This window comes from Aphelocoma coerulescens, chromosome 1A, assembly GCF_041296385.1.
Source record: "Aphelocoma coerulescens isolate FSJ_1873_10779 chromosome 1A, UR_Acoe_1.0, whole genome shotgun sequence".
NCBI classification, from domain to species: Eukaryota; Metazoa; Chordata; class Aves; order Passeriformes; family Corvidae; genus Aphelocoma; species Aphelocoma coerulescens.
In genome coordinates this window covers 54,343,764-54,483,564 of record NC_091014.1, presented here as the reverse complement: position 1 = coordinate 54,483,564, position 139,801 = coordinate 54,343,764, and the positions used below count along the sequence as shown (strand labels likewise).

At 51.8% G+C, this 139,801-nt stretch overlaps 4 protein-coding genes across 16 annotated transcripts; 1 reads left to right on the top strand and 3 right to left on the bottom strand.

Moving 5' to 3' along the window:
* Positions 1-67,305: 67,305 nt before the first annotated feature.
* On the bottom strand, positions 67,306-81,234 carry MFNG (MFNG O-fucosylpeptide 3-beta-N-acetylglucosaminyltransferase). 3 transcript variants are annotated; one of them, XM_069002861.1, is made up of 8 exons: positions 79,906-81,234; positions 75,292-75,340; positions 74,676-74,778; positions 74,435-74,588; positions 73,303-73,388; positions 71,844-72,009; positions 71,249-71,334; positions 67,306-70,408 (listed from the first exon to the last, which is right to left on the bottom strand). In XM_069002861.1, the coding sequence occupies exons 1-8, from the start codon at positions 80,242-80,244 to the stop codon at positions 70,339-70,341; spliced, it is 1,053 nt and encodes a 350-aa protein (XP_068858962.1). In that variant the 5' UTR covers positions 80,245-81,234; the 3' UTR covers positions 67,306-70,338. The 3 variants fall into 3 exon arrangements, with proteins under 3 accessions (XP_068858962.1, XP_068858963.1, XP_068858964.1); XM_069002862.1 differs by having other exon boundaries at positions 67,306-70,405; XM_069002863.1 differs by having other exon boundaries at positions 67,306-70,405; positions 71,319-71,334.
* Positions 81,235-82,610: 1,376 nt separating this feature from the next.
* CARD10 (caspase recruitment domain family member 10) lies at positions 82,611-100,920 on the bottom strand. Of its 5 annotated transcripts, none has more exons than XM_069002846.1 (21): positions 100,849-100,920; positions 98,704-98,922; positions 98,343-98,480; positions 97,687-98,012; positions 95,647-95,829; positions 95,153-95,308; positions 94,918-95,043; positions 94,575-94,769; positions 94,338-94,475; positions 93,507-93,622; positions 93,227-93,267; positions 92,459-92,579; positions 91,807-91,987; positions 90,866-90,989; positions 90,273-90,513; positions 89,909-89,978; positions 89,453-89,552; positions 88,976-89,134; positions 86,898-87,019; positions 86,170-86,285; positions 82,611-85,939 (listed from the first exon to the last, which is right to left on the bottom strand). In XM_069002846.1, the coding sequence occupies exons 1-21, from the start codon at positions 100,853-100,855 to the stop codon at positions 85,732-85,734; spliced, it is 3,087 nt and encodes a 1,028-aa protein (XP_068858947.1). In that variant the 5' UTR covers positions 100,856-100,920; the 3' UTR covers positions 82,611-85,731. The 5 variants fall into 5 exon arrangements, with proteins under 5 accessions (XP_068858947.1, XP_068858949.1, XP_068858948.1 ...); XM_069002848.1 differs by having other exon boundaries at positions 93,507-93,535; XM_069002847.1 differs by having other exon boundaries at positions 94,575-94,760.
* Positions 100,921-115,553: 14,633 nt separating this feature from the next.
* CDC42EP1 (CDC42 effector protein 1) lies at positions 115,554-123,725 on the top strand. Of its 3 annotated transcripts, none has more exons than XM_069002851.1 (3): positions 115,554-115,856; positions 119,373-120,256; positions 121,262-123,725. In XM_069002851.1, exons 2-3 carry the CDS (start codon positions 119,812-119,814, stop codon positions 122,053-122,055), a joined length of 1,239 nt encoding a protein of 412 aa, XP_068858952.1. In that variant the 5' UTR covers positions 115,554-115,856; positions 119,373-119,811; the 3' UTR covers positions 122,056-123,725. The 3 variants fall into 3 exon arrangements, with proteins under 3 accessions (XP_068858952.1, XP_068858953.1, XP_068858954.1); XM_069002852.1 differs by lacking the exon at positions 115,554-115,856 and adding an exon at positions 117,176-117,269; XM_069002853.1 differs by lacking the exon at positions 115,554-115,856 and adding an exon at positions 118,213-118,404.
* An 895-nt stretch (positions 123,726-124,620) lies between these two features.
* Positions 124,621-130,802, bottom strand: LGALS2 (galectin 2). 5 transcript variants are annotated; one of them, XM_069002857.1, is made up of 6 exons: positions 130,681-130,802; positions 130,479-130,582; positions 129,927-129,984; positions 126,331-126,413; positions 125,954-126,113; positions 124,621-124,811 (listed from the first exon to the last, which is right to left on the bottom strand). In XM_069002857.1, the coding sequence occupies exons 4-6, from the start codon at positions 126,405-126,407 to the stop codon at positions 124,665-124,667; spliced, it is 384 nt and encodes a 127-aa protein (XP_068858958.1). In that variant the 5' UTR covers positions 126,408-126,413; positions 129,927-129,984; positions 130,479-130,582; positions 130,681-130,802; the 3' UTR covers positions 124,621-124,664. The 5 variants fall into 5 exon arrangements, with proteins under 5 accessions (XP_068858958.1, XP_068858957.1, XP_068858959.1 ...); XM_069002856.1 differs by lacking the exon at positions 129,927-129,984; XM_069002858.1 differs by lacking the exons at positions 129,927-129,984; positions 130,479-130,582; positions 130,681-130,802 and adding an exon at positions 126,951-127,005.
* Between the last annotated feature and the right edge of the window lie 8,999 nt (positions 130,803-139,801).

Sequence of the window (139,801 nt, the reverse complement as noted above, 5' to 3'; positions counted from 1 at the left end):
CCTTCCTTGATGCAAGAGGGATAAATAATTCAAGCCACGTGTAACCACTTCTGCTCTAAAAATTGTTCCTGACTCTTGGTGCATGGACAAGGCTGTTGAGGTGAACCAGTCTGGCTTGAGCCCAGTGGGGGGGTGGGGAGCAGGCACTGTGTCAAAACCAGCCTCCAGTCTCTCACCCAATAACGCCAGCACTCCTGATCTGAAGCACACCACCCATCTACCCCCCACCAAAGAGAGGTGCACAGTTTCCACCTCGTACTCCAAGACCTCTCCTTGGGGGCTATGAACACTGCCCCTTTGTAAGAAAACACACCTTGCAGGCAAAGTGACATTTTCTTGTTAAACCACAACAAATGTATTTCTGGGCTCTGGATGAGCTCCTGGTTCTGACTGCAAAGCGCAGCCTGGAGCACCTTTCTCTCCAGCTACAGCTTCAACCCTTCTCCCACTGTGCTGAGACAGGAGCCTGGCAGGGGTGTCCTCAGGCAGCGCAGAGGAAATAATTCCACACAGCAGATAAAACATGTGGGCACTGTGCTACCTCTTTTTTTTTTTTTTTTTTTTAATTTTGAGGAGAAAGGAAACACTAAAAAAAAAAAGGATTCTTGGTTAATGAAAAATAAAGATCCCCTCTTGCCCCTTTTATTTTGGGGGGAGACTGCTCACTAAAGAAATCGCTGAAGCTTTTGCTGCAAAAGCTGAACCAATTTCTAGCACAGAGACACAAAGGGCAGAAACAAAATGAAGGAAGATAAATGAAGGAGGAGTGAACCCTTGAGGAACAAGGCTTACGTCTGTGGAGAAATCTGAGCTGATTTGGGTCTGTGGAATTACCAGGCCAGCTGGATTAAGGGATCAGAGACAGTGTCACAGAGAAACACTTAAATATTCAATAATCCAAAAAGTAAAGCCAAGATGGATAAGGGAAGGGGGAAAAGAGCTAGACCAATGGAAAAGAGAGTGAGAAGGCCTCCATTCCCCACAGCTCATCATCTGAGGCCACCAAACTCATGTCACTTATGGTTGTCATATGATGGCCTTCAGCTGCTGCCTCAGCTTTGCCTCAGCCAGCAATAGAACAGAAGGCAGAGGTTTTTTAGGTCTGTTGCTTTGTTTCTCAGCCTTGTAATCCAATGAGAAATAATTTCCTGACACTGTTCCCCAGATGCATCAGATAGAAGGCACATCTGGCTCTCCACAGGTTGGGACCCACAGGCCTCTGATATTCCTCAGTGCCAGTTCCCTGCCTTGTTCCACCATTTCCAGAGGTGACTCTGTGCAGAGACACAGCCGTTTTCCCCACACCATCTCTGTCACTTTACCCTCCTCTCTAATGCTTCTTCACTTAGCTTGATTTCTTTCACTGAACAAAGGAATGGCAGATACTATCATGCGTTTTGCACATTGGTGCCCAAAGTATGTCCACCCCAGGCAGAGGCCAGGGGGAGCCCCATAGCAAGCAGTGGAAAGTTTTAGGGATTAGAGATTTTAGCCAGCATCCTTCTCTGAGCATCTTTTCTGATCTGCCTGTCTCACCTCACCAAATACTCTGCACAATACCCAACTCCATATAGGAACATCCCAGCCCCCTTGCTTTGACCCCTTCTGGTAGGTAAGGCTGCTCCAAAAGGTGTGCTGAAGTCATCATTGCCTGCTGTAGCTTGTCCATGGTGCACAGAGAGACTGAGGCTAGAACCATGTTCCTCTGCAGCAGCCCCAGCAATCACTGAGAGCCACCCCATCCCACTCAAGGAGCTGCACTCAGGCAGGACAGAGAGAGTTTGGAAGGGCAGATGTTCTAATAGGCTGGAAAGGAAAGAGATCGGTGGGTTAGGGGTGGATGGAAATGAAGGTGGTGTTTATCGTCGCTATTTGTCAAAACCAAGATGACCATGCAGAAATTCCTGCTCCCTGTCTACCTCCCACGGGGCTGTGTAGCCTTGCCTCAGCCACAGGCCACAGGAAGGGTCAAGCCACTCCTCAAGCCAAACTCATTGGTCCCCTTAGGTCCCCAAGGTAAATATGTATGACAAATACACAGACCTTGACATTCTTCCCCCAATGGTTCCTGTCTCCCCACTATCATGCTGGTTTTAAGGGTCCTGAGTCCAGCCCAGTTCATGGCCTACTCCACCCCTGCCCATGGCCCAGAAGCCCCTTTCAGCTCAGCCAAATGCCATCAGTCCCTGCTGCGGCAATGCTGCGGGAGTGCTGGGCTCCAGCTGTACCACAGCCATGCCCTGTCCTTCAGGGAACAGCTGCTCCCTGACCCTGGCAATTCATAGTCAAAGGGAGGCCAGGAATGAGGGGCAGCACTATGCCCTCCTTTAACTGTCCACAGCCAAAAGAGCATAAATCACACAGCACTGGAGTCCAATAGCACAAGGAAGCTACACTCTGTCCTTTTTGCTGGCCTGAAAGGTGCTGACAATGGAGTTGGCTGTTTCCCTCTCTTGCTTCTCAGGCAACCAAGCAAGAAGGCAAGGGGATGGAGTGTGGGCAGGGAAAGCAAGAATAAGCAAGTCCAGCACAGCAGAGAGCCAAGGAAGGGGGATGCAAGAGTTGTGGAGAGCTTATGGGCAAGAGGAAAAGTTAGGACACGGGACGTGTTTTACAGGGAAGGTACAAGGTAACCACCTCCTTGTGCTGGGCTTACCCAGCTGTAGGGTTCCAACACTCTTCAGTGTCACCCAAGATTTACAACAAGCCCTTGGCTCTTGGCCATCCTCATGTACGTGTGAACATCAAGGAACAGTAGTGACATTGCACCCATGAAAGGCTGTGCTCTCCCTGGCTGGCACAAAGTCAGCCTATCAGCTCCCAGTGATTTCCCTCTTCTTTATTCTGTATTAATGGATGCCTCAATGTTGTTGGCATTTATTTGCACCACTTTGTCTGGAGAAGAGCAGAAGGCCGCAGGGATGGTTCCATTGTTCAGAGGAAAGAAAAGAGAAGGGAAGGTGAAACAGAGGGCGGAGAGTCCCATATTGAGTCAGGAGGTAGGTGTCGATGGCCACAGACACACCTTTGACTTGGAGCTCAAGGTAGCACAGGGCATGGCACAGGACTGAGATCACTAGTGAGATGGCAGCATAAAATACAGCCAGAGAAAGTATGGACAGGTAGGATAGGACGCACAGAGGCACACTGGGGCCTGAGGGAGTGGAAGGACCAAAACTGAGGGAGAATACAAAGCAACCAGAAAAGTCACATACAGCCGCAATTTGGGCCTAAAATTCTGACCTTGTCAACCTTGTCCTCCTGGGGCCCCATGCACTGGAAAAACCAGCACTTAATTCTGCCATTGCTTAAACGGTGCTAAGAGCCTCCCATTAGAAATGCATGCATTAAAAACCTGCCAAACACTCTTGACTCCTCTGGGGACACCCCGAAATCAGGCCAAAGCTCCTGCTGCTTTCTTAAGCTTCGTGCTGCAGCTGAGCATCATCCCTCCTCCCAGCTCAGTGTGGTGCCTGCTCCTGGCAGGCCTCAGGGCACAAACATCATCTCCAAGGGACTCTTCTTGGCTTTAAGGTCCTTCCAGGATTTCTCTAACTACTTTCTGAAAGAGGAGCCTTTCCCAGGGGTGCTTGGCACTAGAAATTGGTGCCTTACTTGAAGGGACTCTCCATAGCTGCTGGGTAGTTTCAGTAATTCACAGTGCTCTGAGCATCACTGCAGCCACCTCAAATCACCACCCAGAGATTGTCCTTGCTTTTTCACCTGGCTATAGTGGAAGCACAGTGCCATGGGAGAAGCTTGCAACACAGCTGAGGCACTTACACTACAGCAGTCCCTTCCCTCTCAGCCCTGCTTCCACGGAATTATTGCAGGACTTATCTTCAAGTCATGCAGCAAAGAACATGGGACTGTGCCCAGAGGTGCTCCAGAAGCTCTGAGAAGCCTGGGACCAAGACAAGAGGGATCAGGAAGCCTGATGACCTGTGTTTTTTTTCATGGAAGACATTTGTGTGTGCATGAGAGAGAGAGAAACAGAGAGAATGCCTTCTACTGCAGATTCTCTGATATTCACCTAGGGTTGAGCTCACACAACACTCTTTCCTTTAATGGGTCTCAGTGAAGGTTTCTTTTTCAGGTTCTCTCTTCTCTAATTTGTCCCCTATTTTCATGGAACACATAAGATATCATCATCTCTCTGTTCTACCCCAATATTACATTTACTTGAAATCAGCCCTGTAGCTTCAAAAATCCAGAGGTCAAAGGAGCTGTACAGCCACACTAGAAAGTCATGCAACAAAAGGTGTTCCCATGTCACTAACCAGACAAAGCCTTCATCCCCTACAGGAGTTGAACTGATTTCAACAACTCCTGCTGAAGGGTGTCCACTCAACCTTAGAGGCTCTGTGAATTTGGCAGAGTGCTGATGCAAGAGAAATCTCATGCTTCAGCTCTATACAAATTCACAGTGCCTGTGGGTAGAAAAATCATTCCTCTGAAAGCTGGGATGGCCCTGTCATAAGTGGGGAGGAAGATTGCAGCTCCCAAACTCCAGCTGTCCCTGACATGGGGAAGCCCAAACCACTAGGATCCCAGCAGGACACTGCAGTGAGGAAGCCCATAAAAACAAACAAGATCCCAGCTGCTTCTCACAGGACACCACTGCAAGGATACTCACAAAGCTCAAATTCCAGCCAGCAAGGATGGGACTCTGCAGAGAGGAAGGGAAAAGGGCTGAAATACAGGCTGTAGTACTGCCCCAAGGACATGCTGCTCTGCAGTCTTGCCCTTTGGCCAGTACGGGGCACAAGAGGGAAGAATTCAGAAGGAAAAATTCAGAAAGAAGAACGCACGCACCCAGGCTCAAGCAAATACACTGCCATCGACTCCAAACCTTTGCTGGGACAAACAGCTTAAAGACTGACCATGAAAAAAACCCAACACGCTGTTGTATGTAAAACCCCTGCTCTCCCATCGTGCCTCCCCAACAGCGATTAGATGCCTAATTTGTTAGGCAGCAAGAGAGAGAGAATGGGAAGGCTCAAGGGAGAAAAATGAAGCCGCTCAGAAGCATGAAAGAGAGAGCTTTAGAAGCGTGAATCTTATTTTAGAGGGATAAATACTGGCAGAAAGGTCTTTCATACGTCTGTGGTTCCCTGGCAGGCCAGAAAGCCACTTTTGTTTTCCAAAGTGAAATGGCTACCTTTTATATTAATATGATTATTGAAGATTAAGGCAGATTTGCATTAAGCCATCTCCACCCAGACAGCCTTTAGCAGCAATCCACAGAAGCATGTACAGGGGGGTAGGCTTGGGAAACAGCCTTCTCCAGGTAGAAGAGCATGTCAAGAGATTAGAGGTGCCACAAAAAATATTATCAGCAATAAGGCCGCCTACAGTGCTCTCCCTCCAGAGCAGGGAAGTGGGACTGGGAAACATATTCCCCTTGTCATCCCATGAGCGCAGACATGAGGCAGCAGAGAAGCTTAGAAATAATTCCTGCTGGCATGGGGAGGGAGCATGGCTCTGTGTGACTCTCTGTAGGGACCTGCCATAGGCAGTGTGACAGCAAGCCCGGCTGTGCCTGGTGCACTGGTATGGGTGTGAGTCACTGTAGAGAAAGAGGTGGCACTGCCGGCTCCAGGAGTGCGAGGTGGAGGGGGTGAGTGTGCGGAGGAGTCGCTGTAGGTGATGAGGTGGATGTGTGGGCTGGGGGTGGATGTGGTTTAGTCACTCCGTAAAGCAGGGAAGGAGTGCTGGCTCCTGGGGAGGGAGGAATTGCCATGGAGAACCAGGCAAAGTGCTGTTAGTGAGTGTTCGTGTGTGTGCATGTGTGTTTGCACGAAGCAAGCACCGCGGAGAAAGGGGTGGGAGTGTTTGGCTGTGTGAGAGGCGCTGCAGGGGACGGGGTGGGAGTGCAGGCTGCATGTGGGCGCGCAGGGATCAAGGGAGACTACCGCTGTGTGTTTGGGAGAAGGTCTGTAGGGAAAGGGGTGGGAACGCTCCTCCTGTGTGTGTCCCCTGATGTGAATCACTGTAGGGAGCAGGGTGTGAGGGCGGGCTCTGTGCATGTGCTCGTGCACGTGGGAAGGAGCTGCACCAGGGGACAAGGAATGGTCTCTGCTGTCTGGGAGCTATTGAGGGGTAAAGGGACAGGAACGGCAGCTCTGCGGGAGCGTGTGTGTGAGCTGCTGCAGGTAACAGGCCAGGAGTGGGGACTCTGGGAGCATGGAGGGAGCAGGGTGGGAGCACTGGTGCTGTTGTGTGCTCCCATGCAGCATGTCCGGCATGAGGCCAGGAGAGATCCTTGGGCTGTATGTGATATCATTGTGGTGCCTCTGCTGTCCTGTGCTGGCCTTGCTGTCCTATTGCCTTCAACAAGTCCTGGCTTTCACCAGTCTGACTGTGAATAGCAGGATCACAAGCTGTTTGAGAGATGCTCTCACTCAAACCAAGCACACTTCCAGTATTTCTGGATGTTAAATACATCCCCAGCAACCCAACAGTGCCAGTTCAGAGTGCCCCCAAACATGCTACCCTGCAGATAGGGCAGGAAAAGGGCATGGTCCTTGAATTACAGCTCGCTACTGTCACTTACGGGGAGGGACTCAGAGCCTAAGGAATCACACATGTCCTGGAGTAGCAGTCACTTCCTCAGGTGCACTGGCAGCCATTTGCCCTGTCTAGGACACCTCCAGGCCTGCAAACTCCTGCAAGGCACAGGCACTGGAATTCCAGCACCCTTCAACGTTCTCTCACCTTCCAGCCAACCTTGCCCTGGGCGGCCGCCTGAGAGGGGTTCCCTCACTGACAGTGAGACCCTTAGCCCCTCAAAGCTCTTCCTCTGGTCAGTGCATGCCTGGATTCAGCCCCACACTGGACAGGGCATTATGTTTCCAGGTGGATGCTTCCACCTTCCTTCCATCCTCCACCCGCAGGCAATGGCACAGCTCAGCCCCGCTGGGGAGGGACCCTCCTCCCGGCCGGCTCGCCCACCTATATTTCAAGCTAGCATCTGACATGCATTTTGACACAACCGTGCCTCCCCTCTCTTTTCCCCACTACCTTGCCTTGTTTAGAGCCTGTTTTTTTCTTCCATTGCCAAAACACAATGACTGTTATAATTAACAGATTATCTCAGTGCGACAGCTGCAGTCCTTTGAAAATTAGGTTGAATAACAGGATCCTGCCGTATGGTAATTTCTTTTCATCTCTCAAATATTTTCTCTCTCTCACTCTCGTTTCTACCTCATTTCTATTTTTCTTTCTTTCTTTTCTCTCTCCTCCCTCCTACATTCCACCAGCTCCCTGACTGCATGAGCAGTATCTTTGGGGTGAGACAGGCTGAAGGGCTCTCTCTGCCTTCATCAGCTGTTTTCATCCCCCTTGTTTACTACCACACCTCACAGAGAAGCAGTGCTTGCAGGTAGGTTCATAAACATGTCAGAAAAATACGTGCCCACCAGAGGCAATGGTCAGGGCCTCTCTCTGAAGCCCCACTGGTTCAGAAAAGCAGCCTAGGGAATTTCATGGGGAGGGGAGCAACTGGGATGCACTAGCCCGAACCACTGCATGCAGCTTTCCCACAGGGAGCTGAGTGCAACGGTGCAGCTGAGTGGTTTGCACTGAGCTAGCCGGGGTGTGCTACCCACCCACTACCCGTCCGCCTTCTTGCTGACTCAGTACCTGCCCCTGACTCACCACTTGCTCACTGAATGGGGACTGGCAGTACTTACACGGCATCCTTCCCTCTCGCTCAGGCAATAGCTCTGCCACTTACCACCCCCTTTCCCATTATCCACCTACATCTGTCTCTCTACCGACTCAATCAAGCCAAGACAGCCAGAAAAGCAGCTTGCTGGGAATTCAGGGTTTCAAAACCAAAATAAGAACTGCTCTCAGCTGGACCCAAATTAGAGGCTCTGGAAATCTCCTCCTCCAGGACTAGAGATCCCCTGGCCCTAGCTGTAAACGGGACTGATCCATTCACAGAAGTGGCTGGGTTCCTTGGTCTCTGCTTGGGCAGAAGTGCTAGCACACAGCGTTTCAGGCTGTGAGGATGACCAGCCAGACATGTGGGATGGGTCTGTTGGAATGGTGTCCTGGATTTGGCAACTGAAAGGTTTCAAGTTCATTATGTTCTGGACTCAAGAAGTCTGCAACTTTGTTGTTGACTGCACTAGGAGCATTAGTTAATTATTCTCAATGCCTGGCTTGAACTCCTGAAAAATGCCCTGGTCCTGCACTGCTTATTTCAGCCATGTCTGTAATCTATACAATCTCATCTGTTACACTTAAACACTGCTTTTTGCTTTCGAAAAACAGGGAGGGATTCCTCCATATGATGTGTCCATCACAGCCTAACACACCTCTGCAGAAGCCAGTTCCAGCTGGGTCCTGGGCCTCTTCCTGCCTCCTCAGTACAGCCATTTCCTCTCCTCCCATGGAGTTCCACCTCATTTATTTCCTTAATCCCAACTCGGTAGAACAGAAACTCTTTGTCACCATTATTCTGCCAAAAGCCAAGTAGTTTTATAACAAACACTCATCCGTTCCATTGTATTTCAGCAGTCTCCAGTAGTGCTTCTCCTCGTCGTCCATGATCTCTCTTTTTTCATCCTTTGCCATCCTCAACCCCACATTTTCTCTCTGCTTTCACTGCAGGCCCTGTGATAGCTCATGGCACTTACAGCACATCTCCTCATTCATTCACTGTCACTTACCCAAATGTTACCTTCATTTATTAATTCTTCTTTTTTCTAGTAGCATCCCTCCTCTGAGTGCTTTGTGCAGTCCTACTTACGTATCCAATAATAGTATTTTCCCAATGAGTGAGTCATATACCCCTTTGCTGACATTTAGAATTCTCCTTGTTCTTTGAAACACGTTTATTCATTCCCCATCTCTACAATTATATATGTCTACTCATGGCGTTGCATTTCCTACAGCAGCTGTGCAGTGAACAGATGATCTGTGCAAATAACCCAGCAAAATAATTTTTCCTCCTGGTACCTTGACATCCTTCTTTTTAATTATGTAGGCCAAAGCTAATTCAAGCTGTGATGCAATCAAAAATAGGGGACAGCTCAATTTAAGAAACACCCCACCCTTTCTTTTTTTCTTGCTCAGTCCCGTTTTCCATCTTTTTTCCCCACCTATTCTCTGCTCTGCCTCTTCCGATGCTGTCAGTAGCAGAGTACGTGAAGGCTGCAATTGTTATTGGGCCTCTGATTTTGTAGGTGCTGAAGATATTTTCAGTGAGAAACAGACTTTGCTTCGGACTGTTTCTGGGCTGAAAGGACCAAAATAAGGGAGCATTACTCAGCTAATAGGGGCACGTAAATGTCTTACCCACTAACCCAGGTAATACATGCCTCATGGCCAGGGAATGTTGCTATATCCCCCTAAATCTCTCTCCAGGTAGCCCTAGAAAGCCATTAATGTGGCAGTCCCTCCTACTTCCTCACTGTGGCCCTATTCCTTCCCCCAACAGTTCTTTGCTTCTCTTCGAGTCCTTAGTCACCCTTGCATATTCCATATTTTATTTATTCCTTACTACTCCTCTTAATCTGCATAGGCCAAACCCTAAGCTCCGGAGTCACCCTGACTCATTTCCTACCCAGGAAAAGCAATGATTTATATCAGTGGGAAAGCCTGTGATGTCAATCTGGACGGAGACTGATTCTGCACGGGGACTCCCGCATGATTATTTCTTGTTCTCACTCATTCAGGTCTCCATTTAGCAACACACTTAAGCATGCACCCAACTGTAAACCCATGCAAGTCCCATTCAGCTTCTCAATTGCTTTCTTCTGCAACATCTGTGTTGATGGTTCCCACATCTTCCAAACACAACAGATTCTCCCTCCGTGCTTCCTCTTCCTAACCTCTCTGTTACCCACTCACCAACATCCTTCCTCTTGCTTTGAGAAATTCAGTTTCTTCCCTTTTTTTTCCCTTTGCTTGTTTGGATTTTCTTATTTTCACTGCTGCCCGGGGACTCCAGCTTGTAATTTCACCTCCCTGTTCCTGAGATTGCTATGTTGAATAAAACACTGACTTCCCCCTCTTCTCTCCAGCATTCTGAAATACCAAATTGGGCCACTGAGGAGAAAAGCTATTGGCCAGGACTGCTGTCTCTGATACTGAAACAGAGCTGGCAGTAATATTTACAGGCGACTTTGAAAGCTCCAAGGATGGCTTGTGGCCAAAAATGATGATATCCACCCCCTCTTTTTTTTAATGATGTCTTCCTATGACTCAGTCTGGTCCATAAGTCAAAATACGATTATTATTTTTTTTTTTTACCCATCCTCCCTTTAAGCAACGAGAACAAGAGCCTAAGAACAGAATGCTGTAGCATCACGGACAGGACAAGCTACGTCACGAGTAATGCAGCTTGGGGTGTCCTTGGTGGCTTTAAAAGAAGCAGAACAAAAGGCATATGTCCTCTTTCCGGAGAAATGAGTTTTGGCAGAGCTAAACTGGCAATTGCCTGAGTTTTCTAAACTTAGTTTTATCTGTAAGCAAGCAAGAAACACGCGGGAAGCAGAGACACGGTGACCTCAGGGGCTCGTGACTCCCCAGGCTCAGCAAGGAGCTGCCGCGCCCTTTATTGCCCACCATTGTACGGAGGCAGAGCCTCGAATAAAGGGGACGGTGTCGGGGGAGCTGTGACAGCTGTTTCAAAGTGGGGCTGGGGCGTCCCAGCGCAGCCTGCCCACACACTCGTACCTCCGCCTCCAGCCACACAGCCACAAACAGCCATTCAAGCGCTTGGTAAACGAGCAGTTCAGCCCCAGACCACTTAATTTGCTCCTTGCCTTCTTTGTCTGCCAGTGGCAGGGGAAAAAAAATGCATGTTTGGAAATTGGAAGTGTTGCATATAGCATTACCAGGCTGGAGTTGTACTGGCTGCTAGACTGCTACAGGAAAAAAACAAAACATAACCAAACAAAAAATAACATACTTCCCTCTCCCCACCCCCCCCCAAAAAAAACCAAAACAAAACCAAACTAAACCCCAACAACCAAAAAAAGAAAAAAAAAAAAAAAAAAACCGACCGACCAAAAAAAAAAAACCAAAAAAACAGGAAAAATCAAAACAAACCAAACAAAAAAAAAAAAGCAGAAGAGGGGAGCAGGCTGAGAGCTGTGGAGAAGGGTGGGGTGTGAACGGGGGAGAGGCAGGCGAGGAAATAGGGAGAGAAATGAGACAGTACTGTATCCAAGAGTAGATACTATGATGATGGGGACATTAAGAATATGATAGATAGGCAGGGAAGGAAGGCAAACAGACAGAGGTAGGTACAGAGAAAGAGACGGAGACGAGGGAGGGAGGGAGAAGGAAGAGAGAGAGCCAGAATTAATTTAGGAGGAATATACTGAAAACATAATCTTCTCAACAGAGTTAAAAAAGAGAGCGAGAGAGAGAATTAAACAAACAGCGACAGGAAACTGAGAAAGAATAACTTTTTTTTTTATGAGCTTGTTAACATTTGTGAAGTTAAGTAACCCTAAATTTATGCCATTAATTTGCATGTATTACATTTTTTTTTCTGTGCTGCCAGTTTATAGTCTCTGTGAAACCTTTAAAAAGTGGGTTTTTTTCTCCTTTTCCCTTCGCCTGTGTTAATTAAGGCTTGTGATATATGTATATTTTTACACTGCTGCTGTGCTCTAGCATTTAATCATGAAATGGCCCTTTTTGCCTTCTCTTTGGGCTGCTCCTGCCTCATCCTTTCCCCTCCACAGAAACCTGAGGAGACCTGTGGGTTCACCCACCTGCACTGATCTGTAAGCATGCCTAGAGCCACACTGGGATCCCATGATCCCAGGCCGGGATTCTCCCTGTCCAACAAGGCAGCTCTCACAACAGGGAGAGAGAGCATCCCTTCAGCTGCTGGAGGGTTAACAGTTCCAATGCACCAAGGCATTCACATTGCCATACTGAAGCACACTGTATTTACACATTAGCAATCACTGGGGAGCCATAAATCGGATTCTCAGGGGAAATCCAGCCAAAGAACAGAGTGCGATTCCTAATGAAGGTAGTCACGGCCAAAGCTGGGGGAGGCACAAGTGACGGATATGCTCTAATCAGCTGCTGGAATGAAAGGGGATCCAGGTCATCCTCCACGGCTTTAGTAGCACCTAGAATTATCCAAACTAGGATGCACATGGAAAGAGCTGCTGTAGGAAATGCGAGTCCAGTTTCTCGCCTGCTTCTAGGGGACTGTCCCTCCTCTCCTCCCAAGGACTCCTGTTTCTGGGCAGACAGGTCTGTCTCCTAAGCACATTGCTGACTTTGGAAGTGCCCAAGGCCAACACAAAGCATAGCTGGTGGAGCCCTTTTGGCAGCTGTCCCAGCGAGCATATTTCTGAGCTCAGCTGGACAGGAGTCCTGGACCTAAATGTGCTTTGATTGCTTCGCTCCTCTCTAAAGGCTCTGTTTCTCCCAGCTGTAAGCAGAGTTTGCTGAAGCAAGAAGCAGGTTGCTAAGCCTGGTTTGGATGCTGTTTGGTCCTTAGTGGAGCTGATGGGACTCATCTTGTTAAAAGCCAGCTGAGCTGAGACCATGAACAGTGAACATTGATTCAGACCTGATCACCCTCCACAGGAGACACACCAAGTGGAGGAGGGAATAAGGGGGATTGCTGGTCACAGCATAGGTGATGTTCCCTCATCCCCTCTGGAGGAGGCCTGTGATCTCCTTATGGTCTGACAGGCATATGAGAGGTCTCTGGAGGGTCTCTGCTGAATTGGAGTTGGGAAGGACAGGTAGGGGAGACAGACCAGGCTTTCCACACTGTCATTTATTTTGCCATGTGGGGGTGTTGAGCACCAGAGAGGATATTCTGATTTACTCCCTGGCTTACCGTTGCTGTGGCAACGGGAGAAATACAGGCCAAACCAGGCTGCATCTGCAATGTGGTGGTAATAGGGAGTTTGGATTCCCATGTGTGAGTGTTTGTTTGTTTGTTTGTTTGGCTGTTTGCAGGAGCCACATGGTAAAAAAGCACCGTCGCGATGAAAAGGGAATGAGGTCTGAATTGTACCCACACAAATACACCCTCCTCTCATGCCATAGCCAAACAGTCATGCATGCAGCCCTACTGACAGCACACAGCCCGAGGAACACCAGCACACACATGTGGCCTCTCTTCCCACCACAAATACACCCCTGGAGCCGGGGGCCCCCAGCTGCTCTCCCACTCTCAAAAGAAGCCGGACTTCTTCTTTCATAGCTACAAAGCCCCTGTGCACCAGACACTTTGTAGATGGGCTCTGAAATGCAGCTAAGAGTCCAGGGCCCAGCTGGTGTCAGCAAGAGAATCTCCTCTGCTGTGGGACCCACACATCACAGTTAGCTGTGATTCTAAGGGACCACAATCCCCCCGTTGGTTACTGAGCAAATACTCCTCCAGCACATTGTAGTGACAATTTCTTACCTCCCCCCCCACACACACTCCCCAAGCTGATCAACAAAACAAACTCAGCCCTTTCTCGACAGTCATATCCCCAGTTGGGAGAGATGGCCTTCATTCCCCACATCAGAGTGAGCCCTCAGGTCGCATAAATTGGCCTGCTGCAGAGACCAGTCTCCAGCTGTGGGAACTCATGAGTCTGCCAGCACACTTCCCACCCCGGAAAGCAAGCTGTAGAGCGCAGTTAAGTACAGCCTCTTTCCTTCCCTCTTCTCCAGCCTGCTGGACCCTGAGTATCCTCAGCCTCTGGAGAAAAGCTCCATGTCCAGTGCATCCAAAATACTGGCCCCAGAGACCTCCTTTAGGTTAAGTGGAAGGAAGGAAATTATTTTTCAGCTGTCCCTCACAGCCCCAAAGCTGCAGAGCTGGAAGCACAGAATAGCCTTGCAGCAAGACAAAGTTGCTATTCAGCCATACCATGATCTGTTCTTCCTTATCCCACAGTCCCTAACAGGCTGAAGCTAGCATGGGTGCAGGGAAGAATGGCCTGATATCAGGACAAAGACATGGTTTACTCAGGCATAGAGACTTTGGAGTTCCTGGAAATCAGACTCCTAATCAGCCTTGGGGGTCCTGTGTTGCAAGTTTTGCCAAGGAGAGACAGAGTCCATGGCAGAGATAGGCTGAATTTCCTCAGAGCCTGTGGGGCAGAATGTCTCTGTGAGGACAGCACTCTTGGGGTGAGCCACCAGTAAAGACAAGGGGTGCCACTGAAAGGCTGGTGATGCCAGTAACCTGTTGGCTGCAGCCAATAGTGACACTGAGATAAAACAAAGTGGTGCTGGGGGAAAGCAGAGGCACTAAGGTTGAGCTGGAAAAGATGTGATGGAGATGAGAGGCTCTGCAGGCATGAAAAGCTTCTACAGAACATTGTGCAGAGAGGAGATGTCCAGCTCGATCCCGACGAGGACAGCCACAGGGAATGTGTGGTGGCTGCTGGTGTGCTGCAGGAATGCTGGGAGTTTGCAGAACGCCTGTCCACCCAGGGTGTGCAGGAGAGGTGAGACAGGATACAGATTCACCCCCCTTGACTCCTGGCTGCCTTTTCTCCCATTTTTCCTGACTCCATCTGGCCTCACTATTTTTACACACATACACATACCAAAAAAAAAAAAAAAAAGGAGAAATAAACACTTAATTTCTAACCTAATCAGCCCTTCTCTCACTAATTAGCACCCTCTGAGCACATCCACAGGCTGTGAGAGATACTCTGGGGCTGATAATGACCCCCAACCTGCAGTTGCATATGCTGAAGGGTCAGCAGAGCCAAGAGCAAGCCGTGGGGAGGCAGGGAACAGAGCGACCTCTGTCATTTGGTTTTTTTCTCTGAAATCTGGGATGATGGAAAGGGGACGTCTCCTTTTTGGCAGGGTCCCTTGTGTTTGCATGTGTGTGTGTGTGTTTTTCTGTGAGAGAGAGTCAATGTGTGTGTGCACGCATGTGTGTCGAGGAGGGGGGAAGCTGGAGAGGTTTGGAGGGAGGGGACTGGAACAAAATTCTGGCACTGAGCCCAAACCTGAAACACATGCCAATTTGTGCCTCTTGCTGGTGGTAATGAAGGGCTCCGTTCAGGACACACGGGACACTAATTAAGGGGCTTCAAAGGCGGCTTTCTGCAGAGTGCTCTCTAAAGGGGGGCTGAGGGGAGGAAGGAGCACAAGAGGGGGGTGTTCTCCACTCAATGGAAGGCTTCTGGCTCCTAGTGCTGCTGGGGAAGGCACTTTTTCTTTCTCGCTGTCTCCCATAGCAACTCCTACCCGTGAGAGCTAAGAAGGTGCAAGCATCTGGCAGCTCCGGGCAAGCCCTCAGCAGCCAGCAGGCAAGGCAGGCTCCGGTATGCAAAGGTGGAAAAGCGGCATGGCAGAAAGGAAGAAAAGAAGAAAAAGGTGGAATTGGGGAGGCAAATCGGTGTGATTTGTTTACAAAGGTAGCAGCTAGAGTAACAGGAGTTGCCATTAGTCTCCAGGGATTTGCAGGGACAAAGCTCTGGATCACTGCAGATCAAAACTCCATAGCTGAGCCTTGTCAACTTCATCCCATGGGGTTATTTCTTATGAAAGTGTGGGTAGGGCCGATTTTCTGAGAAGGGCAATGAGTAGGGCTGGGAACATGCCTTCATCGTGTCAGTCTGGGCACAAGGGCATAGCTGGGCACCAGAGACAAACACAAACTGCAAAGGGCCCCAAAGAGCTCTAGCCCACTTCCAGGAGCTTCACAGACCTTGGCCCTACAGCCTCTTAGCATTGCAGATTCACTCGTATCTGAGTGTTCCTGTGTCAAAGCAAAGGAGCCAAGCCACAGAACGGCTGACGTGACTCAGCCATGGTCACCAAAGGAGGTCTCAGCTCAGCTCTCCCGCTTCCTACCTGTTACCTTCCCCTCACACCTGCCCACCCTCCCTCCACAGGAGTAAACATGAAACAGCAGCTCTGGTGAAAAACAGGACTGTGCTGAGATTGATTAAACGGGGACAGAGTGTGGGAGGAAAGAGAAGAATAAATTGGCAGGGAGAGCAACAGAGTGTTAGTGAGAGACAGGAAGAAAGGATGAGTGAGAAAGGTGGTGAGGAAGAGAAAAGAGAGAACAGAGGGTTATCTATGGATTATAGTCACTGGGCCATGCACCACACAGAGAGAGAAAGTGAGGGAAAGAAAAGAGAGGTGATATGAGCACATGAAAAGGAGAAGTGAGAAGAGACTCACAAAGAGCAAGAGAAGCAGACAGCTTGAGAGATGAGCAGTGCTTCGCTGATCCTGCACGACAGCATGTTGCCTGCCATCACTCACCACCCCACAAGCTGCCAGAATGCCCCACAGCTTCCCTTGGTTTCAGGCAGAGCTGTCTTCTCTATGCCAGGCAGTCTCAGCACCACACATGGGTCACCTGGACACAGCTCTTTGGGAGTCAGGACCAGTCCTGCCAAGGTGAACCACAAGAACACATTATTTAACCATGGTGAAGCAGAAGGCTTTCAGTACTACTCTAATGCTTCTCCACAGTTGTCCAAACCTTTCGTTTTTCTAACCTTTCTGCCTTCTCCTGTTCACTGTCCTCCTATGCACCAGCCCACATTTAACTGCTTATTCCGGATGACCTGCTCCATGTCTCCCATGTTCAGTGTCACCCGGCCAAAAGCACGGCCACCTGCAGCCCAGAGCAGTTCAGCAGGGCTGTGCCTGCCACTGGAGACAAGGAGGGAGGAGGCTCACTCTGGAAGAAGCACCTGGGGTCAAACTGGCTGAGGTGTGACTGAGGCCAGTGACTGCCCAGAGCAAGAAGAACAGTGCAAGGCAGTTCTTAGCAGCAGCTCTTGGGCAACAGCCTTCACATGCATATCCAGCAATTCCCTGCTTTTCCTTACTACTGCCCAATGGGGAATGTTGCTGTCCAGCCCCAGCGGCTTCTGAGAAGAGGTGATCAGGTTCCTAGGCAGGCAGAATCAAAAGGGGGGTTGGATGCAGAAACACATTATGGTGCTAGAATCAGCCCTACAGCAGGTCTTGCAACTGCCTGGGCAGAGGAACATCTGGGGTCTGCTAGGATCTGCAGAGAAAAGAGATCCACCTCAAGAAGGTACAGACACAGTCTCAGATGCAATTGCAAGACACAGCCTTGGAAGGGCTTAGTTCCATCACTGACTCTTGCCTCATCCAAGAAAAACAACCATGGCACAGGGCAGACAAGTCCAGGGCACTCGTGTGCTGCCTCCTCCCATCCCACAGACCACCAAACACTTCCCATCAGCTGCTAACAGCTGCTGAACCTTTACAAAGAAAGCCACAAAAGATTTAAATCAAACAGGAACACAGAGCTGTGATCACCAGCCTCTTCTGACCATAGGGGAAAAAACAGCCGAGACATTCAGGTTCTCAGAAAGACACCAGCCTTAGTTTCCATCGAGAGAGGAAACAGCAACACTCTCCAGCTTTCCCTCTTCATCTCCCAGTTCTTCCTTCTCCCCCCACACCTCACCTTTCTGCCCTGTGCAATCCAAATTGGACACCATGCAAAGACAGATAAACAGGCAACTAGTGAATCACTCTCATTAAGTTTGAACTTATTATTGAAAAAAAAAAAAAAGGAAAAAAGTGAAAAACATGAAAAGAGGGAGAGAAAATCAAAGCTGGGATTACAGGCTTAGCAAGCATGAGTGCATATTCAGCCTACACTGTTCTCTTTGTGACTCTGTCACACCAGTAGACTGCTAAGAGAGTTATACCATTACTAACATGACAGCATTGTCCTATAGAGCCTGGATTAGAAATCCCAGTGGCTGTGTGGAGGGGAAAAGTCCCTTGGCAGTGGCAGGCACTTGGCCTCACGATGCCTTCCACTCGCAGCATGCTGGCCAGGCAGGGAGAAGGATTCAATTATCAGACAGGCTCTGCCTTTTCCTAGGCCAGCTTTCTTTCATTGTCTGACTGCTTTCTCCCTGGCCAGTGATGCCTGAGAAGTCTGTCACGCAAGAGAAACTCAAGATGGTCCAGGCAATTCCTGAATCAGGCAGACTTTTCACAGGGGAACCCCTCCTCCTCCTCACAAATACACAGTCTTCTCCAAGTATGGATAGGGTGTTCAGTCTTGAAGGTGGTGAATGTCTCATTCACCAACACAGGACCTCCAACAACTGCCTAGAAAACTGGATCTCCTTGTTCTCTGCTGGGCAGGAACATCAGTCAGTTGTGATTCCTTCACATTTCTCTGGCCTAAAAATCATCCTACTGAGCCGAGACTGATTGCCCTCATTACTTCCACTTCTTAAGCAGGACCACACCAGTTTTTAAACACATCAAAGACATGTATGTTGCTCTGATGCATTTTTCAAACACTTCCTTTTCCAAGTAATCCCTATACAAACATCACCCAAAACACCACAGCAATCAGATAATCACCCATACCCTCATCCACTGTTTGTAGCCTTTGTGATGTCCTTGGGGACTGTGTTTCCTCACTGGGACTGTGGTGTTAGAGCGTGTCTGTGAACTGGCATGGATTGCCGAGAAAAAGGCAGCTGGCAAAAATAAATCACCCCAGCCAGGATGCAGAATGAGGAAAGGTCATTGTGTAATGTGGTCTGTCATTGCTCTGGCAGCAGCAGAATTCCTGCTTATGTGGCCACCAGTGCAGAGGCCCAGCTTTGGTACCACTGAGGGAAGATGAATGGGATGCTGCATGAATTGGCTCTGTCAGTCCCTAGGTCTTCAGAGAGGGAAAGAGGAGCTGAACTTGGAGTGAGAAAGGCAGTGAGCTGAGAGAAGGAAAGAATTGGGTATGCAGTGCCTGGAGGGTGAGGGTCAGGACCAAGAGTAGCAGAAGGAGCTGCCTAGGACAGCTGCTCACCCAGATGGTCCCCAGTCTGTAGCCTTCAGATCTTGCCTTAGCTCCAGCCCTGTGGCTGGTGCTTGTGGCCTCATCTCCCCACATATCTGTTCTGCAGCCAGTAAAGCTGCTGGTGGGGCAGGCCACTGCAGGAATTGGGGCAGGGACCATTCCTCATTCACAGAACCCCAGTGCTATTTTCTCTGTCCCAACCCAAAGAGACTTGGGAAAAACCACAGTTTTTCTTTCCAGAGCTGCCCCAGGGCTAGGATACAATATTTTATGGCCCAGTTCTTAGCCTATTTGCATTTTGTATTTTTACTTCAACTGCTGTTTGTTTCCAGGCATTTGGGATGCCTAATGATTTTCAAAGCACTGTTTATTTTAATCCCTCTAATTTATTAATAAATTAGTTGGCCTCGAAGTGCTTGGGAATGAAGGGTAAGGAAGTTGTAACCAGTGCTTTGAATAAAGCATCAAACTGTCATATGATCACATCAAAGCAACAGCAAGCAGCTCACTTTGTTGGCTGTATCATGATACAGCCTCATGGGTCCTCCAGCTTGGTGTCAGGTTTCTTCATACATGTCACCCTGCAACACTACCAGGCTCACCAACTCTGAGGATGAAGTAAAAAAAAGCAATGCCCAGAGGCAGCTCCCTCTGAAAAGTCTGCCCCTTCTCACCCTCCGCATGCTGTGAGAATGTAACATGCCCCCGTGGTGCAGATAATATAAACCATGCTGACATCCACGTGGATTTGCAGGCAAGGTTGTAATCTTCCCATAAATCACAGGTGCACTCAGCCTCCACTACACTCTCTTCAGCCCAGTGATCTGTGGCGAGGCTACAGTTTCACACATGGGACAGTCCCTGAAAAAATAGTGAGCACAAACACTGCTAATCATGCAAATTAAGGACTTGGGAATCTCAGTCCCAACAGGAACATGCCAGGTGCTCTCATCACCAGAAAGCAAATGACAGATCCTGAAAATCCTAGGGGCTGCCCTCAAATAACTTTTCCCATCTCCAGGAAAGCTGTGAGTGTGCCCCATCATGTGTTTACAAGCCTGCCTCTATCTAGGGCCTTAAGACCACAGACAGTCTTTTGCAGCTGACAGCTTCATCACATCGTTACTGCTGCAAAGCCCTTTTGCTCTCAGCGATCCCACTGAGATGAAGATCCCCTTTCTCCCATCTCACGCTGACCTGTCAGCAATGAACACGTTAGTCCTGGACTAGTATTTGCCAGGGACACACGACTCGCAGGAAACAGAAGCCTCTCTCTTCTGTAGAGGCAAGGCTTGCTGCAAGTGTACATCTTGTGCTAAAGGGCTGAGGTGATTCCACAAACAGCTCTGTGAAAGCAGCCTGAAGTTGCTGCTGGTTGTCATGATGAGTTAGTTGTGCTAGATGTCCTCCAGAAGCACCGTTCTGCCTGGGAATAGACAATGACTACTGTTTAGAGGGGGTGAACACATCCTGCCTGGATGAGCTTATTACAGCAGCCACCACGGCTGTCTGGCACGGGGGGGGAGACCTGCACCCATGTTCTCTTTGTACTTGTGGATAAATTGACAGAAACAGAGATGCCTCAGGAAAGGTGGTGGTGGGACACAAGCTCTTTCGCCCAGTATGCAGAAAGGATGAAAACATTTTTGCAGTGCCAGTTGCAAAGTGGATTCTGGAGTGGCTCTCCTTGCTGACATCCACAGATCCTGTCAGTGCCGATGCAGCCTGAGCAGGAGTGAGCCCAGCCTGGCTCTGCACCCATCCAAAGGCAGGTGCCTGCATGCCCAGCAGCTCAGATGCAACACATTTGCAGGACAAGTGGAACATCAGGAGTGCCAGGTCAGGCACCCTCCTGGGATCAGCAATCACAGCAACAGATTTCTCTTCTTCCCACCACAGGTTAGGCCCACAGCTCCAGGGGCAGCTCCAGCTCCTGCATAAACATTACTGCTGAGCGCTCACCGTACATTGCCATAGCCACAGTCACCATATTATTAGCTTTGCTTCCATTCTTTACTTAAAACCCCCCTTCTCTCCAAGCTGCATCTCCCAGCTGATGAATGGGAGCCCAGGGACAAGGGCTGACTACCACAATGCTTGCTGGCTCCCCACCACTTTGAGAGGGGCCAGCCTGCCAGCAGAGCATCACCCCTCCCTGCCTTCCTTCCCTGACTCCCACCACCTCTTGCCAGCACAAGAAGGGCCACCTGGGGAGGCACTGAGAGTGCTCACCCTCTTTCATAGCTGTTTCCTCTCTCCCATCTCCTCCTCCCTGTGTGTGGACACCCTGGGGCCACCTACTCACTCACTGGGAGGGGCACCAAAGACATCATGTCTTCCCTGCCCCTGGTACTCAACATCTGACACCTTGTTTTGAGGACACTGATAACCACTCCTGCAGCCTTTCCCTCCCACCCAGTGCCCCAAAGTCAACAGGCAGTGATCCATGCTGTGCTGGAAGAAAAGGGATGCCATGAATCCCAGCACCCTGCTCTGTGTGTGGACAGGGCATTATCTTCATCCTACAAAGGAAGTGTAACTCTGCCCTTGGCTTGATTGTGGGCACTCAGTTGATAAAGTCAGGTCTGGCAAGGCACCAGCTCTCCTGCCTGCCCATCTTCCCTGGGGCAGGGAGCTCTCTGCTCTAACAAAGCCTGATCACCCAGCAAGTTCTCCTGTGTGGCAGAGGAAATAGAGATCTTCAAAACAGGATGTGAATTGAGTCCTCAGCTTGATGATGTACCACTTAAAAAGAAGGCCAGGGTGGATGAACCCTGATCTTTGCTCTCAAAAAGTGCACCAACAAGTGATGAGGACTTTGGAGAGAAATAACAAGGGGAACAGCCTCTCTTGGAGCCTTCCCGAGAGGAGCATAACCAGCTCATGTACTTAAGGCCGTAACCTTTCTCATTCTCCCCATAGGTCTCTTGGTGTCTTTTCTTCTGTTGCCTCTCTGATCCTTGAGCAAAGAGCATGGCCTCAGCAACCCAGCCTCCACAGGGAAGTCCGAGAAAGGCCAAACCCTCCAGGATCATGCCTTACTTATCTAAGGGCACAGGCAAGGACCATCTGCCTCCAGGATTTCTCCAGCAGTGGCAAACACTGAGGCCTAGGAAAAACGAGCAGAAGTTGGCCAATATAGAGATGCCTCCCCAGGCCTCCCAGACAAGTTGAAAGTGGTGGATTTTGTGAGTTGGCCAAAATTTACTACAAAATTATTAAACCTCACAAAATTATTCCACAAGGATCCTGCCCAGTGTTCACTTTAACTGTGCTTCGTCGTTACACTTCACAGCTACACACCAGGTGCTTTGCTGCTGGAAAGAAAGGGGGCTGTAAAAGGCCTATCTATGAAGGGAGAGACTGCTTTGCACGGTGTGGTGTGTCTGTAGGCAGGGAGGAGGGCAGGTATTTCTTCTCCATGCTCCTCAGCAGGAGTGAACAGTAATGAGCATGCTGGGGAAAGCCAGCAGCACTTGAGTAAAGGCACATGGGTCTTTGTGTAAGCGATGCCAGCCAAAGTGAAGAGACTGTTCCTGCGTTAAATCATGTTTATGTGTCTGTGAAACCGGTGAGTGCAAACATCTACTGTGAATGTTCACACATGATGTGCCCACAGTGGGCCCTGGGACATGTCCCCAGGCCGTGAGCGTGCGAGCCGGCCCCACAGGGTGTCCGTGTGCATTGTCTGGCTGCCAGGGCGCCTGCCCACGGGGGAGCTTTCCATCTAAACCAGCTGACAGCTGCTCTCCTGAGTTTCCTGGACACCAATAATGTTTTCCCTTTTCTAATCTCCCCGATGTAAATCCATTCACAACGAGTGCCTAGAGACTTTTAATTCCATCGGCATTAAACTCACTAAAACCTCTATTACCAAAAGCTTTTAGGATTTTCCCCAGAATCTACAAGTCAGGTTCATAACATGACAGAACTCCACCTCTCTAGGGTGTCTGAGAAATTAATTCATGCTTTCCAAATGCCAGGATCACTGACCAGACATTCAAAGTATCCCTCTTGCCATTAGCAAGCTCGAGTTGCTGGTACAACACGGCCCTTGCCAGGGGCTGAGCTGTCTTCTGAAACACCTTTAACAGTCTGAGAAGGGCCCCCTCCCTGTACCAGGCAAGAACAGATCACCTGCCGCAGCACAGCAGGACCAGAGGTTTACAGATGCTGTGTTAAAGGGAAATGGTTTAGTGCAGTGCTTCCTTGCTGCATTCACAGAGCAAAGGTCTGGCAAATGCATCCCACCACCGGTGCTCCCCAGTGCTATAATAAGTGAGAAGACTGTGCTCTCACCTCAGTGCTGCACACAGGCAGGCGCTGTAAAAGCACAGGGATTATCCAGCTACCTCGGCAGAGAAGGTGGCTGGGTGCCGAGACAAATTGAAAGTGGTTGTGGTGGAGGGGTCAGACAGCTGTGAGTCAGTGAGTGAGGTTTCTAAATGCTATAATACTCCAGAGATGGTGCATTTATCCTTTGGCCCTGGAGGTTCATTGGCTGCTGTAATAGAGCAGAGAGATGTAATCATCTTTTGATCCCAGAGGTCTTTTTAGGTGCCATAATAGAGTAGTGATGATCAAGCCATCTCCCAAGCCTTGGGGTTGCTGGCACGCAGCGTGGGTGACGTCAGTGTCTCTCAGCCCCCACAGTCCCCAGCTCCTGGATTCCAGGAGAGGTGTTGAAGATGTTGCTTCCACCCCAGAGGTTTGCAGGGGCTGTGCTGATGTCAGCTTTGACACACTGCCAAAGTTCCCTCTGGCCTCACAGGAACTTTTAACCACGTGGAAAGGTGTGATACTGACCCCAGGTCTCTTGGCACTGGGACACAAGCCTGGCTGCTCCCACTCTATCCACATCAGCTGTGGTGGGTGTAGCTCCAAGCTACCCACCAAAACAAATCACAGCTCTAAGAATACAAGAGAGCTCGGAGATCCAGCAAAGAGCAGCATGCAAACATGATCCTCAGTGTTTCTTTATCTAGCTTAAAAACATTTCCCCATGCAAGCACTCACTCTGCTCCCACCTCATGGGCTGTCCAGGAAGGAGACATACTGACAAGGAGTCTGGGATTTGTGTGTACATTTGTGGCTACACTCAAATAGCAAGAAATTAAACAGGCTCAGTTAGCTAAGCTGTTGAAGATTTCAGCACCCTATGCCATGGACTCAGAAAAAAAAAAAACCCTGAGAACTGGGACCATGCTCCTTGGGTGGGGAATGCTATTGGACAGTAAGGATATGTTTGTAGACTCAGATCCTTACACTGAAGAGAGAAGAAAGTAATCAAATAAGGTTTCAGAGTTTCCATAGGTTCAGGGATTTCTCTTTTCTCTTCATCCCCAGGAGATTTTTAATTCTGGGCTCAAGCTTGGCCTAGAAATTGGAAGGTTTGCTAGATACCCTGTTATCCTGGCACTGATTCCCATATCAGTAGCTCAGGTGGAAGATGGAAGCATGGGCAATCTCCCAGGCAGGTCTGGGAACTCTGCAGGTTAGGTTTCTGATCTGAGGCAATAGTTTAGGTGGGCTTGCACCTTTTCTGTGGCAGGGCTGGGATTTCATTTTCCCCAGGACCAGCTCAGGGGCTGAAATTCCTCCTTCATACTGTGGACTTCAGTGTGATCAGACATGAACAGAATTTCACTGCTCATGTCCAAGCAGGGAAGATGTACACTAGGAAACAACCACTCCAGGTCAGAGGGATGTCCACACTGGCTCTCAGGAAAAACATCATTGGAATTTTGGGGAGAAAAGGTGGAAAAACATCAAAGCAGACAAATGAGGGACAATGCACTCCTATCTCAATTTTCTTATTTGCTGCTATGGGTTGCAGGTTATATAGGCTCTGAAGACTGAACCTGCAAGTTCAGGCTCCAAAACTGGGCTCATCCTTAGTTAAAGCTCATTGAGGTACTCTTGTTCTCCACAAAACACGAGCCCACTATGAACATTTCTAAACTCTTGGACCTGACAAATTCTCATGTCCTAGACCACCACAGTTCAATGCTGTGAACGTGAATCCCATACATTTTCATTTCACTCTCACTCCTAGGTGATGAGGAAAGGAAGGACAGATATCCTCCTATGTCTTATAATTTTATTTCCTCCCACCATCCACTCCAGTCTGCTGTCTGACACCAACAACCTCTGTCTCCTCCATGTCTTCACTTGGGGGCGTTCACAGGCTTTCTGTTTCACCTGAGAGGCCCTTCAGTTCTCCAGCATCCCTTCAGAAACCGGCTGACCCGGGTTTGGCACGCAATTCCAAATGAAGCAGCACTGCAGGTGTACCAAGAGCTCTTCCAGAGCCCTCTCCACCCACTGCCTCTGCATCCAAACAGCTGATTTGCCTGCTCAAGGGCATCACAGCATGGGGCAGAGCTCTGCAAAGACATTCACCCTCCCTTTCATTTGGCTGATACTCTTGATTCAGGATCTTTTGGGTATCTGAAGAGTTCCGAGTCTGCCCTGCAACACACATTACTTTGAACGTACCAACATTCAGTTTCACTCACCAGAGCACAGTGCGTTCATTTAACTTAATTCTCTTTCCCAGGCATTTCCCACAGCCCTTTCTGTCCACATAGTAACTTTGTCTCATCTGCTGATTTCCATAGGGCGTATCTCTCCTCCCACCTTTCCAATTCATTAAACAATAAGGTAAATCACAAGGGATTTAGAAGAGAACCTGGAGGCCACATTAACCTTTTGCCATGGTGAAACTTGACTGTTTAATCCCTTCATTCTTTCAGTCTCCTACTCAGTTTTTGATCTATGTCAATATTTTGTTTCTCACTGACTACTTAGCTTCTTTAGCAGCTCAAGTGTGGGATCTTTCAAAAGCCTTTTGGAAGTCTAAATACATTATATCAATTGGTTCTCCTTTATCCACTGCGTTATTGACACATTCAAAAAGTTGTAGGAGATTAGCACGATGCAGTTTTCCCCTGCAGAACCCACGCTGGATAGGCCCTGTCAGACTACAATCTTCCAGATGTCTTCAAGCACTGCTTTTTAATTATCATTCCCACCAGTTTACCAGATACAGATGCAAAGCCTACTGATCTTTAATTCCCCGGATCATCACTGAAGCCTTTTTTTAAATATAGGTACAACATTTGGTCTTCTCCAATTCCCCGAATCAGTAGCTTTTTTTTTTTTCACAAGAGATTGCATATTTTTGTTAGCAGCTCAATCACTTAAGCTCCTTCCAAACTCTCGGATTTAACCATCTGGACTTGATAACTTATTGTTCGGGGAAAGGGGGGCGGAGGTTTTGTGGTTGTTGGGTTTTTTTTCACTGTGTTTGTGGGTTTTTTATGAGTTGCTTTGTCCCAGCACCCATTATTCTACCAGCATATTTCCCAACAGATCCTCATCTAAGCAGATATAGGAAAAGAATCTCACAAATACCGTTGGTAGGGACAGCTGATACAAGAGAAATCATAAGAGAATTCAGCTCCCCAGCAACATCCTAAAAATGGAGATACTGAGTCACTTTAAGCACAGGAGGTGACTGGAATTGATCAATGTGAGTTTGCTTGGAAAACTTCCACCCTGTTCTGACCAACCAGGCTAGTTTTGCTCATTTGTTTGGGTCTCTTGCTGAATAGTGATTTCCATCTTGACCCCAGAAGATTCAGGGCAGGAACAGTGCTAGCTTGATTATATGCAGCCTAAGGTGTGATGAAAAGAAAGTGACCTCAGTTCTGGGGGATGCATGAACCTGGGAGGAGATGAAACCCAGTGAGGATGAAAGGAAGTAAATCAGAAGGTGAGCAGAACAATGCTGGGCTGTTAGCTCCAGTGATTGCCTTTCAACTGCATCAGCCACAAAACATGAAATGTAAAGGGCAATGCTGGAGAACTCAAATAAGTAGCCCCATTCTATGAGTGTTTCTCCCTTTGTGCCAGACAAATCTCGATAGATTTCACCATGCTGGCTGGCTTTAAAAGGCATGGCAGTTAAGATGGGGCACAGCCCGGTGGCCCTGATGTGCCACTCACTTTAAGCCACACCTTCCACCAGTCCTGCAACAGGGAGTCGGGGAGGCAGCTTGAGGTGGAAAAGAAGCACGCACAGGTTTATGTCACAATGAACACACGACCAGCTGTGGATACACGCTCACCTGTCAACCTGCCTGCAAGCCAGCACTGGCATTCCAGCTTCTGGAAACCATCACACCCCCATCAAAAGTGACACTGAGAACATCTGTATGAAATCTACCTACCCTGTGATGGACCTGGCATGGCTACCTTACCCGACGGACACATACTCAAGTATATTTCATAAAAGAGGAAGAGAAATTTCCATAAATCCCTCTAATCTAATTGCTGCTGTTCAGTTCTTATGGGACATGTTGATGGGGCAGAAAAAATTCTGCCTCATGTAGCTTGTTGAATTCATTTCCTGCAGACGCTGCCTATGTGGGGTAATGTGGCCATAATTTTTTCTGGGGAACCATCTAAAGGCAAGTCTGTGGCTCCCTCTAAGACCTCACCAACATCCCTCCAGTACAGAGCAAGGCAATTCTCAGCAGCGCTGGGCAGCACCTTCACTTCCTCTGGCTACGTGGGGCAAGGGCCAGGAGGAGAGAGGACACGAGGAGGGGTTTCTCAGCCGAGTTCCCTCCTCCATATCGGGAGCAGACAAACATGCACAGCAGAAGGCATCTCAAAGCAGTACAATATCAGGCTGGCTATTCCCTTAATTAAGGAGGTGGATAGAAGATGAGCAGTTTATTGTGCAGAGATGGTCCTCCTGCCACAGAGCTTTTGAGACCACATCCCTGCCCAGTACAAACATGGTCAGGTCAGACCCTAGTCTGTGATATCAATATAAGATACTTCCATAGCATATTGTCACTGCAGGAACATGCTCCTCTTTTTCTGCCTCCCTCTCCACCCCTTTCTTCCTTTGCTGCTTCTGTCCTTTTGCTCTCAGGTCCTCCCTCTTTCTCATCTCAGTGTCTGCATCCCCTCCATACCCCTGTGTGTCTCACAATCCCCCTTCCCTCTTCAGCACCTCCCTCCAATGCCTGCAGGTCTCCACCTCCACAAAGGAAGAGAGGGCTCACACTGGGATGAGACAGAGAAGGAACTTGGGGAAGAAAAAGGTCTTCTTCATGCCCTGTCTCAGACCAACACAACTCCCCACGCACCAGACACAGCCCTGCTGAAGGTGTCTGTTTGGGCTGGGATGAAGCAACATGGACACTTGCACAGATGCTGTTCTACTGCACAGGGCATAAACCAGGCAGGGAGGTAGCATGAATCCCATCCAGCTGCTCTTCTAGTGAGGCTTTTAACTTGTCTCCCTCTCCTCACATGCACTGGTCTGTCATGTGTGTGTGTCTCAGGGCTGTCCTCGGCCGCTCGGCGGTGGCTGTGCAGAGGGTGCAAGGGGGAGGTGAAAGGACAGGGGCTGGGGATGGCCAGCTGCCCGTCACAGCCTGTACCAGGGTCCCCTTAGTCCCCTGACACACACAGGCACGTGGCACGGCTGCTGGGGGAGGCCCAGCCGAGAAGCCTGTCCTTCTCCACTGAATCTCTGCTCTGTTTCCCAAGTGACAAGCCACAAACTCCCTTTCTCCTCCCAAACAAACAGAGGCTTGAGTGAATCGCTGCCTCCGCCCTGGCACGCAGCCCCCTGGTAATTACGGATTCTCCTCCGGCATCCAGCCCCCTGCGAATGACAGCACTCAGCCATGTCAGCAGAGTCCACAGGCTGAACTTCCCTTTCCCCGCAGCATCTCTCTGTGCAGCCTGAAGTGTTCCTTCACATCCCTACTCCCCAACCCCCTCCTCTTTCACAGTGTTTGGGGCAACTGCCTGTTCCACGTAAAGGTAGGGGAAACTGAGGCACAGCATGGTGACCAGTGAGAAAGTTTGCTAGGATTAGGACCCTTAGCAACAAGGTTTGGTAGACAGTGTCACCTCTTGACTTTAACCTCTAAAAGCTCATTTTGCTGGGATTTAAAGTAAAACTGACTTCAGACCACTAAACCTGGTCAAGAAATTCTCCTCCTAATCACCAGAGACTTGCACATATCCACACAAAAGCATGAGGCAAAATAACCCTCACCTCACTTCCTGCCCTTTGGCCCTTCAGCACAAACAAAATTACCTCCCTCAGCAGGACAAGCACCTGAGTGACAGACCTGGAAAAAGTCCCCGCAGCATAACAGTGAGGGTTTGCACTCATACTCTGTCCCAAATGAGCACCTGCCTCCAGTGGGGCTGGCTCGGCCCCCATCCATGGTTCAGCTCGCTTTTCTGACAACATGATCCCATGAGGAATGATAATGCCTCTCCTGGACCTTGTGCACTGACCTGTGCAGTGGTCAGGGCTGGAGAACAACATCCCCCTGCTGAGATAATGCTTCCCTCCCCTTCCTCTCCAGCACGATGCCTGCCCTTCTCCCAGCCAATGCCATCCTCTCCAGCATCTGCCTGGTGTGGGACAAGGCTTGCTCCCAGACTGTAATTTAACCCTCTTTCAGATTGTCTTGCCCGACAGGAGGGACTGAACCAGGCTGGCTGCAGTGTGTAATTACATCTGTCAGATTAGCCGGAGCACGCACGATCCGGAGCACGTGCCAGATGTGGCACAGAAACAACACTCGAGCCAGCACCAAGACGGGGTTGTGCAGACAGATAATACCCAACACAACATAAGTCTTGCCAGTACAGAGTTAAGCCAACATTGTTTTCTAAACAAATCTCAAACAGAGTGAATTCATACTGGATCAGCATTTCCTACCACGTAGCTGCAGCAGTTTTGACCCAGTACCAAGCTCCCTAGAGCTGGATTTATTGTCTTGTCCACTCTGAGTCAGTGCCAAAGCCACGTCCTGAGAGGACTGAGGAATTTAACCAATGCCAAATTACTTTGGAGGCTCCATATGGGAAGAGCTTGCTTTCTGCAAACTCTCCAACAATGACACCGTGTGCGACTGCATGGGCACGCTCCCTGCCAGGCTCCGGCCAAGAGGAAGAGCGACACATCAACAACACCACAGTCACTCGTCACCCGCAACACACGCGCACGCACCAGAGAGTGTGACCCTCAGGGGGAAAGAGCACTTCACAGGGTCGTCAGCTGGCAGCAGCATCCAGAAACAACCCCCCTGGGCAGTGTCAGCCCTTCCCAAGGCTGACCAGAGCTGCTCCTGCCTGGCATGGGGGTCACAAAGGAGGAGAAGTGAGCAACGGGTGCTGAAAGAGGGAAAAGAAGGGCTTGGGGTACCCCAAAGAAGGAAGAAAAACAGCAAGAGGCACCACAGAGAAGTTGAGGGCAGCAGTTCATGTAGAAGGGTAGGCATTGGAGTAGTGGGTCAGGGGACATTGAGGAGCTGCAGATGGGGAAAGCTGATGGCAAGTTTCTGCAGTGGCAGCAGAGAGATGCACTGGAAGATGCAGTGGAAGATGTGCCCTCCTTGTCAGCATCACCCTGGGCAGGAGGGGAGCAACCCATCACCTCCGTCAGGGGACACCACACCAGCACCACTGTTGGGACTGCACAGTAGCATAGACCCTGACAGTCCCTTCCCCTCAGAGAAACACAACAGCCCCCAAAAGCTGACTCAGAAAACCCTGGTCTCTGCCAGAGTCTGTGGAGAGCCTGAAACCACAGCCTGGCACGTTGCAAAAACTCCCAAACCTCCCCTTTAAAATCCACTCCTCTAAGGTTACCCACTGCTTTGCCAGCAGCTCATTTCTTTAGGGTCTATTTTGGGGAAAGGCATCTCCAGGCACGTTCGTGCTCCTCGAGGACTGGCAGCACGTCTGGGCCTGCCCAGGCACTGGGAGAAACAGCTGCTCCCACTCCCCTCCCATCCCCACACCACAGCAGCCCCAGCAGCACGGAGACATGGCGTGGAAATAGTGCAGCTGATCTTCCTGCCTTCCCTGCAGAGGAGCTGAGGAAAGGGGCACTGAGGGCAGCCCCAGGTGGCAGGAGGCCCTTTCAGGTGCTCCCAAGAGCTTTGCGCCCCAAAATGGGTCAGGCTCGGCACAGGGCCCCTTCACTGCCTGTGCAGGGCACACGGCGTTCCCAGCTTATGAAACACACTGTCTCCAGTAGGAAAACATCCCTTCCAGCTGAGAAGGAGCACCAGGGGACAGCAGATAAGCAGTGACAAAGAGCATGCCCATCACCCCAAAAGCTGTGGCAGGCTGGGCTGGGTATTCAGAGGAGGTACCTGGCTAGGAAATGGAGGCCAGCATCTTCCGTGGGGAATTGGAATCCCCAAAATATCCATGAGATGAGGAGGGAGGGGGAATCCTCCCCTCTGTGCCCCACTCCCGGTAGCATGATGCCCACTCCTGCTCTGCTGCAAGCTGCATCCCTGAGGTGACCCAGACCAGGGCTGCGGAGCCCAGCTTTGCTGCTGGCCAGGCTGCAGCAGAGTCAGCCTGGCTGCCCCTTCTGCCGAGAAATAGGGGAGGTGGAGGGAAATGACGAATGGAGAAGAGCAGACAGGTGTGTGCCCAGGGAGGGATGGGAAAGGGGCGGAATGCACTCGGGACTGCGTGCAGGGGGCCCGCAGCGCTTCCCCCGGCTGCTCTGCAAACAGCCCCTCCCTGCACACGCATGCAGAGCCGCAAGGGAAGGGGTTCAGAGGGGACGGAGCAGCTCTTCGTTGTGGGGAGGGCGCTGATGAAAGCCTAGATTTTGTTCACAGCATAGCAGAAACCCCTGCCCTTCTCCTCCCTCACACCTCTGGGGAGCAAGCAACGAGAGCGAAGGAGGGAGGGCGGGATGAAGAGAGGCACAGACAGAGGTGCCGAGGTTGGCTTACCTCACAGTGCCTGCGCTGGGGGTGCCCGGGTGCGCAGGAGGTAAATCCAGGGCTCTGCTCTCCTTGGCGAGTGCTGGGAAAGGTCTCTGTTCAGTCACGTGAAGGAGTGGCCTGTGAGTAGGTGCTCCAGCTCACCGCTCGATCGAAGCTGCCATGGATTCATTGCGAACGACTTCGCCTTCTGTGAGGAGAGGAGGAAAGGGGAGGGAAAAAAAAAAAGGAAAAAAACCACCAGCTTAAGACTTGGAGGGTAGATTCACTTCTTTCTTAGGTTTCCAATGGCAACTGAATATGCCACAGATGAAGATCCAGGGTGTGTGTGCGTGTGAATGTGTGTGTGTGTGGGAGGGACGGAGAGATGCACAGCTGCTGAGTCCACAGGCAGTGGAGGGTGTGAGCTAGTCAAGGCGTATCGGTGATTATGGGAACAGACAACTGGACACGGGCAGCAGAGCAGACAGACAGCCAGATGGAAAGAGACTGAAAGGATGGAAAGAGGTTGGCCTGTATGCTAAGAGCCTGGCTGTCCCACTGCACACAAAAGGAGAGAGCACCTGACCCAGCACAGGGCAAGGTGCTGACGGAGCTGCGCCGGGAGAAGGTGAAGTGTGCCTGCACACACGGCCGCACGCACGCACGCCACCTCCCTGCCCACACAGTCACCCAGGCATGCCCCCTGCAAGGACACTCGGGACACACATGCTGGACACAAACACACACACACATTTACTCCCGGGTCTTTCCACACCACCGTGCACTGCCTTGCATACAACCCCTAAGAACTCAGAGCTCCTCTAAAGGATGAGGTGCTTCTCTTCTCCACATACACCCTGCACCTACCTACAAGGTTGCACATCTGTATTAAGACGCACACGTGATAATTCAGACAACCATCACACAACACCACATCAGCTCCACCCAGCCTATTCCACCACTCCTATGAGTACACAGCAAAAACATTTTCATACAGCACAGCAAATAGTGATCCCTGCACAAATGCACGCGGAATATCCAAACATGTCTACCACACACCAGCTCCTGACCCCTGATACAAAACTGTCACTCCACAAACAGTGTTTAATGAGCCCACTCCCATAGCAGAGACCAGAAAAAGTGCCATGAACACACACACATCCATATCAGTGCAAATGCTACACCAGCAAATTACATATCTGTAAGAAAATGAGGGCACATAAAACATCCCCATGAACTCAGGAACATAAGTCAAGCAAGCACCAGTGGCTGTACATCACACACAAATATACTCTGCTTATGAATTGCCTGCAGCATACAAACTGATCGTATCAGATACTGTTACCTACCTAAACTCAGCCCACACAGTGGCAGAGCATCCTTCTGGATGCTAAACGTTAGCCCCAGCAACCACCAGACATATTCTGTCACATGGAAAACACAAATACTCATCAACATCCAACACAGGCAGACAAACACAAACCAGACATGAAACACAGACAGCCAGCATCACTTGCCCGAAAGAAAGAAAAAAAAAAAAAGAAAAAAAAGACATTCTTGAAAGTTATGAAGCTGGAACTCACTTTGGAGACAGTTGTATTATTCTGTGCAAGTGCACAGGTGCATATGCACACACACACACTCCACTGCCACACCAAATCTGCTTTAACTGTCTCTGTCTCCAAGACTTTCCCTTTTTCTTTTTTTGCACTTTCTCTAATTCTGCCCATTCTACAATCTCCCATGCGTCCGTCCATGGACACGAGTTGCCACTGTGGGGGGCAAAGTCTCTGTAGCAGAAAGCCTATAACAGCATCCAGAATCATCCCTTCTCTTTCCCTCCGTTCTGGTGTTAGATGTGCATAATTTGCATGCAAAGAAGAGTGTGCAGTCCCACCAGCCCCGAGTGCTCTGAAATTGGCTGATAGTGGCATCAGGGGACGTGACTGCAAAACCTAAGCGTGGCGAAGAAGTACATAAACCCTTATGGGAAGCGGAGATTTGGCCAGGAAGGCGCTGGCTTCCCCCAGTCCCCAGGAAAGACAAGGAGATACACGAAGTGGGTAAGAAGGGGCAAGGGAATGAAGGGAGATCGGCCCAGCACCAGGGACAGCACAGCGAGCGCTCAGCCACGCTTCTTTAACAAGCTCAGCAGTGTCACAGCGTGATGCTGCCAGCGATGACGGACAGCAATCAGGGTTCGGCATCACGCAAGCAAGCGTACCTGTGTGCCCCCGGGAGATGGGAGAGGCAAGGCAAAGCATGGGCTTTGCAGCGGGGAAGAGCAGTTGGGTGGGGGTGCAACTGTAGGTTATGTGGTGCAGGGGTCCGTGGCTGCACTGGCATCGCTGGAGCAGTGGTGGCACAGATACAAAAGGAAGAGCTCGCAGGCAGAAGAAAGGCTGGCATAGGCGTGGCTTAGACACAGGCAATGCAGGGGTTGGAGTCGGGTCTAGCCCCAGCCACAGGGAGGAAATGCGAAAGGAATCCCATTAGCTCTTGTCCCGCTATTGGACAGCACGGGCTTCCAGCACGTATAGACACACCTCAGCGTAGGTCAGCAGAGCGTACCCTGCAATGGCCTCTTTAGGAGCTCCCTGCCCTCACCCACGTTACGTGCGCCAGCAGCCTCAGCCCCTTCCCAGTGCATGTACTCTTTCCACACCATTACTCAGGCATGCCAACTCTCCACTCCCTAAAGCCGCCTGCTTCAGCGCACTCCCACCTCCCCATGCTCGCACCACATCCATGTTCGTGTGGCAGCACCAGAGGAGCGAGAAGAAGCAGGTGGGGAAGCCCCCACTGCCACCTCAGCCCCGAACAGCCCCTCTTTCTTCACCAGTGCCACCACCATTCGCTTTTCTGAAGTGCTCTGAAGGAGTAGAAATTCTCTCTCAGCTAAGCTTGGCCTGTGCAGCCAGGCGATTTCAGCTTGCTAGGAACGTCAGTGCCTCGGCACTGTGCTCAGTTGTACCTGCGTACCTCTTCCTACAAACATCCATTGTGCATTACAGCAGATGAATAATTTAGGCTGAAAGGGGACGAATGAGAGAGTCATTTGGGTCTCAGCAAGGCACATGTACAAAGCAGAGTGGAGATGGAGTTGCCTCATTTGGTCAAAGCTAGCAGATGCTGCTAAACCTAGAAAAGCCACTGTGACCTGAAGCGCTACTTGGGTCAAAGCACGGTCATGAGGGCAATTTAAAGAGGCATTTGGACTCAGAATTTCTAATAGGTGCTGAGAGTGACACAGAGGTGGTGTGTGTGGATGGGCAAGGAGGATCTTCATCTCTGAGATGCTTAGCACTGGCCTAAGTAGCTGAAGAGAGCCACTAGTGGAAAAGGGAAGCATCTTCCTAAACTGACCTAAAAACCATCTGCTCCTGTGCTTCAGAGGCATGGAAGAAGTACAATGACTGGCTAAGCAAAGGAAAAGGGATTGAGAAATCACAGCAAACAGGAGCTGAGTGGGATGCAAATGTGTGTTTGCACATGCATATCGGTGTTCATCTCAAAGGGATGCCACATCTCAGTTTTGTGGTGGCATGAAGGAGGACCTGGAAGATACAAACACATCTGTCAGTGCTGCCCTGAACGAGACCATCCACATGGGATAATGCTGAAAGGGGGAAGCATGGACAGTGTGGTGCCACATGTGCAGGTGGGTGTGCAGGAACGCGTGGCCTCTGGTGAGCACCTGTGTGTTGGTGCTGTGCATGTGCCTGCTGTGGGCAGTGGATGCCAGGTATGGATGTCTGGGATGTGCATATGTGCATCAAGTGCTGCACTGCAGGGTGACCAGCGGCTGTGTGTGAGGCCATTCCTTGCTGAGAACACTGGCACATCTGTGAGGTGTCACAGGGAGCGGTGGGTCCCCTGTGGGCTGCCTTGTGTGTGCGTGGCAGCCTTCACCTCTGTGAGACACCAGTGTGTTCCTGCACACCTGCAGAGCCTTGGGAAAGCAGTGCAGTGCAGCAGCACAAAACCATGGCAGTGTGCATGTGCTGGAAAGCACCCCTGGGAGCATCCAGGTTTGCAGGGATGGGATCCCCTCTCTGGGTGGAACAGTCCGTCTGGCTCCTGCACTGCCTCTCCTCCTGGTCTCCGCTTTTCCTTTCTTGCCTTCCCTCAGCTCCCCTTGCTCACTGGCAGCAGCATGCTTTGCCCTGGGAGCCAACTCCCACTCACCACACAGGGAGGGAACTCCTTTCTTAGCAGTTCCCTGGTATTTTCCCATATCGAGAGCCAGAAAGTGAAGAAAAAAACTCAGTGGGCAACCTGAACTGGACCTATTCCCTTTCCATGTCCTTATCCCCCTTTTTAACCCACAGGAACCACATTACAAACTCACAGACTTTCACCCAAACCCACAAACTTCCACCTCCAAGCCCCAAACACTACAAACCAGACTCAGCTTACATCCAAGCCATGGGCCAGACCAGGCTGACACAGCTCAGGTAGGGCAACTCAAGGTAATAGAGTTAGGAGAGAGCAGTCCCTGAAGCTGGGAATATGGAGAGGCTCCTGCAGCTGCAGCCATACCTGTCTGACTCTCAGCTCCCCAGCCAGAATCACCCATAGCTGGGGCTGGAGTAAGAAATTTTATGCAGGGATTGCAGTCAGCACAGCTCAAACTCACGCTTCTGGAGCCAAAGCATCATGTCTTAGCTGCTCTCTGTTATTGCTCCTATCAGAAGGCTAAACCTTCAGCCAGATCCTGCTTCCAGGGGAACTTCCAGGCTGGGTTCCAAAGCACGGAGCCTGTCCACTTGGAGCACCTCCTGGGGCAAGAAGAAAACCCCAAAGACATTTCTTTATTTCTTTAGCCAATTCTGCAGATTACTACCTTCCTCCCAAACACCCTACCCAGAGCAATGCTTGTTTGTGCTGAGGCTGATCTAAATTACCCAACTCCCCAAACTGAAATGCAAACAACTGGCCTCCATTTCAGGCTTTGCATTTGCCCTATATCCCACTTTGCACCTATTCCCTCTGGAGGACAGAACTAGCACACAGGAGCCGCTTGTGAAAATATGCACACCTTCCCTGGAAGACTTCATGGGCTCCCAGTAAGACCCAGTTTCACCCAGGACCACAAGCATACAGTTTTGCCATGAAATGAAGCCTTAACACTTAAGCATCATTTGGTTTTATCTCAACTGCAATCCTGAATCTGTGGTATCCCCAAACTTCACCCAACCCTATGCACTGCAATCCTCACTTCTAAGCTCCATTTTGAACCCTTTAATTTGTCTCCAGTCTTTTTCTGAACCCAGCCTTTCACTTTACACATAAGAGCGCTCAGTACCCGATCCCTTCTCTGATGTTTTCTCCACACCATCCAAGATGACAGACTGGGAAAGCCTGGCTCTCTGATCCACTGCATAGAGGCAGTCACGACCCACAGTGCAGGTCTCCAGGACAGGATTTGCCAGGGGTTTTTTTTCCCCTACAGAGGAGCCCTGCTCATGGCTTAGACAGTTTGGGTAACCTTTTCACTGCTGGCAAACACAACCAGGAAAATAGCCCTCTGTGCTAACATTTAAATGTCCACCATGAAAAGCATGGAACCAGCCTCAGTACCTGTTCTGGGCTCTCCTCTGTGCAGCACCACAGCATGGCTACTCCAATTCTTCCCTCACACTGAGGTCTTTCCCTCCAGCCCTGCATCCTTCTCTTCCCTGCTCGGATTCAAGAGCAGCTCTTGCCGATGCCTTTCCTGCATCCTGCCCTGCAGCCCTGCCAGCTTTCCAGGCCCCACCAGGCATACAGAGAGTGAGCCCCCTGATTACCATTCAAGCTGGATTCTCATTAGGCTGAAATGCCCCTCCAGGAGATCCATTAACAGTCCATAAGGTTAACTTAATCCAGCCAGTCTTGTGTGGTCTCTGCCCAAATTCCCTATTACATTAACAATCTTGAGCCTTAATTAGCATGTGAGGCAGAGGTGGCATTATTAATGGAGATAATATGGAGCATTAAGAATAAACAGGCTGGGCTGTCTCTCCCCCACCATGCATGCAAATCCTCTTCTGTGCAGAAACAGCATGAGCTTCCCCCACGAGCAGCACACGTGAGGGGCTGGGGTGCCCCAGACCAAAGACAAATCCTGGGGCATACAGCCAGGCTGCTGCAGGAAGGTGGTGGGGAGGAAACGAGATCCCAGAGAGACCCTTCATCTGCTTGGGAGAAGAGGGGCTGATAATGGGAAGACCACAGTGTGGCAAGTCCTGTGAGGCAAATCCTTGCACTGGGAAGGAGCAGTCACGTCCCTGGCTAATCCAGCCATCCCATCTTTCTGGGAGGCTTGGGGAAGCAAGGCCAAGGCTGTGTGAATCTCTATTCCCTTGCACGTTCAATTCACGCTGCCGTGTGCGGGCACATAGGATAACACGCTGGGTGTACGGGCTGGAACGCCAAGCAGGAGGTGTCTGTCTGAGGGGGAACAGGCTGTAGGAACCAGCTGCAGCTGTGCAAAATGCTCCTCATGACTCTCCTTTCTGACCACTGAGCCCCAGTACACTGAGAATACAGGACAGGACAGAGGGGCTTCAGGTGAAGGAGAGAAGCAGTCCCTTGGGGGACCAGAGAACAAATGGATGGGGGTTCCAGCTTGGTGCAGATTGACCATGTGGTGGGGAAGGGACAGGTCCCTTTCCAGACAGGCTGGTGGCTGGCTGCACAGGTGGCTGGTCAAATCAGCTTGGTCATCACAGGTGAAGGGCAGCCTGGGGCAGACCCTCTCCCAGCCCAGGCAGAGCCAGCACAGGCTAGAGGAGAGGAGGGGAGGACTGGTGCTGCCAGCAGCAGTGAGGGGCTGGGGCAGCAAAGGGTCAGGGATGCACTGGGTGTCAGCCAGGAGACATTGCAAGCCTGACACTTTCTTCTAGTACAAGCACTTGCAAAACCATAAGGCAAAAGAGGGGAGAAGAGAAGCAGAAGCAGCTAAGCCAAGGAAGCAGAGCCTAATGACAGGACTCTGGACTGCTAATTCTCTTCCAGCAGCACCCAGCAGAGTGGGGACAAAGAGAGAAGCGTGTCTCAGGGACCCGCAGCTGCAGGGAGCGGCTTCCTAGCTTGCTCCTGAGGTCTGACCCATGCTGTTCCAGCACGTCTCCATTGTGCTCAGTGTGCCCCTCCAGGCTTTGCAGAAGGGCTTGCACTGAGAGCAAGGATCCCTGAAGCACAGAGTGATATCCCTGTGCCTTGGCCCTGGAGCACTCGGCCAGTGCTAAGTAGCCTTGCTTAGCAGGGAGCAGTGCTTCGGGCTGGGCTGCTCTCTCCCAGGGCAGCACTCAGCATCAGCCCAGCTGCCTTCGCATGCCCAGAGGTGCAGCAGACAACAGTGGAGGCCCTGAGCAGAGCCCAGCTCTTCCACTTTCCAGCACAGCAAGTTCCCACTCCCTCAGGCCCACCAGCCAGCCCCTGCCAAATCCATTTGTCCAATCTTGTGCTTTCTACTAATCCTGTTGAGCCATCCTTTAAGTTGCTCTGAGGCAAAGATAGAAAAATACAAAGATGCCTTAAGAAGCTTCCCCTGACCTTGCTCAATTCAAGATAAAGGGCTTTGATTTAAAAAATTACAGTGGGGGTCTGTCACTGATCCATTGCATGGATTAAAGGAAAACAAACTGAGATGCAGGATGCTGCTAGTGCTAGGTGAGCAGACAGGGAGGAGAGAAAGGTTACAACCAGCATAGAGGAGGAGACAAAACAAAAGAAAGGACAGAAAGTGAGAGGGGAGGAAGAAAAAATAACTTCTCCCTCGCCATCTCCACACTTTACTATTGGTAGAAAAGCTTTGTACACTCATGATGTTATACAACATGTCCCACCACCTTCCTTGGTCTGTAAGGAAGAGCAAGGCAGCCGCACTGTCCATGTGACCAGGCTGGGGACAGGGTGCTGGGACTGAAGAGGAGCTCCTTGCCCCATCAGAAGCATCCTGTGGGGTACCTGACTGAAATCCCAAGGTGCAAGTGCCTGCTAAAGAGATCATTATCACTCTCTCCTTATGACATGGTTCAGACTTTTCTTCCTCCACCCCTTGACCCTTCCTTCACATCAGACCGCTTGCCTCATCTCCTTCCCTTCCTGACAGTACTGTCCCTCACTCTCCTTGCTGCCTGTCCTGGCCCAGGTCACATTTGACAGCATCTAAGCAGACCTCCCACCACCCACCTCGGTCCCCCACAGCCCTTGGACTCGAAGGTTACTCAGAACAATTTTCCTCTGTAGGAAATGTCATAAGGACTAGCGAGGGCACCTTCTTCTTTCCCTGTATCCTCCAACATCTGTTGCACCCCACAAGGGCTCTTTACTCCCTAGCATGGGCCTGTTTCCTCCCTCTGTACCTATTCTGTTTCAAGATCACTCACAAGATGGCTGATGTTTCGTTTTCATTCTTCTTTTACAGGTATGTTAACCAGAAAAGGAAGGTTAAAGAAGGTTATTGCGTTCGTAAGCAATGCTGGAAAACTGATAACAATGGGCGAGGAGAAGGCTAAAGTACTCAACAACTTTTTTGCCTCAGTCTTCAGCGGCAACATTTCTTCCCACACCTCTTGAGTGGATGGGCAGCAGGATGGGGACTTGGAGAGCAAAGTGCTTCCCACTCTAAGTTCAGGTTCATGAGCGCCTGAGGAACCTGAACATACATAAGTCTGACAAGATGCATCCCAGAGCCCTAAAGGAATTGTCCAATGTAGTCGCCAAGCCACTCTCCATGAGATTGGAAAAGTCATGGCAGTAAAATGAAGTTCCAGGTGACTGGGAAAAGGGAAGCACTGTACCCATCTTTAAAAAGGGTAGGAAGGAGAACCTGTCAGCCTTGCTTCTGTGCCTGGGAAGATCATGGAAGATCCCCTTCTTATTTTTCAAGCCTCCTCAGAGCCTGCCCATTTCTGTCTCAATGGCCAAGGGCACCTTCAACTGGTTTCAGAATCTTTGCCCAGCTTCTTCAGCTCCTCCTATACCATGTGTGGATGTGTGGGCACTGCAGCTGACTCCGTTCTCACCTGTGTGGGACCTGGTGCAGCTCATCGCTGCGATGTCACTTCCCACCCAGCAATGCCCCATGCCCTGTTGCTAAAAGCTACACCACTGTAGCCAAGAAAGAGGCAGCTGATAGATGCAGAGAGATGAAAGGCAAAGGGCTACTGGAAAAGGGACAACAGAGACGGTAAAATGAGACAGGTCTATAAAACCACAGATGACACAGGAAGGGTAGAGGAAAGAAGTGCTAACAGCCTCTTCCCACTCAAAAATCAAGGGTCAGGAAATTAAACCAGAAAGCTACAGATTCAAGACAAACTGCATGTCTGTGCTGCACAACTTCCTACTGTGAGATTCTGAGGATGCTAAAACCTTACCTGACCTCAAGGATTGGCTGGACAAATTCAGGGAAGAAACAAATCCACCGAGAGCTAAAAGGTGCACAACAGATCTTCCAGCACCAGGTCCCTCAGGCACACATCACTGGAGGCTGAAAGGATGTTCAGAGGAATTGTGCTGCCTGTATGCTCTTCCCTCTTTCACCCACAGCTGGAGATACCACACTGGAAGGATCACACCTGGCTCAGTAAGGTCCTTTTCGTATTCCCTATGGCTTTCCATAGCCAGGCTGACCCCGAAGTCATGGGCAAAGAGTAGCTCTGAGTAATGGTATAATTTTGGTGCACTAGATCATTTTGGAGATGGATGGACAAGGCAGCAAACAACAGAGCTCATTCCAATAAAGATTTTTTTTTCCATGACCTAAAGCTGGAACGAGGTCACATGTCATTTAAACCAGTCATTCCAGTACAGATCCTTGCTGGGAATAACATCTCTGCTTGAGCCCTAGCTCCCTCAATGCCTATTTCCAGACTTTCTAAGACCAAATTCCCCCTTCCCTGTTGATAAACACAGAGCCCTTTAAACAGACCATCTGTAACAGGTCCAACCCCCTTGAATTCCCTTCCATTTCCCTGACCTGTCTATCACACAATTCACGGCAGCCTCCCCACAGTAATCCTTTTATTATGATCTCACTCAATTTTCCTGGCCTATGACTGCAGTGAGGAAAAAAAAGGAGGGGTATTAATCCTTCTAACCTTGTTGTCCCAATTCTGGGCCATCTGTGACTAGGAATTCAGAGGAGGGAAGTCTGATCCTCCTGACCCCACTGTCAACCCCTTGCTTTGGGAGGTTCAGTTTGTACTGTCCTAGAAAGTTGTTGTGGAAAAACCCCTTTTCACTTACAGGCACTTCCTACAAGATTGCTTCCTAGACTACCTCTCCAGCCAGACAGGGTGGAGGGAATAACGCCCTCCACCTCCATCAGACTCTGTTTACTTATTCCCCCTGTATCACCTCTCTGCTCCCTCAACAACAGTGTCTGGGGGTTCTTCCCAGCCACGACACAGGGAAGAATTGTTAAAAGGTGAAAGACAATCAAACATCTCTCAACATTTCTCTGGCAATGCTGCATATAAAGAGGAGGCCTTGCAGCTCACTCCACTTCCACCACTGGCCGAGTGCAGCCTGTTCCCTTCATCCCTTCCCACCACCACGTTTCCTTGCTGCCAGCAGTTGCATCTCCATGAACCTACCACTCTATTTCATAGATGGCTTGAGCCCTCACAACAGTAAGCTTGCATGTATCCTCAACAGACAAATATTCTCCTCTTTGCTCAGCTTCATCCATGCCTCTGCCCATTTTTTGCCACCTTGAACAGATGCCTCCTTTCCTTGGTGTTTAGAGTCCTCAATACACACAAACTATTACGTGTCATCGTTTAGTCAAGCTCTACATATTTTGTTCTTTTAATCTCTCCTCATAAATAAGTACCTTCAGCCCTTTCACAATTTTTACTGCTCTTCTCTGAATTCCCTCCAATTTATCACATTCCTTCAGCTAGCACAGCACCCAAGTTTGCATGCTGGGTTTTCCAGACTGATCTTACTAAGGCCTTGGAAATAACATGAATTCTGTCTCCCTTGTGCTTCAAGGTTTGATGTTTCTGGGTGTACTTGAGTATTTGGATGTCAGGAAAGCTGCCTCGCTTCATACATGCGGGCACCAGGTATTACAACTCAAGGCTGTCTCCCCAGGGAGAAGAAGAAGCAGGTTCATGAGAGGTGGGGAGAGGAAGACACGTGGACAGGTGGGACAGATGTCCTGCAGCTGACCAAGGGACACGACTTACGTATCCTTACATACTTGCACACCTTGAGAAGAGACATCAAGTCCTGGATGTGGAAAAGGTGCATATGCACACACACATAAACACACATGTGCTCACCCCACGAATAAACCCCCATACAATCACCTGCATCACACACGAGTGCACACAGGAACACACACACAGGGATAACACCTGGAGGCAGGAATGACGCACACATGCATGGAGACTTTGGGTGTGCACATGTAACTTGTGCATACAAGAGGACAGGACAAAGTCTAGCAGAAAATGGTGCTCTCCCTGCTCACAAACATACATGTTCTCATGCATAAACCAATGCTCCCAGAGGAAAGAGAGCAGCTCATGGAGCCCTCATAGTAGCCTAAAAATACACAGGCAGCTCTGACCCATCTGGTCTGCAGATTGAGCCTATGAGCCATGGAAAGAATGAATACAAACATATGACGCCTTGCCTTAAGGCAACTGGTAGCACATGCATCATACTGAGACAGTCTTCATATCTACAGACCCTTCCATGGTGATTACATTATCACCAAAGCTATTCAGAAGTGAGGTGAAAGCTGAGGAGCACAGAGGGGAAGAAAGGAACTCTCTATGAGGCAGTTGTGGCAGAGCTAGGGATCCCTCCCCCTACTCTGTGACCCCCTCCCTGAGTCATGTTACTGATGATACTTCCTCACAAGGATGTATTTGCTCCACCTCTCTGCTATCAGACATCCACAGGAGTCAAAAGCACTCACAGTTTCTTGCAAACAGTCTTTCCCCTACAGCTTACCAAAACCAGATGGGTATTAGCATTTTGTGAGTGTCAGTGTAGAGAGAAGAACATGAATTCTTGGCCCCCAGACACAGCTTCTCACCTCTGTGAAATTCATACTGCACCATCAGCTCCCCAGAGCATCACCTGGAATGAAATTCTGTGCTAAAGGGCTGAAAAGCTGGAGATGCACTCCCCAGAGTGACTGCAGACAGGAAAGAACAACCCCAGCACATCAGTCAGGTCAACACAGAACAGGCTTCACCTTCAACAGCAGAACAGACTCACCTGTGGGGTTTTGATCCCATGCCTATGTCCATGGCATCTGATGCTGTGTTATAGGGCACCATGTAGCTACTGAGACTCCCCAAACCAGTGATGTGTGGGGATCTTTAAAAACTCCCTGCAAGTGGCAACATGTGGGGACAGAACTCATCAAGTCATTCACCTCAACCTGACTCCTGGTAGCTTGTTTCCCGCCTCTTAAAGTGCTGTGGAAAGAGTGACAACTGCCCTTCCCTCCTTCTGTACCTCAGCTGGTCAGCTGGAACTGGGTTTCCTCTTGGCTTATGAATGTTGAGAAAATGAGGTCATTTCTCCTCAGTGACAGAAAATTATTTGGTGAGGAAAGCGGTTCATCTCAGGCAATGGCTGTGTACCCCTGAGCTACCCAGGAGACCCTTAAAGAGGAGGTCAGGGCGAAGCAAGGCACAAAACCAGCACCAGCTGGGGGGCACAGGAAAGTCAGGGCACAAATGCAGTGCTGCTAACGTGAGGCTGTAACTGCTGCCAGACCATCTCACCACTGAAGCAAACACAACAGCATTCCCACAGTCATTGTCACGTCCAAAGTGTCAAGCTTGACTCATCTGGGGATTTAAATACACCACTCATCTGGTTCACAGCTGTGAGAAACCCATCCTGACCCAGCAGAGAGAAAGGGCAGGGCTGGAGGTGAGTCACAGCCCCTTGGTCTGCTCCCTGAGTTCTGCTTTCTCCCCTTCCAGCCCACAAAAGGGATGTCAGCCCCCCACCACCTTGGCACAGGAGGTGGCTCCCATGCATTCAGCTTGCCTCCCCTTCAGTGGCTCACTCCATGTCCTCCCTCACCCTCTTCCCACATTGAAAGGCACTGGGGGACAGTGAGCTCTGCTCCTTCCAGAACTGCTCAAGCACCTGCTGTAACTCCAGTCTGGCCAATCCTGACCTGCAGAACCTGCAGAGCTACCAGGCAAACTCCAGCTTTCCCCACAGCTGCCAGCAGCCTGGGATCCTTCACTGCTCAGGATAGCTCTGCTCCTCCGTGAAGGAGGAGGGCAAAACCTCCTCTGTTCGCAGAAAAGGGGATATTTTGCTGGAACACATTTGCTCTGCACCTAATCTGCTCCCATCCTACTCTGGTGTGCCGGCACGGGCAAGGGCTGCAAGTGTTTTTTGGGACATCACATCCCTTTACCAGAGCAAGGAGGCCCTCACGAGCTCACAGGAGTGTGAGGACAGAGGTGTTCCCTGCATGTCCTCTGCCCTCCCTCACACTAATAAAAGAAACAATTTAGCCCAGGTCCATGCTTACAGGGGACCAAGGGAAAAAACCCACAGTATTTAGGATGAAGGAAAGAGCAGCCAGGTCTCTCTCCCTCAGCAAATGTGCTGATATTTTCTGACACAGCTGATAACAGCATTGGGAGGCTTCAACAGGCCCTGAAATGACCAGTAGCTTTCTTCCCAGGTGGGCAGAGCTCTTCACCACTCTTCAACAGGGTCAGATGAGGCAGCTGCACTCTGCCTGGAGCTGCATCTGGTTTCTGACATGACCCAGGTAAGAACAAACATCGCGGGCATCATCGCAGCTATGCTTTCCTCCCTTCTGCCTTCCCTGTGATTTTTACCTTTCCCACTTTAACCACAAGCTGCCCCCCAGCAAAAACTACACATCTGTATGCCCCCCTTTCCCAAATGCCCTCTCTACCCTCCAAGTGGCTTCTGCTCCACAGCGTAGCTTTGCACCAGTGCAGCGGATCAGACAGCATATTCCCAAATACCCACTTTGCCTGGAGCTGGGTGAGGAGCGGGAAAGGCCATGCATCCACAGTTCTTCCCTTGGTGTCGTAGGTTTTGGTGGGGGAAAAGCAATGAAGGCAGTTTGCTTCATGCCAACAGATCTGCGTGCTTGTGGGATGGGTGCCCTGAAAGTCAATCACCCCCCAAGGAAAATAATGGGGTGAGGAGGGTGGCAGATGGGGAAGGGGTTGGGGGTGGGGGGAAGGTTTCTAGGTTGGGGAAATCAGTGGGATTGAAGTGTCTGCTTCTCACCCCTGGCACTGCATCGGCACCCTTCCACTCCCTGCAGCTTCCTCACTGCTGCTGGTACGGTCTGCACAGAGCGGGGAGGCGAGAGGGGGGCTGTATTTAAATATATTAATAATGCATGTTCCATGCAAATGAAGCTGCCTTTGAATATTACATTAGCGATGCTGTCAGGCTGCGCTTCTTGGGACGCAGGAGTGACGGGATGTGTGGGGACCCGGAAGGGGGGTGTGGGGAGGTAGGGCTCACCAGAAATTCCCTCACACCCCAGCACAGCCTCCTTCCTCCCCCTCCACCCCAGCTCCCCCACATTACACACACTCCCACTCCCTCCCACCTCTCTGAGCATGACAAATTCCTTGGCTCGCAGCATGCAATGCAGCCAGGCTCCCCGGTCCCCAGGCCCCCTCCAGTGGCATGGTGCCCCCCTCCGCTCCCTACATAATCCTTACCCCCCCCCGCTCCAATCTCAGCAATCCTCTCCCTGCTCCACAGCTTGGTTTATAGCTCTGTACCTCCAGACCGGGGGAAAGGCTCCTGCTCTCCAGCCTTTAGGGGAAAGGAAGGGGAGCAGCTCCTAAGTCTGGCCTGCCCATGTGCACCCCTTTTATTTGCTCCCACCGTGCTCGCGTGAGCCCAGAGCGGGTGCCAAAGGACCGCGGGCCGTGCAAGATGTATTCGCCCGCAGCACAGGAGCGATGCTCTCCTCCCCATCACAGACAAGCCCTTCCCCGGGCGCTGGCGAGGATGTTCGGTGTTTATGTACAGCCAGCCCGGCTCTGTGCACACTCGGACACGGGACACGCACGCGTGTGCTGCATGCAGGCGTGCAGGGCTGGGGCACACCAGCACACACACGCGAGAGGGCATTACGCACAGCAGCTCCTGAATATGCTGCCTCCTGCAGCATTAGCTGATTTATGCTGCCTTTCCCCAGCCACTCCAAGCTCTGGAATGGGAACAGCAGCAGCTGTGCACTCCTGCCTGTCCTGGGATGAGAATAGGATGCGCCTGTTCGTCTCTCTCCCCCACCCCCACCCCTCCTCCTTCCCCCTCCTTTTGCTCCCATTCATTCATTCAGCTTCTCCTCCCCGCCATCCCATGCCCCAAAGCAGGAAGATCCTTATGCATAAAAATGTGGGCATGCTTTCTCTGGTGGAATAAACGGGCATGCAGACACCCTGCAGGCAATACATATACACTTACATACACATTCGAGTAGCTGTCCTGGGCCCTACATAAATACCCGGCTCGCTCCACCACCACAGACACATTCACACACCCGACAGACACCACGCAATGACAGCCAGTCTCCCAGCAGAGCAGTGCAAGAGCAGAGGAGAGATTTACTCACTCCCTTGCATGCAAACCAGGAGAATATTCCCACACTGCACACGGACAGACACACAGACACACCACTGTCCGCAGAGGCTCCCTGACAAAGTTTGCAGAGAGGCAGGGAGCAGGGAGCTGAGGGATGAGCCTGGCTCCTTCTCCGTCCCATAACTGCAGGCAATACACAGAGAGGTCTGTCTGTCTGTATGTACATGCACATGCGTGTATGTGTGGGGGTATATACATGCACCTATAGCTGTACCTGTACGTATACATGGATACACACAAGGAGACACACACACATACATACAGATAAAGATACAGATATATATAGATATGCATATATCCCCTCCTTCTGCAAGGTCTGAATAGATGCAGACAGGTCAAACCCAGCTGTGTGCAGCAAGCCCTGAACCTATTCAGCATCCCGATCCCAAGCAAGAGCACACACACACAAACACACACACACACACATTGGACCTGTCTCCAAGCCTCTCTCCCTCCCTCCCATCACCCCATGTAGGCATAATCTCCCCACATACACACACATACACCCTGGGCCACTTCCCCGTCTCCTTTGCACTCACCCCTCGCCTTCATCCTCAGATCAGAGCCATCCTGCCCCCAGGGAGTGCGTGCACAAGCTGGAGGAAAAGGGCAATCCATGCATCCTGCCCTTCTCCCCCTTTTCCAATCTCAGCTGCTTCTCCGAGAGGCAACACGGACGGCAGCCGGGAGCCGAGGACACGCGAGGCAGCAGCACAAGGACTGCACACAAAAACGTGTCACACACACACACACACACACACACACACACACACACACGTACCTGCTTCTGGAGGGGCGACTGCTCCCAGCTTCCATACGGGGCATGACAGAGATGAAGTGGAGGCACAAAAGACCCCGGTCCTCAAGCAACTTGCAGCCCTGCAGATCTGTGTTTGTGGGGGTTGTCCCCCACTCGTGTCACCCCTTGGAGCTGTACCGTTCCTTGCCCCGCAGCTGTCTCATTCCCGGCCGCACCTAGGCAGCGCTCCCAGCCATGCACACGCGCGAGCACGACAGGCGGGGATGGAGCAGCAGTCCGGGGAGGGCACGCACAGCCGGAGGATTTGCTGCCTTCGCCGCATCCGCATCACTGGGGGAAGAAGGCAGAAAGGGTTGTATTGGCATTTAAAACACAAGTGATTAATTCGCCACAGGCTCGGCTGATAGGGCTCTGGGACCAGAGCCGGCGGCACTGCTTCTCCCGGCTGGGAAGGCTCTGACAGGCAAAGGACCCTCTCCCATGGAGCCAGTTCCGAGCTCTCCTCCACTGCACAGCCACGGCTCCGGTGCAGGCGGAAAGGGGTGGGCCTCCACCGGAGACATGAGCACACGCATGCAACAGCTGCTGGGAACTGCACACAAACACACACACACAGTTCCCCACAACAGCTCCTCAGCAGCTACACACAACACACAACAGCTTCCCAGGAATACACACAAACAACAGCTGCTGGGCAATCTCTCTCTCTCTCTCTCACACACACACACACACACACACACACACACAGAGGCTACAGCTTCTCAGGATTAAGTCACCCACATGAAAATACAATAGCTCCCAGCAACACACAGCTACAAGCAACAGCTCCTGAGGAGCTACACACATACACACACACACCAGCTATACACCTGCTGACACAGGTATGTGCAACAGCCATGGGAAACCACACCTGGATACAAGCCCCTGTGGTGTTTGCTAAAAAAATTTTGACACATAAAAACGTAACAGGAGGTGGAGAAAACCTTTCATCCCCACACGAACACACACATGTGACTGCTCTGGGGAGATTGTCTATCATACACCTCCTCAAATCACCACCACAGAAATGCAATATCTCCTCAGAAAGCGCCTGGAGCCACATACCCTCGTGTACATCAGGAAGACCTTCCAGCTCTCTCTCCCCAAACCCACATGTGCCATCACCAAAGGAGATCTTGCTCACAGTCAGAAACAAGCATCCATGTACACCAGGTGCTGGGGACTCAGCCACAGCTTGGCCCCCAAATACTTCACACAAGCAATACCTGCTAGAAACCACATTACCAAACACAGGGTCGCTCTTAAGAAATTATTCCCCAGTCCCTTGACAGAAAGCAGAAGCACATGTGATGGACATAAATAATCTCTGCACAGACGTGCAAGACCACTGAAGTGACACAATGCACCCCTCACACTCACCACAGTAGTGGAGGGACTGCCTGTCTTACTCAGACACATGCACACATGCAACAGCTGAAAAAACTTCAGGACATTGGATGGGAGCTGGCTTGCTGGGATGTACAATCCAGTCTCCTGCTATTCCAGGCAACCGCATCATACAGTCTTGCTCAGAAAGGTCTCAAGGTCCATCTGACTACTGAGACTATTTGCTTCCTGCTCAGAAGCCACCTTGAAGATAGAAGCCTGCCCCAACATCTGCATTTACCCAGGCCCAGTTCAAACTCACATGTTCTTGGGCCAGCTGACCGCATTCTTTACACAGGCATGCAGAGAGGTTGCAAGAACAGATGGAAGTGCTCTGAAACCTCCACTCCCACCTGAACAGACACCTCCTGCACCCCTGCTTCACACAAACACAACGCACACACAACAGCTGGGTGAGGACATTGTCCTCAGCATAAATACCAACATGCTTGCAAGAGCTTCTGGGTAAACCCTGCTACCCACAGCACTCACATGCACTCAGGTACAAAATTTATAAACATGCATAACCTCTGATGGGAAACTAATGACTTCCTTCATGCAGTCCAAAAACTGAAGAGGAATTAGGCTCACACACACACACACACCCCATGCAAGCAGCATTGTTATTAAATGTATTATATTAATGGCATGAAAATGCATCAGGGGAGGCTTAGGTTGGATATTAGGAAAAGATTTTTCACCCAGAGGGTGGTTGACACTTGAACAGGCTCCCCAGGGAAGTGGTCACAGCACCAGCCTGACAGAGTTCAAGAGGCATTTGAGCAATACTGTGAGGCACATGGTGTGATTTTCGGGTTGTCTTGTGCAGAACCAGGAGCTGGACTCAATGTTTCTTGTGGATCCCTTCCAATCCAGGATAGGATATTCTATTCTAAAGAAGCTGACCTGTGGCCCACCTCCCCATCCTGCTAGTTAATATATGAGCACAGAACAATGTAATTTCCCCATCTACCTCACACCTGCAGCTTTATAGAGGGAAGGTGAGCTCCTTTGACTCCCTTGCACATTTTTTTTCTCTGTTGAAAGAGAAATAATCTCATGTAAACCAACCCCAGCAAGCAGATGACTGCCCCTAATCTTCTCACATGCATGCAAGAGCTTTATGGCCAGAACACCAAACCAACAAACCTCTGCATGGGGAGGCAAACAATAAATAGCCCTAAGGGCATGGGTTGGCTCCCTCAAAACACAGGCAAGCGCAAAGGACCCATCTACAAAAGCAGGCCCAGGATCACACACACCAGCTGGATGGCACGAAGAAACAAGATGGCCCACTAGGCACAAACACACAGGGTCATCAATCCTGTTGAAAATGACACATAGGAAGCTTGTTGTGCCCTCTTGTACTCCAAACCTGCAAACCCAAGTGGGAAAAAACACCCAGACACAAAAATACACACCAAGACACACACACACTCCTCAGGGAGACAGGCATGCAGCTCTGAGGACACTTCTGGATGTTCCCTGGACCATCTGTAGATATCTGTTCCCAGTGGATTAAATGCCAAAACTACTCACACCTCCCGGAATCAGAGAAGGAAGCTTGGCAACTACAGACTCAAGTCTCCTTGCCTTTATCACTTTGGGGTGTTATGACTGTGGGGTATTTCCTCCAAGCTCTTTTGAAGCTAAAAGCCAAAGGAACAGAGACTTGCTTCCATGTCTCTCTACTTCCTCCAAGGACAGACAGTATCTAATTTTGGAGGGTGTTGAAGTAGGAGAAAAGGTTTCCAGCTCCAAATTAATGCAGGATTTGTTCCTGCTTGAGTTCCTCCAGGATCATCTTGCAGTCTGTTTGTGATGAGTCTCCCAGAGGCTCTCCTGCTGGCACACATCCCTTCAGGACTCAGAAGTGCTGGGGCAAGATCCTTGTACTACCAGGGCCTCTGGGGGTCGAATGGTATTTGCTCATACTCCCACTGACCCAGGAACAACACTTAACTCCAGCAGAACAGAGGTGCCCCAAGAGACAAGCAGAAGCAAGTACCACATCTCCAGCAGTGTGGGACATTTGGGTCCTCAATCTAATTCATGCCTATTTGTCCCATTGCAGATGATTTAGAGGGTACAGAAGCTCACCCCCATGTTTATTTTGCAGAGGCTCTGACCTTGCCAAAAGCCCTGGAAAGATTCTGTTGTTTTTTACTTCACAAATACAAAAAAAAAAAAAACCAAACCACCAAGAGAGAAAAAAAAACCTCCTAAAGACGTCATAGATACTTTAAGTCAGCTGCAGAGGTGCCTTATTCCCTGTGTCCAGCAGTATAGAAGAAGAATCACCTTCTAATTCATTTGTGCCGATGCCTCTCAGACCACTACGTACAGTCAGGCCTGACCTCTCTGCCTCCTTAATGGGGATGAAAACAGCCCCAAAAAACACTTTGGTTTATACTTTTCTGCTCAGCTCCTGTTCTGTTGGGCTGCCACATCCTCAGACTGGAGATGCTGTTAGGGGTGAACAAGGGAGCTGACCTTATTAGAGCAATTCCCTAGTGTTATTCCAACATATGCCAGGGAGCCGTTAAGTCCTAGAATAGCCCAGAATCCGGGAATCACAAAAGTGATGATAAAACTGATTTTTTAACCCTCTGTGCCCAGCCTGGAGATTATCAGTTCAATGAGGACAGTACCTATGGTCCGTGTAGGGAGTAGGGGCTGGGAGTGCAGCCAGCCATCCCCCTCTCACCCCTCAGCCATGTACCCCCGCAAGGAGGGCAGGGCCAGGCAGGGAAGGCAGCCACGCAGGCTGCCTGCACTACCTTCGGTGTGTGCTGCCAGGGATGGGAGCCTTGCTGGCAGTGTTTCCAACTCACGGAGCTGGCAGACCAGCCCTTCTCCCTCTCTGCCTCTTCCCCTGCCCATGTGCCCATCTCCCACTAGGGTGCAACTGGCTCCCACGGATGGGGAAAACAGGCCGAGGGAGAAGGCTGGGCTCTGCCCTCCTTGCAGTCAGAATCTCTCCACTGATCTATACTGCGGTGAGCAGTGACAGATTGATTTTACAGCTCTGCTTGCAGCCGGCCGCTGGCCCTGGGCTGTGGATGAATCAGCTTTCTCTGGTCCTTGGCTTTTATTTCATTATTTTACTGCAACCTCGCTCACAGGCAGCTAAAGAGGGAGCGACAGGGAGAAACACGAAGTTGGCAGGTTTCCTTCCCTGCTCATGTGCTCCCAGCCTGGCTTTGGGACTCCAGGAGGAGGGAGGGAAGGGATTGTTTTCCAGGAACTGACATCTGTCAGGAATAAAGACATGAGACTCCTTCTACATGGGTAGATGCATGTTGCAGTGCCTGTGGGAGACAGCAAGGACTGCGAAGGCACTGCACAGCATGGACGGTTCCTGCTCTGCTACAACAACGCCCCGATCTTTCCCCCGTGGAGGGGGGCCCAGGATTCAGTAGACAGGCAGCATGTTTGAATATAACAGTGCACTCAATCCATGAGTGCGTTGGACACTAATCTGCTTACGGACTCCTTACAGAACCTGGAAGGGAGTCCAGGTTCTCCTCTTATAGCTGTGGATGTAGAGGAGGGGGCAAGGGCTGTGCAGCTGCTGTCTCCATCAGGCTGAGAGGTCTTGGAGCATGCCACAGATACAAGGTTCTCCTGGAATGAGGAAGCACCTCCAGCATGGAATTAACCTTCTTCCCTCTCCTGGCTGTGCATATTGTAGACGTTGCCCAGGGAAAGCCAGTCCTAACTCTCCTGGTTCTTGTGCCATCAAGAAGAGCAACAGTGAACTCAAGCAAGGATGAAGCAACAAAACCAAAGGACAGAAAGGTGTTGGGTTTTTCCAGCTCTGGTCTGGAACAGTTCAAGCCAGACTGGTCAAGCAGTCTGGAGGCAGAAGAGTAGACAACAAAGGGACCAACCAAAGCTCAAGAAGTGTTCCTCTCTGCACCCCCAACAGCTCAGGAGTGAATAGGAGTAAATATCAGCTCTATCAGACTTGCTTCTGAAAAAATACCTTTGTCAGAACTGAAGATCTACTCAGAGAGCCCCTCACCCATGCTGGCACCTGCTCTGCAAGAGGAGGAGTAGCCAAAGGAACCCAACACCAGTTTGGTCTGTTCCAGCCTTCTTCCCACATGCTCGCCTCCCAAGGTGGGCTTCACATCACCATGGGTGGTACTTTCATTGCAATGGGTTCAGGATGCCTTGGAGCTTTCTCCTGCTTTATTCCAGAGCTCTCCAGCAATATAGACCGCCTAGGGAAGGAGTGATCCTCAGAGGACAAATGTCTGAAGACAGACAGCTAAAGCACTGTGTTATTGGGCTCCCCAAGCTCACATATATCCTTTCTCTCCACCTGCCCCTGAGCAAGCACCAGAGAGTGGCCTTGAAGGTGGCCAGCACAGCTCAAACCGTCAGAAGTCAAGGGCCTTTGATCTGCAAAGATCAAGGTGTGGGAGGGGAAAGGAGGGGAATCAAGACAGGAAAAGCAGGAGAGAGAGGCTTCCCAGTGGTCTGTCCCAGCAAGAGGGAGGGAGGCAGCAAAGTCCATCTCATCCACTTTGTGTAATCTTTTAATCTCTCGGTTTTTAATCTCCCACATCAAGAATGAGACACATCATTAAGAGTAGAAGAAATCCCAGTTGGAAGGGAGATGGGGATGGTGAAGGAGACAAAAAGTCCTCTTACTTTTAAGCCTTCTGCCTTGTTCCCTTTCTCTATGTCTCTCCCCTCCTTCCTTTTTCCTCTCTGCTTACAAGCTATAAAAAGGTGACCTGGCACTGGGGGCCTCAGCACCCAGAGAAAAGGCAGTGCCATGGCCTAGGTGTGGTGCAGGTCAAGACCTCCCTTGGTGACAGTCAGCAGTGACCCACTGGCACAAGGCTCAGTGCCCCAGCTCATCTTGAAAAGCTCTTCTGCAGCCAGAGAGACAAACAGCAAACATTACCAGACAGGTTTTCTCTTGCCAGAGACGGGGTGACCTGTGGAAGCCAGCCCACCCCTCATCGGGACAGGAGAGACAAGTTTTTGGAGGGCAAAGGAGGACCTGGTGGCACTGACTGACTTGTCCCACAGCCTCAGGCTGGGCACTCCACATCTCAGCTTCTCCCATCTGTCCAATCCTGTGGATAACAATCCTCACCTCAGAGGGTGATTGAGAGAGGTTAATGAATTAACATCCATAAAAGCTTCAGATAAAAGGCTAAGGATTATTACTGTTGTTGTGCATGGAAACAACTCCTAACGAGCATTTCCCATCTCCTCCCTCCTGCGAGCCTGGGGGATCATCTGACACAGATCCTGCCACACAGGAGCTCCCCCAGAGATAGAATTACAGGGAGAGGGCTGCAGGCTGCCAGAGACACTAATCAGGGGAAAACAAATTGGGGCCACTCTATCAACCAGCAACGCGCTGGGCTGTGGGGCCGAGAGCCTCTCCACTCACTCTCTAATGACTGGGGACAGGTCCACGCCACTCCCATCAAAGTTCAGCAGGAAAAGGCTGCTGACTTCTGACCATAGCAAGTCTGCCCCTCCTCTTGCTCTTTTGAGGCTGTCGACTGACCCAAGATAGATGCATAAGGATTTGCTTTACAGAAAGCTTAATCCCCAAAGGAAACTTCTGTGCTGCTGGCTTGTGGCAAGATTCAGGAACAGGCCAGGCAGATGTTCCAGTCATAGGCTTAGGAAGAGGCTGGCTGGGATCAGGTTTTGGTGCCTTAAACCTTGAGCAAAATGTTTTCTAGGCTAGGGATGAGAAGTAATTCAAAGCAGGAGTCTTAACATTATACATCTCTCCCTTACACACAAGTATAACCTCAAGGGAGAAAAGCCCTCCCTAACTCGCCTGCTATAAATACACCAAACCACTTAAAATGGCTACGTTAAAAGAGAGCTGGTAATTTGATAGTGGTCTCCACTTAATTAGATTAGGCTCTTCTTGAACTCAAGGGCTGAAAGCAGCTGATCCTCCTTTCTTTTTCAGTGTTATCCCATCAGCTGCCATGCATGAAGTTATTGTACTCACCCATGTCTTGGGCAGCTGGATCACCAACCACGTCTGTGCCACACAGTGCAGAGTTCCAGGTCCCCAAAGAAAGTGGCTGCACCAGTAGAGTGCCCTGTCTGGGCTGCTCAGCACTGCTGAAAGTAAACAGTGCTGTGCACAGCTTGGTGACAAAGTTCTTCAGTCACATCTGGGGCACAAATCAGCCTCTCTGCACTGCAGTGGGTGGGAATTACATTTGAGCTAGGCAAAGAGCAAACAGTACAGTTAGTCCCCCTGGCAATAGGAGACCAGAGGGCAGCACTACCTTGGTCTTCTCAGGAGACTAGAGCAGATATTAATAAAACATATGCACAGCCAGAGTATTTTTAAAAACAACTGGTTTGCCTGACTTCTCATTTGGAGGGAAATAAGTGACCTGTTTGTATGTTACTGGAGCTAGTTGGCAGAGTCTGTACCTGAACATCATTGATAATAAGACAGAAAGTCACTTGGAAGGGAGAGGTCTGGTCTTAGGACAGTGAGTTGACTTTGTCGACTCTTGAGAAATTTGCCAAGCCTCCCTAGCAATGCAGTTAGCCAGTTGTTACCTTTCTCCCAGGAGTCTAATCCAGTTCTCACTCAAACTGAGGATAATTGTGGCACTGCTATTTAACTGCTGTATTGGACTGATGCCCTTCCTATCCGGGTCTTCCAGCCTCTGCCCAGTGAACTTTGTTCTGTCCCTAGCAGGGCTGCATTCTGCCGCCTTCACAAAAGACCTCCAGATTTGGAGAATTAAAATTCCAGGACCTTTTGCTCTCCTCTAACAATGCAGGAAGCTTATTTTAACAACAGACAATTTTCTAGTTGGTATGTTCTTAATTAATAATAAAATATATGTCGGGTTGTTTTGTTGTGGGTTTGGTTTTTTTTTTTTTAATCCTCCTTTTTTTTGTTAGTTATTCAGTTTGATTTTGTATTTTACCTCGTTAATGTAGTGGTGATTTAGATGCAGTTTCCTCTCTCTGCTGCACTTAATGAGTCGTCAGCTTTATTCACTCTCACCCGCATCCTCATGGGAGCATGCTTTGATTTTCTAGTGGGTGCATGAAAACACAGATTAAAGCAATTAGACAGAAATAATCTTAGGGAAAGGGGAAAGAGATCCAGAGCACCTAATTATACCATTTTAATCAAGATACAATTATGCAGAGACTTTTATAGATTATAAATTAACCAAACTCCAAAGGCAGAAAAAATATAATTTTAAATATGGCTCATTATGCTTGTTGTTTCTGTCTTGTGAGCTCACTCAAACCGGACTTCAGGGTTCATTTAGAAAAAAATTCTGGACAGGGCTGTGCAGAAATGGAGGAGAAATAAACTCAGAAGACCCTGCTTGCTAGGATCAGGGTCTGAAAATGGCCTCTGAGGGAAGGTGGGGAACCACAGCACATTTCTCCCTCACTGATCTCACCAGTCTTTGCTCATTGAGTAGGTGCACCTGCCGGTCAGCCGGGCTTGGCTGAAGACCTCCAGCTTCCTGCATGGCTCAGGTAAGGAAAGCCCCAGTTCAGGTCTGGGTCTTGTTTTGCCCTAAAAGGCTGTGCCGAGCTGCCAACGAAGGACTGTGGGTACTGTAGTCTAAGGAGCAATTTTCCAAGCTACAAACATTCCAATTAGAAACACAGTGAGTGGGCAAACAAAACACATCAGGCTGGATGTGTTTTCTTCTGAACCCTGGAGGAACTTAAGCCAGCTGCTCCAGATTTATAGCTGCTCCAGATTTATTGCAGCAAAACCACTAGGCACTCAGGCTCTCAGAGCACGTAGGAAGGTGCTCTGCTCCTGCCATCTCTGCAGAGGAGACAGGGAGGACCCCCCGCCCCCCCACCCCACAGAGCTCCAGGGAATCCCAGTTTCCCATGTAGCTGTCATACTGACTTTATGATGGGGAAAGTGTCCAGACCTCGGGCAGAAGCAGGAGGCCAGCTCAGGCACCTCTGACTTTGTGGCTGCAGCCCAGCGATGACTGTGAGGCATCCTGCTGTTCACTTCTGCCGTGAGCGCAGCTCGCGAGGTGCCTCCTGCACTGGCGTGTGGCACTCCTTGAGCTGCGTCCAGGTGATGAGGAGGCAGGAGAGGGCTCACCGCAGTGATCCTCTTCCTGAGAGGTTTGCCAGCAAGTCTCCTGAAAGGTTTTGCTGCACTGCGGCCTGTGCAAAACACTTCTCCAGAAGAATCTGCTGCCAGGCACCTCTCACAAGGGAATCTCAACCCATCAGGGCTCCTCTCCATGGCCATGGCCCCCCTGTACCATGAGCAGCAGTGCTGAAATGGCTCCTGCCTTCTCCATTCAGGGCAATGCTCTCATTTGCCAAAGGACTAGCCTTGACCATTTCCCACCTGCGAGTCAGTCCTGCTGACACTGTCTGCAAGGTGAGGATGGCTGGGGTGTGCCCAGAGCTGGTCTATCACAGCGACAGGGACATCACCAGGACAGACAGCTGGGAAAGGAAGGGGACTGAAGGCTCCTACTATTGAGCCTGAGGGTCCAAGGAGTGAAAGGCAGCTGCCCTGTGCCAGAGCCATGCTGCACCCTCTGCGTCGGTGGGGAAAACCCTGGGCTGTGTGTGCTGTACCTCCCATCCGTGTCTGTGTCCGAGTGAGCTGATGGAGACAGACATGGGAGATTCCTAAGACACCTCTCCCTTGCGTCCTCCGCACCCATTTTCTCCTTCCCCCTCCCGCAGTGATGAGAACATGGCTTGCAAGGCTGCTGCACTTCATCATCATCATCGCCTCCTTCAATCAGGGCAAAGCCCCAAAGGGCTGTAGGGCTTTGGGGGCGGCCCCGTTCCTCATCTGAGGGCTCTGTCTGGTGGGTGAGCGATGGTATCGGAGTGCCCTCTGCTGGCCCCATTTCCGGACTCTTTGGCCTGTCCAAGCCTCCCAGTAGCCCTGGAAAGCTGGGTCTCGGCTTGCCCCCACCATGCCCCGGCACCCCTGCCATGGTGGGCACCACTCCAGCAGCCACACGAGCCAGCCCCTGGGCAACACAGAGCGCTGCCAGTGCTGGGCCACAGCCCCGGAGGAGCCAGCATGGTGGGGAAGCAGGGACAGAAATGATTGTAAGCCAGAGATCACTCTCCTGCTTACCAGGTGCTGTGGCGGAGATGTGGCAGAGACTCCCAGTGGCATTTGGGATATGTGCCCCATTCCGTGGGAGGAAAACTCCATCCCCTCCTCCTTAGCCCTAAGAGGCAAGAAAATGAGAGTTGTGGTGAAAGGGGCAGAGGAGGAGCACTCTCTCTCCCTTTAGGCTTGGTGCCATTCAAATGGTTGACCCTGTGAATGAGTCTCCACAGAGCTGGGGCAAAACATCCTGACCATTTACCTGTTCCAGGTGGTTGGGCGCTTCCGTCACACTGGGATGCGCACGCATCTTATTCTCTTATTCTTTATGCCAAATTTTCCTGCAGAGACAACTCCTAGTGTTTCGACTATCCCAATCTTCGACGGTGAAACTGGCAAGGAAAACTGGAATCGTTCTGCCTGCACCCGGGACACCTAGGTTCAGACCCGCCTGTGGATTCCTGAGTTATGCTAAGAAAGCTTCCAAGACTGTGTGCACAGAGTGGGGGTCTGAAGTCCCTGTGGGTCAATGCTGGTCTACACCAGCAGAAAACCTGACATGCTGTCTCTGGGCTCTGGAACTACAGAGGTGACCTTCAGTTGCTCTCAGGAGTGGGGAAAAGGAGAGAGCGAGGTGACAATCCAAGGAGCTCAGATCCCTCTCTGGAGCTGGTCACTTGGTGCTTCGGCATGTAAGCCACGTAAGCAGGGATCGCACTGACCTGACAGATAAGAGGTGAGCTAATTAGCAGTGCTCTTCTCAGGCTCCTTCCAAGCTCAGGTGCTGCAGAAATGCTGAATACCAGCTCTAGCTACTATTCAGGGCAATTGTTAGCTGGAAAGAGGTGATGGAGACTGGTTATCCAGGGAGATGACTTGAGTTTGGGTCTGAGCATGGTGTGACGAGGTCCTCTGAGGGAGAGATGCAGCGAGGTGCTGAACATGCCAGTACGAGTGGGCCTGACAGAGCAGAGAGGAGTCCCAGAGGAGCCCTGGAGGAGAATCCCTGAGGAGAAACTTCCTCCCACATGTCATGGGTAGGCAGCTGAGCCCTGCAAGAACTTCCATCAGGAGCTGCCCTTTATAAATATTACAAAACAGTGACTGAAAAAAAAAATCATATGCAGTGGAAGGAGGGTTTTTTAAAAGAGGATAAAAGGTGTCCTGCAGCCTCATCAAGTGGAACAGTGCTGTGCCCTGCACTGGAAGAAAACACTGAAATTGCTTAGATATGCAGCACATCAAAAGCCTTCATCACAGGACTCACATGCAGCATTGCCACCCTCACTAGGACTGTTCGTGGTCTCAAAATGCCCCGCATGGCAGCTCTCTGCCAGGGAGGGAGCTGTGAGTGGAGGCCACTCTTTCCTGGCCTCCATTAGAGTAATGTGAAAAATAAGCTGACAGCTTCCAAGGTGAGGTAAAAACTTCCCTTTCCCTCAGCTTTTCATTAAGCACTGCTGGAACCATTGCCCTCTCTCCCTGTCTGATAGTCATCTAAATGTCAAGCCACAGACAATGAGGAGCCAACCTCTGCTCCTATTAACCCAAAGTGCTGGAAGAATTGCAGGGCAGAAAAACTACTTTTCCTGGTATAAATGTAAATGTCACTTTACAGAGGACAACTACAGTTTGACAGAAAATCCATCGCCTCTTCCAAACACTTTGTGAGCTCTTTTGGGTGCCATGCCGTGGCTTGTTAAGCAAGCAAGGTGGAACACAACTGCTATTTTTCCAGACCCATCTACTCAATCTCCATCTGCAGTCCATTTATCTGTCACTGGATGGGCCTGTCACTGCCATAAGGGCTCCCGTTTTAAAAAAGCACCAAAAAAAAGTGAAAGGCAGCCAAGACCTCCTTCCTTTCTCCACACCAGACAAATTCAGATCCCTAAGATGTTGGCATGGATCCCATTCTCCATGGTCCCCTGGATAAATCCCAACCAAAGTGGTGTCAGGCTGGGAGTTCCCTGGGCTCCTCTAAATGAAAATGATTTTCTGCAACTGAAATTGAGATCCCATTATCCCAAACTGGATCATGTCCAAGTAGCACAGAAGCCTTCAGCCTGTTTTCTCACCGGCTAGGTACCAGCTCCTCCCAAGTAAGTCAATACACTTCACTGGTGTCCTGCAGCCGTGGTGGGGAACAGGGACACCTCAGGGTGTGGAAAGTTCCCAGGGGGAAGATGCCTGTGATGATTCCTGTGCCATCAAAACCGGACTATCGGGAGAAGAGCTGAGAGACAGAAATCCACACTGAAGTCCTGGAACCAGCCCTGACTACAACTCTGTGCAAGCTTCTTTCTCTCAAGGTCTCTGTGGCCTTCTGCCCCACTCCCAGACTGGTTGTTCTCTGTTGGCGCAGACCGTATGGGAAACAAAGACCAGAATTCTTCTGAGGTTTGGGAAATGCTTTTTAGCAGAGCTCTACCCAATCCACCCATCCATTAGTCAGTGACTCCCACTGTCTGCCAGACTGCTTTAATTCCTTCTCCATGAATGCTTCCTGCCTTCACCACCCTGGAAGTTCCTCCTTAGATCAGGTGGAAGGCACGGGGCAGTGTCTGAAGTAGTTAACTCCCCTGCTGAGGATGCCAAGCTCCATCAGCCGTACCAGGGTTCCGAAAAACAAGAACACTCCAGGTATTTTGCACCTGATCTCAACATGCGGCACTCCCGGGCACAGAGGGCTCTCAGAGAAACTCACAGCATTGTGGAAATTACCACAGAGAAACAACCAGGAGAGGGAATGAAAAAAAGAGATATAAAAAGGAAATCAGAAAAATGCACACATTTGAGGGCAGGGAAAGCACAAAGAGCAATGCAGAGACGCAGAGCAGCAGAAAGTGAGCAGATGAAATGATATTCACAGAGACCTGGCTATAGGGAAAGACAACGGGAGGGAGGCACATAGAGGGGAGAGCACAGATGCAAGGAAAGAGAACACAGGGCACGGAAGGGAAGGAGGGAGTCAGAGAGGGAGAAAGGGAGGGATCTGGAGGGATTGCCTGATGTCAAATCTGATAGAAAAGAGGATTTATCTGCAAAAATAACCCAGATCTAAGCCACAGCTTCAGAGCAGCTGCGTACACAGCCACAGCACTATTTGCTCTTAAGTAAGAGCAAAAATGAGCTGGTGCAGGTTGCGAGGAAAAGCCGGGTCGTGCCACACCAGGAGACTGCCCATCCCAGGCTGCCCATCAGTCTGGACCAAGACAAGGGAAGGCAAGGCAAGGGAAAGAAAGAAAGAAAGGCAGGGCAAGGGCGAGCAGGGGCGGCGGGTCCGTCCCTGTCCAGGGTGCTGACCAGAGCCCGCACCCCCCGACCCGGCCCGCTCTCGCCTCCTGCCCCTTCCCGTCCCAGAGGGCAGGGGCCGCTCTAGGGAGTGCAGGCAGACAAAAGCAGGGTGCTTCCCGGAGCGAGCTGAGCAGCGAGGAAAGAAACACACAGTCAGCTACAAATAAAAGATATTTTCCCCATTCCTCTCTCCTGCCAGTAGTTCCAGCAGCGGGGCTGGGCTTTCTCAGGGCAGGACTGGATGACCAGCAGTAAAGTATATGCTCAGGGCTGGGGAAGTGAATGAGCATAAGGCACCTCTGGAGCTGCATTTCGGACCCGTATGGATAGGTCATTGTATGGATTGGACATCCTCTCCGTGAAGGACAGCCCTCACTCCTCATTGGGCTGGCCTGTGTTGCCCTGGATGCATCTGGGTGCCCTCTGTCCCTATTGCTGCTGTATCCCAGGCTGTCAGAGATTGAGGTGGGAGGATGAACTCACAGCTATCCCACCTGCACCTGATCTGTCCAGATTACATGACCAGGAATTGGCAGTCACACAAGTGCTGTGTGTGTTGGGCCACGTTTGCCACCAGGGAGCTTTTGGTGAGGAGGTTTCACTCCATGGCCTTGATGCTTACAAAAGGCTTAGTCTGAAAAGAGGTCTTAAAACCGCAGTCCACCCACAGGTGGACAGCTGCTCTGCCCACACAGCAGTTTGAGCTGCGACTGTGGACTGCCAAGTCATTTCGAAAGATGAAAGGGCTGGAATGGAGCTCGGCCTCCTCTGCCCTCAGCTCCAGGATGCGTCTCTGCCTCTTCCCAAACACATCCTGGCCTCACCAGGCCATTTTTGTTCCAGAGAATTGCAGATCAGCTGCCTCACAGAGGAGAAAGCAGTGCCCAGGACCCTGACAGAGCTGCTCAATGGGCATCTACAAATGGTGTTGGCACAGAGTTGCAGAACAAACCTGTCTTTTCACGATCAACCCGATAGCAGTGCCTCGCTACCAGCAACCAGGTTTTCAATTCTAGCACCGGTAGTCTGGACCAGAACAATGTGTTTTAAGAGCCAGCTGGACAAGCATCTGACAGAAGGGGTAAAAGGTGGCTGGCCCTGCTGCAGGGTTAGATAACCTCCTGATAGCTCGGCACCTCGCTCACTCTCTGTGATTCTGTGACCAAGTCAGAGTGCACACTTTCCAGTCACACAGATTGTTGTGCTACCAGATTAGTAACAACACAAACACTTCCTTCCAACACTGAAATCTTACTTATACTTCACATGTAGCAGGAACTTGACATGGCATGAACATGATTCGTGCCATGTCCATGTAACAGCAACCATGTTACATGTCCATGTAACATGACTCTATAAGCACCTTTCCCAGGTCACCATAAGAGGCAAAATGACCTCCAGGGATGCAGATGCAGGGCATCATCTGGCTCCCAACTCTCCTGTGAACCGAGCAAATCAGGGAGCTTTTAATCAACTGGGCCCACATTACATGAGGATGTGCTGCCTGTCAGCAAGCCAGCCCTGTATTTTGGGGCGACTGAAGCCAGGAAAATAAACCAGGAAGAATCAGAACAGAACAGCACAGTCCCAGGTCAGCCAGGATTAATTACCTGCCTTGTGGCATCTCCCCCAGCCCTGCTCTCCTCAGCTGTCCAGTGCCCAGTAGCTCACTGGCTGAGTAGCCATCTCTCTCCAGTGGGCCAGTGCCACATGTTTAAGTTGGAACATTATTCTTCAGTTCTGGGAAATTGGATTAAGGGTCAGACAATACTGACTGTTATTTACCTTTGATTAAAACCAGCCCTCCTCCCTCCTGGGCCAGAGAGACCAATGTTGCTGTTATTTACTCTGCTGCCAAACCTGGAGTTCAATCCCTGCCCTGCGGCACTCAATAAAAGCCAGCGCAGAGGTGGGGGTGTGCAGCAGGCAGGGCTGAGTGGGTGGGAGCGATTACCCAGGCCACCATGTCCAGTTTGTTTCTTCTGCTGTCAGACTCTGCCTTAGCAAGGACAGGGGTGCTCCAAGTGCCTGCCTCTGTGGCTCACGGGGCTGATAGGAATCCAGCCCTGTTTGCCTCCATGCCTGTCTCTGGTCCTCTCTCCTCAACAAATCTCCACTTCCACACAGCTCCCCTTTTTATGTCCTTCTTTCTCTCTCTTCCCTCAGCCTCCACCTTCACCTTCAGCCTCCCCTCCCTGCTTCCCCTTTCTGCCTTTTCTTCTCTTCTGCTCCCACTCCTTCCCACCCTCTTCCCCCCAATCCCTTTCTCATTCCTCTCATTCTCCTCCTTCCCTCTCCCCCACTCTCCAAGCCGCTATTCCAGGACAATAGAGCAGATGGCAGGCTGTTTGTTTTATATGTCCCTTTGGAAAATCAGCTCAGCTGTTGAATCTGCGACTTTTGCTAAAAACAGACACCGTCCAATACAGCTGAATGCCAGGGAGAAAGGAGAGGGGGTGGGGGGGGCCTGCTCTCCCTACCAGCTGCACCAAGACCCTGTCTGTCTGCACCCCACACCATGCCTTTGGGAAACAAGCCTGTCAGAGAGCTGAGAGGAGCTTCTCCCCTGCAGAAAAAACACCATGGCAAGCAGAGAGAGCTTCTAGAGTCAGCCTCACTCCAGCCCAAGCTGACGGTGATGTGGGAAAGGTGGGGCAGTGTGGAAGGGGCAGACTCTTGTCAGCACATCCATCCTGCTCATTGCCCCAGCCTGCTGCTTCTGCGAGCTGAGTTAGATGGGAGCTGAGTTAGATGGGGTATGCTCAGGCAGCAGATGTAGCACAGAGTAGGAGCTGACGCTCTTTGCCAGCCCCATGTCTCCTCCTACGCTACTTGGGGGTGCCACGAGTGAGAAACCACCACCAGCAACGAGTGTGTGGGGAGGGGAAGACAGTCCTTGCCTTTTTCCTTCTGGCTTTCCCCTCTTTTTTGTGAACCCCTAAGCTCCAAGGTACTGGTCATCAGGCCACCATTTGCCAGCACAGCCATGAAGACGATGTAGATTTTTTTCTGGTTCTTTCTCTTATCCAAACCACTGGCTTCATCATTCACCTCTCCTTTCACATCTGCTTATATCACACATCTTTCAGATCTTCATGGTATTTCTGGTGGAAACTCTGCTCCTGAACTCTGCCCCTCCCTGGCCCAAAGACCATCTTCTTCTCCCTGCTTAGACATGACAATACTGTCTCACTGATCCTGTAAGCCCTCCCCTCCTTCCCCACCCTGTCTCTGCTTGTAAGTAATTCACAGTAGGCACCCTGTCCAGCAAGAAGCACAGGCTTGCCTTGGCTCAGAACCAGGGCTGCTGGATTCTCTGCCAGTGCAATTGCTGGATATTCCATGGCATATCCTCCGTCTGATACAGCATGGCCAAAGGCACCAGCTGCAGATTCTCTCTGTGCCCCACTTCTGGGGGTGGGATGGGGAGAGCAGGGTTTCAGAATAGCAGCATCTCTCCCCATCCAAATGCCCTGTTTCATTGCACTTCTTTTTCCTACACTGCTAAAATCAACACTGTCTTGTTTTCAAGCAGTGGCAGAAGGGCCAGAGCCAGCAAATCCTGTTTAATTTGTTCCCAAAGTTCACTATGGATCAGATGCCGCTCCCAACAAAACCAAGAGAGGCTTAACCAAGGCACAGTCAGCTGTAAAATCAGAAGAGGCTCCTTAGCCTGGAAGACAATTTAAACACAAGACATAGGCAAGGAGCCCATTCTTGGGGTTTGTAATTAATCACTTACAGTTCAAACAGGGAGAGGGATAAGTTCCCAGCTTTCTTGGAGTCCAAGCTGGATCCAACAGGAAGGGAAAAAAATCTCAGGCTGTCAAGGAACAGCCATAAAGAGGCAATGCCATCTGAGCAACAAGAGCTCAGTTCTGCACTCCTTTAATTTCCCAGGTATTTAGGCAGAGAGTCTACAGGAAAAATTCCTGCATCAGCTGGTGAGAACAGGGACAGTTACTTGAACATCTACAATGCTGCTCTTCTTCCTGGCCTTGCTTATGTCTATGGCAACACTTGCATCCTCTTCAGTGGAGCCACATGATGAGCATTATTTGGCACAGGAGAAAGTTCCAGTTAGTCTGAGATTCCATCTCTGGCACCAACTGCTAGCAGGTTCCTCGAGGAAGAACATAAGGATGGTTCATGCCTCCCTGTGACCATCCACTTACTGAATGGAGTAATCACCCACCCTCCTTCAGCTTTGCATCTGTCCCAGAAGTGTGCAGAGCCAGCTGTCAAGTCAGGTTTTTCAGAGATTGAAGACAAAAGAAATTTAACAAATTAATCAAAAGAGCTGCTGATCCCACTCTGGACTGTCTGAAAAGCCTGCATTGTAAACCAGGACAGAAGAAGTATCAATTAAGAAGCTAAATCTGTTGTAAGCAAGTGACTGTAACACTGATGAAAAGACACTCACTTATCTGGAGTGTTATTTTAAAAAGAAGAGGTTCAGGGCCAACCAAACTGATCTCACCTCTTCCAAGGTGAACTCTGTCTCACAGGCTGCCATCCTCAGTGGCACTGGTGAGCTGCAGTTGCCCTGATCACAAAAAAACCATCCAGAGCTGGGGGGGCAGGCAACACCCCCTTTCCTGCTCTGGCTGGGCAGCCCCCAAACAGCACTTTCAATGCACTGCTAAAATTCCCATGCTCCTCCAAGGCCTCGCTTGGTGGTTTCTTTCCTTCCAATCTCCTCTCTTTTTGTTCCTATCTCTCATCTTTTGACTCCTGTCTAATAAACTGCTCGCCTTTTGAAGGCTGCTTCTTAAGCAAGAAGCCTGGGGAGAGAGCTGAAGGCTGCAATCTGGGTACACGTTGGGTAAATCCCACAGTGGCTCAGGAATCTGTTTTTCTTCGGCAGCAGAGCTGTTAAGAGGAGTTGGCACCAGAGACAGCACCATTGTCTGGTGTTGCTATTCTTCTCTCTCCCCTTCAAGTCTTTAGCAACAACTGCAGTTTCCCACCTATTTCAGCTAACTTCTCTTTCCCCCTAAAGAAAGGATAGTTATTAGCATTTTTTTTGCACTGTCAAATAGGGCTTTTCTCATAAAAATTCTTCACGCTAAGGGGAAAGTGAAGAAAAGATATTGTTAACATGAAAGCTTTACTTAATATTTTACATTTCAAATACTGTAACTGCCTTTTTTTCCCCCCTCCTTCTCTCTTTTCTGAATTTTCAGGATACAGTTTAAACATCATTAATAATGTTGGTTGCTATGGTGTTGGGCAGGCAGGGGTGTCTACACTTGAAACCTTGAACTACACTTAATGTTGTACAACAGCAGGGTCATGCCAACACCCTTGACTTTGACCCCACTTTTCCCAGTAAAATAAAAAGACCATGTCTCCATTCCTTTTTGTTCTTGGGAGAGGGTTTTTTTCCCTGCAATGAGAAAAGGAAGTGAGAGATAGAGAAAGGTAGAGATATAAAAAAAAAAAAAAGAAGAAAATACAAATTTAATAAACCCAGCGGAACCTTTCCAAAATCTTTGTTACATCAAGAGAAAGAGAATAAAAAACGACAACCCCCTGAAAAGTTTCACATGAGATTGTTTCTCATTTTCCCAAGCAGCTAAACATTTTAATAAACTAGGAAAATGAGACTGTAAAACCACAACATCTGACAGCAAGCCCCAGGGGCAGGAACCATTCCTGAAACTAATTTTAACTCATGTTTTAACGTTGATCAGATTTCATGTGGTGAATGTCCCATTAAGCTGTCTCTCTGTTCTTAGAGAAAACCTGGTTTCTTTTGTCGACTCAGAAGCTATTTTCTTTCCAGCGTATTGTCGTCACAGGCATAGCAGGACTTTTCTGTCATTCATTTCTCTACAGCCCAAGAGATGCCCTGCCCCAGACATCTTCTCATCTGTTCTGTTTCCTTATGAGACAAGACATTTTCCATAAAAGTGGCACTTAACTGCTCCAGCAACGAAGCCCAGTCTTAAACGGGTCCCCATGCAGCCACTCAAGGACTCAACCCATTAAACATCTGATCTTCAGCCATGCAAAAGGCACCAAGTCAATTCAGACCAGCTGAGGCCAGGATCCAAAGCGAGCTTTCAGTGTCTCTGCTTTGCTTTTACCTCAGGGAAGTGAAGCTGCTGTACCAGTTTCCTCAAACGAATCACATTTTGCTCTGATTGTCACCAGGACATCTACAGACAAGACCAACTTTTTAACTCAAAGTCTCTATTAACATCAGCTGAAAGTTTGAATGGGGAAAACTGATACATCCAAGAAGTGTAGGTTTCTCTTGAAGACTCATTTCTTCCCACAAAAGTGTATTCCATCTCCTGGCTGAGTTCAAATTCAACCACTTGTTCTGTGGGGCAGGACTTCTTGGTGCTGCATCTCTCTTCCAATAGCTGTGTGTCTGTTTTGTGGATTCTTGGTTGGCACAGCCGTGTGAGCCAAGGGCTTTGCACAACTCAAGGAATGGTCACTGGCATCAGCTCGCTCCTCTGCCTGCTCAGGATGAGCTTCTAGTTCAAAGGCCTGTTGTGCAACAGAAGGAAGCAAGGCTGTGTGCTGCTACACAAGCTGACTAAATGCCAGTAGCAACAACCAGGTTGGAAAACACAGAATCACAGAATAACAAAGTTGGAAAAGGCCTCCAGGATCATCGAGTCCCAACCCATGTCCTAACACCTCAACTAGACTATGGCACCAAGTGCCATGCCCAGTCTTCTTTTAAACACATCCAGAGATGGTGACTCTACTACCTCCCTGGGTAGACCACTCCAGTACTTGATTATTCTTTCTGTAAAAAACTGTTTCTTAATATCCAACCTATACTTTCCTTGACACAGCTTGACACAGTGTCCTCTTGTTCTGTCAGTTGCTGCCTGGTGGAAGAGACCAACCCCCCCCTGTCTACAAGCTCCTTTCAGCTCTACAGGCTCCTGCCTTCTGTTTTTCCAGGAATTAAAGTGCTCGTTCCTTTCTAGATCCCCCTTTGCAGAGGTGGAAGGTCTTTCTGATGCCTTTCCTTTAAACCTCGTGTGCTCTGTGTAGGGGATGCTGGTGCTCAGGGGGTGGAAGGAGGTGACAGAGTGGCCAGCTCTCAAAACAGCAAAGCCACAGTGACAGTCGCCTTTGGCTCTTCCAGCCCACCAGCAGCAGGCTTAGTCACATCAGCAGCATCAAAGCTGAGCAGCTCCTTAGAGAAAGGGCATTTGTCCTTTCATCTGGAGATTACAGGATCTCTCACAGATCCCAGCAGTCTGTTTTGAAATGCTCTTTAAAGAGAAATACCTGTTTGTGGTACCACCTGCCATTTAAAACAGCCCCTTTGCCTTCCAACTTTCCCTGCAACACTCTCCCCCAGCTATTTAACCATGTGTACAAGGACAAAATTATGACAAAGTTCCTTCCCCAGCAAGGACCGTTGCCCAGCTTTCACACTGGGCCCTGTATTAAGAAAAGGACCCTTCACAAACATGCCAGAAAGCTTGTAACCTATTTGGGCCCACTCCTTCCCCCTGCTGCACACAGCAGGGACAACAGGGAGGCAGAAAGCGGCTATTAGCATCTGGAGGAAAGACCCACAGAGATAAAAAGCTCTTTGCCTTGCTCTTGCCGTTCCTTCATGACTTAATTTTTTCGGCTGGGGACAGAAAAGATTATAAAGCTGTAACCTCTAATCCGCTCCTGAGCACTCCTTCTCCATCTCTTCCTTTCTCCTCTCTTTCAGCCAGTTCTAATCCTTTATGTCTCTTCTCACAGATAGGAGTTGGAGTCTAATCTCGGGCGACAGGTTGGTAATTAGAGCAAGAGATTATCCTGACCCCACATCAAGAAGGTAAAAGGAGGGGAATAAAGCAGCACCATACAAGATCAAACCTTCAACATTCAGTGAGGGAACCAATCCCGTCTCGCTCAGTTTCCTCCTGGCTCCCTTACCACACACCCTCTTTTGTCCCAGCAGAGCAGGGGATTCCTGATTCTTTGTACTTCCAGCCCATCTCCCCTCCATTGAGCAAGGACTATGCTTTTCCAAGATTCATTCAGCACAAAAGTGGTCACATTTTCCACTTCTATAGACTTTGATTATGCAGAGACTCAGCAGGTCTGTGGCTGCAAAGTGTGGGCAGTAGGGAAAGTGCAGATATAGAGGAAGAGGCCCTGCTCAGAGAGTCTGGAGCCACAACATGCTGCCAGCCACCCTCAGTTGGGCACTGGGTATACACACCCAGGGCCCTTCTAGTCCAGCAAGATGCAGCCAGGGCACAGAGCAGCAGCAGCAAGTCCTCATCTCTACCAAGATGCCCAGCAGTCACTATCCAATCCTTGATCTGCCCAGAAGGCATACTGCTCCCATCCCTTGCATATATCCCAGCACAGATGAGAAGCTCATTCATGTGTCCAGCCCATCTTATCCATCTTTGGATCAGACCTTGTCTCGTCCTGTGTCACCAGTATTGAGCGAGGACCAAGAAAGCCATCACAGAGCCCCAAGACCACCACAGAAAAGGTGAAACTGGGAGCACCAAGCTTCTTCAGTGTTCCACTCCCTAGAGGGGAACAGGTGTCACCAGGATTCACTGTAGCTGAGGCTCAGGCATCACCAGCCAACAGCCTGCCGGCACCAGGAGGTGTTGGGATAGAGGTGGCAGTGGAGTGATCGAAACCTGCTGGGGAGAAAGCAAAGTAAGGTCAGAGGACAGTTTTTACACCAGCACACAGCTGGAAGATGGAGGACCTCTCCCTCATGCCCCATTCCACATCAGGCACCTGCCCTGCACCACAGAGCTCAGGACTGGTTGTTCACCCCAAGATGTCTTTTCTCAGCAAAGCCTCCTTCTGGTACCCAAATCCAGCTCCAGCCCATGGAGCCAAAGCCCACAGCTCACCCTGATCACAGGCAGGGAGATGGGCACTGCACCAGCCCCTGCTACGTGGTTCTGCTGATGCTCTTTTCATCACCCAGCTGCTTCCCACCCCTGCTATCTCCAGCCAGGATCTTCCTACTCACACTCTGCAAATAACAACTTTAGGTTTGTTCACTCAAAGAGGAGAAGGTAAATCAAAGAACAGTTTTGTTTGCAGTCAGTCTGAAGTGAACCTTTTTCTTTTTTCCCTTCAGTTTTCTCAGCAAAGCATGAAAGGAAAAAGCAAGCAGAATTTCCTTTCCTGAGTTTAAAAGAACATTTCTGCTCCTGTCCCTGAGGTAAAAGGTTAGCTTGTTCAGCCTCAAAATGGGAAATAAACAGCAATACTTTTGGCTTAGGAATTGTCCAAATAAAATGTTTTGAACACTTCGTTTCCTCCCACTCACCCAAAAAGGTCTGCAAAGTTTATAAGCGTTCACAATCAGCTTAATGCTGGGGTGCCCCTCACCCCATAAGCCACGTGACTGTAAGGTTTCTGTCCCTCTCTCTTGCCCTCCTGCACCCCGCTGGGCTGCCTCTCCCTCCCAGCCTGTTGTCTGAGGGCTCACACAGCAGCAACACCCAGAGCATCATGCCCCATACCTTGAGGGGTCCTCCTGGGGAGAGAAGGGGCCGCTGAGCTCAATGACATTAAGTTTGTTCTCAAACATACCATAGCTGAGGGTGACCTACAAAGCAGTGGTGAGAAAGGAGCACAGAGGGTGAGGTGAGTTCAGGAGCAAGGAATTTGCTGTAGGTGACAGAAACTCCCGTTCTAGTCCTTTCTTTGCTGGCTTAGCCTCTGCCTTCCCCATCTCTCCTGTCTTCCTTCCCATGATGATCCACCCTACTAGTCCTTTGCCAGGCAGACACAGTGCCATGTCAAAGGCCCTTTCCCAATCAATCATCATTTCTGCTTGTCCTTGTGCCACATTCTCCCAGGGATGCCCTCAATCCTCCCGTCACTCCCCATACATGTGCTCCCCACCATTGATCCCAGGGCACTGTCACTGGCAGCTGTGCTGCAGGCAACATCTGCTCCTTATTTCAAAGAAGCAGTTGTCAGGAAAGCCTCCCCAGACGAGCAGATGATTGATCCAATGTACATCAGCGCCATCAGTGGAACCATGTGCCTGTAAGCTCCCCTCCACTTCTCCTTCCTCACACACCTCCCTCTTGCTTCCTTTCCCCTCCTCACCTGCTGCATGAGCTGAGAGCTGGGGATGAGCTGCAGGTTCTCCAGGTGGGAGTGGAAGAGTGCGTTGGGAATCAGCTGCCCACCGACTTTGCACTCGATGATGTAACCCACGGTGCAGTCATCCGGCAGGCGGATGAGCTCAGAAGTGCTCAGGAAGTTCCTGCCACTGGAAGAGAGTAGGGCTGCATGGGTTAGGAAGAGGGTAGGGGCAGATGTAGGCATCCATTTGGGCAGGAGATTACTGAAAACCAGAGTAAATCCTGTAACCAGGCAAGAAATCCCTGAGTTCCAACTGCAAAGATTCAGGAACGTGTTTGATCTTTCACCATTCCCAGCCATGCTGCCCCACAAATTGTCAGGTGCTGCCCCAATACATGCTCAGGTCCTTGGTAAGCTGATGCAGAGAGTTGACAGACTTCCCTGAGTCGTTTCCCCACCTGTTTGGGGAAGTGCACTGAGCCCCTGGGGGCGTCAGACAAGCCACCACAAGAGAATCAGTGGGACCACATGGCCAGGTCCAGGGGGAAGAAAAAACAGGACATGCAGCTTGGATAAGCTATCCATGCAATGTAACACCACATACTTGGCCACTTTTTGATGACAGGCTAAACCCAATTTCTGTATTGGCAGTAGTTACACAGTGTGAAGCATTGTCTACTAAAACAACCCCCAGCCAGTTCAAATGTGTTTTAAGCAGTTCAAAACAATAGTGGCAGACTTTAGGCCAGGTCAGGCATTCTCTATTGGTGCCACTTGCATTTTACCCTAGATCACAGATCATCCTCCTGACTGAGCCTACCATAACATACATCTCACGGGCTTTGGCTAAAGCAGCCACCTGGTGTGGATCAGATCTGTCCTTCTGGGTATGCTCAGATCTGGTTAAGGCTGGCACAGCCAGTGACTACCAGTGTACAAGCATTCAGCCTGTAGTATAATCCAGGGTATCATGGAATACATCATCTTGTTGTAGGCCAGGCTAACACAAGACCATGCATCAAGCAGAGGAAATGACAGTGGGCACCCTGAGAAGCCAAAGACTGTTTGGGGTGAGAGAACAGAAAACTGGCTCAGGAGGAGAGTAGAGAAAGTTGGAAAGAGGCAGGTGAAGGGGAGATGAGATAGACAGATAGGGAAATCACTTAGGAAAAGAATCAGAGGAAGCTAAAAGGGATGGGAAGGAGCATGGGGAGTAACCAAGAGCTTTAAGGAGACAGGGTGAGAGGAGTACATCATCCTATGACCATGCTTGCTGATGTGCCTGATCTGGCCAGTTTTCCATCAGTTAGCAGGCCCACCCACTACATCCTTCCTCCAGTCCCACACCTTGCAGACATGCAGCATGTGGCACTCTGCCCCTCTGCAAACACCACATGCACAAATCCAGGTCTGACACTGCCAGGAATTAATGTGCAGCCATGTTGCTCATCCCCAAAGGCTCCCCTGCTCCCCAGCTCACCTGGCCCAGGGCACCATCTTCCTTGCCAGCGTGCGGCTGATGCAGAACCCAGCCCCTCCCGTGGCAAACCAGAAGCGCACAGATTTCTGGAGAGAAACACCAGAGAAAATCAGTGGCAGAGGCTCAGACAATACCATTCTCCCAGAGATGGGAATGCTGGAAACCTGGCTTTGATGTCAGGACAAACACAGCCCTATCGTCACCCCAGCCCCCTGACTGCTGCCCAGAAGATGGACTTGCCAGCAGTACAGCATCAATTTTCACCTCCTCATAACCGGAATGGCCAGCTCCTCCTGCTGGCAGCAACAGGTGGGCTGCCTAGGGCAGGCTTGTGTCCTGTCAGACACGTACCCAAAGGCAGAGCAGCAACGTCAGACTCTGCCCCTTGGGTGATCAAATTTAGTCAACACCTACAGCCATGTTCAGACAAGACAGCAAGTGTTCAGCTGTTCCGCATTCCTGCTGGGACCTGTCTCTCCTTGCAATATTGTGCTGGTTTTGGCTGGGGTAGAGTTAACTTCCTTCCCAGGGGCTGGTATGGGGCTGTGTTTTGGATTTGTGCTGAACACGGAGCTGACAACACAGAGATGTTTTTGTTATTGCTGAGCAGGGCTTACACCAAGCCAAGGCCTTTTCTGCTTTCATACTGACCCACCGGTGAGGAGACAGGGTGCAAGGGAGGTTGTGAGGAGACACTGCCAGGACAGGTGACCCCAACTGACCAAAGGGATATTCCAGACCATATGACATCATGCTTACTATATAAAATGTGGGGAGAAGGAGGAGCAGGAGGGAACATTTGGAGTGATGGTGTTTGTCTTCCCAAGCCACCATTACACATGATGGGGCCCTGCTCCCCTGGAGGTGCCCGTACACCTGCCTGCCCGTGGGAAGCAGTGACTTAATTCCTTGTTTTACTTTGCTTGTGTGCGTGGCTTTTGCTTTCCCTGTCTTTATCTCAACCCATGAGTTTTCTACCTTTTCCCTTTCTATTCTCTCCCCACTCCCTCTGGTGGGTGAGTGAGCGAGTGGCTGCGTGGGGCTTGGCTGCTGGCTGGGGTTAAACCACAACAAGTGTGAGCCAGAGCACCAGAACAACCCACTGCCCCCACACCACCACCACAGGCTGTACCGTCTGATTGTTTGGCAGCGTTTCGGAGGCCCAGATGGGTCGGTTGAGGCTGGGTTTGCCCAGGTAAACATCCCACGTCTCCGAGTAGGAGGACAAGAGCTTCAGGAGCACCTGAGGGTTCAGGTAGTTGTCATCATCCAAGTGGCAAAACCAGCTGGGGGAGACAGGAAGACATGAGAAGCTTGCAGTAAGGAGGGTGCCTTTTGCTCTCAGGGGTCCCCCCAGGGCAGCCCTGCCTCACCTCAGGCCACTGGCCAGGAAGGCGTCGAACTCCGCAGCCATCTTGCAGGACAGGGCCAGGTGGCTGTGCTCGGCAGAGCAGTTGGTGAAGATCACGCGGCCACCTGCCAGAGGGAAAGCTCAGAGCCAGCCCACTTTGCAGTCACAGGGAGGACATTTGGGCAGGAGGGAAGAGGTTTGTTCACAGACAGTCTCCTCACAGCCCCCCAAAAGGCATCCGAGCCCATGGTGACATGGGTTCCACTCTTCCCCCTACCAGGAGATGGAATCTGGACAAAGCCGAGCAGCTTGGCCAAGACCAGGACACCTGTCATCCACACACCCACCCTGCTCACCGCCATGGGCAGTGGCTGAGGGGCTCTGTCATGGGCTGCTTCTACCCATGGATGCAGACAGCACCCCGCCCCCAGTGGGCTGCGTGCCCTGGGGTAAGCCAGATTCACCAAATCATCACCACCACAGCTTGGGGCCCTCCCACGGACACGGCAAGGGGCGTGTTTCAGTGGGCAGTGCTGGAGCAGGAGAGCCAGCCCTCACAGCAGACCCCCTCTCAAGGCCAGGGCAGTTGAGGGGCTGAAGGTGGAGTGGAAAGGTGGTGTCATAGGACAGGTCATTACCCACTCTCGTTTTCAAGGCATCATCTTCTTCATCAGTGAAGATGTAGGTCTGGGGAAACAAGGAAAAAAGGTTACTCTCAGGGATGGAGCTGGTGCTGTTCCTGGCTGCCCACTTCCTCCTCCCACAGCTGGACACACTCAACATGGTTACTTCACTCCATCCTCTGCTGCTGTACCCGCTCCCAGGCAGCAGCTGAACAGAAGGATGGCTGTGCTCCCCCTTCCTCCAGTGCACAATCCTCAGCGCCTGTGTGGCTTCATTTTCACCCCCATCCCACTGCCTAGGGAACAGGGGATCCATGACACCGAGTGAGGGGGCAAGGTAGCCCTGGATTAGGTGTCAGTGGTACAAAAATTAAAGCATTGTGGTTAAATTAAGCCTGGGTTAAAAGAACATCTGCTCGTGCGTGAAGTGTGCACAGCCCCCTGCCAGTTTCTGCCCCCTCCTCCTCCTCTTCCTCCACTCCCAGGCTTCTCTAATCCCCCTTGCTGCCATTATGTGGCACATCTCCCCCTCTTCAGAGCCAGGCGAGGATCAGGGCTGGTGGAGAAAAGCTTTCTTCAGGCAGAAAATGAGCTTTCATGGAATGAAAAAGGAGTCGCGAGCCATAAACAGTCTCCCCACCAGCTGCCCACAGGCTGGTTAAACACAGCACCTGCGCAGGCACAAAGGGAACAAGGCAGGCAGACAACAGCTCCAGAAGCCATCACTGCTCCCAAAGGCTCTGGCAAGGAGACACGAGTCTCTACATCTCCCCACACCCACCCAGCACTTGGGAGATAGAACCCTCTCTAGAGGACGTAGCAGGAGAAATGTTGTGTACATGAAAAGAAGGTAATGAAGGACCCTCAGAGACCACCTGGCTCAAGCAGAGACGGCAGGATGGTTTCATGATCTCAGACGGATGGGCCACAGCGCTGGGTGAATTACCCTCCACCAGCTGAGCTGCAGCAATGGAACACGAACACATTCCCACCCCGCCCCACCAGTGCAGTCTTTTAGTTAAAAGCACTTTCAAGGCGATCATGTGACAAGAAGCAATTAGCTAAGTCTCAGGTAAAGGAACTCCTCTGGGTCAGGGGACCATATCACAACCTTCAGGCAAGGCAGGGATTGTCAGCAGCATGGGATTTCCCTTGCCAGCATGTCAGAGTTAGAAATTTACACTATGGCAAATATTTTCATCTTAAGAAAAAAGAAAAAACAAACCTGAAACAATTGAAACTTTCTGACATTTAAAAAAAAAAAACAAAAAAAACAAGAAATATTTTTGCTGGAAATTACTTGCTTAGAGATATAAAACTAACTAGATATCACGTGCTTAACAAACATCACATTTGATTGACTTAAAATAGCAATCTGCATCTTCTCCAAATTTTCTACTTGTAAAAATATTCTGAGGTTCCCAGTTTTCTCTTGATGCAAGATGGGAAACGGGTTTTTTTTGCAGATATCCAACACGTTTCTGTGGAACCCAAGGATGGAAGTACACTGTCACCACAGGCAACACCAGACTGTCCAAAATAACTGGGAAAAGGGAACTGTGAGTGTGGGGATTAGGCAAGTCCGATTTTTCTGGCTCTTTCAAACTCTGATCTCCATGGCACACCTGTCTGTGCTCAAGAAATGCAAAAAAAGGTCACAACAGCACACACAGCCTCCATCCATGTCTCTTCATCCCTCATATGCCTGAGGGTGTGAAACCTGGAACAGCAGTTGCTGCCAGAGACGAAGCACAGAAAGTATCCCTCCATTCTGGAGTGGAGAAGATGTCTGTGTAGGAAAGGATGTCTGCTGGACAGCAGTGCAAGCAGTGATATGGAGCCCCTGTGTCAAACAGCTTTTTCTGGCAGATCTTCATGAACATCAGAGCCCATGCAATGGATAAATGCTAGACTTCAAGATCTCCTCACCCCAAACTGGGGAAATAGCCTAGCAAGAAAAAACTAGGAAAAGGGAATAAAGATGTGGAACCTGACAACCCAGGGCTGTGTTCATCTCCCAGGCTCACAGGTTATCCCTTCTCTGTGAAGACACCCTCCCCAAAATGCAAACACTTCAGCAGGGTTATAGTTGTGTCCTGCACAGAGAACAAATTCAAAATCTGTGGTGCGTTCACATCCCTGAAAATCTGAAAGCCAGTTCAGGATGGGCCATTCAAAGGTTTCATTGCTGGATGTGTGGGCTTCTAAAAGGAGGGGAAGTGCTAGAATTAGTTCACATTACCAAACAAAATGTCATTTCACACCAGAAAGCTGGACTTATCTCCATCAAAACTTCTGGGGCCAAGAGTGTAAATCACTCCCAGATTATGCCCAGACTAAACAATCATCAGAACCGACATTTCTGCTTAGAATAAGCTTTTGCTGAGGAAAAGCCTTTTGTTAAAACTACTTTCACATCAATTTCCCATGGGAAGTCTGTCATGGTTCAGTTCTCAAGAGGTAGAGCATGGTCCAGCAAAGAGTGCCCACCTCACACTTCCCCATCTCTCACCAACTGCACGTCTTCAGATTAAACAGAGAAGTTTCAGAGACAATCTCTCTTATTTTTTACCCCAACAGAGTCCAACACAGAGGATTTTTAATTTGGCTCCCATACAGTCTGTCCTTGCCATCAAAGCCACAGCTGTTCCTGCCTCCTGTTACAGTCACCTAAGCCTGATCTGGAAGGTCTGGGTTGCTTCCTCCAGGAGGAAACCATGCAGGTAATCAGCTCTGAAGCCAGGCTTGGCATCAGCAACACGGCCAGCTGCTAAAACTTCCCCCCTGGCCACTGGTGGAGAAAGACTCACTGGTTTGGTCTCCAGCCATGAGTAAGGGCAAGTGAGACAGTAAGATGATGGGTCAGCCCTAGGAGGAGGCAGCCTCTGCACATCAGGACTTCTGAGACCTGGATTTCTCCAGGACTGGCTCCTAAAGCCTGTATCTCTCTTTTTTTTTTTTTTTTTTTGCTAAGTGAGGTTTTCTATATTGTCAAATTTTCAAAACCAACCCTTTCCTGTAAACCTAAAAAAAACCCTTAAGCAGGAATAGATTAAAAATAAAAGTTTTTGACTTTCATATACATCTCTTTACCTCCCTTTCTGCTCCCACTCCCCTTTCCTCAAAGTCATTTCATAAAAAAAGCAGAAGAAAAACACAGAAAACTGAGGAGGGGGGAGGTAAATACTGAACTTGCAACAAAAATTGGTAACACTGAAAAAACTCTGTTTAAAAATTGAGTGACACTCCCACTCTACCCTTCCTTCCTATTTTCCTGCTCAGTCTGTGTAGTTTTCCCAGAGGCTGGCAGCAGCATGGAAAATTCAACACCTCTTCCCAGGTTTGGACATCACTTGCATGTCAGAGGGGATCAGACGAATCTGGGGAGCTAGTATCTAATTCCTGTCATCAGCAGAATGGCCAGGCACTGACTTGTCGAACAAAGGAGAGAAAGAAAGGTGAATTGCTCCTTTAAAACCCACTGGGAAGGCCCCACGAGCAATATCCTAATGCCAGTGCACCCATGTGGTTGGGTTTGGTTTCTCCAAGGAGTCGCTGGGCTGGAGCCGGCCGGAGAGGAGAAGTGCATCTGGAGGAGGAAGCAGGGCATCTCAGACGCTGAGAGGGACACACAGCCAGGGGAGGAAGCATGCTCAAAATAGGACACGGCTTCCTGTGCCGACCGCAGCAGACCAGACAGTTGCAGCACCACGAAGTGGAAAACCACCCTTACCCAGAAAACCCCGCATTGCTTCAGGCGCTCTCCTACCAGTACCTCCGCCCCCGTCCCCCTTCCTCGCTGGGGCCTGAATTTGCCTTCTAGGCACCCATCACACACAGGCAGAGGCAAAAAAAAAACAGCCTTCAGGGCAGCCACAGGATTTCTTCTTTCTTGAGGAACAACTCTGCGAGGGAGGGAGAAAGGCGCCGGAGCTCTGGGGAGTACTCCTGCCCACCAGCAAGCCGGTCTGCACAGCACCACTAATGTGGTGCCCCACATCAGTTCCTCTAACAGGAAGGAAACTCTCCAAACTCTGTTTTAGCAAAGGATGGAAACATCGGGCCCCCAGTTAAAAAAAAAGAAAATTAAAATCAAAAATACACCCGCATCACTTCAAGATCATGCACATGAAAGTATCTGCCCACGAAAGGAAAGGATGGATTGTGCTGATGTGCTGGGGAGTGAACAGGGCTGGCTACAGGAGGTCCTGCAGGAGCCTGCCTGCCTTGTTCTCTTGCCCACTGCACTGCATCTTTCCAGGGCAATGGGTGCCCAGGCACCGTGTAGGCATCCTGACGAAGGGCCAGGGGAGCCTATCAGCTCCAAACCCAGCAAACTCATGGCACTAGGAGGTAGAAAGCCACCATTTCATACAGACACGGGATGGGCTGTGCATTCACTCTGGTGTGGCATCTCTGCCAAGCTTTCCCATGAAGCAGCAGTGAAACATTTTGCTGGATAGCATCTCCCTTTGAATGTGGAGTGAGAACTAGAGAAAATGAGGCGAAGTCCTGAGGGGCACTACAGTGCCCAGCCTCCCCTTCCTCTGGCTTTTATCGCCTTGCCCTGACACCCCATTCCTGCCCCATTACCAACACCTTCTCTGTAGTCTGAATCCACACACTCACCTGCTCGCTGGCCTGGGATATCCACGTGTCCAGGAGCAGCTCGATCCTGCTCTGGTGAAATCTCTTGGTTGTCTTCACAGCTATGAAAATGTCCCCAAGCGTCAGGCTTCCCTCAGTCCTGTACTCCTCCGGAGGATGGAGTTTGAGGTCCTTCTGCCCCCTGCCACCGGCTCCCTCTGGGCTCCCTTCGCTCTGTTGCTCTGGCTTCTCCAACATCCTCTCTCTGACCCCTGGGTGCTGAGCGGCGTCCCGAGCCCCGCGGTGCCGCATGGAGAGGAGAGCCACACTGGCAAGGAAGACTGCAGCTCCAGAGACACCACGGATGAGCCGACGGCCCATGGCTCCCAAATCGATCCCGCCGCAGCCAGTATCCTACTGAACAAGGACAAGCTCTGCCTGTAGCTCCACGTGAAGCTGTCTGCTCTTCTCGAAGCCTCCGAAGGGGCAGGATTAGTCAAGAGCAAGGTCTGAACAGGATGTGGTCAAGGAACAGGGTGGGCAAAGACCAGGAAGCCAAAGAGTCAGCAGACGTGAAGGATCCCGGTGAAGCAGGGGGGATTTTCACAGACTACGGAGGGCTCAGTGGCCCAGCGAGGCAGGGACACATGACGGGAAAACACTCCAAGGCGACGGCACGTGGCTGGCACAGCCTGCCAGGAGGAAAGCGAGCATCCCCGCTCCCGACAGAGAGGCCGAGTGTCTCAGGCTGGGTGTTGAGGCGGCGGCCGAGGAGATCAGCGCCACGAGTGGAAAGTCTGGACCGAAGGCATCAGTTGCCCAGAAGACACCAGCCCACACATGCGAGCCAGGTGCTCCGGCAGCAGGCGAGCGGCGGCTGCAGGGACCGGGTCCAGCGTGCGGCGGGGCTGCCTCTCCACCTGCTCCCTCCCGCAGCTCTGGCTCCTGCCAGCCCCGGTCCCGCCTCCGGGCACGGGGCGGGGCGCCAGCCCGGGGGAGGAAGGATGGAGAGGGGGGAGACCTGCGTCTGACAGTGGGTTTGCCTCACCAGGGCATCCCCGGTCTGGGACGCCTCCAAGGTGACAAACGGCAGATTTGGGAGGACAAACCTGTTGCTTGACTGATTTCCCCGCTTCTCCGTGACAGTCCAGCCCGATCTCTGCAGCCCTGCTCGGCCCGGTGCTCTTGAGGGAGGAGGGGATGGTGACACTGATGTGGGCTCTGGTGAAGTTAAGGTGCGGGCTCCTATATTGTTCTTGGGAAGAACGATTTTTCCCCAGGAATTCCCTCAGCCCCAAACTTTTCCTATGGACACAGGTCTGAATTGCTGCCCCTGCCTTTTAGTCCCAGCCTGCCTCCCCACAGCAGGGTCGTGTGTTCCCTGCTGTCCCTCCCACCTCCCACCACATCCCAGAGTCTCAAGCTTCTGATACCCATCTCCCTAAACCATGACTCTGCTCCTAAAGGTCCCTTTTCCTCGGCCTCCAGCCCCGCAATCCCCACCCTCTGCCCCACCTCACATCCCCACCAGGATGTCCAAGGACATTCTGCTGCCCAGGTGGCTGCAGAACCAGTGACACCCACAGGAACAGGTACACCAGCAACCGAAAGCAGGAGGAAGGGCCTGCTGCCTCCCTTTCAGTTGTAGAATCAGAATTACTTGGGCTGGAAGGAACCTTAAAGATCATCCAGTCCTAAGCCCACTGCCATGGGCAGGGACACGTTCCACTAGAGCAGGTTGCTCAAAGCCCCATCAAACCTGGCCTTGAACACTTCTGGGGGAGCATTGGGGGGGGAGGGGTGTGCAATGTCACTGCAGAGTTTATATCCCACCCAGCTCCTTGTCCCCTGCAGCAGAGCTGAGCTCAGCAACGTGTCCCTTGTGGCTTTCATGCTGTCCAAGGTGAAGCTTCCCTTTCCCTGGGCAAGGAAAGGGGATGTCCTCTCTCTCTCTGGAAAACCTCAGAGACCTGCAGGCACAGCAGCAAAGTGGCACCTCCAGCTCCTTCCCCACCCCCCACCTTCACCACTGGTCGCCCCTGTGCCACCTTCACTTCCAGCCCTCTGGTTGCCAACAAGGGGTGGGGATATAAGAGACCCTCAAAAAGGTGTGGGAGCCCCTCCCAAGGACAAAGACCACCATGGAAGGGAAATTCGGGGGTCAGCACCACAGATTGCTGCACGCTTTTGCTGGTTCAGTTAGATATAGGGTAGGTGACCATGCTGTCCCCTTCACACTACCTGTAGGCCACTTTACAGAATAGCCAGAGGGGTACAGAGAGACAACAGCCCAGGACAGGGGATGACATCCATACCCCCGTCTCAGCTTCCCCGTGCAGCAAGCGTGGGGACAGCAGGATGGTAGTGCTCTACATAAGCTGCCGAAATCAGAGCGCCTCCTCAGGGAGCGACATGCTGTGGGCATCCAATCTCAGCATGCCAAAAAAATAAAAATAAAAAGTAATAAGTTGGCGCCCAGGAGAATTGGCGGGGGTGTGGAATGGCTCCACATGGAAAAGGGCACCCCGCCCCATGCACATGTCAGATCATGGAGCCTTAGAAAAGAGGGGCAGGGCAGCCTGCCAGGGTCCCTCTGTTCCACACTCGCACCGTGTGTCCAGCCACAGACACTTCCCAGGCAGACAGGGAAAACCTCCCGGCAGGGCTAAACCCGTGTGCTCAGTTTCTCCAGGTCTCAGACACTTTCACACCACCCCTGTCCCTGGGTACTTTTTTCTTTTGTAAGGAAGAAACTACTGAATCCACTTCTTCCTCCTTCTCCCCTGTATTTCTCAGTCTCCTGCCTTCCCCTGAAGCAAGAACATCTCAAGAGCATCTCCCATATCCCTTTGGAGGGTCCCTGCAGGTTTTATTTTTAGATCCCTTTGAATACTGATGCTTTCTTACACTGATTTGGGGCACAGGGGGAGTCATTCACCTTCAGGCCTTACATTACTGCAGGGATGTGAACCTGGTGTGACTGGGATTGCTCACATGGCTGGCCACTGCTCCTGAACCAGAAATTAACCTCCCTGAGTGCTCCAGCCACATGCCAGCAGCCTCAGGCACCCGTAAAGGAAGCTTCTATAGCTCCAAGGCATCCTGCAGCACCTCCCAGCTCTGACTTAGGAGATCATTTGGGAGGCACAGGTGGGACACAGGCACAGGATCATTAGTGATAGCCCCAAAAGGCATTACAAATCCTATTCAAAGCTAACTCGTACAGAGCATGGTCCCAGGAAACTCTGCTGGGGCAGGGGGCCACTGTGGACAGTGCTGGTGACTTCCCAGGATGACACACGTGCCACCTCGACAATCCCCTCCCTGGAGGGAGAAATCTTGCTCTCAGTGACTCTTTACAGGGTTTGCACAAGGCTGTTACAGCTGGTAATTGGTGCCCAAGGCTGCTAATTGCACTGTGCCCATTACCTAACCCGTGACTCATTCCTCCGAGCAGGCAGCCACCCCCCTAGGAGGTAAAAAGAAGGTGGGCTGGGGTGTGCAGGGCAGAGAGGGTCATTTATATTTGCCCTGGAGCCCTCTGCCCCACTTTTCACCCGTGTCCAGAACAAATTAAGGCTGGATTTTGAAAGCCTCAGGGGACAGAAACTGAATAAAGAGAGAGCCTGGAAGAAGCCTGGGAGCAGGAGAGGCAGTGCTTGGGTAGCTGGGCAGTGCCAAGCTGCCCCCAGCAACCTTGTTTGCCTCTCTTTCCCTCTGGTTAAGCACTGATGGCCCAGGGAAGTGCTGATACGTGATTCTTTGGGGAGGGAGCAAGTGCTAAGCTAGGAGTGCATACCCAAGGTGGAGGGGCTGCTTTTAACCCCCTTCAGCCTAGGCTATAGGGCTGGGGCTGGCTCCCAGTGCCAACAGGGATATGAGGAAGTTTCAAGCCCTGAGTCACAGTGCCTCACACACAGTGTTTTCCCTGAATACTCAAGTGCTACTTTTTTCTTCCCCCCACAAAAATGCAAATTCCAATCTCCAAATCCATGACAGGGTGAATGGGAGCTTGTTTTGGGACTTGTCTTCTCATCAACTCAACAAGAATCCCACTTTGTTTGCCTGCAGGGCAAGCACCCTCCCAGGGGACTGGCTGTGCCGGGATGCTCAGGCTGCATCCCCTGGAGTGGATGTCACTTGGGAGCTTTCATCTGGAGCCCTGTGTATGCCAGCTCCCCCTTCCCTGAGAGAAGAGTTGCATGGCTCCAGGGCAGAGCGAGGACTTTGCTCTACATTTTAGTGACTGCAAGTTAAAATCTTCATTTTCTTTCCTCCCCCCTTCACTCTCGTCCTCATAAAAGACACAGGCAACTGGTTTAGAGCCTGAAATAACACCTCACAGGGGACTCGTGAAGATCAGCAAGGTAATCTTTGCTCAGAGCTTCACAAGTGCATGGCACCAGCAGGGCCAAACCACAGGGGCAAGGAGGACACAGAGAAGACCCGACTCTGGTGCTGGTTGCCCATCTTCTCCCATTGAGCCCAGAACCAACAGGCTCTGCCTGACCTCATGCCCCAAAAAGCCTTCCAAAGCCACAGACTACCTGTTCCTCTGGCAAGCCCCAGGAAAGACCACCTACCACCACAACCACCACCTCTCCACAGCATGGGTATCCTGGCACCCCTTTCCCATGGCATCTGATAATGGTGGCTATATAGCAGGATTCAGGACCATGCAGCATAAGTGAGCACTGCTGTGGCTACCCAAAGCCTCCATCTTCCCCCTGCCAGAGTCTGAACCCACTCTTGGCCCCATGTCAGGGTGAAAACCCCACTTGCAGGGGCATTGTCCCACTTTCTCCTAGCAGCATGGCTGGGCTCAGTCTCCTTGTTGTCCCCCAGGAGGGTGAGGTAGCTGGCTTGTCAGTTCAGGCTAACCAAGGCATGGAGGGATGCAAAGCTCTAGGGACCCCAGCCAGACACAGTTCAAAACTCAAAGTGAGTGTTTCCCTGACTTCCCTAAAACACCCTCACCAACATCAGTGCTGGGGAAAGGCAAAGGATTGAAAATCAGGTGCTAAGTAGAAAAGAGATGGGACTTAGTGTGGGGCACGCTTAGCCTGTCTCTCCCCACACTTCTTGATGCCCTACAACAGCAAAGGCAGTGCTCCCTCCTTCCCCTGGAGGGCTGGGCAGTTGGATCTCACCTAAAGGAGGAGAAAAACATCCCGTCGTGCATCACCCATAGCTCCCCAGTAACACACAAGCCCACAGCCTGCCACCCATTCCCATTATGAATGGTATTTAATTCTCCTTTACAGGCGGTTTGCCAATAAAAGGCTCCATTAATAATTTACAAGCAATAAAGAGTACAGCTCCTATAAAATAAGGGTTTGTTGCAACCTTAGTGTCACTCCAGCTGCCGTGGGTCACAGGCATATGAGCCACGCTCCCTGTGCCTTGGGGCCGGAGGCGAGGTAGATAGGAAGAGAGGACCCAGAGCACATAGTGCCACCAGGCAGGGGAGATGGTGGTGACAGGAGAAGAGCTTCAAACGTGTGTGAGAAACGCTCCTACACAGCCTGATCCCACACAGCTCCCCTACGTTCCCTGTCTGTCAACCTGACCACGTACAAGGGCAGCCCAAGGTGACCGGGAACAGCCCACAAGGGTGGTTTCCATCATGATGGTGGAAGATGTCTTTCCAGTGAAATACAGAAAGCTCAGACAGGGGAGGCACTGTGTGTTACTTCCTGGCTCTTGGTGGCCCTCCAGAAGATGAGAAAGGCTACCCTGGGGGGCCTTTGCTGCCAGCATCCCCTCAGGGAGGAAGAGCACGCTACCTGGAGGGGCTGGGAAGGCAGGGACCTCTGAGAGCAGCTCTTGGGGACAGTAGGTGTCAGTAGCCGCTCTGCCACCCCCAGCTCAGTCATCACCCTCCTCAATCCACAGCGGGCGGGTTTGCTCCTGGAAGATGCATCCGCGAACCACCTTGGGCAGCTCCTCCACGTGGCTCCAGGCATGGGGCTCCACACGGGCCCAGGAGCACGGCAGGGCGTGGAGAGCCCGCTCCACACCACGGCACACCTTCAGCACCTCCGAGTCCCGCTGGCCCGCCTTCCCCAGCAAGCTCCTGGGGAAAACACAGGGACAAACATTACCCTTGGCATAAGCAGGCGGGGCAGCAAAACCACCCAGGAACGCCCTCACACCTACAGAAAGCCAATTACTCCCCTCACAGCACCAACCCCAACACACACATCCAGTGCTCTCGCCTGATCCTCCTTGTGTCTCTGAACAGAGACAAGGGCTTCTCTCTCCTCCCGTGGTGCCCTCCATCCATGCCACACTGCCTTTCCTCACCTGAGTCCTCTAATGTTCTTCTCAGTGACTTCGACATGGACAACGATGGGGTATATTTCATTTTTAATTAGATCCCTCACACCCTCAAATCCCAGCTCTAGCAGGCAGTGTTTATTCTGGAAAAGAAATAGAATAGATTTACTGATTTAAATGGAGAAAAAAATAACCCCAGCCTCTGACAGTTACATTAAATCAAACCCCATACTGTGCAATATCATTGCTTTTCCAATACTAATTCCATTAAAAATGAGATTTATGGACAGCACCAATAGAGACAGGGAGAATTAAAGAGTAGGGTCACCCACTCCATCACTGCCAATCCAACCCAAGAGCTCACTGGACCCCACTCTCAGCCACAGCCCATCTTCACATCCCCTTTGTCATCGCTGTCACCCACAGCCTCACATTTCTGCCCTGAGCAGAGCTGTTGCCACCTTGGTGAACATGAGGAATGAGAGAGCAGGAAGGTCACTTCTGAGTATGGCATGTCCCACTGGCTCCCCCACAAATCCCCATTTGCCATTTATTTTATCTGAGCTCATCAGAAACTCAGGGAAATGTCTGTACCTGCTGCTCCACAACCTAAAATACTCTCTGAATTACACAGGCCCCAAACAAGCAGCTCCTTCTCTATCACCACACCGCTCTCCCTCTTCCTCCTCCTCTCCTCCGGTCTGAATGAGGTGTCCCATCCTGGCCCTTTGTCCCCACACCAAAAGCCTCAGCACCTTTTCCATCGCCTCCCGGATCATGCGGATTCTTCCACTCTCCCTCTGGTCCTGGGGGGCAGCTCTAGACACAGGGTGCTCCTGAGCATAGGTTGCACTGGGATCCCCTCCTGCCAGCTTCTCTGCAAGCCAAGAGGAGATAGGAAGAGGGAGATGTCAGCCCATTGTCCCTCTTGCACAGCTTTCTACCTCAGATCCCACACATTTACTGCTGCGCTGGTGCTTATCGAGTTTGGTGTTTATGGATTCTGGAGAGCAAGTCTAATTATACAACATCACACATTGGCATGGATCTCCTGCAGCTTTCTGGTAGGGAACAAGTGAGAGATCACAGCTGAAGACACCTTGCATGGCAAGAGCAGCACCTTGTGTTGTACACAGCAGCCTAAGCTGGCTCACAGACATTATCCACCCACTGCCACACTGTCCCAACCCCTCCCTAACAGAGTATGGCAGAAAAATAACCACTTTATCTTGCCAGGTGGGTTTTCTGCAGGATTTGAGAGCTACACAGGCTTATAGATGGCTCCTGTAAGTGAGCAGCACGGCTGGGGAAGCAAGAGGAGTGGGTGTATCCTGGGAGAGCGGGAGGAAAATGGGGATGAGTTGAACCTCCTTTTGCTGGTGGCAGGCTGAGCCACCTTCCCTGCTCACAGGCAGGACAGCAGCCAGCACCAGGAGAGCAGCAGAGCTGATGCTGTGACAGAGGACTGGGGGCAGAGCTGGCTGTACAGAGCTGCAGCATGGTCAAAGCAATGGTCAAAGCAAGGACTGCCAGGTGCCCCTGGCACAACACACACACCCCCAGACCTGGCTTGAGAGCCACAGCCCCTGCAGCCCAGTGTGGCTGAGGCAGGCGCCAGGCTTTACCTGCCCACCACGCTGCTCTAGGCAGCTGCCCACACTGCCACGGAAACATGAGGAGGGATCATAAAAAGGCTTTTAGGAGCTGCTTGTCCCTAAGATAGAAATAAAGTAATATTTTTAGCAGAAGGCATGTCCAGAGCATGCTCCAATTGCATCCCAGGGCTCAGGCTGGCTGGGCATCCTCTGGTGGCACAGGTGCTTCTCAGGTAGACCTGGATCCTGCAAAGCCATGTTTCCTTTGCAGGCAGCAGACTCCCACGGAAGATCAAACGAAAATACAGGCAGCAAACAAAAGAAAAATGGCTTGGGGTTCATGGATTATTTTCCTTCCCTTGCAGCAGGCAAAACTGGCAGGGGACAAGGAGTTTTTGCCCTCAGTGTAAATTCCCAGTCGCAGTAAAAGCTTTGAAGCAGGTCCCCGTGCAATGTGAGGGGGACCCTGCAGAGGGCTCAGCAGGACAGGATATATGGCCAAGTCACTCAGCTGAGAAGCCCAGCGGCCAAAATTTTCAGAGCCATCCTTCAGCAAACCAGAGATTTTTCACTACCTCCATCATTACCCCGCAAACGAATAAAACAACTCATTTGTCAGTCCTGCAGTTGGCAAAGGGAAACTCTAAACACCAGGAAAAGAGAGCACCAGAGAACTGAGGAGGAAGGAGGAAAGAGGGAGTTGTCCTTCCTGAACATTCCCTGTGGGAGAAATGCCCTTTCCCCAGAAGCCTCTTCAGCCATGTGTCAGCCTCACATCTACTGGCAGAAGGAAAGAGATAACAGCACTAAGGTTGAATGCTTCCATTCCGGGGCAGGAAGAGCTGGATGAAGTCAGCCTGCAGATCCCACATCAGCCACGGTTTTCATGTCTGGGAAGAGCCACCCAGAGCAGCAAGGCAATGCTACACCACCACCCACTCAAGGGAAGAGAGAGGATCCCCATGCCTCAGGCACCCAGAAGTGAGGGCTGGCTTCCCTGTGAGCCATAGGGATAGGACACAGTTAGAAATAGCAGGGAATATCTTGCAGACACTCAGCCCAAAAAAGTGACCTGTTAACAGGTATTATGTGGGAAGACTGAGAGACTCCCACACTTACCTGCTAAAGGGAGACCTCTCATGTGCTTTCCGAGACTCCCATGAGACCGTAACTCAAACTTCCAAGAGAAGAGCAACTCTTCACTGAATTGGACTGACCAACCACTCACTGCTGCCTACCTGCTGGGCACACGTGGAAGTCCAGGCGAGAGGTGGGCAGGTCCAGCAGGTTCCTGATGAGCCGTGGTGCAATGCAGCTTGGGGACAGCACCACGGGACGGGGTGTCTTGACCACCACAGGGCGCACCAGGCTGTAAGGCTTCAGGTTCGTGTCCGGGTCTGGAAGACAGCAATGAAGAAGAGAAAGCCAAAGGTGAGAACATGGGAGACCAGGCCAGCCTACAGTCCATCCCATTCTTCTGTACCACCCCCTCCTCATCCTGAATCAGGGAGGTACCTACCAAGCCATCTTATGTCCCAGGAAAGACCCTACCCTGGTTACAACACTCACTCATGGACAGATATCCTGGATGTAGACCCCCTGCCCATTTTCTGTGACTCCCTTGAGTTACACAGCAGTTTATTCTCCACAAAAAGTTGGATGACCAGGGCACAACTGGGTCTCCAAGGGTGACAGGCACAGGGCTAGCAGCTCACCTGAGCAGGGGTCCAGCCACAGCTGCTGAGGGGGCTGTTCTGTGCTCCTCTGTGGTTTGGATTTCACCAAGCGCAGTTGGCCCAAGGCCCGTTTCTTTAGCTGAGGAGAAAGTGAGGGAAAAGTGAGGGAAAGTGAGAAATTAGGCTGAGAGCACTGACCTTTTCACACATGTGCAGAACTGGCTGCAGAACACTCTGGCAAAAAGGATGGAGCACCCTTACAAAGAGCAAGGGATTGGCTCTGCCACCCATTAGGTTCAGTCTGGGAAGCGGGGAGGTGGTAGAAAAGCAGCCACAGAGCAGTAGCACTGCCTGGGCTAAAAGCTTTGCTTGCTAACCCATCTGCCACCTCTGTAGGTGTTGGTTTACCAACAGAGTGGGGCAGGTTGCATCTGAGGTGGTGAGATGGCCATGGGAACACACACACGGCTCTCATCACCCGCTTCCTTGGCTTACATTATTTCTGTGGCCTCTCTGCTGCCCAGGCATCTGGCGCTTCTCCTGGATCTTCAAAAGCTGATGAGCCCTGAAAAGACAGGGAGCTTGCACTCAAGCAACTCCAGAAGCCCCCAGGGACCATAGCCTGCTGGGATCCTCTTCACCAATCCCACAGACCTGCTGAAGCATAGGCATATCAAAGCCCTCACTCAACCTCCCAGTCCCTCAAGGGCTCCCAAACACTACCACACTAGTCCCCATACAATCCTTAGTCATCCCACCCCAACGAGAGGCCAGCCTGCACCCCCAGGACTGCTAGGGAATGGTCAGCACAGACAAACGGGGCGGGTACCCCAGGTACGTCCCTCCTCACGCTGGTTACCTGCTGTAGTTGGGCACTGTGCCCTTGTCCAGGTCCCGCACGGTGAAGGGATCGACGCGCGAGCAGTACCACTCCAGGCGGCCTCTGTGCATGGTGTCCGTGACGTGCAGGATCTCCCGGCACTTCACGCACAGCGCGTAAGGGTCCGACGGCTCCAGGAGGGACACGTTGGTGCGGACGTAGAACGAGTCTCCAGAACATTTCTTCCCCTCCTCCAGGGCTGCCCGCAGAGGCTGGTATCCTGGAGCATAAAACACGGGTCACCACAGGTGGGGACACAGCAGACAATGGTCACCGGTAAGAAAGCCAAGTCGCCAGCACAGTTGTGATGCTATGGATTGGGGTGGGGGTGCAGAGGAGGCAAACAGACAGAAGGTCTGTACCTCTGTCCCGTAACTCAGAGGATGCACAAGTCACACCAGACAGGGAAAGCTACTGGAGCTACGGCCAACCCCTGTGTCAGACATGGTGGCCTAGGACCAAACAGGAGAGGAGAGAGAATAACTGAGATTTATCTCCAGGTCTGGGTGGAGAGTCTAGAAAGGGAGGCAGAGAGCTCAGGCTCAAAGGAGACCCAGCTGCCAGCACCTTACCTTCTAGGTCGAGCTGAAAGATGAGACTAGAGGGCTCATCCCAGTGCAGCAGGCTCAGGTAGGCAACTTCCCGTGTGCAGTTCTCCAGGGAAAGCACCTCTTCCTTCAGCGATGGCACCCTCAGCTAGCAAGGACCCGATGCCGTTAGACCTAAGGGCTGGAAGAGCATGCACCCCCCAGGCTCCCTCACCCATTAGGGTTACAGAAAAGGTGTTACAGAGTGAGGCAGGTCTGGGAAAAACTGTATCTGAGGGCAAGGCATCCTCAGTCTGCCTCTGGCTCCCTCCTCTGCCTCTGAAATACCTGCTGCCAGCCATCACCCAGCCTGGATGGTGGGCTGTCGTGAAAGGACACGTGTGTGCATGAACATGTGTGGGAGTGGGAGCACTGGTTTGTTTTCAGTAACAGGTAGGATATTAATTCAAGTAGTGCAGCTGTATTTCAAGTGGTGTCATTCTTGGCAAAACAAATGCCCTTCCCTCCCTCCAGGAGCTTTCTTCAGAGCAATTATTCTCTAAAGCTCAGGAGGGTCACAAAGGCCTGAGAAAACCTGCTCCAGAATTGATTGCTTTGCAATGGGTATGTGCAGGACGTAAACTGCTCTGAAAAACTACAAAGTGACAGACAACTCGAGGGACACAAAGCCATACTGGCACCTTAATTGTGTGACTCCTTTTTGTTTCTCCCTTCCCACAGCTCAAGGAAGTGTTTCAGAAGGTCTTGGCATTTTTATGTGCACAGGTACACTCGAGTGCCATGAGACCTGGGTGGGTATTTGTGCTGTGTAAAGCTCTAGATAGGGAGCAGTCCTGGAAAATAAAAGAAACGGAGGTGGACTTCAAGCTGGGTAGAGATCAGCTTGATCTGGGGATCACTCCACACTCCTTGCATCATCCCAAGTGCTTTGCAAACCCTCAAAGTGAGCCCATTCCCAGACTCACCTCAATGAGCCGGCACCCTTCCCTGAGTCCTGCTTTTTCAACCCGTGAGCCTGGCTTGACCCACTGGACATAAATTCCTGTCCTGTTCCCTCCAAGGATGGAGATGTCTGCTCCAAGCCTCTTCTCCTGGGGTGAGGGGTTGCTGGGATGACCCACACTCGTGAGCTGTACCACTAGTGACCTGGCAAGGAGAAATGCCAAGTCTGGCACTGAGGTTGACTGCCTTTGCTAAGACCCAGTCCCCCATGCCTTGTGTCCAGCTCCAGGGTCTTTACTGCAGCACAGAGCTCGTGACTCACAGCATGCCCATCACCAGGGCACACAGAGTTCACAAAGCCCCACAGCCCCTTCTATCCGACCAGCCCCATAAGCAAAGCCAAGCTGGGCTCCCACAGTCCTTCCCTACCTGGACAGACACGTGTCCAGCCCAGAGCAACATCCCCACCCCTGCCATAACAAATAGGACAGTGCAAAAAATTGAAGTCCTGCGAGGAAGCAGGGACTATAGGATCTTCATTTCTCTCCCACTAGTGAGAAAGAGCCTGCAGTGGGAGGGGAAGAAAGGAAGGGTCTCCCAAGCATGGTCCCTGGCACCACAAAATGTCCCCTCAAGCACCACCACAGAGTGCCCAGCTCAGAGAGCAGCAGTCACCTCCTGGTGACCTCCTTGCGTCTGGAAAGCGTGGACAAGCAGATCTCTGACTTCACCCTGGTGTATGTGCTGCTGGAAGAAGAGGAGAAGGCCCCCAGCAAGGTGCCAGCAAAACTGCTGCCTAGGAGAGAGCAAAACGGAGAGGGAGCACTTCACCTCTACTAATGCTGCAGAGAACTCGTGTTCTGGGGGTGGCAAGGGTCTGCCATCCTCCCCTGGCCATTTTCTAGCATCTGACTGGGAAACTGAGGCTGCAGGGAGGCTTTGAATGGTCACTCTCAAGAAAAGCATTTCCCACACTGCCGAAGAACAAGCAAATCTTTGTTCCCTTCATCAGCACTTCGGCCAGAAGGCAGCAGTAGCCAGGACCACCTGGATGTGCCCAGAGATCAGCCACCAGCACCCACCACAAGACCTGCCAGCACCAGGAGCTTCACTCCAGGAGACTTGGAACCCATGACAGCAGATGAAGGGAGTATCCAATAACACCCCAGGGCAAAGGTATTTCCCTGCTCTATTACTTACTCCCCTCAACAGCTCTCCATGAGTCAAACAGAGCTGATACAAATAGCTTCCTGCCTCTGCAGAGGAAAAGCCAGCTTTTCCAGCTGCTGTGCCTGACACAGGGTCCATAGTACCATGCTACAGGTGCAGAGCCCTTGCAGGGAGCTGTACAAACCAGAGGGGTGAGGGAGGGTCAGTTGTCCAACCCCTCTCCCCACAGCCACCACTTCTTTTTAGCTAAGCCCATTGAGGAAAGCCTTGTACCTGTTGCATCTTCCATGCTGCTAAAGGAGCCACAGGACAAGCTACAAAGGAGACACAAAATGGATCTGTAAGGCAGCAGCTTCTCCAAAGACTGCATCCCATTCTCAATCTCAGCTCCACAGACTTCCCCGCCACCCCCAAGCACCCCTGCAGCCACCACACAGCTCCCAGCCAGCCTTCCCACTCCGTTCCCACTCCAGGTTCTCTCCTAATCCTGCCAGGCAGCTCTCCCTGGACCCCACAAACCCCACAGAGGAGACAAGCAGCCCCCAGCAATCACCTTTTGTAGGGCATGCACCTCTCTTCCCGCTGCCGGCGGAGGATGGAGCCGATGCAGGGAGGGAAGGGGAAGGTGGAAAGGCGGTTGATATCCTTCTCACTGTCGGGAGTCACATCCTTGGGCAGAGTGAGAGACGTGCTTGCTAACATCAACACCCAGCACCACTTCTCCCCTCCCTTCAGGTCAGGGGAGGGCCTTGGCTACCACAACCCTCTTTAGGATACTCCACCTCCCTCCAAACTCCTAGGGGCACCTTGTTTTCCCAAGCAGATAGCTCAGCTAGAGATCCATGACACTGCATCAACATCTTTTTGCAAAGTACAAGCTGCAGGAGAAGTAGCAGGTGAAGAGACTATCCAACCCTTGTCCTTATATTTCTGTTTTAGCCATCATACACCCAGAGGTGTGAGTAACCCTGCCCATTTCAGGGTGCTCTGGGATGACAGTTCAAGGAGTCAAAGGAAAGAACCTGACTCCCTTAAAAACAACACGATGCTGCTACAGGGCTCAAAAGAGCCTGGATTTCTCCTCCAGCATGTGTAGATTAAACAGCATTTTGGGAAGGATAGCATCTTACATGAGGCTGTTGATTTCTAGAGTGTCGTATGGGATGAAGAGTTTTGCTTCCCCCTCTTTCCCACGCTTTGGGGCAGCATTGGCTAGTTTGTTAGAGACTGAGAGAGCAAAGCTTTGCACCCGAGATCAGCTCACACCTTACACGCCACCCCACGGCCAGTCTTCCACCAAGAACTCCAACGCCTGTGTGCCCTTCCTGAGTGGTGTCTCTGCTGGCCTCAGCTGAGGGCCAGCCTCATGTGGTCAAGCACTCACCATGCTCTGAATGGCTGAATCCCCCGGGAATGGGGTAACAGAATTCCCCAGAGTATCCATGAGTCCATTCGTAGGGTTGTCTATGAGGCTCCAGGTGCTGCTGAGGTTGGAGCAGAGGGAGTAGGAAGAGCTGCACATCTGGGAGAGAAGGGACTCCATCATCCCATTTGCATCCCCCAGAAATCAGTCCTGACCCCTTTGCCTTCCCTCTTGCCCCTTCTTTCTAGCCACCCTCACCTTGCTGAGGCTGCGGGCGCCTTGGCACCGCTGCAGCTGTGCCTCTAGCGTGCTGTTCAGCCCTTCTGCCTGGCTCAGCTTGCTTAGGAGCTCATCCCGCTCCTCCTCCAGGGCCCGCACACGTTTGCGGTACTGGTCCTTCTCGATCAGGCTCTGGGAGTATTGCAGCTGCACCCCATCACGGCTCTGGATGGCCTGCAAGGAGCCAGACTGAGAGCGAGAAAAGGCACAGAACTGCGCTGCTAATCCACACCTCCCACCCTGGCATGGCTGGACAAGATCTGCTGGGGAAGGAGAGGGTATCCAGAGCCCTGTTCCTGCTGGGAGGTGAAAAGCAATCTACCTGGTCCCGCTCTTTCTCGATCTCCTCCAGCTGCAGCAGCACTGTGTTCATACGGTGCTTGTAGAGATCACAGTCCTTCTGCAGCGTCCGGTATTTCAGCTGCAGATCTTCCACCTCCTGGAGGTACTGGTAACAGCAAGCAGCGAGCATTAGCCTTCCTGAAAGCACCTGCTTTACAGCCCCCTCCCAGGCCCTGCTTGGTGTGCAGGGACAGGGGCAGTGATGAATGCTCTACCTTATCCCTCAGTTCTTCAGCCCACTGCAGCTCATTCTGCAGGGAGTTGAGTTTCTGACAGAGATCCTGCCGGTCATCTTGGGCTTCCTTCCAGTCATGCTCCAGGATGTCCAGGAGGATCTGCTCAGAGCCTGGGACTGGGCCCTCACCAGGTGTCTAGGAGGTGAGAGGGTACCGTCACTGCCCCACAAGCACCAAGGGAGCAACAGGGCAGTGACTGGCACAACTGCCATCATCATCCTGCATCAATCTGCTGTGCACTCCAAGGCACAAAGTCACACGTGCGAGTACAACCAAGAATTACAGGGCTGGAAAAAAGCACCTGTCACTACCCAGACACAATGGCAGGCATCACAGCCAACCAATATGCTCAGAGGATGGGACAGGGCAGCCCAAACCAATGATTTCCTCATCTTTTCAGTGGCTATGTAAACAGCACTGCGGGTGGCCCAGGAAAGCAAGTGACCTGGAGCCTGGCCTGCCCTGGGAGGTACCTGTAACATGCCCTGCAGCTCCTGCAGCGATGCCGTGAGCCGCTGGTTCTCAGCCCACAGCTCAGACACGGCGTCGGGATGGTCCCGCTCCTCGGCCTCTCGCTGGGGCGGTGCAGATGCCTGTTTCTGCAGCAGGCTGCACTCCTCCTCCAGGCTGGAGACTTTGCATTTCAGCTGGTCCACCTGAAACCCAGGGACAAAACAGTCTGACACACACATGGCCCTGCACCTCCTCCTTATCAGGAGAGTGAAGCAGAGAAGGTGCTGAGAAGAAAACAGGTCTGGAGGCGAGTAAGGCACAGGAGGCAACCACAGGCAGCCATGTGAAGGAGTATCCTACGGCTGGGCCAAGGTTAGCAGCACAGCTGCACACAAAAGCTTCTCCCTCAGGGAAAGGAGGAAAATGCACTTGCATAAGCACATTCAGGATCTTCTCTTGGTGCAACAACTTTCTTGCTACCCTGGGGCACCCATGGTGGAGCTGGCCTTGATCATGGGTGGACGTGGGACCTCTGGTCCAGGGCCAGCAGCTGTATCTCAAAGACTCCTAGAACAGCTGAGAAACAAATCCACAGCAGAAAAATCCACTGGAGGCTATTCAGTGTGGGGAGGCCACTTCTGGCCTGGGAGGTATCTGAGGTTCAAGCTGCTGGAGGCTGCAGCGTACCACAGGGGCATCATCATTCCCTGGCCTGGTCTCACACTCCTCCACCAACATGTCACAGGAGACAGAAGAGGTCAGGGACTTTTAAGAGTAAGACAGGTCCTCCCAGACCTGTAATGACCGATTAGATTGATCAGAGAACCAGTTTCACAGGTAAGTAAGGCTTTGAGAAGAAATGGGGCAGCAGAAGCCTATCAAAGCCACCAAGAAGCACTGCCAGAATTGCCAAGAAGGGATTCAGGAACTGAATTACTTCTGTGAATTTTTCTGTGAATTTGCCCAGAAGACCTAGAGTGACTTTTGGGGACCAGACACTTCTGGAGTGAAGACTCAGGAGGGGAAGACAAGCTGAGACACTGCTTCCAGGGGGATTTCTTCAGCGCACAGTTACCTCCAAGTGATTCACCTACCTGCTCCAAAGAGGCCCAGGGGAGCTGGCATTGGCAGGAATACCAGAAAAAAGGTAGGGGAGGATCCCGGCACTGGCAGAACAGAATGAGGTATGAAAGGTAACCACAAGGCTGTGTGAAAGGTCCAGGCCCAGACTGGTAGGGGGAATGCCAGGAGGCAGCAGAGCACTTAAAAATATGGGTTATTAATAGGTTCAAGGTAGGGCTGTCCTTGCCCAGGCAGGAAATGGATGCATGTTTGCTGGAGGTGAGAGCTTGGCAGCTGGAGTGCAGTGTCACGAATTCCTTCAGCTATGCAGGGCATGAGTCTAACCAACGTCATGAGAGACATGAGGAGGCGGTGGGGAGTGGCAGGGGGGATGGAGGCTGGGCCAAAAGGCTCCTAATGCTCAGCAAGGTAGGCTGGGCAGCTCCAGGCAGCACACACGCACCCAGCGTGGGCAGCTGCACTGCCACCGGCCTCACTAGAGAGAGGAAAGTGCAAACCCTTTAAGGGGAAGAAGTAAATATAAACACACAGCTTGACAGAGTGAGCTGCCTGCCGCCTGCCTGTGCTGCCAGAGAGCAGAGCAGGCAGCACAGGACAGCCAGCACAGGCAGGAGCACACAGGGCATCTTGTGGTGCCAGCAGCCAGGCTGAGAGTCAGGGGATGCCAGGGAAGGCACCAGCCCTGCCTCTGGCTCCTCTAGGTGATGTACCCTCAACTACATCAGCTGGCAGGAGCTGGTGATGTATCTCCAGCTGCCTCTGGGCCGTGGCGAGCCTCCTGCACTGTGCCCATGTCTCAGCCTGCTGCAGGGCACATTTCCATCCCGAGCAGGGCAGGATCCCCAACACACATCCTGTGTGCCATCAGCTCCTTCATGCTCACAAGCTACCACGTGTGGACATCCACGCGCATCCCTCTCGGCTGTCAGACTCCTGGCACGTCCCACTGCCCACCCTCGTGCTCCCCAGCATCCTACCAGCAGCTGCAGGTCCCTGCTCCGCAGCACGGCCACGTTCTTCTCCTCGCAGAGCTGCGCGTAGCGCATGGCCATCATGTAGTTCTCGTCCTTCAGCCTCAGCAGCTCCACACTGTTGGAGTCCCACTCCTCTCTCAGCCGCTGGCAACGCTCCTGCACCTTCAGGAGCTCCTTCAGCTGCTGCTCCAGCCGGACCTGCTCTTGCTCCAACGCCTGGTTTTTCACCTGGAGCTGGTGTTCCTTCAGCAGGTGCTCTTTCCGTTGAGCCCTCACCTTCTTCACCTCCATCATCAGGAACTGAGTTAGTCCCTCAGGGCCTTCCTCATCTGGGGAGAGACAAAGGAGAACCTGTTCCTGGCTGCTGAAACAGGGGTAACCCCAAGAAACAGATTTGCCCAATGCTCTGTTTTCCACCAAGAAGTGACAAGTTCTCCTGCAGGTTTGCAGCCCTTGTTGCCCCAGGCTTATGGCACCACAGTCTGTCACACCTGTGTATGGGGCCCCCTCTCTGCCAGTTCTAGAGTACAGAACTGTCAGGATTCCTCACACACCAGCAGCATGAACCCGTTTTTTATGCAGGCATGTGAACTTGCACAAATTTCTGGCCCTTCCCATGAAAGCAGCAGCTGAAAGGAGAACAGAGCACCTGCTCCTACCCAGGATCATAGAGCAGCGCTGGGCTGGTTCTCTCCCTGTGAGCCGCGTGTAGTGCTCTGGGTAGTAAAACTCCAAGGATTCCAGGAAGGCTTCATAGCCTCGCTTTCCACGGCGCCGAAGGATGTCCATCAGGTAACCTGGAAGAACAGACAAAGGGCTAGGATGAATTCCCTGCAAAACAGAGAGAAAACTGAGTAGCCCAGCTTCATGGTATGAAGGCAGCATCTCCACTGCAGAGCACCTCAGAGAACAATGAAGCTGAGGGAGCAGTGCAGTGTATGTAGCACCCACTGTGTGTCAAAACCAGGTTATCCCCCACAAACCAGGCCCATCCAAGTGCAAGTTCATGTCTTCTCCCACCTGTCTGGTTGCTCTTGCAAGGGAATCGGCACGAGTTCAGCACCTCCTCCTCATCCTGCTCGTCTATGACACGGCACTGGCGCAGGTACGGGGTGAGCTTGGCTGGGTTCAGGGAGCGGGTCAGCTGGTGTCGTGCGCTCTCGATCTTCTCCCAGATGGTGTCTTCTTCCTCCTCCTGCTCTGAGAGGCTGCTGGCTTGGAGAGACGCATTCTCCACGGCTGGAAGGATAAAAGGAAAGGATAAAATGATGAGGAATGATGGAGGAGCACAGGTAGAAGGCATGAGTAGGCATGGGAGAGCAAGAGTCAAGGTATGATCCTGCAAATGATCCACTTGTCTTGCAAACGGGACTCAGATACATGAGAAAACATTTTACATATAAATGGATCTATTTATCTAAAATAGGTTTATCTGAAATTTATCTGTTTATCTAAAATACAGCAGGATCTTGAGTGTCCACCTAGAGCCTTGCATATGCAAAAGGCAAGTGGTGCATAAGGGAGTTAGACGCGTATACAGTAGGAAGTCTAGAGAAGATACCATCTTCATCCCTCAAACGTTCTTAAATCCCCCCAGCCATCACACACCTTCCCTTTTGTCCCATCCCTGAGAATGGGAAACTCTCAGGACCAAGAGTTTTCACAGGACATGCTTTCTCATACTTGGGGCTGGAGGGGATCCAGCAAATGAATCCCTGGCACTCTGCACCAAGCACTGGTGACCAAACAAGTTCTCAAGGGCACCATCCCACAGAGAAGCTTGGCTACAGGTACTGGAATCAGCAGGGAATCACATGAGCAGATCTTTCATGTATCTTCCATGCCGCTGTATGGAGCCCTGAAAATATGTAGCAACAAGGCAAGCACTCTGCCAATGAAATAAAGCACGAGAGAACCCCTCAAATGAATGGGCCAAAACCTCTCAGAGTCATGGTGAACCTGCTCTTACAGTCCTACAAGCTGTGATGGAGTAGCTCTGTGCAATGTGCTCTCTCCCCAACTATGGATCAACTCAGTGTAATCTATTTTCACTCAAGAAATGAAGTCTGCTTCACAGGCCAGCACAAATCCTTTCAGCTGTCAAGGCAAAGCACAGCAAAGATCTCCCGAGACTTAGAAGCCATCTCTCCTCCAACATGTGCATGGTTACCTGCTGCTCTGGTGCTGGCATTAAGTTCAGCTTTGGTACCCCAGGCACACAAACATCCCCAGGGGCAGGGCAGAAGTTCATGTTCCACAAGGGAAGGAAATGTCCTAGTCTTTTTCCTTTTCTTTGGAAATTTGGGGGTGGAGTTTTGTTGTTGGGTTTTTTCCTATCTCGTGGTGCAAATTATATCATGCTATTTCAGACTGACAACCAGCACAACAAGGAGGATGGCTGAGAGAGCTGTGCAGAAGTTAATCCTCCAAATAGAAACACAGGAGTCTTGGGGTCTGATGGATGAAAGATAGCAGGAATGGAGAATTGCTGACACCACAAAAGAAGCCCAAGTATCTCATTTTCTGCACGGAAGAGTTCAGGACCTCAAATACAAATACAGACATGGATTGCTCTAGGTTGAATAAAAACAGTGTTTTCTTGCAGAAATTGAACTCTCATTTGAGACTTTTGCCACATAGACACAAGTATGCTGGAGGACGATGCAACAGCAGGTCACAGAAGTTGAGCTGTTTCAAACTCCTCAGCAGATTTATCCCTTTAAGTCAAACTGTTTCTCCAAGAAACTCAAGCCGGCTGTGCAAGCCGCGACCAGCTTCTCGGCAGGCAGGCTCGGCAGAGAGGGAAAGGGAGAGGGAAGGAGAGAAAGAGAGGGGAGGGGTGGGCAGAAGGTTCCAGAGCCGGTAGCCCCGCTCCCGCCCGGGGTGCCCCCCTCCCGCGGCGGGCGGAGGGAGCGCTTCCCTTTCGCCGGTCTGAAGGCGCTCTTCGAGAAATGCCGAGCCGGAGGCCATTCCCGAGGAGCTGGCTGGGGAAGAGGACAAGAAGCGCAGACATCCCCCACCACCACTACCACCACTCCCGAGCCAGTGCGAAACTCACGCCCCGGGGCGATGCCGACGAGCAGCCGCCGCCCCCGCGGCAGAGGGGGCCCAGCGGGGCTCCGCCGCCCCCGGGACCCCGTTCCCGGACGGGGGCTCGCCCCTTACCTGCCATCCCCACTCCGGGCGGCTGCTCCCCGCTCCGCTCCGCGCCGCCGCCTCTCCGCCCCGGCAGGTGTGTCTGAAGCGCCCTCCCCACCCCGCCGCACTTTCCCAACCTCTTTCCCTGCCTCCCTCCCTCTCTCTCTTTCCCTCCCTCCCTCGTCCAGCCGGCTGGAAAGGAGCCGGCAACCCCCGGGGCTATGGAGAGCCTAGCTCTGCCCACCTCCGGGGGTCGCGGGGGCATTCACCCGCGGGACGGGGGCGGATCCCCTCGGCCCCTCCCGGTTTCTGAGAGTCTCCGGCTGCTGCTCACCTGAGCGAGCCGGGGAAGGGTTTTTCTCTGCGTGTGTCCTGACCTTCTAACCCTCCTCGGTGCCCAGCCCCGGGATGGAGCTGCTCCCCGGAAGGATGTTGTTTGCCAGCCACTTCTCTTCCGAAACGCGCCCGGCCTCAGCCCCCGACAGACCGGCGGGGGAGGGGGATGCCCGGCTTGTCTGGGACCCTGGCCGGGCAGAGTAGGGGTCTCCTCGGGCAAGGCGCAGCAACCCCCCCTCCCCCCCGCGTTCTGCTGCAAAGAAGAGATTCATAAGGAGAGGTTTTCTTTGGTGCCAGGGCTGCAGAAATTGTAGCCAGACTACCCGAGGTATAGGGCTGGTTCTGGATGGAGGGGGGATCCAAGCAGGGGGAAAAAATTGGGAGTGCTGGAAAGATGCCTGATCCAGGCCAAGAAGAGGTCCCACAGGCTAGATTTTGGCCCCAGTCCTCAGCTGTGTCCGTGGGTGGAACTGGGTGTGGAGACACCCCAAGGCAATGTGATAGAGATGTACTCCAGGGCATGCAAGGGCGTGCAGCCTGGGCCTGACCCAGCACTGAGTTCCCCAGGCCAGGAATAGATGCTCAGAAGCCTTCGCCTGGTCCAAGTGGCCGCAGCAATCCCAGGAGTGGACCTGTGTGTCCCCACAGCATCCCAAAGAATTTGCACAGAGTACCCTCCACACCTGCCATGTACTCAGTTGCCCAAATCTGTGCATACCATTGGACAAAGAGGGCTCTGGGAGAGATGGAATTGGACACCATGGTTCAATCCCAACATCAAGCCTCCCCCTTCAAAGTTAAGATGTTTTTCACTTTCTCTAGCAACCCTATTTCACTCTCATTTCATCACTCTCAGCTGTGTCCAGCCTCAATAGCCAGGCTATGGAGCGCAGGCTCTGTACCAGAAATTCCCAGTGCAATATCAAGCTCATAAGAAATAGGAGCTCCCTGATTCTCCCCAGGCTTGGAGTCAGCCCACAGGGTAGCCCAGAGTACTGGCTGTGCATCCCTCCAGGGCTCTGAACACAACATGAAGGAGCCCTGCATTGCTCCTGCCCCTGCCAACACACTCCCAAAAGGGAGATGCTCTCAGTACCCCACCACTGCAGTGTCTGATCCCACCTCTGCATGGACATCTTTCTCTCCTCATTCACATAAGTGAGGAAGCAGAGGTATGAACGAGGCCCCCTTCCCTAAAAGATTTCTCCTTCACCCAAGCTGAACATCTTCTTTTGTTTCTCCTCCAGGGCCAATGGCAGGGCTCATGCACCAGTTTCAGTAGGGTGATTTGAGGGAAGGGAGGCTTTAGCAAGACCCCTTCCCCGTCCTGCTAAGTTCTTTTCAAGATCAAGCCCAGCCACCAGCGGGGAATTGAGAGGGTACCTGTGTGATGCACAGAGCACACAGCCTTTTTGTTGCAAAATACACACAGGTATTGAGCAAGCACGTGCACACACGTGGGGCTTTCAGCAAACTGCCCTCGGATGGCATCCATGCCAACAGGCACTGCTTGGCACCCCGAGAACATGAATTTGTTGTTGACTCTCCCTCCCTGCGAGGGGTCCCAGCAGCCCCCTCTCCTCCAGCACTGCACAGCTCCCACACAAAGGGTGCACGGTGAGCCAGGACCACCAGCAGCAGGGCACAGCTCCTGTCTCCAGCCCTTACCTCCAGCCAGAGGCATCCAGCTGAGTGATTAAAAGCAAGTACAAGCAAGGTTGCCTGCTGGGAACCCGTTCTGACTCAGGCCATGTCAATTTTTGCCTACTAGTTATTCTCTCGAAAACAACTCTGGTCTCTCTCTCTCCCTCTCTAGTGAAAAGATTTCCTGAGCCGGCTATTATGTGGTGATAGAAGATAAGATCTTCACAATCCTGATAAAAGACCCAAAGCAAGAGTTGGTTCCTCTCATTCACACAGAGAGAGACAAACTCAAGGCTGATGACAAAGAAATCCTCTTCCTGCACCCACCCTGACCCCACGGGCAGTGGCTGCACTGCTTTGTGACTCAGAGCACTCAGACACCAGACAGAGCAGGTCCCACATCAAGAACAGCTGAAGAAATATCTTCACCCTAGGTTGCCCGCGGAAGAGTCTCAGACATCCAAGTCCATGGAAAAATAAATAATTCAATAATTGACTGGTGTGGCATTAAGGGCAGGTCCTTAGACTGACTAAGTGACTAATTTCCTTAATTTTTTTACGAGCACCATTACCTGTTCTCCTTCATGGAGACTCTCTGAGTTTGGCAGGTACTCCAGGAGCAAGAAGACCACCCCTGGCTCTGGGCTGGGTAGCTGATCCCAACAGATTGGACAGATAGCTCCTGAGAGGAAGAACACATTCCATGCCTGTTTTTTGGCCAGGGTGTGGAGGCACAGGGATGCAAAGCTCATGCTTTGGAGGGAAGCTGCAGTTGTATAAGACAACCCCACCAGACTGTCCATACCAGCCAGGTATTACACTTCCAAAATAGCTTTACCAGTAGCAGTTACTTTTGTGCTGGCACACTTGAGTTCACACTAGGAATGACACTGGGGTGTTTGGATGGGGTTTTTTTTGTTCTTGTATTGTTGGTTTGGTTCGTTGTTTTTGTTTTTTTTTTCAAATCCTAACCGAAATAGTCGCAGTACTAAAACTTTCCAAGCCACACAGGCTCACACAGGAAATCTATAACAAGCTAGCAAATGGTGAGCCACATGTCCTTTCCACCACCAGAGGAGGGGCTTAGCACACATGGTCCATAGAGTGTGGCAGGCTGCTGGGTTTTCTGCAGGACCTTGCGGTGTGGGGAGACCGATGGCACTAAGAGGTCAGCGGGATCCCTCCGAGGCAAGTGAGCCCCTGCTGTGGAGAGCTCGGCTGGATATGCCTCAGCACTGCATTGTTTGCCCCTGCCTGGAAACAGCTTTAGGAAGGTCTGAGGCGGGGCAGGAATTCAATAAATTCCTGATTGTGTGGCTAAAATGCCATTGGTGCAAAGCTCAAGCTGTGCTTACAGATGGTGAGCCGGGTGCTCTGTAAAGTCTTGCCCTGTGTTTTGGGAAGCACAGTAAATTTACAAAGCTCCCATGAAACTGCCAACCCACACAGTGTCCAGAATGTGAGCCAGTCAGAACATCTTCAACGATATAGTTCTTGCTTGGTCCTTCTTCCCACCCCCCCACACTCTTCCCCCCCCCCCCCAATCAAAATAAGCTATTCTTCTTGCAGGCTGGTGATTTGCAGAGACATGCAGCTTCCATTGAAGTTTTAGGCGGAGGTTTGCTAAGGTCTCCAGGGTGATCTCCCAAGTCAGGTTGAGGAAGCGAGTTTGAAACAACCCCCCTAAATAACAAAAACTTCCACCCTGCAGTAGTTGTCCCAACATGATTTGGTGTCATGAAACAACTCTCTGCAGTTTCTGTTCCTGTGTGGAACAAAACAAATGCCAAAAACACAAAAGAACTTGTGAAACAGAGTTATCAACTCCAACCTGATTTAATTGGCTCATACACTGCTTCATGCTGGATTAGTTAACACACACAGTAAAAATAAACCTTTTCCTGATGACTCTCATCAAACTCGGTGTTTATATTAACAGCCTTTGCAAGGACTTTGACTTTTTTCCCCGACACTTTTAATAGCAGATGTAAGACTGCTGCAGCACACTGACAGTGGTTTATTCCCTTCACACTAGTGGCTGCAGAAGGGAGGAGGAATGAGGTGCCCCCTCAAAAACTGAGTGGCCTTTATAGCAGGAAGGAAATGCGTGTATCTGTGTGGAGATAGCAAAACAAGCAAATATTTCCCTCAGCATTCCTCCCCCTCACAACACGCACACACCCATTGCCTGAAGCTACAGGAGGCAAAAGCATGTGGGAGCCTTTTGGTAAGGTATTGGCAACAAATCTCTGTCCTCATTAGGGCACCAGAGGTGTGCAGGGTGACAAGAAAGACCTGAATTAGAGCAGGATGACGGGATTAGAGTCACTGGGATGAGCTTTCTCGCTCCAAAGCTGCCCAGCTGCCTCTGGCAAAGGGGCTCCAACTCAACAGTTGCTTTATTCTTAAACCATTATCCCTGTGGGATTAGACCCAGCTTTTTCCCCCTCTCTCTCCAGAATATAAACCAACCAAGAGTCTGTCTCACTGCTCATGGTGAATCCAGTCTGGTTGGTCACCCTTTGCAAGAGGACCAATAAAGTCTGTCCTCAGCTGCATAAGAAGGGTCTGAAGGGTGACAGCACAGAGGTTACACTGAATACAGGGAATCAGTCTGCTCTCCCCAGATATGACCCTCTCTGTATAGAAACTGAGAGTGAATTCTGCTCTCCAACAAAGGATCCGCCTTTGCTTTTTACTGGTGTGCATGCAAGCAGAATTTGTTCCTCAGGGAGAAGAACCACACGGACTGAGGGTGTACCCAGAAGGAGTGGCCACCTGCTTTGAGAAGAAAACTAATTACTGTCTAAGAGGAGAGGTGATGGGGAATGGAGCCTAGAGAAGGAACAGCAAGCAGCAGCTCACCAAACCCAGCCCGTTTCCCTTTGTGCTTCTTGCACGCCAAGGCTGCAGCCACCAGAGGTCAATGTGACCACACCAACCTCACCCAGCCGCTGGGTGCTGCACAGAGCCCCTTTGAAACTGAGACGTCAAACACAAGTATGAAGTAGTGTTTTCCACCTCTTAGGACATAACTTTGGGGCAGATTTGCATGTAGACCAACAGCCAAAGCATTAATCACAATATGACTGCAGCATTATCCTGGGGAAAAAAAAAAAGAGCTTGGGAATGACAATGTCCCCAGTTAGCATCCTTCAAGCCCACTGAATTGAGAGTCTTACTTGGCTACAGACCCCACAAGTGCTCCTGACACCCCGGGCACGTCTCATCCTGCTGGTTTCAGTGTGACTCAGATGTTCTCACCAATCCCAGCCTTGGCAGCAGGAAAGGGATGGAAATGTGTCCTTCCCTGAGTCCCACTTCTGCTTTCTGGGATATAGATCTGTCATAGTGAATGAGGTCTGCCCCAGATCCAGGCTGGCTGGATAAAACAAGCAGTTGACCTGCAGCCAGAGGAAGGCAAATGGGTTAAATGAGCAGGGTCATCAGTCTGGGTTAGAAATCAAGAGAGGGAAGATGAGACTGTGCAGAACAGAAATCAATACATCTAGATAGCTTTGTAGCAGCCAGCCATTCCTCTGCACTCCCACATGTACCACTTCTCCTCTCTATCTCCCCCATGCCCTCCCCTAGACCTCCTCAAACAGTCACTAAGGAGCCCTTTCCACCTGGCCTGCCAACCCCTTCACCATCTATGTGGACACCCACCTAGTCAGAGCAAACAAAACACTCCTATTCCACCTCCAGCAGAGCTCCAGCCTTGTGGGATGGACAGGTTTCCCCAGACAGTACTCAGTATCTTCTCCAAGAAGACTCCACTGCACTGCAGGATCATCAGTGACCCCCTCCACTAGGCCAGCTGCCCAGACCAAGTGTGTTTCCACCATCTCCCAGGAACATTAGCTTAGGATGGGAGCAAAGAGAGACCAAGAGGCAAACCCTGGCTTGTCCTTGCAGGGCAGATGAAGGCAAAGACACTGAGAGAATGAGAAGAACCAGCCCAGATGATATCATAGAGATGAGCAAACTGTGAGCAGTTTGAATTCAGAAGAACAAATTGTCACCAAGACATCAGCTGATTAGCTGGGAGCTCTGCTCACCCCACTTCAGAAATACTCTGAGTGCTTCAACAGGAGGAAAGGAAGAAGCATAGGTAGAAAACACTGCTTCCATCTTCCCTTCCTCTTCTCTGAGATGATCCAAGTCCTCTATGGCTCCTCTCCTGAGCTGGTACATAAACATGCCCCAGGGTGTTCAGCTGCCAGGGTCCCTGAGTCACTGTCAGGCTGAGACTGGCCAGATGCTGATGGCGGAGAGGCAGGAGGGGTGATCCCATCCCACAACACTCATTATACTAAATATGTGCCATATCAGGGAAAGGGACAGGTCAGGACTATATCAAGACCTTTTCCTCTTGGCTGGAGAGCAAACCTGTCCAGGACATGAACAGGGGAAAGAGCTGAGTACATGCTAACAGCACCAAGTCTCTCTGGAGAGGGCAGAGAACAGCCAAGGGCTACCATCACTTGTAACACTGCTCCAGAGCCATAGGGTGTCACCACCCCACCAGCCAAACCCTTGGGGAAGGAGGTGGTTGAGCAAAACCCAAATGCTTTGGGTTGGCCTGGCCTTAAACTGGAGCCCTTGGAAGGGGAGGGGTACGGGGAGCCAAGGGCTGTGCCTGTTCCTGCCACGCAGACCTGCCAGGGCCCCTTGCTTCTGGCTGTGAGGCCCTTCCCAAGGTCCTTCCCTACCCATCCCTTTCACGGAATGGCTTTACACTGACAGAGAGCAGGTTTAGATTAGATATAGGAAGAAATTCTTAACTGTAAGGGTGGTGAGGCACTGGAACAGGCAGAGAAACAGTGGATGCTCCATCCTTGGAAGTGTTCAAGGCCAGGCTGGCTGGGGCTTTCAGCAGCCTGGTCTAGTGGAAGGTGTCCCTGCTTATGGCAGGGGATTGGAACTGGATGAACTTCAAAGTCCCTTCCAACCCAAACAATTTTATTATTCAGTGATTCTGTGACCTACACTGCACCCAGCTATTCTTATCCTACAGCTGACTGCAGATCGCTGCTGCACTGAGCCAGGCCTGGGCTTACTTGTGGGGCTGCAAAGGGGCTGTAAGTCCCCTCTGCTCCTGATAATGCTGCCTAATGGTGTGTCCTCCAGGGCATCCACCAGAGGTGGCACAGAGCACCCCTCAACCCACACTCAGTGAGAGCCAAGGACTACAAACCAAAGCTGAGACACGACAAATTCGGTACAGATGTGGCCTAAGTCAGAGCAGTACGGAGCCAGAGGTGAAGACAAGAGCATGGCATCCTGGACCTCATTTCCTCCTCCGCATACCACCAATGGTCACACCACATGCCCTGCAGGATGTGACCCTAGATAACATGAGAGGTCTCCAGCCCTTCTGTCAGCTGTATGGGATCTGTTCTGGAGCCATCATGCCTGAACAGGCACCCTCCCCTAAACACTCCTGCATGCCTGGCATTCCCAGAGCTCCCCATTCCTCTGTCCCACAGCCAAAACACCCAGCTACCTCCTGGTCTTGGCCTGAGCCGATCTCTGCCCTTTAGACCATCCCACAGAGACCAGCATCAGCCAGAGACAACCATGGGAGGAATCAAAGCCTGGCATGTAGCAGGAGCTGTCCCTCACTTCCCAGGAAGCTAACCACAGTCTCTCCCCTAGACCAGAGCTTCACAAGGCCCCAGAGTGCAATCCAAGGCCTCCCTGGAGCTGGATGCCCATTTCCCCTGCAAAGTCACACCCTGCCACATAGATGCAATCCCTGGGCTAAGAGTCACAGACAGTCGCTTGCTGGAGCCCGCCCAAGAGCAATGAGCTTTCCAAGTCCTTTCCCTTTCTTGGGGGTCTGGTAGTCACATAAACAGGAAGAGCCTGGCCCTCTCCCTCCCCCTTCCAGGGCTCTGCCTCCCTCCCCTGCTCTGCGTCGGGCGCCGGCATGATGCAAGCCCCAGCGCTGGGCTGCTTGGCCCCCTCGGGAGGAGCTGCCGGCTGGCCCCTGACCTCCAGGCTCCGCATTTCCTGTGGCAGTCGAGGAGGGAGACGAGGCCCCTTCTTCCAGACGCTGGGGCTGGGCGTAAAGGGGCCTCTGTGGGCTGGCCTGCGGGGAAAGAGGAAAGGTCACGGCAGTCCTCTGCCTGCAGCGGCCCGAGGTCGGAGGAGGCAAAGATGCCAGCAGCCCCGGTGGAGGTGGGAGCACCGCTGGGACAGAGGCGCCCGGCCTAAATGACAGGGCGAGGGCCACGCTCCCGGCCCAGCCCTGCAGCCAACTCTCCAAACCCTTCTTTATCTCCTGGCATTTATTTTTAAAAGCTTTGTGGCCTTCTCTCCTAAAACCAAAGGCAGCTGCACCGGGTCTGGGCTGCTGCCCAGGAGGGAGAGCCGGTGCCTGCAGGAGAAGGGTGCAGCTGCAGAGCCCAGCGCTGTTAACCCTCAGCAAGCTGCAGGAATTGGTGCCCATCCTAAAATTAAAAAGCTGGACTGTTGCCTAGGACAGTGTTATCCCTTTCCCCCAGGTCCCTCTGGGGGAAGGACTAAGCTGAGACGGGCATCCCCCACCCCTGCACACATCTCCCATGGGTCATGGCAGGGAACAGGACTGAGATCTGCAGCAGGGACCAGGAAAAAGAACAGAGCCTTGCTAAAGGCATTCAGTTTGAGAGGCATATTCCTGTCTCTGGGGTCCCCATCCATGCTCGGGCTCTGTGCAAGCCCTGGCTTTTAAAGGCCCAGGATGCTGGCCAGATGTGATGCCCGCTCTTCACGACCTGGCAAGAGGTGCCGGATGCCTGGGGTGAGCAGGGAGGAGGGATGGCATCCCGGATGGAAACCTCTGATATGCCTCTGCACTGATCTCCACTCTGCCCTGGAATGTGCTGGCCAGCAGCATGTGGGAAAGTGGAGGCAGCAGAGACCTTGGATGTGTCAGCTCCCCGGCTGAGTAAACAAGAGGAGCCCTGGCAAGCATTCAGCCCCAAGTATCCAAGACCTTGAAAAGAGGGGGCTAGAAACAGGGAGGTTCTTCTGTCCTCTTCTTGCTCAACCTTTGCAAAATGTGTCCTAACCTCTCCCCTACCTCAGGTGCTAACGCCAGCTCCTTGTACCCCTAACAAGACTGGAGAAGAAGTGTGGGGAGAGACTCTCCCTGCCCAGTTTCCAGCACCATGCTGTTAGATCTAACACCCGGGAGAGACACTGCCTCAAAAGCAGGGTCTGGAGAAGTAAGAGGTAGGATAAAAGGATTTATCACCCCCCACTATGCACACATATCCATGCCCCTTGGCAGTCTCCCAGACAGCAGGGAGCACAGAGCATGGAGAGAGCTTCCACCAGCAGTAGTGGCACTGCCTCAGGGAGCACAGTGACAGCCGGGACAGAGGCACAGTACAGCTCCCAGATAAACACCTTCCCAGCCCCACCTGGGGACATTCCCACTGTGGGGTACAAGTTCCAGCCACACTCCAGGTTTCAGAGGTTCAAGAGAGGCTGACAGAGCATTCCCCAGTGCTGGCTGGAAACGTGTTCCCACCACTCTTCGGGTTGTCAGCATTGCCTCCCTTGTCTCCTCTATAAAGTGCACCCACTGTGAATCAGCTCCTCATCCCCTCTCCCCCCAGGCACAGGAACCTGGGGAAGAGGGGTGGGCTGGGGAAGGTCCCCCTGCATCCCACCAGTGGAGCCCATCATCTCCTGGGGGCTGAACTCCTGCAGCAGTGGTGCTAGGAGGTTGTGCCTTCTGGCCACCGTCCCGTGTCCCCTATCGCTCCTCGGCAGGCGCAGACTCCCGGAGAATGAGCCATTGTTCCCCAGCCCTGCAGCCTCTTCCTGTCCCTGTAGGGCTGTGAGACAAACAAAAGCAGAGCCAGACGCCATGGGGAGGAGGCTGGATCTGCTCCCCTCCTCCAGGTCCCGCAGCAACCCCACAGGCAGGCAGACGGATGCCCGCCTTGGGGGAATGGGCAGGGACACCCCTATTTTTAGCTGCTTCTGCATCCCCGCCCCCTTCCTTCCATGGGCCAAAAATACATGGGCTGGATGGACAGGCAAAGTCATTAGGATAAAAGGGTTGTCCAGGCCTTGTGTCCAACCACTCCCCTGGCTTTCACCTCTTCCCGTTGACCAGAACGGGTTCCCCAAACATGGTCTCCCTCTCCCAACATGGATGGCCTATCTCTTCATCCCCATTCCCTATATCCCCATATCCTCTCTCTGTACATTGTACCCTTCCTCACCCCTGCATCCCACTCCTCCTCTGCTCTATGGATGCATCTCCCATTCCTTGATGGTCCCCTCTCCCATGCCGCACCAGCCCTGGGGATCTACTCCCTTCCCTTGGAATTCCCCAGCTCCTCCTTTCCCCAAAACACCTTTCTGCACCTCCTCATGCAATTCATTTCCAAAAGGCTGCTTCCTCCCAAAGGCCCAGAGTTTCCTGCTCCTCACCCCCATCCCCTCCTTTCCCACTGCATCCCTCCTACCCTCACCATCTCCCCTTTCTCTCCCCACCCCAACACCCTCCATCCCAGCTCCCTCCAGCCTGCAGGGGCTTTAAGCTCCTGTAGATGTGCTCCCACTCCTTGTCCTGCCAAGGGAACATATTTGAGGAGAGGGCAAAGAGACTCCCAGATGCCCCTGCACACAGAGAGCTGCTTCTCCAAGCACCAAATTTATGTCTAAGCCCTCCCCCCAGTCCCTCCTGCATTGACTTTTACAAGGTCTATGAACAAGAACTGGAGAATCAAGTGTGGGGTTGTTCTGCAGAGATGTAGTCTACATACATAAATATATATCTTTATATTTACATCTCCTTTCCTAGCACACGGAATCACTGAAGTGTTTCCAGGCCACAGGCAGCTGTTCCTGGATTACTTCTGGTTTATGCAACACGCTCCCTCCCCCTCCCAGCTATGTCCCAAACCCCCCTTCCCTCTCCTCTGTGCCCACGTAAAACTCAGAAGGAGAGCATAGATCAGGATCTGTCCTGGGGTCCGTCCCTCCATCCTCTCACTCACAATACCCCACAATACCCACAGCAGCCCTACAGCACCCCAAATCCCTGGCCAGCAGATGGGACTAGCATACCAGAAGGAAGCTGGGGAGAGTGGGGGGAGGAAAAAAGATGAAAATATTTGGGATAGGAGATGGGCAGAGGGAGGGAGGCAGCCCGCCAACAAGCCTGGGAACTCATCTGTACCTCCTCCTGGGCTTTGGCAAACCCTGAGGCTTTGAGTTCCCAGCCCTGCTCCCAGGGGAAAAGCACACACTCCCCCCTTTGCAAATCCCACAAGCAGGACATGGGCAGTCCCATTCCTTTGGCCTCCCACTGCTCCAGGGGAGGGGAGCTGGAGGAGTTGGTGGGGGAAGTTAGAAATGGGTGTTTACAGGGTCATCCACCCCACTTCTAGCATGAGTGGGTCTAACCCAGTGCTGCTGCCTGCCTGGTGGTGCTCACCACAACCTCCCCACTCTCCTTCCCCAGGGCAACACAAGGATCCTGGGAACCAGACCACTCTGGTCCCTTTCCCTGCTTATCTCAAAGGCAACAGGCACAGTGTGGGGGACTCAGCACAGGCACAAAAATGGGTTGAGCCTGGCCGAGCACATGTCTGGGGGTTCAGCCAGAGGAGAAATCACCCCGGTGGAGAATCTATAGGGCATAAAGAATCCAGTGCCTACAAAGCCAGAGCTGGCATCAGACCAGGGATGCTCTTGTCAAGATGCTGGGTGCTTACACCTATCCCTTACCCCAGGGTGTCACGTCCTGCCACCACTCTGGCTTGCTCACCCTAAAACCAGCTTTGCTTTCAGCTCATCCCCAGGGCAGTGAGACATGGACTGGAGGCAGCCCCAAGGGCCATGGGCTGGGAGCAGGGAGGGGGGCCTGACAGCACCACAGTGAGGGGGAACTGGATGAGGCCATGCCAGGATGTGTGGTGGGGCAAGGGAGCTATCTGCACCCCCATCCCCATCACAGCAGGGTTCTGTTCCCCCCCCCACTGCTGGCAGTAATCCTCATACCCATGTGGTGTGTGCCCTTACGGCCCCGAGGAGAATGGAAACATCTGGAAGTCACCTGCAAACGAGCAGCACTTTCAGTTAATGAGGAAATATGAGCTGGAGACCTTGGGCAGCAACAGGATATCTGCTTCTTGTGCACTGAGCAAGGCACCCCCTTCCCACCGAGCCCCGTGCCTGCCCTGCTTCTCCAGGAAGTTTCCAGCACTGCTGTGCTCTTGGAACTCCATCCCTGGAAATTTCCCAGGGAAGGAGGACGGGTGGGAAAGCAGCAAACAGAAATGGCAAGGAATATAAACCCAGGGGTGAGCACCCTATCCACAGGCTGGGATGCCTTCATCACCTTCCCTTGGCTTCCCCCAAGCACTGGTGAAAGGGAGTAGGGGGGTTTTTCTTTCCTGGGGGGGAGTCCTGTATCAGCCTCCTTCAGGCATTGGGTTTGCAAGCAGAAGGCTCTGCAAAGTGAGATAGGATGAAGGACTGAGCACCAGGAAGTGTGGGGCAGAGACCTCAGCCCCACCCCCCTCCCCCCCCCCATCCCTCCATTCCTCTCTCCCTCCCCATCACACTCAGTCAACGCCGTGTTGGAGGGATGAGTGCTGGGAAGATGAGGGGTTGCAATTTGCACAGCCCCGTCTTTGATGTTGTGGTAATCAAAGCAAATCCTCATCTGGGAAAGCTGCCGGGCCACTTGTCTGCTCCATGATAAGCCCAGTGGCCGGTCTCTCTGTAATAGTGAAACTGGTACTGCTGCCTGGGGCTTAGGGTTACAGCTGGGATGAAAGGTTGGGGTGACTGAAGGTAAATGAGCTGGGCTGGGAGGGGTCCAGGGATAAGCTCCTGCCCAGGGCACCCATGGGTGGTACCATGACTCTGCAGCACTGTCCAGCCTCCCAACCACCTCTCATTTATCGGCTGAGGTGGATAAATAGGCTGAGAAGCAGGATTGTATGGATTGATTTTCCAGGCTGTTGTATATGAAAGAAGGGGGTCTAAGCCAGCAGCCAGAGGCCAGGATGAGTACTGAGACCTGGAGCTGGCACATACCCTGACCCTGGAGGTCTCCAAAGCACTTCAGTGCTAGACCTGGAAGTACCAAAGTCAGAACTTGGCTGGCATGGCTGCAAGATCACAGGTTTGGGGAAGGGTGCTGAAGAGAAGGTATTTCCAGATGCTTTCCTGGAAATGAAGCCCATCCTGGCCTGGAGCAGAGAGATGCTTGGAATAGGAGTGAGGAGGAGGAGGAGGCAGTGGAGAGCCAGCCGCCCTGCAAGAAGAGGAACGTAGCCCCCATTCCATCTGGAAAAGATTTGTTCTGCATTCCCCAGTGGAGGCGGCTGCCGTCGCCCAGGCTCTGCTTCCCGATGCAGCCTCTGCTGCCGGGCATGGGGCTGGGGGTGAGGGGGAGCCCCTCCAGCAGGCTGGGGGGAAATGCCCTGGCAGGCCATGCAGAGGAAGGAGACTCAGAGAAAGGGTCTTTTCCTGCCTCTCCCACGACCCCCCACTAGCTTCCGCTGAGCAGGACCTAGGGGAAGGAATGCCTACCATACCTCTGGCAAGCTGGGAGGATGCATGTCACGATTTCTCCTCCTTTCCTTGCTGATGGCAGAGTTCATCCCCCATCAGAGCTAAGCTTCCATCTTCCTCCAAGACACAGACCCACTTAAAATACCACCAACATGCACAGTCCTTACGATCTTAATTCCTAATGGAGAAAACTTCCACAGAAGGCAGAAACCCCAACCTCCATTTCGCAGAAGAGAAGCCAGAGAACAGTGCCAAACCCTGCTACTACTGCTTAGCGAACCTCTGAGCAATAAGGTGCTCCTGCCCAGGCACCCCAGCATGAGCCACGTGAGCCCAGTGAATGGCCAGGCTCCGTTTTGACATCTCCTCTGCAGACATCTTGTCATCCCTTCAGCCAAGCCCTACTTAACCCCAACAAGTCTTGTCTCGCCTTCACCAGCAGAGACACCTCCCTTCTCATCAACAGGGCGCTGAAGAGGTGCTTGTGCCTGGCCAAGTGGTCCCCAGCAGAGCCACTGAGGCCTGAAGACCATGAGGGTCAGCAGTGGCACTGGTGATGCCACACCCACCAGCAGGTTGCCCCTCATCGGCACTGGTAGGGTCTTCTACCCTGTGACCACCAAGGGATAACACATGATGCCAGAGGGACGTGGTGTCCCATGTGTGAGCAGAAACTCTCCTTGGTGCCACGAAAGAGCACCTCCTTGCATTTATCCGCTGCCACCCCCTCACCCTGGTCTGACACACTGCCGCTGGTATGATGCTTGTCCTGGTGCCGTAACACTTGTCCTGACCCTGTAACAAACGCCAGCCTGGCCCACATGGCCTCCAGCGAGGCTGTCATCCTGCTAATGCCCAACCCAATGCTACCCACAGGTCCTGGTATGACCACCCACCCCCAGCCCCCAGTCCAGACTGGCAGTGCTACACACAGCACTGGGAACTTCCTATCCAATATGGCATCAGGGACCCTGTGTGATACCCGAGGGGTCACACACACACAGGGTTCAAAGCCAGCTCCTCTAACCAGGTTAGACAGCAACCTGGCCTTCCCCCTTCCCCCAAACCCATTGAAGCAGGCACCCGGGAGCGGGAGGCAGCCAATGCCGGCAGACGGGAAATGGCACTGGGGAAGCGGGGAGGAGGAGGGGAGCGCCAGAGAAGTTCCTGAAGTTTTCTGTCCTGGATAGTTGGAATAAATCTCATTTTCTCTGGTCTCCTTGCCGAGTCGAGGATTGGCTCAGCAGTGCTGCAGCCCGCCCTCCTCCTTCCCACGTCCCCTCCCCGCCGGCTTCGCTCCCTCTCTCCCGTGGCATCAGGGCGTCAGCCTGGGAGAGCCAGCCTTGGGGGGACAGCCGTGGGAAAAGGAGGGGGGCATGCCTGCCCCTTCTCCCCCTCTCCATCCCGGAACACAGCACCAGTAACCCTTGGAGCAAGTTACAGGGGCCTGCGGAGAGTGTCTTGCAACTTTTTCGTCTGGAGGACGGGGAAAAAATAATAACCCTGGTTCGAAAGAGGTAAATCCTGAAAGTTTTGATTCATGGGTTTGTAGAGCTGGGGACGGGGGGGTGTTGGGACCAGCAGGAAAAGGGTGGAGAGGGCGTTTGGAGAGGGGAGAAGCGGGAGGGGTGGCAAGGCAGTAGAGACGGGAAGGATGGTAAAAAAGAAAGGGAGCAGAAAGCAGGAATGCAACAGGAAACTGGGAGTGAGGAGAGGGGACACAGGACAGGGGGGAGAGGCAGGAAGGAAAGGGAGTGAGAAGAGGGTCCCACGGATGGGGGAAGGCAGCGGGACGCGTGTCTCCCAAACCCTGCTCTGGCTACCCCTCAAAGCCCCACAGGCTCTCGGCACCTCGATTTTGAGAGTATGGAGGAAGAAAGGGAGCACTTTTTCGTAAGTGGGCAGGGAAGGGATGGCTGGAAACTGCCCACCTCCATAGCTCCGGCCTCCCTCTACATCCTAGCGTGTCTGCTTGGAAAAATATCCTTGTTCTACAGAGATATCACTATGTATATTTATATATAGCAGCCAGCAGCACAGGAGTCAGATTTAGGCGTCTGCCTACTGCCCGGCACTGCTCCAGGAAAGCTGAAAGAGGCCCAACCCAGCCAGCCAAGCCCCTTTCCCCTTCCCCAAAAGCCTGTCCCTGCTGGCTTTCCTCATCCCAAAGCAGTCACCCAATAGGGGAACTTCTGTCTCCTTTCCTTCGGGGAAAGGGAGGTTTTTCATCACTCAGGAAGGCTGGGAAAGCCTTCCTGGCCACCCACAGCCATTTCCACCCGCTCTTCCTGCTGTTGAGACCACCCCAAATTTCTCACCCTCTTTTGGAGTATGTCCCCTTTGGGGGAGGGAAGAGGCTGCTTTCAGCAGCTCTATCCAACTAGACATCTGGATTATTTTCCCCCCCTTTCTGGTTTCCGCTCTTCCCAGCAAGCAGAACAGCTCTGGCCGTTCCCAGCTAGTGGAAACCCAGTGGTAACCAGCTGAACTCGGGGGGGATATGGGGGAAGCCAGGCTGGGAAGAGGAGGAGAGGAGGTGCTGGCAGTGGGTCTTTGAAGGCAGGGGGCTTCCCAGAGGAGGCATGGAGGGAACCAGAGAGAGTATGCCAGGGAAGGGGAGGTTGTGATGGGCTGTGGGCTTGCTGTGCCAGGAATTGGCAAAGACGGAGGGCTGCCGGAGGGAAGCGGTGGCACCCGGACAGAGAGATGGCCAGGCAGAGGGGTCCCTTTGCCCAGTGGAGGAAAGGACAGCACAAAGATCACCCTTTGCCCACAGAATCACGAGTTTCCCTGGCATGGAGGAATCTGGTTGGGTGAAGGGGAGGGCTCCAAGGGGCAGGGAGTCACACCAGGGGCAGAAGGAAAGAAGAGAAAGGGGGAGATTGGAAGGAGGAAAAGCTCAACAGGCCTGCCAGAAACCTGCCATCCAGGTAGGGTTGGGCACCAGCTGCTTCATTCCCTCCCTCCCTCCCTCGTCTCCCAGTACCTGCTGCCTGCCAGCAGGCAAGGAGAGCCAGGGGCCAGGAGGTGCTGGCTTGCTCCCCTGTGGTGACCAAGAGACAAGGAAGGAGAAACACTTTCCTCTACCCCACTCCCTCACTCAATAGTTGTCCAGATAGGGAACAAGGGGATGCTCTCCTCCCACATTCCGCCTTTTCCTTGCCTCCTCACCCCACCCCAAGGTGTGATGTCCCCCATAGGGGTCTGCGGGGCAGCTGTGTTGTGCAGGGAACCTGGGGTGGGGTAGGAAGGTCCACTCCTGAGAGTAGCCCTGCCTGGTGCAGGACATGCTAAAGGGCACAATCCCAAAGCCCCACTTTGGGTTTCTCAGGGGCTCCAATGTGCAGAGGAAAGGGAAAACTTGAGGGCTGTAGCTCGCCTAGTCCCCTCTCCCAGGGTCACATGCTTTCCTGGGACATCCCGGGGACAGCTCAAAAATATGGTTGCATCTCTCCCCCTGTGGTCCAAGACCCCAGTTGTGCTGCAGGGACCACCCTAGCAGCTTCCTTTGCTCTCCAGGAGAGCCCTGACCCAATGGCTATGTGTGGGCTTCTGCCAGAGAAAGGAAATAGCTCCCCAGTTTTCCCCTCACCCCAAATCTGCCACATGCCTGGTTGGTCCTGGCTGTGAGGCAGCACTGCCTGGCCTCTGTGGACAGGAGGAAGACATGAGCTGCATGAGCTGGGGAGCTGGGAGCCATCAGAAACCCAACCTGCCACCATCCTGTCCCTGCTGCCACCCCAGGAGGCCACTGCCACCCCGGGGAGGCAGCCAATGGTGCTGGGCGCTGCTGGGGGAGGTTTGTTTTCCCTTCCCCAGTCATTAACCCCTGGCAGATAAGAGGGGCCCCGGGTGAGCAAACAAGGCCAGGGCAAAGCAAAAACACATCTAGCCGGCCAGGAAAGCAATTTCGTGTCCAGGACTCCCCTTCGTCAGAGCCTTTGCCCTCCTGGCACTGCCTGGCTGCTCCAAGGTGATGCATGGACAAGCAGGAGAGAGAGGCAGGGAACGTGGCAGAGGGAGCCATGCAGCAGTGGGGGTCCCAGCACACCGAGATTGAGAGAGGTGAGGCTCCTGCATCCCCTCTTGGCATGCTGTCCTCCACAGCCAGCCCTGCTGGAGGGACCCAGCTCCGTCCTGACCCCCCAGCCACAGAACTATCCAGCCAGAACTGTCCAGGGAGGGATACGTCCCCAGGTGGCTACCCAGGCCACTGACACTCTGAGATGCCCCACATCTAAGTCCTCTCCTTTCCCCAACTCACCCTCTCCTGCTTGCTACGCACACCAGCGGGGGATCTGCCGATCTGAGACTCCTCCCCCCTGACAGGGGAGGTCATCGCCCTTCCATAGCACACCCAGCTGCTGCTTCCTGCTGAGCCTCTGGAACCCACCTGAGTGCAGGGACCCACCCCACCTTCTCCTCCAACCTCACGCAATTGCCTCCCTTGCCGTGCCTCAGTTTCCCCTGTCTGCAAAGTAGCTGCCCTCCCCACGCTGCTGACTCCCTGCTTCTCCAGCATGTCTGCCCAGCACCCGGGGACCCAGCCAGCGAAGGACAAACAAAGCAATATACAAATATTGCATTTTTGCTTCCCACCACTCCTCCCCGAGAAGCACATGGGCCCCAGGCCTCACCCTCTCCTCAAGGGTTCATCTGAATAGCAAAAAGGAGGGAGAGGTTTCTCGCCCCAGGAGCTGGGGCAGCCAGGCAGGGCACTGCTCTGGGAGGAGGTTCTGCCTTGGAGGGAAATCCTCAGCCTGTGTTCTGGCATGGGTCTGGCAAAGCTGCTTTGCAGATGGGAAACTGAGGCATACTGAGTTAGATCAGCAAGGTGAGGGAGAGCACATGTTTTTGGAGGAAAGCCTTTTTCTTCCTCCGCAGGAGAAGGGCCAGGTGAGGGGGCAGCCAGTAGCAACCTCCCCAGTGCCTTGTGCACTGCTTTTAACCTCCCCAGGCACTTCCGTGGATACAGCCAATGGGGTTGGGAAAATCCTGTCCAAGGGCTTCACTGCTCCTCTTGCCTTGTTTAGGTGGCCAGTAAGGGGGCCAATGCTCTTGCCCTGCCAGTCCACCTGAAGCTCTCGTCGTTGCCTGCTGCCCCATCCGTGACTGGCTCCCACTCACCCAGCGGCAGCAGAAGACAGTGGATTAACTTCTAAGTCCACGACCAGACACAGCTTCCAGTGACCTCTGCAGAACGGGGAGTGACCCAGACCCCCCCGGGGACATCTCCGTGCCACCGCTGTCCTCACCACTTAGGATGTACCCTCTGAGGGTGATTTCATGAGCGTGACGTAGCGCAGGGAAGCGGGAAACCTGCCGAACACCAAAGTGACACGAACTGTTATCCCGAGAGCATGGGAGCAGAAGCAGTGGGGAGGCTGGGGATGTGACAGACCACCCCAGTGCTGGAAGCCTGCTGAGGGCTGATCTTTGGCGCTTTTTCAAAGGCAGGCTGAAGGGTGCAACATGAGCCTGGGGAAGCTGCCGGTGCTCAGCTGGGTGTCAGGCTCCCATGGCAAGCGGCGGCTGAAGTCGGAGCTGACGCCGGACATGATCAGCCCGCCGCTGGGCGACTTCCGGCACACCATGCATGTGGGGCGCGGCGGGGACGTCTTTGGGGACACCTCTTTCCTTAGCAACCACGGCGGGGCTGACACGGCCAAACCCAACAACTTCTTTGCCCGGACGCTGCGGCACGTCCGCCGGACACCGCTGAAGAGACGGGGCAGTGGGGGCCAGGCGGGGGCCTCCCCCGCGCCCCCAGCCATCTCGCCCATCATCAAGAACGCCGTCTCGCTGCCGCAGCTCAACGAGGGGATGTATGATGGTGCCAGCAGTGGCCGGGGCTTGACCAGCAAGTTCTCCTTCAAAAGTGCCTCCAACAGCTTCTCCAAAACACACCAGGCCTACGGTGAGTGAAACGTGGGGCAGAGGCTGGTGCCCTCTGCAGCCCTTCTCCATTGCTCCAGGCCTCAGTTTCCTCCTCAGTGAGGAACTTAAGTTCTCAGGAGAGATGGGATATTTAAGACTGCCCAGTCTTGACGATCCCTGCGAGCAGATAATTCTAACCTTGCTCTGAACCATGGTCCTTGCTCCTGCCCCTGGAAGATCTCAAAGCAGGGCAGGGGTGGTTTCTCCGTTTCTCCCCCTCTCCCGTAGCCCCACATAGCTGGCAGCCTGTGTGGAGTAGTTGTAGGGGAGTGCTCCCCATCTACCCCCAGCCCTACACTTTTCCCTTGAGCAGCCTCCCTGAGGAGGCCAAGAAGGTGCTGGGACAGTGGAGCAATTCCCTCTCCAAGTTTACAAGGTCAAGAGGACCCACGGCACACCTTCCCCACCTCCACACAGATAGTCTAACCCTGCCCCTAGCTGTGCCAACCTCTACATCTCCATGTGCTGCTCCTTAGGGATTCCATCCACCCTTCTCCATCGTGTCCACATCCCTCCCTGCCAGCCAGAGTGCCCTTTGGGGACGGGTTGTGGGAAGGACAGGACAGGACATCTGTGTGGCTCCTCTCCAGCCTCACAGCACCGGGCTGTGGCTCAGCTTTTCCCCAGGGAGGGAGGCCTGGAGCAGGTCTCAGGGTGGGGGTTGGATCTGGGGGGCCTGCAGCAGCCGGGGGAGGTGACCGGGCTCAAAGGGAAAGGCAGGCTGAGGCAATGCTGCCATCTCCTGGTCTCACCTGCCTGGCTCAGCCCTCACTGCCATCTTACCAAGCCCAGAGCTCACCTGGAGACCCTCTGCTGTAAGTTTGGGCTTTGGAGATGTCCACAGAGACACGGACCTGTCCTTTAGAGGCCAGTGCCAGTGACAGGAGCATGACCTGAGCCACTTTGGCAGCCGTGTCTCTTATCCCCTCCAGAAGTAAGTCAGGCTTCCTCCCTTGCCTCACCAGCCATACCTTCTGCCTCACAGGGCTGGAGTCCGGATTTTGTACCATTCCTCGTGTCCCTCGCTTGGAAAAGGCCCAAGAGAGCACCTTTGCCGGGGAAGATGAGCTGGATCGCTCGGACTCCCTGCTGTCCTTCCGCCTAGACCTGGGGCCCTCCCTGATGAGCGAGCTCCTCCAGGTGATGAGCTTCTCTGAAGCCAATGGGAATGAGGTAGGGGAGGATGGCCCACACCTCCTGTGCGATGAGGGGACAAAGGACAGAGTCCCTCCAGCAGTGGGTGCATCCCACGAAGAGGACAAGGCAGCATCCAGCTTCTGGGACCACTCCAGGCAGAGCAACCTGTCGGAGGCCAGCTCACTGCCGGGTCTGTCGGTCCATGCCAACGGAGAGGCACATGCCATTGAAGGCGCTGCAGCGAACTCTCTCTGGGCTTCGGGGCCAGGAGCAGCGCCCAGAGGGTCGCCGTGGCAGGGGCGCTGGAACGACTGCACCATTGAGGCTGGAGAATTTGACCGAGCAACCCAGGTCCTGGCCCGCCACTATGGTGGGACCAGCACACCACGGAGCTCGGAGAAGGGTGAGGGTCCCCGGCAGGCCCGGACACAGATCCTGTGGGAGAGCCCCAGCAGCAGCTTGTGGGGGTCACAAGTGACGAGGGAGAGCCGGTCCCCCGAGGCCAGCTGGAACCAAGGAGAGGAGGAGGAGACCAAGCTCTCCAGCCTGCAGGAAAGCTACAGTGGTGCCCGAGGGGGCCGCAGCAATTCCTTCGAGTATGCTGACGACGAGGAGGAAGAGGACGATGAAGTCAAGGTGTGAACGGCCATGCCTCCCATCACAGGCCCCACCACAGACACTGGTGCCAGGGTCTTTGCCCTCCTCCCTGTGCCCCACCCGCTGGTGCCAGTGTCATCAGCAGATCCAGTGGGTGACCTCCTCGCCAGGTGAGGGCACTGGGCAGGCTGGGGAGGGCAGGAGGAGAGCCCATCTCCTGGGGGGCTCCCTGGGGCTGGGCCAGGCTGCTGCAGAGGGCCAGTGAGCACCGCAGAGCCAGGCATAGCAGCCCTCTCCAGCCTCACGGCCATTAGACATAAAGGAACATTCTCATGTGCCAAAGGAACCCCAAATCCTTCCTACCCCATCCCATTCTCCCCAGCAACCTCTCTCTCAGCCCTCAGCTTGGCTTCACCAGCATGTTTGGGGATGTACTCCATCCTTCCAGTGACGTCCCCAACCATCCTCTGCAATGGCACTGTGCCTTTCCAGAGATATTCCCACCAACAGCTCTGGCACCTAGGGGATGGGGTCTCCCCAGCTCCAGCTGGTGCAAAACCCTTCAGTATAGCACATCTATCAACAGGGGGAGGTCAGCTGGGGTCCTAAGGGGCAGGCAAACCCCACAGAGCTGAGCTTTCTCTTTTCCCCTGCCCCACCAAAAGCTGTGTGCTTGGTATTCAGAAGGTGAGAGCATGCACAGAGATAATCAGGAATCTTTCCACTTGCCTCCTGCTGCTGGGCATCACTTAGGACAGCTTCTTTCCTGACCCAGACTCTTCTCAGCAATTGAGGGGAGAGAAACTTCTTGGCTGACTGGTGGCAAAGGCAGGTTGTCAGGTCACCAAATTCTGCAGTTCAGGCCCTAAAAATCCCTTCTTTTCCCCCTGCCTCAGAACAAGGAGACTCCTCTGCAGCCCCTTGGTTTGTGCCACCGTCCTTGTGGTGGTGGCACAGTTTGTGTCTCCATCCTTGCCCCCCTCCCCGTTCCCCACACACATCCCTCTTTCCAGCGCACCCCTTCCCAAGGGTAATGTGGACCATGGCTAATGTCCCTCGCCGAGTGGCCCTGGGTGACACAGCCGCCCTGGAATGAGCTGCCCCCCACGCTGCCCCGCGTGCACGCTGGCCCTCATAGAAGCGCCTTTGTGCCATGGTGTGGAGCCGGCGTGCTCGGGGGCTGAGGTCACCGGAGGGACCCTCACAGGACCCCCCTTGTTCTCTGGAACAGGAGGGGGTGTGCAGTGGGGGGAGATGCTGGGCCATGGCTGCAAGGCTCTGCTCCCACGCAGCTCACCTGCCACCCGGCTGCTTTTGCCAGGAAGCTCTTCAGAGCAGATAAAGAGCTCCGGGGTGTGCACGTACTGCACATGGAAGTGCCACTTGCAGCTGGGCCACCAAGGTTAAGGGCGAGCCCATGTTCTCCAGCCTCCCCAAGGGGCTGCTTCATGCCAGCCACCAGCAGCAAGCCAGGGCAGGCACCAGCTTCAAAAAGTCCTCAGGTCTGGCCACTGGCACCCAGCAGGATCAGCCTTATCCTCCCTCGCACCTTCCAGAGTGAGGACCTGGGCTCTCAGGACGAGCTCCCCTCTGCCCTCTGCTTCCCAGACCATAACACAAGACCAAAGACCTGTATCTGTGGAATTATCCTTTCTGCCTCCCTTCTGTACCCCATGCACTTATTATTGTCCTTATTAAAACAGTTTTGATACTAACTTCTCTGGTGCATCCCCTTGGCTGCTGTGACCTTATTGTCTTCCTTGCTATGTCTGCTGGAGCCCCAGCTGCCAATCTCTCCATCCTGGGCAGCGAGGAAGTGGAGAGGGAGGGCAAGGACACCGCCACCTTGCCTTGGACCAGGCTCTCTGTAAGATGCTCTTCTACTCTGCTCTCCTCCCGCCCAGCCTGAAGTGTCCCAATGTTTGCTGTCACACATCAGTCTCACTTCAGGCTGGCGAGATACTTCTCTATTAGAGCAGCAGCATGTAATAATCAGGACCATTTGCCTGTAGTCCTGTGCAAGGAGGTACTGAGCCACATAACTCAGCCCAAATCCCACTGCCTCCCCTGCCTCATTTTTGCAGAGTAGGATCCTCCGCTGTGGAAATGTCAGAGTAATGGCTAACCTGACTGGAATGTGCCAGCAGATAAGTGAGGTGAGGTAAAAGGGAAAGTTGGAGACAACCCTTATCTGTGGCAGGAATGCTGGCTGGGGGCGCACCTGTGCTGTCATCCCCATGCTACCTTTTAATTATGCACTTTTGTAGCCCCAAGTACCACATCAAATGCCACTTCATTCACATTTATGCCTTCCTATTTCTCCATCCCTCCTTCCCAAAAGCTCGGGTGCAGGAAGAACTAGAGCATTGTGAAAAGATTACACAACCAATGCCCAATCAATCATAGTGTCCTCACCCTGAACCCCACCCACAGCCTGCTTTGGCCTACCTACTATCCCTTCAACCCCACGGCCTGTTTTGACTTGGAAAGCATGTGGCATTATCCAACAATGGCTTCTTTCCCATTGGTGGGAGAACCTTGGGCTTTGTCAGTGGCTTGCACAGAGCCACAGAGTTGTTGCAGAAGACAAAACAGCTGGAACAAGCAGTCTTCCACTGGCTTGGGTTTTTATTGGAGCTAGGAAGTGGTGCCCATCAGCTCAGCTTGAAGGAGATCAGCTTGAAGCCTCCCATGATGCTCATGAAGGTGATTTTGCGGTAGCCGTGCCGGTTGGGGAAGTGCACTTCGTGGCCATCCGGCAGTTTCACACGGAATTTGTCTGACAGCATTTCAATTAAGAACTGGGTGAAAAAAGAGGAAGAATGGGAGGAATTGGGGGAAAGGAGGGTATTCAGAGGTCAGCATTGAGGCAAAAGGCCTGACTGTTACATGCGAGGGTCAGACCTGTCCACTACAACCTTAAGCAAGGTGCTGGGGGTTGAGGTGAGGGTGATTCGGAAAATGACCAGTTGATGTCAAGGGTCTAAGGAGGAATACAGACTATGATTGGGGACAGGATCTCTCCTGAGGCTGTTTCAGCTACTCTGATTGTAAACTCAAGCAGCTAAACCCAAGTATGTCTTTACATGTCTTTATAAAGCATATGGAATGTGTACACCACCGTTCTGCTCTGAACAGGGCAGAATAGACCTGACCCCAATGCCCTCAGCAGCTCACCAGGACTCAGAAAAAGGAGCTTTGCTGATAAACATGCACAAGCAGACAGGACAAGAATGCATCACTGGTCATTGCAAACTAAAGGCAATATTCCCCAGAGCCATCACCGCACCACCCCTTCCATAAGAGCCAGTTCTGTCTGAGGAAACAAGCTTCCTCTCCACAGCTATAGGAACTGGACTACTCCTAAATGCAGCCCTGTTAATGATTTGGGACATCAGATGGGGTGGGGCAGCAATGAGAACAGCAGCCCTAGCAGGAAGAGAGAAAGGACAGATTGGCAGCGTGGATCCAGGAGTAATGAGGACAGAAGAGTTGAGGGGGAGAGACTTTTGGACATTGCTCCAAACTCTGGGTTGCCTTAAAGCCTGTGTTTACATAGGAGGGAGGGAGAGAAATAAGGTAGATAGCAGCAAGATCCTGCTTCTTGGAGACTCCCTTTACTTTCATACATGCCCCAGGTACACTCACCTGCTGGGCAGGTAGAGGGGGCCAGGAAGCACTTACAAAGCATGAGACAGACAGGGCTCACATAAAATTCCCAGAAACAGCATTGTGGTTTTGAAGAAGGAGTGAAAATGGCAATCGGGACCAAAAACCCAGAGCATGAGGGGCCATTGTGAGGGAGCAGGAGGTATTGGGAGCGACTGGGAAAACTGTGGTATGGGAATCTGCTAACCGGGGGCTTCCCCTCACCACACATTCCCCACATACCCCATGCCCCTACACACACCACACATACCCCAGGCTGGCACAGACCCCTCACCTTGACAGTGCAGCCCCTGAAGAAAGGGAGGTGTCTGTCACGATGCTCTGTCTGCCAGGCATTAGAGCACTTGGAGTTACAGACGATGACAGACTCATTGAAGCGGGGATTGAAGTGAAATGCCAGATCTCTTGAGCTGCAGCCAAGATTGATGCTGAAGCTGTAAATGAGCATGAGGAAAGTCATATGCATGGACAGGAAAGGGTCTTGGAAGATTTGAGATCCGGCACACATGTCTGCACCTAATTCCTTCCTCAGTGTTGCAGGTGACATAACAATGTGCTATTTTGTATCTGGCAACCTTGGAAAACCACCTCCCTCTACAGCCCACCTTCAACCCAAACCACCACCAACCAAGGTGGTTTCTTTGTACTTACCCAAGAGTATCAGCAGATATTTTGCCCTTCACCTTCAGGGTGTTCCCAGGCTTCATATCCAGGTTTAAGATTTCCATATTTCCCTAAGGCAGAGAAAAATAATCTGTGGGGCTCCTTCAGCCATTCCTCCTGCCTTGCCACCGCAAGTGAGAGGGTGCTGCTTGGAGGCATCCCACCCAGGAAAACATCTATTGCTCTCAGATGGTGCTCCTCTCATGACCAAAACCCTCCACGCTGCAGGTCTTGCACAAACTTTTCATTCAGGGAGAGAAGAGTGGGCTGAGTGAAGCCCACAAGAGAGAAGTGAAAACAGGCTCTTCCTCAGCAGAAGGAAAAGACAGCAGCAATACAAAGAGGGTTAAAGCAGAGGGGCACTGCCCAGGGTTTTGTGGAAAGCTGATGCTGCCCAAGAAATGCAAGTGGTGAGAGTAGCTATGACTTGCTGGTCTCTCACTGAGCCTCGCTGAGCTGAGGACCCTGGGTGACAAAGGACAGGAGCAGCAGCCCTTACAGGTATCTTCCTCAGAGGGCAGAGCAACCAGGCAGGGAGACACCAGCAGTTTAGCTCAGAAACGCTTTGCATATAGGACCGTAGAGCCCTAAACTTCCCTGTGGCTTACACATTAACATGACCCCTGCCTCTGCAAAAGCTCCAACAGCTGCTATTAAGCCAGAAGGCTTTGATCCAAGAAAAAAGCTTCCACATGTACACTTCTCACTAGGGATTCCAGGAAGTATCAGCAAGTCCCAGTCTCCTTGGTGGGCTCCCTGTAGAAGGACTATCACACACAGCCCTTAGGGGTGCTACTTTAGACATGACATAGGACAAATATCTTCCCAGCTGACCAAGGAGGTGTGACCACCACTTTCACTTCTTTCCTGTGTGTAACAGCTCAGCCAAAAGAACATTCCAGCTCCTTCCTTTTCTGGCAAGAGGCAGCTCCAAAATCCACACCAGCACACCAAAATGGTCTCCACCATCCTTCCCCACAATGCTCCAAGGAAGGGCTCAAAGGGGCTTGGAGGAGAGGACAACCAACACATCCCCTCTAGATGGCATGAGCTATGAAGTGTCCTATGCAGGAGTGACATAGTGACATCCAAGCTCCTTCCCTTCTTGTGGCTCTAGATTAAGCCCCAGCTGTTTGGATTGCAATACCACTATGTGGGAGCTCTCTGCAACCTCCCATCCAAGCCCCATCTAGACCCAAGCCTTTTAGCTTGAGGAGCCACACACATCAGGTTCAATAGTCCCATCCACCCTAACCTTTAGGGAATGGGAACATGAGACATGGGAATGTTGTCCTCACAGGGGAGTATCACCCTTGCAGTTTTCTTCCCAGGCAAGAGCTACGATGTAAGTCAGTAGACAGTGTCCCTGATCTGTAAGACTCCAAAAGTGGAAAAGGGAGAAGGAGGTCAAGGCTCGGAGACCAGTAATCCCTTAGTCCCCTTCCCAGGCCCTGTAGAGAGCACCTGAGGGCAGCTGCTGCACAGACAGCTGGGAGACAGCTTCTGCCCTTCCCGAAAACATCCTGAAGAAAGGAGAAGTAAGTGCTGATAAGCACTCCTTCCCTGGAGGTGTTTCCCACAAGCAAGGGCTCATAAAGTCCAACAGGCTTGGGAAATTTGTTTGCTGTGGAGGACACTGAAACTGTTGGTGAAACCTCCCTGGGCTGAGCATGGAACCAGCAGGAACCAGTGCTGGGGATGGTGTTTTCTGGTATTGAGTCTCTTTCCCACCACGCTTCTGTGTCCACAGCACACCTGTATACACCTTCACATCACACTGCTCCCCTGCAGCCATCCCAGGGATAATACAGAGCCCAGGGTCCCCTTCTCAAATATCAGAGCAAAATTGAATGGCTGGCTAAATTGCACAGTAACTCGCTTTTTACCTGGGGGGTAAGGATTTACTGTCTGGAGGCTATCCTGAGTATTCCACAGTCTTAGTAAATATACCCATGAGAAGAGGGTCTTCTACAGATTTAGGCAAAAGCAAACAAGCAGTAATTGCTTATTTTCATTAAGTATAAACATATTAAACCAAGGCATATCTTTGCAACACAGTTTATAAATGCCATATTTGTTAACCTTCATTACTTGGTTAAATTTGTAAACAAAACTTACAGATACTACACCCCCAAAACAGAGTACATACAAAAGCTAAAATGCTCAAAGTTGGGATAGGAGAATCCTTAGCTCTAGGCACAGTTTCTAGCACACAGGATACCTATAACCTAGAAAAACCGTAACATGGAATTGCTCAGTCTCTGTCTAACCAGTGCACAGTGGGTTATTAGGAGGGCATTATCCATCTGATACTAATTGGATGGTATTTTCCAGAACTATCTTTCACTTCCCAAGCATAACACAGAAAACTTTAATTCTGTCACCACCCTATAAACACCTGCAGCAGCCGGGTATTGTTAATCTAATCAAGTCTTGGTTTAGATTTTGGCTTTGCTGTGCTGGTATAAATTTGACAGACTCACCAGGGGGGTTCAGGTGGCTTCCCAGAAGTTGCTACAACCCATCCCATATGGCACCCATCATTTCCTATTTCCAGGGCAAATTCATAGCAGGTAGGTATGTGAATTTGGTCTCTAGGTGGCTGTGCCACTGCTGCAGTGCCATCCATTTGTGTGTGATCTGGGGCATTAGATACAAACATTTTCAGCCTGTCTGGAAGGCCATGAAGGGGAGGAGTTAATCTGGCTGGATTGATAGGAGCTACTGTTAGGAATCGCCGTAACTGATGTCTTTCATACATTGTTTAAATGCATGCTGCCTTTTGCACAGAGGCTGCCAGATCTGAGAATCCTGTAGTTTTAAGCAGTAGTAGGCTTTCCTGTGTCCTGTGGGTCTATGCCCCCAGCCCAGTAGGCAGCTCAGGTGGTTAATGAGTAGCTACGGTTACCTGGGGTAGTAATTAAAAATACTCTTTGTCCCCAGAATCTCTCTGCCTCTTCCTCACTCAACACAATCTGATCTCTGCCCGTAAGGGAAACTTGTATTCAGTTTCATTTCCCCTGAACATCTAGAATGTTCTTCCAGCAATGTGTCTTTCTCTGTGGGAAACAGAAGTGTGGGTTTCTCCACCCCCCTCACCAGCAGTTTCTGTTTCAATTAAAGGCTGAACTTTTACTGCCATTGGGGAAGGGTCAGAGTCTTCCTCTAAACTATCAGCATTGTACCAAATGTCCCCATCCCATGTTTCAGGATCCTCACAATATACCACCCTGTAGATGTGCTGGACTGAATTAGAGGATGATTCATGTGTGATTTTATCAAGTAATTTACTTAGATTTTTCTGCATCTGGTTTTTCTCATCTTTCAGCTGCAGACAGTAGTTTTTGTAATTGTTCATTTTTATTTAAAATAATATCTACTAGTTTTTACAATTTCTCCTGTGTCTCTTTCTCAAAAGACAATGCTGTTCTAAGAACCTCATTTTCTGACTTCAAAGTCATAAATTCTACATCTGCAACACTTTCAGGTGGCAGGAAGCTTTTGACTTCCTTTTGCAAGCAAGATACACAAGCTCCAAAAACTACACAAATAACTTACTTTCTTACCTTTAATGGGCAACTTACCTTTTCCTCATCCCATTTTTCGTTTGGCCTGCAAACTACTAATGTGGTCAGCTATTGCCTGTAAATTATCACAATTACTTTGTGCCCATTCCAAACCCTGGAGGAGAGAGGCGACTACCAAACTTCTCCTGGAGAGAGGAAAACTTTACCCTTGCACCGGTCACCCTTGGTAACCGTTTTTCCTTTGGTCTCCCTCAGAGGGAGACAACCTGGGCACACCAGGCAGGAGAAAGCAGTCACCCACAGAGGGACAGTAAAAGTAACAGTAAAAGTTTGGTCAATCTCCCTTAGAGGGTCAATCTCCCACCAGGAGGGAAGAACAGTAAAAGTTTGGAACCATTAAACAGCACTTTGGGTCAGAGAACACTGATGCCAATTAAAATGTTGGGATTCACTGTCAAAGTCCTCTGCCCAAATTAAGGTGCAAAGGAGACTAAATGCCAGTTCAGCAATGCTGGCTTTACTTTACAAAATTAAGCTTCTATGGAAAAGAGGGAGAGAGAAAGAGAGAGGGGGAGAAGAAGAGAGATAGGGCAAGTAGAAGGTAGTCACCTCCATGGTTCCAGCAGCGTCCTCTTGGTCCTTCTGTGCCTTGGGCTTCTTGATGGTGGCGTCTTACCCAGTTTCACTTTTTGCCTGAGTAATTGTTATGCAGTCTGTTATGTGGGTAAAAAGCAGAGGTAGAAGTGACTTTCAATTCCTCATTAGCACATGAGGCATGAGTAGATGTGGTTCTGCCATCGCACATACTCACATCTTAATTCGATGGTCACCGGAGGTCTCTTCTGAGGGTTGTGTGAGATAAGTACCTCAAAAACCAAGTGTCCTGTTTGTAACCCCATTTCCTGCACTTGCACAGTAGTTTGCTTCTTATCTAACTGTACCGGTTTGGCCAAATTTAGAAATATACTCTGAGAGAAGGCACAACCACCCCTCCCCCACCAGGTTCGGGAAAAAAATAAATTTTCCTCGAAGGAGAGTGAAGAAGATAAAACTATTTATTTAACAAACACACGGGAAAGGAAAATGAGGTTAAATGGTAAAATCTTTCGCTGTGGAGGAAAAACCTGGGATAGCGTTAGAGTCCTCCCTTTGGTCTCCTCGGAGCTGGGGCTTGGCCCAGGGCCAGGCCCTCTGTGCCCGATGGAAAGTCCTCCCGATGTGCTCTGAGGTTGAAAGCAGTCCAGTAGCAAAGGGAGAAAATCCAGAATTCTAGAGAAGGAAAAGCAAAGTCCAACTCTCAGTCTCTCTCCGGAGAATCAGAAACTAAAAAAACACTGGCGAAAAGATGACCGGAACACCGCAAGCCGGGTGCTTCTTCGCTCCCCTGCCACGCACTGGGGAAAAAAAAACCTCCTATCTTTATGTGACCTTGAACAAGCTGCAAACTGCTTTGAGAAAGTTTTGCTCCGTTTTTTCTTCTCCCTCTCAGGCTCAGTTTAGAGGCATAGAAAGGCACAAGAATTAATTTCTGGGCATAGGCAGCGATATGGGATACACATCATAACGTCACCCCAAGACACTAACACACTGCAGTTGAATTTTGACCTGAACTGCAAAGCCAAAACTGAAACCTTACTTTCTTCATGGTTTGTGCATAGGCACACAAGTTCACCACCAAGCCCTTGCTTAAGGCATATGCTGCAAATTACTAATCCTTTCCTTAGAGCTGCCTGGGAGGGAGAGCAGCATGTCTCTTACTGTGACCGGTTCTGGACTCCTCAGCAGTACAAGGGAGATATGGAGCTCCTGGAGCAGGTCCAGCAGAGGGCTACAGAGATGATGAAGGGACTGGAGAATCTCTGTCATGAGGAAGGGCTGAGGGAGCTGGGCCTTGAAAAACACACTGAGAGGGGACCTCTCCCATGTCTATCAGTATCTGAAGGGAGGGTGTCGGAAGGATGGAGCCAGGCTCTTCTCGCTGATGCCAAGCAATAGGACAAGAGGCAGTGGGCAGAAATTGATACACAGGAAGCTCCACCTGAACATGAGGAGGTGCAGGTGACCACACACCGGAACAGACTGCCCAGAGAGGTTGTGGAGTCTCCCTCACTGGAGATATTCCAGAACCATCTGGATGCAATCCTGTGCCATGTGCTCTGGGATGACCCTTCTTGAGCAGAGAGGTTGGGCCAGACGACCCCCTGTGGGCCCTTCCGACCTGACCCATTCTGTGATTCTGTTTGAGGGATGAGCAAAGCTACCCGTGCAGAGAGTTGAGTGCAAAGCCACAACTACCACAGATGGATGCAAGAACATGCAGAGAGGGAGACGAGCAGGAAAGAGGCATGAGCTGCTCAGACAGGGGCCATGAGATTTTATCGAAATAACATTTACCCCCTCCTACAATGCTCAGCAGGGGCGTTCACCCCCCTTTTATTTGCCACTGGGAACAATAGTGGGAAACCAGGCAGCAACTCTGCCAGCACTGGCGACTTCCTTTGTCTGCAGAGCTGGTCAGACACCAGCCCTGTGCAGATGGCCTCCCTCACGCAGGGGTATGTGCTCCCCACATAGGAAGGGGATGAGACTTTAGGGACCCCAGAAGAGCCAAAATTCTCCACTGCAGTTGGAGGTGGTGATTGGGATGATGAAAGGAGGGTGACAGGGGCAGGTTGATACTTCCCTGCTGACACTGCAAAGCAGAAAGCCTGGGGAAACAATGATAGCATGGGAATGTAAATCCCAAAGAAAGAGGAAATCCGGCTAAAGAGCATCTGCAAAAGAGGTGGAAGATCTGTGCAGTAAGGAAAACATAAACAATAGCTGTGGAAGCTGGCAGCCACTGGTGCAAAGGATCCAGGAACCCTCCACCCCCCAGAGAGATGATCCTATAATAGGGTACCTGACTGGGAGTGTCCCTCCAGGGCCACAGAGATGTTTACCCTGGCTGGAGGGCAGTTGGCTTGTACTGGTATGGGACACCCATGTTCACATCACTGTCACCAGAGGAGCATTTGCTGCATTCCCAGAGGGACAGCAAAGACCCAACAAGTAGTCAGTTGGTGTGAGGGTGGGGGCCACATTCAACCCAAGGGCAGGGCAAGCTTCCAACAAGGAGCAGGCAGGCCTGCAATTTTGCATGGAGAAAACAAAAATACCCCAAAGATATTTTAAGGAGGGAAGAGCCTAATGCAAGCATGTTGGCTTTCAGCCAGAAGGATGGCAGGGCAGGTCCTCTGAAGAGTGCTTTCACCCCATAAAATGCAGCAGTTCCATTTGCAGAGGTCCCACATGGTAGATTTTGGGGTCAACAATCTTTCCCAGCCTTCCTGCTAGTCCTGAGGAGACCTCAGGCCACCAGGAGCACCAATGGGATCTCAGGAGCCTTGGGGTGCCTCCAGAGAGCAGCACCTCATGTACCACGGCCTAGAGCTGTCACCTCTACCACCCACACAGCTGTTGAGAACAGACTGAATGCCACCCTCTGCAGCAGGCTGCCAAGATCATTGGCAGCATCATTGCTGGCAGCAGTATTTATTTTGTTTCCTTACTTGGGCAGGAGATAAGCCAGCCAGGTGTGAAGCCCTGAGGAAAACCACAGATTTCCCCACTTCCCAGCCAAGGTAGACTCAGTGGTTAGAGGATTCTCAGGACCTTGTGGCAGAGGCAGCCCCCAAAATCCACACCAGCAGGCCAAAATGGTCTCCACCATCTCTCTCAACAGTATTCTGAGGAAAGGCCACAAGAGGCTCAGAGGAGAGGGTAGCCAACACATTCTTTCTAGACAACGTGAGCTATGAACAGTCCCCTGCAGGACTGACATGGGTCACCACCAGAGAAAATGCTCAATCCAGAAGGCATGAGGAAGATAGAGGCAGGCAAGGCAGCCATGCTGGGTGCACGGATGCATGTGCCACTGTCCGCACATCAAACCAGGCTCTGCCAGAAGAGGGGAGAGATCCCTTTAGCACCCTCATGGAAGGGCTTGGTGCTAACTAGGCACCAAAGAAGTGGCACTGGAGGACGACACTGCCGAAGGGATTAGGTGCCTGTCCCATATTGCACTCCAGGCACCAGGGAGCCTGTGCCTTGGACCAGGCATCAGTGTCTGCTCAAGGCAAAGGGAGCTGGAGAGACCAACCATGCATTCTTTCTCAGAGTAGCAGCTGCTTACTCTGCTATTATTTCCTACTGCTTCATATAATTTGTACTCCACAGCAAGCTATTGTCCCTTTCCACTGGCTATTTATTTCCTTGAATAGCCTCTGGGGAAAGATTTCAGTGCGGGAGTAAAGAAAAAAGAAAAACTCCACACAATAAATCTCAAGCAGTGACCTGATTTAAACCGTGTTCTCTGACCTCATCTGGGCCCTGGTTGCGGTTCCTCACGGCAGTTGTGATTAAGCCCTGTTTCTGCTTTGGTTTCCTCCCTTCATTAAGCCTAGAGGGGAATGACCCCTGCCTTAGAGGGCTGTGGGGTGGATTTTCAGAGGCCAGGGCTCAGGATACGACTGAGAAGAAGCTTCCACCACCTCCTAATGGAGATGCTCAGTCCTACACCTGGCAGTACAGAAATTCCTGGACAGGACTGGCTTCCCCTTTAGCCAAGAGCTGTTGGTTGGGCTGTCAGCAGACAGTGCTGCCACCGACACCCAACCGATCCCTGAGCTCTGAAAGCCAGCCAGCTTCCTAACGGAGGAGGACCGAAAGAACAAAGTGTACTTACCTCAGCCAAACACTGAGGTAAGCAAGAGACTGGGTGAGCAGGTCTGTGGATCTGAAGGGTGTGTACAGGAGAGGATTGTCCAGGATGCAGGAGAAGCCAAAGCAAGGATGAGCACAAGGAAAATAGTGCCCAGGAGCACTAAGCTCCTGCCTAAGATGTTACCCAGAGAGGGATGGCTCCTCTAGAGAAAGTGCTGAAGTCTCCACATTCAGACCAAGTAAAATAGGAAGGGAAAAAGGACGGGAGGCTAATCTCCAGTCTACCCTCCTGCCTCAGCTCCCTCACAGTGCATCATCCAGAGCACCTATGGGAGGCAGGGAAGTAGCATCCATGATCTGAACCTGAGGGAAGACATTAGAGGCCATCAGCATCCAGTAGGGTCTCCACAAAAATCACCCCTCTTTAGCTGTAGGGTGCAATTTCTCTTGCTTAGGATGTGGGGGGAAAGGAGTAGGAAGGACAAAGATAGCTGAAGAACTAAAATGTGGGGAAAAACCCACCCCTTTCTTCAGGGCTAGGGGCAGCAGTGAAAGGGGGACTCTGCATCAAGCAGTGGAGCAGATCAAGGGCACAGGGAACAAGTACAGCCTCAGACTCCATCTGTCTCCCTCCTTTATGAGAAAGGTGATGGTGCCACAGTGACTGGCATCTCCCATCTCCATGGGGAGCTCAAATGTGCTCTGATGGGTGGTTTCCACGTTATATCCTTGAACCTTTGCAGGGGATGTCTCTCAGGCAGCTCTGAAGTCTGTGGAAACATTTTTGTGTGGTCCGAGTTGTGTGCAGGGAAGGGGAGAAGGGTGGTTCATTTGCAAGGAAGCTGGTTCGTAAGGGGACGTTTTATCAACCCAAGCAGCAGATGAGTCACGTCTTCTGTGTCCCCAGCTTGGCTGAGGGGCAGGAGAATGAACACAACTGGCAGAGGGCAGAGAAGGGAGGCCAGAGGACTGATGACATGCCACCCAGTTCCATTTACAGACCTCATTTCTCTAATTCTTTCACTCATGGGTGCATGCCAGGAATGCGGGTTGTGGGAAAGGCTTTCAAAAAACACGCCTGGAGATAAAAATTCACTTGTGTTGAAAGCCTCCCTACTGGAAAAGAGCAGATGTATAGAAGGCTCACAGTTTCCCCCTCTCTGGGACTTTTGGGATTGCCCAGCTTTACCTACATCTTCTGGATGAGATATTATTAGCTTAATGGGAAAAGGATCTTCCAAAGAGCCCTCCACAAAGGATCAGCTTCATGAGGTCTTGTGGCCCACTTGCATCTTCCACTAAAAGATTAACATCTCCAACAGTTTTATCTTACCATTGAGCAAGGAAGCTGGTGGCTCCCTCATCTTGCACATGAGGAAATTGAGGCACAGGCACCCAAGTTCATATCCAAAACCAACTCCTCCTGTTTGGATTCTCATCTTAAAGTTTCCATGGCCACAAAATCAAATCACATCACTCGGCAAACCTGTGCAAAAAGCTAAAAGGAAGCTGTGCTCCCCTAGCTGATACAGCTGGAGTAGCAAAGATGCCAATCTCTCATCACACCATCTACTATCAGCAGGAGGTACTGAGGCATTCAGTGCTTCTGGAAAATATCAGCCCTTGGGTGGGTCCAATTAAGCCTGAATACCAGAGGCATTCAAAGAACAGAAGCCTTCCTGCAGTGGAAGCCATGGGACTTCCAAGATGCCCCAAGCCCAGCTTTGCTGACTTCAAGGGGACCATTTCCCACAACGGAGACAGCATGAGACCAGCTGGCTGGAACTAGAATAAGCAAAAAAGAAATGCAGCATTGCACCATCCACAAAAGGTCGTTGGGGACCTCCCTCCACAGAGCTCTGAGCAGTCATCATGGATTCAATCCCACAGCACAGCAAGGGCGTGAAGTGAGAGTCGTTGGGGACCTCCCTCCACAGAGCTCTGAGCAGTCATCATGGATTCAATCCCACAGCACAGCAAGGGCGTGAAGTGAGAGTGACTGCCTAGTCTCCATCCTGCACAGGGACAAAGACGCTGCAGGACTCGCTTTCAGCGTGTTTCTCACGGGTTCCAGTGCTGAGCCCAGGCAGGTTGGACAACTCTGAGGACTTGCAGGAATCTTTCAGACAAGCAGAATCCATCTGAGTCACACGCACAAGGCTCAATGCCAAGGGTGGCTCATCTACTGGAAAAAATAAAGAGAGAAAGAAATGCTAAGGGAGAAATAGCAAGTTTTGAAAAGCCACAAGAATTAACAGCTCATAGGCTGGAAAGAAGGGGAGTGAAAAAAAGGTCTGTTCTCCCATGCTCACGTCAGTAAAGCCAAGGATCCTTCATCCCCACTAGGAAGCAGCAAGCCACCTTACCACACATCAGCTTTAAGAGCATCTGAAGGGGCAACCCACCCTGGATCCAAGGCCATGACTGAGGTCTGCAGAGGAAGGGGTTGTCAAGTCAAAACTATCTGTTGCTGCAAAATCAGCTTGAACAAACTCCCTTTGATGGCACTGCAAAATGAAACAGTAAAAACCAAACCAGATGAAAATGGGAAAGAAAAGCTGCCAAAAAAAAAGGAGTCCAAATCCCCAAATGACTGACTCGGTGCAGGAAATGGGCATCTAAAGAGGGAACTGCAGGCATCTGAAGGAGAGCTAAGAAAAGATCAGGCCCACACAAACAACACTCCGTATTCCTCTTCTCCCACTTTCCAGAGGGAAGGGCACCAGAAAGACCTGAACCCACAGACCTTCAGAGTGAGACAAGGGGAAGAGCTGGGCCACGGCACTGCCCCGAAATATTTCATCTGTACCAGGTACTACAGGGAGCAGGGCAGCGGGTGCTTCACACTGATGGGACACCTAGTCTCCCTTTCCAGGACTACACTGGGCACTAAGGGACACCCTGTCCCATACAGGCATCCTGTCCCTTCTCTGGACTGTGCCCATGAGCCTCCACTCTTGTTTCTGACCCATGCAGCCAGCAGTACATAAGCCTTCACTTGAGGACAGTGGATGTTTATTTTGCATTCCCAGCAGTCATGCCAAGCTCTTTGTTCTCTCTGGCTCTCTTTCCCTTCCTTCCAGTTTGTGCCTTTTCCTGCTGTTCTTTTTTTCCTCACCACTGGCAACACGCAGGGGCCAGAACCTGGCTGTGTCTCTCTAGCTGCCCCCAGGTTTCTTTGTGCTGCTCCCCTCCCAGAGAGCCCCCAGCAGCAAAACAAACACCAGGCTTTAATTGCAGTCAGATTCCTGGACGGAGGATGCTTGCTCCAGAGAGGGGAAAAAAGTATTTGAAACTAAATGCCTTCAATGCAACTCACCCCGGACTAATCTTATCATATCCCAGGCTGAATAGCCTCAAAAGCGTTGCCAACAAACAGACTCAAACAGACCTCCCAAGCTAGGAGATCTGATAAGCACAATGTGAGGACAACAGGTGGCTGCGACTGCCAGGCAAGTTCCCATCTGCACGAAGATAGCTTATCTCCTCTGTCAAGATGGGACACACATCCACGTCTGCTGCACAACAGCAGGGGAAAGCTAGTGGAGACCTGCTTTCTGGTCCTGAACATGCACGTAGCACTGCTTACAACACCATCCCTGAGGAACATCTCTATTATTCACTCGGCCTCATTAGGAAAGGGGTGGGAATCTTTCCTGAACAGCTCTGTCAGAGACACAGCTTCCCCTGAGACCTGGCTCAGGATGAGCTGAAGAGTGCCTCGCACTAGCTCTGGACACCAGCAGGAGAAGCATAGCAGCCAGAGGGAAGAGGTCTCTAGCCCACTCTCGAACCATGCTGTGACACGCCAGCTTTTAACCCTATCAAATCCCAGCACGCATCCTCCTCCTGAAATTCAGCCAGAGCACCACTGCTGGGAAGCCTGCTATTCTAGATGCAAAGCTGCTCTGTTCGAGGAGGAGCAGCCTCTGTGGAAAGAGGAACAGCCTCTGCTAGGAGCATCTCCCCCTTCCAAGATGAGGGGGCTTAGGCTGCAAATCAGGGACAGCAAAAGTGCAACACGATTGCAGCACGATCCAGAGAGTGAGCACTGCCTTCAAAAAACCTCTGGAGCTGAGGGGAACAGCAAGTTGCTTGAACACAGCCCCTCCAAGTGGAGACAAGGCAGAGGCTGGTCAAATGCACCTGATCCTTCTTTTGACTGGGGGACACATCTGTCAGCAGCATATTAAATGGGGGATACATGAGTTCTGCCCGTTCTGCTCCCTGACTGAGTTCCCAATCTGATGTAGCTGGGGATGGCAGGGGAAATAGGACACAGATGTGTGTGCATGAGAAGTCCTTGCAGAAGCATGTGCTCCATGGGCTCCTCATTCTGCCAACCTCAGGCAGGAGAGCCAGGGGAGCAAACTCAACGTGTTTGTGTGCCCAGGCCTGTCTGATCCCAGCAGGCCCCCACACTGACCTCATTTGCTTAGGCAACTTTTTCTCCTAGTATGTCACCCACCCCACATGGCAGAAGGTCAAATGCAGCCAGTGATGCATAGCATGAAGTATTGGACACTGAGTCACAACCCACAGTTCAGCTATACCCAGCAGACAGAGCATTTCCCAGTTTCAGTCTGGCACACACACTCCCATCCCACGCACTCACCCACAACCTGTTGCATGACATTCCCCATCTTTGAAGAGGGAAACGCTGGAAAATTACGGGATAAATATACAGGCTGCAGGTGACTGCATTTCAAAAGCCTGCCTTCTGAGGGACCTGGGCTTACAGGGTGTAGCTGTTTTCCTCTTGGTCCCAAAAGCAAGGAGCAGAACACAGCTCCCATCTGTGGGGTTAAAAGCATGGCAATAAGGCTCTGTTGGGAACAGTTCCCAGCCCACTCTGTCCCCCAGCCATGCCTAGGTGCTGTGGCACTGCTCAAAACCAAGGCAGGGGAGTTGCTAACAACTGCATGGCACGAGCCATCATCCTGAGGCAGTGCTCAGGCTCAGCCCTGCTCCTGTTGCACTTACTAAGACAGATGAAGCCAGAGGGACTAGAAAGGAGCCTATGAAAAGCCAGGTCCACCCTCGGGAAATCTGCGTATGCAGACTCAGCGTCTCCCTTCTCCTCCTCCTCTTGGGTCACGGTTTTCTTTTTATCCCTAGCTCCACGTCCACCGCGCCCCAGCACTGGGATCGCTCTGCCCTGCTGCTCCTCAGCATCCCCAGCAGCGGGGCAGAAGCTGGCTGTAGTGCCAAGTGGCAGACACTGAGCA

What these genes read in the sequence shown, in the direction of transcription:
- MFNG (XM_069002861.1), bottom strand. Translation starts at nt 80,244, where the DNA reads ATGGGCCGTCGGCTCATCCGTGGTGTCTCTGGAGCTGCAGTCTTCCTT. An exon ending in AAGATGGTGCCCTGGGCCAG is followed by an intron (nt 72,010 to 73,302) that starts GTGAGCTGGGGA and finishes ACTCTCTTCCAG; the next exon opens with TGGCAGGAACTTCCTGAGCA. An exon ending in GCTCTCAGCTCATGCAGCAG is followed by an intron (nt 71,335 to 71,843) that starts GTGAGGAGGGGA and finishes ACTGCTTTGTAG; the next exon opens with GTCACCCTCAGCTATGGTAT.
- CDC42EP1 (XM_069002851.1), top strand. Translation starts at nt 119,812, where the DNA reads ATGAGCCTGGGGAAGCTGCCGGTGCTCAGCTGGGTGTCAGGCTCCCAT. An exon ending in CAAAACACACCAGGCCTACG is followed by an intron (nt 120,257 to 121,261) that starts GTGAGTGAAACG and finishes TCTGCCTCACAG; the next exon opens with GGCTGGAGTCCGGATTTTGT.
- LGALS2 (XM_069002854.1), bottom strand. Translation starts at nt 126,913, where the DNA reads ATGCAAAGCGTTTCTGAGCTAAACTGCTGGTGTCTCCCTGCCTGGTTG. An exon ending in ATATCTGCTGATACTCTTGG is followed by an intron (nt 126,114 to 126,330) that starts GTAAGTACAAAG and finishes GCTCATTTACAG; the next exon opens with CTTCAGCATCAATCTTGGCT. An exon ending in TCAGGGGCTGCACTGTCAAG is followed by an intron (nt 124,812 to 125,953) that starts GTGAGGGGTCTG and finishes TTTTTCACCCAG; the next exon opens with TTCTTAATTGAAATGCTGTC.
- CARD10 (XM_069002845.1), bottom strand. Translation starts at nt 98,986, where the DNA reads ATGCCTTCTACCTGTGCTCCTCCATCATTCCTCATCATTTTATCCTTT. An exon ending in CGCAAGGAGGTCACCAGGAG is followed by an intron (nt 91,988 to 92,458) that starts GTGACTGCTGCT and finishes TCTCCTTGCCAG; the next exon opens with GTCACTAGTGGTACAGCTCA. An exon ending in TCCGGGAGGCGATGGAAAAG is followed by an intron (nt 86,286 to 86,897) that starts GTGCTGAGGCTT and finishes TTTCTTTTCCAG; the next exon opens with AATAAACACTGCCTGCTAGA.